Source organism: Notamacropus eugenii, chromosome 1 (assembly GCF_028372415.1).
Source record: "Notamacropus eugenii isolate mMacEug1 chromosome 1, mMacEug1.pri_v2, whole genome shotgun sequence".
Lineage (NCBI taxonomy): Eukaryota > Metazoa > Chordata > Mammalia > Diprotodontia > Macropodidae > Notamacropus > Notamacropus eugenii.
In genome coordinates this window covers 300020238-300164416 of record NC_092872.1, presented here as the reverse complement: position 1 = coordinate 300164416, position 144179 = coordinate 300020238, and the positions used below count along the sequence as shown (strand labels likewise).

At 35.6% G+C, this 144179-nt stretch overlaps 2 protein-coding genes and 1 pseudogene across 3 annotated transcripts; 2 read left to right on the top strand and 1 right to left on the bottom strand.

Annotated features, from left to right (window-relative positions):
- Positions 1-29460: 29460 nt before the first annotated feature.
- On the bottom strand, positions 29461-54347 carry AP5M1 (adaptor related protein complex 5 subunit mu 1). 2 transcript variants are annotated; one of them, XM_072629306.1, is made up of 8 exons: positions 53899-54347; positions 50208-50847; positions 47473-47700; positions 36872-37011; positions 35070-35155; positions 34861-34979; positions 32058-32154; positions 29461-30412 (listed from the first exon to the last, which is right to left on the bottom strand). In XM_072629306.1, exons 1-8 carry the CDS (start codon positions 53970-53972, stop codon positions 30330-30332), a joined length of 1467 nt encoding a protein of 488 aa, XP_072485407.1. In that variant the 5' UTR covers positions 53973-54347; the 3' UTR covers positions 29461-30329. The 2 variants fall into 2 exon arrangements, with proteins under 2 accessions (XP_072485407.1, XP_072485408.1); XM_072629307.1 differs by having other exon boundaries at positions 50457-50847; positions 53899-54280.
- Positions 54348-54410: 63 nt separating this feature from the next.
- EXOC5 (exocyst complex component 5) lies at positions 54411-108944 on the top strand. Its single transcript, XM_072629305.1, has 18 exons — positions 54411-54700; positions 69455-69549; positions 70361-70508; positions 75709-75903; positions 83281-83345; positions 83853-83881; positions 87243-87352; positions 88085-88129; positions 88243-88383; positions 89347-89429; positions 90500-90709; positions 92827-92974; positions 98841-98949; positions 99313-99433; positions 103371-103457; positions 105533-105641; positions 105850-106065; positions 106758-108944. The coding sequence occupies exons 1-18, from the start codon at positions 54674-54676 to the stop codon at positions 106944-106946; spliced, it is 2127 nt and encodes a 708-aa protein (XP_072485406.1). The 5' UTR covers positions 54411-54673; the 3' UTR covers positions 106947-108944.
- Positions 108945-137914: 28970 nt separating this feature from the next.
- LOC140525336 (26S proteasome regulatory subunit 4 pseudogene) lies at positions 137915-139151 on the top strand (annotated as a pseudogene).
- Positions 139152-144179: the final 5028 nt, after the last annotated feature.

The following is a 144179-nucleotide window of genomic DNA, read 5'->3' as shown; positions in this document are numbered from 1 at the left end:
GTCTATCCCCTAATGCCACTGAACCCAGCAACAGCAAAGCTTGTATAAAGGTAGAGATTCCACCAATTCTTTTATTTTTCTCTCCAAGGTAAACCTGCATGCCATCCTTTTTTCATTTACTATCAGTTTTCTTTATCGTTTGGTTTCATTTAAATTGAGAAAGGCAAAATGATTATACTCCAGTTCCATCATCTGGCTGCTCATCCATTAATTGTTGGTCAAGGGTCTCATTTAGAATATCAACAATTAATGCTTATGGATGATCTAATTCTTAGCACCATTCTCCCATCACTGTGTCAAAGACACTGAAGAATTGAAAGAGAGAAGCCTAGAGAATTGAGTGCTATTTTGTAATTTTGGGGGTAATTTCACACTTGGCCATGGGTTAAAAAAAGAAAGGAAGCTAGTAGCCAATTTCCTGGTAGTGGATCTGTCTATACTTGCATAGTTCAGCATTTGGACAGCATGTATACTCTGTTTCTGGAATTATACCTGAAGCTTTTCCTGTATAGGACAACTTGTCAATGTTTGCACTTCACTAACACAGTTTTCAAAAAACCTAGGGTCACCTCAACTCCATGATAATGACTGGGAAGATGTTATGAAGGATCCAGAATTTTAAAATCTTTGATACATATATATATATATATATATATATATATATATATATATATATATATATACATATATTCCTAATAAAGATGCGTGCTAAGAATATTAAGATATATTTGATGATCTGTATTAAGTTTTGAGCCACTTAATAGGGGCTTCTTAACAGTTTAATTCTATCTGTGAGTAATAAATTTTAAAAATTACTCATTTTATTTCTAAACTTAGCAAATACCAAATAAAATGGGCATCTCCATATACATGGTAGAAAAGGAAGAATGTATATGAAACTGTCCCTCTTTTATTATGTATAGCTTGCTTTTCTTAAATTCATAATAAATTCAACCTATAACTTTTATAACTTTCCTGTTTGTGCTTCTCTCTGAACTTCCTTCTGTTCTTTTCTCTAATTTCTTTTGAAAGATGCCTCATTGACCCTTTTTTCTTTCTTTTTCTCTTCTCTGTACTATTCATCTGTACTATGAATATTTCTCCATCCAAATCTTGAAGTAACTAGCTTAGAACTCTTGAGATAGGTAATTTGTCAGGTTTTTATTATGTGCTAGGCACTGTAATAAGTGCCAGATAAGAGAAAAAAGGGACAGTGCCTATCTTCAAGGAAATTACATTCCAAAGGGCAAAGACCATACAAAAATGGAAGATAGAAAAGAGTTGGTGATGGGGAGAAGAAAGAGAGTATAAAACCCCAAGTGGCTGTTGAGGATCCACTGTTGTGTCTAAAAAAAAACTATGCTAGAAATTCCAGTAGGATATTGAAATAATCCATCTAATCCTTGTTGAAGTTCTCAATATTGTTGAGTGTGTTGGAACTCTTCCATCTTGTCCTTTGGATTTTTGTTGGTAGAAGACTTCATCTCCAGAATCAAATATAAAGTTCTCTGGCATTCAAACTCCTTCACAACCTTCAACCTTCCTACATTTCCTATTTTATTATACTTTCCTCCCCTTAACATATTCTATAATGTAGCTACACTGACCTACTTGCTCTGCCTCACACGACACTGCAAATTGTCTTCATTCCTGTCCCTCACAGCTCTCCCATAACCCTGGAATATTCTCCACTCTGACCTTTTCTAGTGAGTTTTCCTGAATTCCTTTCAGTTTCATTTCAAATCCTACCTTCTTCAGGGGACCTTTCCTAGTCATCCAAGCTGCTAATGCCTTCCCCTCAGATCTTCCATCTATTCTGTATGTATCTTGATTTTACTTACATATTTACAAGTTGTCTTCCCTATTCAAAATGTGATTTCCTTGAGGCTAGAGAGTGTTATTGACTCTCTTTGTATCCCCAGTACTTAACACAATACCTGTCACAAAATAAGTGCTTATTGACTAACTGATATTTGGAGAAGATGGCTACCAGTAGGAGGATGAACGCCAAGCTATGTTCCATTTTTCTAGAAGATATGACAATTGAGGGAGTTTCTTGGATAGTATAGGTAAAAGATAAAAGTGAAATACCTATTCAGTAGTCTCAAAAAGTATTTATATTTGATGTTTTAAGTATCAAGCTCCAGAAAGTGTATAATAGGAGTGATACTCTATTATATTATGCTTTAAATACTTTTCATGGAGTGTGTATGTGTCTTTTGAGTTTTAAGTATCTATTGTAAATTGGAGGAAATAAATTGCTGTTATAAGTAAATACAGACATAGATATAGTTTTCTTACAGGGAAGGTAAAGTCACATGAAGTTTTTTTAGAGATGGACCATGTTCATAGAAGTAGAGAAGGAACCAAAGGCTAAAAGAAGGATTGAAAAACAGGACTAAAGAGCACAAGATCACATATATATCTATATCTATCCTTTTAGGTAGGCCTTTGTTAATCTCTTTTAAAAAGATATCAGACAATCCTATGATTGTACATGTATATGTAATTGAAGGTAAACAGAGGAGAACCTCTCCTACTACCTTCTAAACCCTGGACCACATCTGGAAAGATGTGCTCTGGTTCAGTGCTGAAGGAATTTCACTTTGGGATGATGCAGCAACTCTGTATTGCTTGCCCATGTACTGATACTTTCAAGTGACAAAACAATCCCCTCATTCATCTATGATCAAGATGGAGGTTAGTGGTGTGGTGCATAGGGAGAACAACCAAAGATTTCCTATTGTATATGTCTCTTTGCAAGACTCCCCTTCACCAGAAAGGACTGTGGCACATGCTTAACTCCAGAGGAAATGATTCAGTTCAGCAAATCAATCCCAATTACATTTAGCTCCTGATTACCGAGATCTGGAATCATGGAAACCTTAGACATCTTCCTTCAAATCATAGAAACTTTGGATGGCCTTGCCAAGATCTGAGATTTTGAAAGACTTTCTCAGAATAGAAAAAAATCATAAGGCTTCATTTTTGGTAGACTGAGGAGAGTTTAGTTTATTTTGTAGTTACAGTGGTGTTTAAAGAAGAGGTTTTCACCCAAGTCTTGGGGATATAGGTAGGAAAGCCAGAGAGAAGAGATAATATATGAACAGGTGATTCTGGACCAACCTCAACCCTTCAAGTATACCCCCTAGAACTTTGAGAGGCAGATGTAGCCAACCTCACTTTGAGAGAATGAGGATAGAATGCTCCCTAAAATAATTTCATCAAAGCACTCAGTATGATCCTAGCACTCTGAGGCAAGGTGAGAAATCCTCTCTCATGTCCCTGTGACTTGAAGGTCCTTTCAAATTAAACTATGTAGGATTTCAAAATTCTCTACGGGAAGAAGAGGAGGGAAGAGCAGGAGACAAGAGGTTGTATTTTGAAACTTAGAAGAAAAAAGCACATTTAGTTCATCTATCTAAAGAAAGGTAAATATCAAGACTCTATATCTTGTAGTGGGGGAAAAAAAAGCTCATAACATACAGAAGTCACTAGTCCCTTTGTTTGCTATTGCTTAAGTTTATATTTGGTACAGTGGGCCATCTCTAGTTTATAGTCTTTCTAGTTAATAATAGTCTTTATTTAGTAGTACAACCCTTGGCAGTCGTCATTCTCCTCAGAGGGAAGGCTAATATAATACTCACTGAGTTTTCAGCAGCGGCTGGAAACGATCAATAGGTCATAAATAAACCTACAACCACACAGGAAAGACAATGAGATTATATATACTCCTACCACCTCCAATTTCAGTAAGAGCAACAATTATAAGGCTGTACTCCTACAGCCACCCTAGGGAGAAAATGAGAGAAAAATGTGCCATTAGCTTAATGAAGAGAGAGCAGCGGAACAACATACACATTTTCTCACTATTAGCTCCCACAGTGTGCCACCAGCACACAAGGGAAGCAAGAGTTGCAGGGTAACAATTAAACTTTCTGACAATTAACCCCTACAATGTAAATTCCTTGAACCCAAAGTGTTCAAGATTCAAAGATTTTAAAGAATCTCATTTCTAGTTTCTCACCATTTGCCTATAAAATTTGAGGAAGGTCTTTCCTTGTGAAAACTGAGGGAGCCAAAGCTAAGGGCTTATTTTAATTTTGCAGATAACCTATACATTTTTATATTTCATGTATAGAATGATTGCACGTATCATTTGAATAACATGGTTGGTTAGCAAAAGTGATGAGGTGCACGTAGATCAAAGTTAACAAAAAAAAGGTGGAAAAATCTACAGGATAGTGTTCATACACCAGCTTAATCAGGAGAAAGATGCACAGAATTTGAGTAATTTTGCAAAATTCAGCCTTCATGAAATCTCTGGTATAAAAAGAATGTGAAAATGAGAGAGCATTAGGGACAATGGCTGCAAAAGTACAAATGAAAACATCACTAAAAGGAAGGCTAATTTTGAGTAATGACAAGAGTGAAGGGTCAGGGAAGGGAGGAAATCAATGAATCTAGTGAACAGATAATGATACATACTTCCTCCATCCTGGAAGATATGAGGAACTCTTGGGGCAGATGATTGTCAAAAACTGTCACTTTACAAGCAGGGCAAAATTTATACCCTAGAGAGTGTGTAAAATGTTACTCTCTTCCAACTCCATAGTCATCACTGCAACCAGTAGAGTTAAGAACTCAGGAAGTTGTTCGCTGAAGGAGCTTTTACACAATTCCCCCACCAGCAAGCCTGTTATGTTTCAGGGGACAAAGGAACTAAATATATCCTCCCCATTTTACACCAGAATTGGAGTGAAAGATGTCACTAGAAAGATGTCTAACTCCAAAAAGAGTGACAGTCAGTCATGGCTACCATGTAAAATGAAGGTAATGGCCAACTATTCCAGTATCTTTGTCAAAACAACTCCAAATGGCATGTCTGACATGATTGAAAAATGACTTAACCATAACTTAACACCATTTTAAAAATCAAGAAAGTACAAAAATTTCTAAATTAGGGAAGCACATGAGTATTCAGGGTATATCCAAATTTTCCTTGGCCCATCTATTAGGTGGTTAGAATTAGTCTAATGTTTTGGGCCTCGGCTTAATGCTATATGACAATGAGGAGTTTTACTTTTAACCTAGTTTAGAGATAAGAAATTATTATTTTAATTTCTATGCTATTATTATAGGTTAAATTTACATTGAATTGAGGTTTCTGTGCAATATACAATATTATTTTACCTACTGTGTGTTCAAAGTAGTCTTGTCACAGCAACAGCATGACAACATGAAAAGCCTTACAACAAATAGGTAATACATGTCTTTTGTGAAATAAAAAGGGGTAATTATTTCAGCTCACTGCATTTGTAGGCAAATAACTAAAAATCAAAATCAAAGTTGTAGAAAATATTGAATACTGATGATAGTAACTACAATGTTTCATTAGGGCTGAGACTCTCTGGGTTAATAAGACACTTAAAATCTTGCTTGATATCAGATCCAAATGGAGAATAGCTCATTATTATTCATCTCTGCTTTAAGTAGTGCCATATTTAATAGTCATCATTTGGGGAGGTCAAAACTGGATAGGTATAGTGAAAAAGACTCCCAAAATATGATTGTGTTTACAGTTCTTTTCTAGCTTAATAACAAAACCCAAATTGCTGGATGGACCAATTTGACATAATGGAATGAGTACTGAATTTAGAGTAAAAAGACCTGGATTTGGATTCTGGCTCAACTCTTACTACTAATATGGCCTTGACAATATGACAGTACTACTTATATGGCCTTGACCTTAGCTTTCTTATCTAGATGATTAGATTAGATAACCCTTAAGGCTGATTCTAACTCATAATCTATGAACTTACTTTGGCATCTAGTACCGGAAATATTTCTGGCTTCCTTTGAAGGTAGAGAATTACTCAGATGAAGTGTGTCTGATTTTTTTTTAACTGACAGAAGAACTTATATAACCAAATGTGAATGCCTATTCAGAGTAATCACTTTAGGAGACTGACTATATTTATTCCAGCTATGTTGACAGTATTCAAGACAGTTTTGGAATTATTTTTTGAAATGCTGTCAGTTTCTATGGCATATTCTTTGGAATATATTCAAAGCTGGCAATTATTGGTCCTTTGAGAGTGAATTTGGTTTTTTGAAGCAATCCAGTATCATGTGGAACTAAATTTGTTGAATAATGTAAGCGATCATAGGGTTGCACATTTAAAGGTAAAAGAGACCCAGAGATGTCAAGGGACTTTCCAAGGTCACATCAGTACCAAGTGTCTAAATCAAGATTCTAACTGAGGTTCTTTTTCCCTCAGTCCAGTTTTTGCTCCCCAACATTACAGTGAACAATCTGGTAATGCTATTTTTGATAAAATGAAACAAAACAAAAACATGTGACTTCAGCATAATGAGATGTTATAAATTATTCTTGAAAGCAATGGCAAGAAGAGATCCAAATATATTTTTGAAAAAAAATGGCAGTATGAACTGGTTAAGTAGAAAGCCTCTTCAGATGACTTCTTTTAAGAACAATACTCATTGGGACATTTGTGTTTCAGTACATTTCTTAAAAAAAAACACCTTATTACTTTAGTTACAAATTACAAGTTGAATTATTTTATAAAGTAATAACTGAATGTACTAAAAATAGAAATCTTTAGATAATAATGTGGTTTGTCTTGGGTACTAACCAGTTGTGATCAAATTAATTTTGTTCATATTGTTTTCCTTAATATAAAGTCTTGAGCTTACCTTATCCTTTTTCTTCGTAAGTCTCATCATTGCATAGAGTTGACTCCTTGTTAACACAAAAGCTGCCAATGAAGTACAAACTTCCCTCTTAGAGGTAATACCCAAGAGGGAGAGACTTTGAATAGGGCCTTTTGAATAGGACTTTGGACGGTAATATCTGTTATCAGACTAGCTTTGCTAAGTGGCAGAACTCATCACCAGATCATCATGTCCACCAAAGTAAAGTTGTTCAACCTTTTCCTTCCTGTCCCCAACCTCCTTCCTCTCTTGCATGTTGACAACCACATTTGCTGGGTTTTCATCTCCCATACCATCCTTGGGCAGTTGGTATCATTGGACAATATTGGACTCTTTAAACAATGGTTTCATCATCATGATGCTGCTGACTTCAGAATGAGTGTCTCATACATACTGACCCTAAGCTCTTGGCACCTCTCCTCCACCTTCCATGCTGTAACGCCTATGCAATACTCATAGCAGCCAGTACGAATATGCATGCATATTTCCAGGGTAAATTAACAAAATACAATAAACTGTCTTCCTCAAAGGCAAAAGAAAATATTTATTTGGGACATCATTAGAATAGGAGGAGGTAAGATTTAATAGGGTACTTATCACTAATCCAGGGAGTGCCAACATCTTAAACCTTCTGTCAGGCTTCCCCATAAAAACTAGTTCCCCTAGACTTCCTCTGCTTACTCACAGCTTGCTTCTCTCTCTCTCTCTCTCTCTCTCTCTCTCTCTCTCTCTCTCTCTCTCTCTCTCTCTCTCTCTCTCTCTCTCTGTCTCTCCCTCTCTCTCTGTTCCTTTGGCCTATTGTTCCCACTTACAGCTTGCTTTTCTCCATCTGCTCTGCCTACTCTCACTCTCTGCTTGTGCTCTCTCTCCTCCTTGGGCAAGCTCTTCCAAGTCTGAGTTCCATGTGACCACAGGCTCCATGTGTGAGGTCTATTAATATGTGTGGAAGATCTTCCTATTCTATTAATATTACATTTGACCCCAAGATCTTTCATGTTCATTATATAGGCTGATGGGATTCTAGGGATAAAGTTATCAACATAACATTTAGTTGATAATGATAACATTATCAACATAGGGGTTTAGTTATCAACATAACTTGCAGAACAATATAAAAAATATAAAATAAATATAAATAAAAATATAAAACATATACAAAAATAATATAGAAAATAATATAACAATGTAGAAGAGATAATACAAAATAAACACATAAAGTAACATCTTAGGGTGAGGGCTTGGGCTTCATACTTCCTTATTCCATCCAATATTACTTTTCCTGGTACATCTTACATAATTCATTAGTTAGAATACCATATATTCTCCCATAATCTGTCCCTGCTCTCAATAAAGCAGTTTACTGTTTACATTTCTTTCCTTGTTTACATTTCTTTAGATTCTCTAGATTAACAAACTATTCTGACTTTGAACCCACTGACTATTTTCTCTTCTCTCTTGAGGAAATTTATCTTTTCCTCATTCCCCTAAGTCACCTAACTGTGTAATCTTATCTAGCACCGCTGAAAGAAGATGCCCTATTTCCCCAATTAATAAAGTCAGTGTTCATAAGCAGAAGGAGCAGTCTTCACTATTATATTTCTATGAGAAACTGTTAAGAGAGTGCTGTGATATGCATCTGCATCTCCAATCATAATTGCAATTTTTATTACTTCTTCCTTTAACTTTATCATATAGTCTCTAAGCAAATACCAGGGTTATCTCCACTCAGCCACATGGAGTCAGTGGGATACTTTTTATTGCATCCCTCATCAGCTAAAGCTAACAAATTAGTTCCATTGTTACCTCCTTGAATATGGTAACCCCTAAAATGTTGTTGTATAAAAGGATTCTAATAACTATACATTTCAAACAATCTATGCTACCTATTCATACTCCTCCAGCCCCTTCATCACTGATTCTCATGATCCAAGATATTAGTGATTCTCCAATTTTTTTCATAAAGGAAACATCACCTAAGGTTCAGAAAGAAATAGATAACACAATATGAGACTTTAATATTCCTCTCTCCACTTTGGATAAGTCTAAAAGAAAGATAAACAAATGGTAAATTATAGACACGAATAAATTATTGGAAAACTAGAATTTAAAAGACTTATGTTATCTTCTAAATGGGACAGCAAAAAAAATATGGATTTCTCTGTACCACATGGAATTTTTATAAAAATTGACCATGTACTTGAGAACAGAAATATAGCAAACAAATGTAAAATGGTAGAAATAATTAATATATCCTTTACAGACTACAACGCAATGAAAATGAAATTGGTTTAGGGACCACAAACAGAAGATACGAACCCAAATGAAGACTTAACAATAGAATATTAAATAATGAACAAATCACAGAAACAATGAACAACTATGTAAAAGAAAATGACAATGATGAAACAACAGACTAAAATTTCTGGTACGAAGCTAAAGCAGTCTTCGCAGGGGAAATCATATTCTGACAAATATATATTAACAAAATAGAAAAAAGAAAAGATTAATAAACTGAATGTGCACTTAACATAAAATCAACACAAAAGAAAATATTTTAAAAGTTAGAGGAGAAATAGATAAATTAGAAACAAAATACTATAGAAACGATAAATGAAAGTAAGAGCTGGTTCTTGAAAAGAGTAGTAAAATTAACAAACCTTTAGCTAATCTGATTTTTAAAAGGAGACCAAAAAATCAAATCAATAAGATAGCAAATGAGCAAAGATGAAATCACAGAAAAACCATAAAAAAATAAAAAATAATCAGCACAAATTATGCACAATTATATGCTAACAAAACTGATAACAAAAAATAGAGAAATGCCTTCAAAAACATAAAATATACCAAATACCAAAAGGCTAGAGAGAGATATTAAATAATCCAGTCTCAGAAAAGAAAATAGACTTGATTATAAAAGAACTATCAAAGAAAAAAACACCTTTTAGACCTGATGTATTCATGGGAGAGTTCTATAAAAGTTTTGAATAAAGTTATTATTCATGCTTCCTAAATTATTTTTTAAAAATGAGAAAGAAAGCACCCTAATAGAATATTTTAATGAGACAAATACAGTCTTAGTATCCAACCAAAGAAAAAGAAAAAGAAAACTGTTGGTCAGTATGATTAATGAATATTGACTCAAAAGTTTTAAACAAAATTCCATCAAACATATTGCAATGACTTAACCAAGAAATCATTCATTGTTATTAAATGGTATTTATAACAGAAGTACAAGGATGGTTCAACATGAGAACAATAATTAACATAATTAATCATATTAAAGCCCCAAACATCCAAAACTACATGATCATCTCAGTAGATGCAGAAAAAAATTTTGACAAAATATAACTCTTTTATGCTAAAAACCCCACAAAGTATAAGCATATCTAGGTTGAATATGAATTTACCTGGAAGAAAGGGAATCCCGTAGTTGACAATGTTAATACTGAAGATCTGAATAAATATGGGTAAGAGTCCCTGATAGAAAGGGACAGCCACTTGGAAGTCTCCAAAGAAGCTTCACCTCTTGTGAATGATGATAGTATAACAGATATAACCCAAGTTGTTGAATTTCCTAGAGGGTGAGGTTCTTTCTTGAACACCAGGGAACACTGAGCAGGTGGCAATATAGGGTAAGTCTTGGTATCTACTCTGGCTCTTAAAGAAGTTGCACGTAAGAGGGTAATGACCTCTTAGCTACCTTACTACAGATGACCTTGACCCCAGGTGAAGAGTAATGACTGCAGAAGTGTCATCAGCTCCATCATAGCCCTGATTGTCCTAACACTGCTCCTTTTATTTTCATAGGAAAATTCACTATGAACAAGCCTTATCATTACTTACCACATGGAACAAATTAAGATCCTTCAAAGGGGAGAGGTAAAACATGGAATTTTTGGTCTTCACTCTTACGATATTCAGTCACCTTGGTATGGTATTTCTTCAGAAGACTATTCCATTTCTTATCTTCCCTCCTCCCCTTTACTCCTCGAACTCATTTCGTTTCTGGATGCTGCCTATGCCAGGCTTCTTTCATTCCTAAATTCAAGGTTGTTTCATAATTGGCCTAAAGTCATTTCAGTGATCAAAGATCCTCTACAAGACTGTTAGAATATTTCTACCAATAGGTGGGATAGTGTAGGAACCATATAGGCTTAGCTAGTTTTGTAACATTTACTAAGCCACATAGACTAGACTAGTTTTTACCTCAAAGTGAAATGAGATTATCTGGAAACATAATTGATTCAGGGGACTAAGGCTTGATGTAGCTCCCCAATCACCTAAAACAAAAAGTCCAACTTCTAAGAAAAATGGGTTTTGGGGGCTTAATGGCTCCCTGCTGCCACATGAGTCAATGTTTTCTTCAGATAGGACATGCTGCCATGGTAAATGCAGCATGAGGGAAATCACTCACCTATATCAATACTGTCCCATTGTTTAATACCCTTTTTTGCTAAATATTAGATGGGACGTGTGTGTGTGTGTGTGTGTGTGTGTGTGTGTGTGTGTGTGTAATTTTCATTCCAGTACTAAACCTGATCCACCACCAGACCAAGATGAGTCAGATCTAGTCCTGAACACATAGCTTTTAGTGTTTCCAAGTTCCGTATAATCTTAGCTTTTGATTTTAGAAATTAACTTCTTTATTATATTAAAAATCTCCCCATACCTGTATTTTGTATGATTTTTAAAGTCATAAATGGGTACTCATCTTAGTTTAAAATGAGTTTTGGATAATTTTATTTTTAATGTGATAGTGTTGTTTTCCTAATGTTGAACTATATTCATATTCTTGAAATAAATCCAGTATAATTATGATGAAATCTTCAAGTCATATTTGTAGTTAAATTCTCAATATTCATTAACTATAATGGCCAATGGTTCCTTTCTTTGGTCTGTCTTTCCTTGCTTTATGTATTAAAACTGAGTTTATCTCTTAAGAAGAGTTTGGATGAATTATTAAAATTCATTTTTGAAAATAGTTTGTGTAGTATGGATATTGTTTTTTTAAAAGTTAAACAGAATTCTTTTGCAAATTGATTTGGACCAGGTTGGTTTTTTTTAAACTTCTTTAAAGATAGTTCAATTTCTTTTCCCCTGCCTTGAAATTGGATTATTTAAGATTTCTATTTGTGTTATGTTAATTTGGGTCCTTTGCATTTTTGTATGTAAGCCTCTTTTTAAAATTCACAATTTTGTTGGCATATAACTATGTATAGTAGATTATAATAATTCTTTTTATTTCTTCTCTACTATGATTTTACCTTGTTTATATTTAATTTTGTTCATTCGATTTTCCTCTCTCTTCTTCTTAATCAAGTTGGCTGTTTGTCTATTTTTTAATTTAACTTTTATTCTGAATTTAAACATCAAAAAATGAGCAAATCTCTACATACAGCAGAAAAACAAAAGATTGTTTTTGAAACCTTGAATATCTGCTTCATTTTGCTTCTTTATATATGTGTATAAAGTAATATGAATGTATGCAATATATACAATATATAAATATATATGCAAACATATATCTACATTTATAAAACAAATTCCTCATGCTACTTTCAAAACTGTCCTGTTTGTCTGTTCTTCCTTCTGAACTTCCATCTGATCTCCTCTGTGCATCTGAAAAAAATGTTTCAGTGGCACCCTTTTTTGATATCACTATTTTTAATCTCTCATCACCCCTCAACTTCTACTCATGATTAAAAATGGAGAGAAAAAAACACCCTTAGGCCATATGGTTTGAACAGAATGAAGCATAATTGGAGGTATATTTGATCATGATATTGATCAGAGTTCCTAAGTCTTTTGAAGTTGTTATAGTATTGTTGTGCTCATATAAATCCTTCCCCTGATTCTGCTCTCTTCACTCCACATATGTTCATGCAACCCAAGATTCCCTCTCAAAAAACAAAAACAAAAACCTCCTTTTCAGTAGTTGCTTGCATAGTAATAAAATTCCATTCCATTTATATATCACAGTTTTTAAATCATTCCCCAGTTGATTGTTATATCCTTACATTCTAGCTCTTTTCTTTTCCTCTATTTGTGTTATAGAGCTCCTTTTGCTTGCCATTAATCCCTCCCTGGTATTTTCCTTGTACCAATTGCACTTTGTCCATTTCAGATAAGAGTGCAGTTCATCTTATTCCTTCTCCCTCCTCTTCTTCCATATTTGTATGCTCTTCTCACATAACTCAGTTGTGAGAAATAGAAAATTTCACACACCTCTTCCTCTTTTCTATACTTGTTTGTTTATCTTCCTTTTCTTTTCCCTCTTCAAAACCTCAGAACAAAACCAATCAATTCCCAGGTCTTCTGTTTCTTCTGATTTAACACCCTCAATGTCCTTTGAAGACGATAATATTACAAAGCAGAGCTCAGCAAACTAAACTTTGGCTGGTGTGCTCTTTGTACAACCTGCCTTTGTACAGCCTGTAAGCTAACAATATTGTTTTGTTTTGTTTTGTTTTTGTTACATTTTTGCAAAACAGGTAGCAGACCAGATCTATCCCATAGGACATAGTTTGCCAACCACTATTCTAGAGAGACGCTTGTTTTCTCCCCCATTAGAATGTTAACATTTTGTCATAACTGCTCCTTCACATTGCTGAAATAAATTGACTTACTTCTCTTTACCTTTGTGTTTGTATTTCAAGATTTCTACTCACTGTGGTCTTTTAAATAGAAATGGTGAAAAATCTTCTATTCCACAAAAAATTTAAGTAAATCATTCTTGGTTATAAGCCTACCTCTTGTCTTTTGGAATATTGTATTACAAGACCCCTAATTTTTTTACCTCTTTATCTCATTTTTTACTTCTAACTCCCTGGATTTCACTACTGCATCTGCTCTTTTTTAATCTTGGAAGTATACCCCAACTCCTGTGGCCTTATTAACTTACAAAATCCCTCTGCTCCCATGTTTCTCTTCTCCAATTGGTGAGCTCCTCTTGTAACATTAATTTAGGGGAAGGGTCCAGGCCAGTCACCCTTCGTTCCTCTCCTGGTTCTGCTTTGAAGTCTTTGGATATTGCTACCACCCACAGTTGAGTATTTTCTGCCCCTTTTTATGTGTTATCTTTTCCCATTAGAATGCAAGCTCCTTTAGGGGAGGCCCTATCTGTACTTTTATTTGCATTTATATCCCCAGTGCTTAGCACAGTATCTGGCACATAGAACCTGCCTAAAAGTGCTTTTTGGGTTAATTTGACATCACAGAAGGGGGTCATGTCTTGTGCGACCCTGATTGTGCTTCCATGGTATTTCCTTCTTTCTAGATGCTTGCAGTATTATTTTATTTTACTTTACTTAATTTTTTGTTTATTGCAGAAGCTGGATTTTGGCTATGATATTGTCAAAGCTTTTCCTATTGGGATTTCTTTCTTTATTTTTCCCTTTAAATTAATTAATTTAATTTTAGTTTTCAACATTCACTTCCATAAGCTTTTGAGTTTTAAACTTCCTTGCCCTCCTTCCCCTCCCCAAGAGGGCATGCAATCTGATAAAGGCTCTACACATACATTCTTATTAAATATAGTCTCACATTAGTCATGTTGTAAAGAAGAATTAGAATGAATAGGAGAAACCATGAGAAAGAAAAAAAGAGAGAAGAGCAAATAGTCTGCTTCAATCTGCATTCAGACTCCATACCTCTTTCTCTGCATGTGGATAGCATTTTCCATCATGATTATTTTGAAGTTGTCTTGGTTTCTCGCATTGCTGAGAAGAGATAAGTCTGTCAAAGTCTGCATTGTACAATGTGGCTGTTACTGTGTACAATATTCTCCTGGTTCTGCTCATTTCACTCAGCATCAGTTCATAAAAGTCTTTCCAGACTTTTCTAAAGTGCACTTGCTCAACATTTCTTATAGCACAATAATATGCCATTACATATATATACCACAACTTGTTCAGCCATTCTCCAATTGATGGACATCCCCTCAATTTCCAATTCTTGACCACCACAAAAATGGGGTTTCTTTCTAGGGGGGATTAATGAATCTTGTTATTTTACTTTGTCTTCTGATTTTAATAGATCAGGAAAGTTTTCAATTATAATTTCTTGAAATATGATATCTAGGACTTTTTTTTTTTGAGACTAGATCTCCCTAACTCACCCAGGCCATTCAGTGGCCATTCATAGGACCAATTCCAATATTAATTGACATGAAAGCTTTAATCTGCTCTATCATCCTGATTTGTAATGGTAATTTAAATGGAAAGATCTTTCCCATTCATTAACAGGCCCATGTGATCTGCTTAAATCATATAGAGGCCTAAATCACATGTGATGGGAGGAGTTTGCTGAACAGGTGAAATAGGCAGGGTGGAGCAGAGCTGGGAGGAAGATGGCGAGAGCAGTTAGAGTGGAAGGAGGAGAGGACACAGGCAAGCTTCAGCTTATGAGTGTTTGTTTGTGGGAAGGGGGTGAAGGGAAGGGGAAGGCTTGAAAATGGCTTTGTCCCCTAGAGTGCTAATATGTATTGAGTTTTTGGTTACAGATTTGGCTTTCTGGTGTCTGAATAAATGTTTTTCTTCTACCTTTTATATGGAGAGTCTTATATTTTGCAATTCAGAACTTCGCAGGCATATTCATAGTCACTGTCAGTGCTGAGAATATTGCCTTGGCAATACAGATCTCCAGGTTTTCTTTTTTTGGTTTTTTTTGAGACTAGGTCTTCCTAACTCACCCAGTCCATTCAGTGGCCATTCATGGATTCAATCCCAATACTAATTGACATGAAAGCTTTAATCTGCTCTATCATCCTGATCTGGGCTAATTTGACCTTCTTTAGGCAGCCCAGTCCAGGGTCTCATCATCTTGGTGACTTAGTACAGGTTTTAGGTTTTAGTCCTACTGTAGCTCAGCACTCCCTGTCTTAAGCAATCTACCAGCTTTAGTTCCTCATCTCCCACCTTCCCACCCTCTACAACATGTGTGCTTTTGGCTAACTTTTTTTGTATAGGTCTAAAGTTGAAGGAGTTATTTTAGTTTATTATTGGTCTGGCATAACTTTTAGATTTTTGCTAGCATTTTGGAGTTGGAGAGTCTGCCTTTAATCAGGTAACCATTTTGACTAGAAGTTAATCATTTTTTTTGGCTTTCTTAAAGAATCAGATTTTAGTTTTATCTATTAGTTCTATGTTTTGTTCTAATTTATATATTTATCTTCTAACTTTTAGGATTTTCTCTTTTGTGATTATATTAATTTTTTTCTTAAAAATTACGTATTCAGTTCATTTTTCTCCTCTATTTCTATTTTGTTAATATATGTTCTAAGAGATATGATTTTGCCTCTGAGGATTGCTTTAGTAGAGTCCCGGAAATTTTGATATATTGTATCATTATAATTTACATAGCTATTAAATGTTTGTGTGATTTGTTCTTTGAATCATTCATTATCAGAATGTTCTTACAATATCTCCATTTATGCCTTTTGTTTTTATTCTCTGTATCAGGTTTTTTCCCCCTTCTTGATGTTATGGTCTGTAATAACTTTTTTATTATTCCTATTTCATGTTTCTATTCAGACAACAGCAAAGATTTTTGGATTCTGAATTTTCCCATACTTTGTTTAGTTCTATATTCCCTCCCCTTTTTAACCAATTTTGAGAGATATAGTCTCTTACTGTTATTATTATATTTTGCAATTCAGCCTAATTTTCCTTTGTGAATTTTGATGTTATGTCATCATATATCACATATATGTTTTACATTGTTATTGCTTCATTGTCTATGGTTACTTTAAGCATAACAATTTCCTTATATGTCTATACATACTGGGCATTTTCATTTTTGCTTTGATTGATATGACAGTATGATTATAATTCCTGCTCTTAGGGATTCACTTTATACATAGTAAATTTTGAAGATAAATTTCTGATGAAACTCACAGAGTTTAAAAGTTTAAACCTTTAATTGTAATTGTAAGACTAATTGTAATCTTCAGAAGTGTACTTTAATATTTCTCGTTGCTGATCTAATACTACTATAATATAGTATAAAAATTAATCATTTTAGATTAAGAAATAATCTTTTGAATTTCATAACATTTAATGGAGCATATTTTGAAAGAATTAACTTTCTTCCTTGACATCCAACTCAGTTAAATCGGCAATAATAGATACTATAATTAGGAGTTCATCTTGTTAACTGCTTCCCACATTCAGTTGTCAGAAATTTTGCATGAAACAGGTTTGTTGAAAAATAATGGAAAAAGACTTATAGAGGTTAATTATGCTGTATTAGTAATGGGCAGTGACTTCAGCATCTGTTCGGTGTTCCTGTAGATAAATTGCATTTTTATTAACTCTCAGAAAAATACCCAATTTTTAAAACCTGCTTTGTGTGCATTTTTAGCCATCTCTGTTCCCCTCTCCTCTAATCATCACACTTTTACAAAACATCTTTCTAAGTTCTACCTTTTTCTTTCTACCTTTTTTTCTCCTTTCTATTTCTTACTAAAGTCTCCTTTCAAATACAAATACAAATACAAATGCTAGTCTTCTGCAAGATAGCAACGAATTCCAAATCAAGAGCAGAGATATTACCCTAATTTTTGTTAGCTAAAGAAAGCTATAATTAAAAGTTACAGGTTGTTACACTATAGACTTTGTTTCTCATCCCAGCTAACTGTCAATTAACTGAGTGGTAACTCCTCTACTGTGTACTTAATCCTATTTGAATCTGTATTACAATTATTGGCATATGGAAATTGGGGTTCACTTGGAAGAACAACAGTCTTGGAATCAGAAGCTGTGAGTTCAAGTCCTCATTCAGATATTTACTGGATATGTGACTTTGACCAAGTTAATCAGTCTCTCAAGTCTTAATTTCTTCATCTGCTAAGAAAGAATAATGATACTTGCACTGCATACCCCATAGAAATGTTGCAAGGAAGGCATTTCATAAAATTTAACATGGAACATAAATAATGTTTTCTTCTCTACCACATTAAACATTTTCCATTTCCATATCCCCAAACTTAGCATATTACTTTGTGCATAGTATGTATTTCGTAAAAGGTTGTTGAATTGCATTACATTTGGCCTTTTTGGACTTCACTTTCCAAATCTGTGGAATGAAAAGATTGGTCTATGTGATTAGGATGTCTGTTGAACTCTAAAATTCTATTACAATTGAATGTGCTCTTAAGAAAACTCTTCCTATGAAACAGAATGATTTTTTTAAAAAAGCTTTAAATATTTTACTTTGTGGTTTTGGACATCTGGGCATCCCTTCCAAGTGAAAAAAAGGGCTATCAATGAAAGTTATAAAAATGATGGAGCCAATCTAACAACAATAAAGGGTCACTTTGAGTTGGACCAGACATTTGTGATGAATGGACAATAATGGTATACCTACATAACTGTTGTATAGTGACCTGAAGTGGGGTAACCAAAATGAGGCAGGGCAGGAGAAATGCTGTAAGGATTCATTGAAGCATAACCTCAGGCAATGTGGCATAACTGTGGATGGCTGGGAAAGAATGTAGCCAACAAACCAGGCAGTTGCAGCCATAATGAACTGAGCCAAGACTTTGGGCTCACAATAAGCCTGAGAGACAGTGTCACAATAGCACTCCTCAAATAGCACTATAGATGCTAATCAAAGGATACATTTCACATGTGCTGAATATGGAAAGGAAACTTGGTCCTGCATATACTTGTCATAATTGCTAAAACCTAATTTGAAGTAAAACCCCATTCTAAAGTACAGGATCTTTAAAATTTGTTTTTGACTTATTTCTATTTTATTACTCTCAGGTATTGTAGTTAATTAGAACTATGGTAACATAGTATTGCTTAGTAGATTTCCTTAGAGCTATTTAAACATATTTGTAACCAGCACATCAAGTGATTGTAAGAGATTCTTCTAAACTGTTCAAAAATTGTTTTCCTTTAAATAATTTAAGCATTCTCTGTCATCTTTTTTTTCATATTCTTAATATGTTCATCAAATCTAAGCTTCATATGTGATACAAATATTCCAACCCTATGACCTAATGGATAAAAATTCTAAATTTGGCAGTTGAAACAATGAAGTAGTAATTTGTGCAGATACGTACATATTTGCACTTAGATATTTGTAGAGATGAAATACAGTACAAAGTAGAATACAAGCTACCGACCTACAAGTTATAAAGACCCATGTTCAAGTATTGCGTCTGACACATATTGACTATTGTGACCCTGGGAGAGAACCTCTCAGTTTCCCAGATAATTCTCTATTATTATATGAATTACAGAGTAAGTACAGACCTACATAGTATCATGCACTGCTTTACAAATTACAATAAGCCAATAAATTGTTTCCTGTAAGTTTTTTGATACATTTATATTCAAACCTTCAAATTTGGAGAAAACTAAAATACCCTTGCAGATCTATACTATGTATGTATGTATGTATGTATGTATGTATGTATGTGTGTGTGTGTATGTATCTTTTTCTTTATTACTCTGAACCATTCCCACCCCCTACCCCCACCCCATAGCACTTTGGGATCTGACTTCCCTTTGCTACTTTTCCAGTCTACTTACACATTATTTCCTTCATATTCTTCATGGTTTAGCCATATTGATTCTTCCTGTTTTTCTTCACCTGTGACTCTTTTTCTCCCATTTCTTTTGCTCTGGCTGTCCCTCAAGTCAGCAATGAATGGGAGGCCAGTCCTTAGATCACATACATTATGTCCACCCTGCTTCCAGGTGTGCATCATGGAGGAGTCTTCTCTCCTACTTCAGAGCACCCAGGTATTTGCTGTTTTCTGTCAGCTTGCTATGGGGCGAGGAAAAGTCTTTTAATTATCTGCTTAGCCAGAACTGAGTGTGTGTGCAAAATGTTTGAGAAGATAATCTCTTACACTCTTTCCTGTGCTTTCAAGTGAGGAGAATTGCCTTGAGCAACAAGGCCAGGGGCAGAGGCAGACTATTCTATCTTTACCTGACTGCCATATGTCTGTAAACACATGGTACCTTTATCTTTACTGATCATAGGGCAATGAGTGTCTTGAGATGGAGGCACTCAGGTGACCAGTGAGACTGGGAAATCTATCAAAACTAGATGAAGTCTTAAAATCACAGTCCCAGAGGTGGTAGCAGTAGTAGCCAGATCTAGTCAAGAGTCAGTGTATGCTTGAGAAGTGACCTGCTTGATCAAGCCCAGCAGTTTGTCCATCAGGCAGCTAAGACAGCTCAGCGAGGGAATAATTGACCCATTGGTTATGCCATACCCAGAAGTGAACTTGGTACAGACTCTGAGAAAGGAGAAAAGGATCAGCAGAGTCATAAAGTGTCCTCCCCACCAAGTGAAGAGAGAACTATTTGGGTCAGCTACTTTGAGTCCAGAGGAGATACTATGCCTCCTGGTCTGGGAGGGCTTCTGTATATAAAAGCTAGCTGATATCAAATGGTCAGTTGATATTGGGGAGACCTACGTTGGCTAATGGATACGGGGGGAGTATGCCATATGATGAGTTGTGGGTAAGACAACTCCAAACCCTCAGGGTTTCCGGCTAAGATCTTGAGGTTTAGGGAGACCTATACCTGGAATACCTTCCCTCCTCATCTGTTTTGGGGATTTTGGGTTTCCTTCAATACTCAGCTAATGTACCACCTACCTTGAGAAGCCTTTCCTGGTCCCTCTCAGCTGCTAAAGTTTTCTTCTTCAATGTCACTTTGCATTTGTCTAGCATATATCTACTGTATCTATCTATCTATCTATCTATCTATCTATCTATCTATCTATCTATCTATCTATCACCTATCATCTGTCTATCTGTCTGTCTGTCTATCTATCTATCTATCTATCTATCTATCTATCTATCTATCTCTCTATCTCTCTATCTACCTATCTACCTATCTACCTGATGTCTTTCCGATTAAAATATAGGCTTCTGAATTGGAGAGACTAATTCTCTTTTCCTTTAAATGCTTCTAGTAGTATATTTCTCATATAAATAAAAGGATCCATTAATGATAACAGTATTTACATAGTTCTTTATTTCCTTTGATCATTACAATAACTCTTATAAAGTATGTGCTATTATTATCCCCATTTTACAGTAGAGAAAACTAAGGCAGACAGAGGACAATTGGTTTGTTTAGGGTCACACAGCTAGTGAGTGTCTAAGGCAGGATTTGAACCCTGTATTTTCTGATCATAGGGCCAATTCTTCCATTCCTCATCCACTGCACCATCTAGCTGTTAAGGTGCACTTAAATAGCAGTGTGAACTCAGAACTCCAGTGAGGTAGGGTATCACAAAATCTCACATCTAGTTCCACTATTTGGTGCACTTTGGGAAAAGTGGATAAACATACCCATAAAGGAGGTGATCTTTTTCCTTATCAATAATGAAAAATTCTTATGTATTTGGATTTGTTCACATTTTATGTTTGTCTTTTTAGTGAATAAAGTGCTGGCCTTGTAATCAGGTGGGCCTGAATTCAAATCTAGCCTCGAACATTTAATAGCTGTGTGACCCTGGGCAAGTCACTTAACTTTGTTTACCTCATTCCTCATCTATAAAATAAGCTGGTTCAGGAAATGGCAAACCACTCTAGTATCTTTGCTAACGAACCCCTAAATGGGGTCATGGAGAGTTGGACATGACTGAACTGACTCAAATTAGTCAACTTAACTTTGATGAGACTGATTTTGAATACTAGTTACTTCCTAAGTAACCCTGGTCAGGTTATTTTGTTTCTCTGGGTCTTTATTTGTAAAACAAGGGGTCTGCATTAGTTAACTTTTAAAATTTCTTTCCAGCTCTAAAATTTGAAGATTTGCATTGGTTAAAGATTGTTTTTCCAGTTATGTCAAGAAATGTGGGGACTGATACAAAGCTATATTTTTATAGACTATTTCCTTACCAGAAATGAACTGCAAGGGTTTATGGGACAATGCAATGAATATGAACAGGTAGTATGCCCTCAAATTTTTAATGTTACATTATTTCAGATAAAAGAATTATATAATTTTAATATATAATTTATCTTGATATTATATTTTGATATATTATAAATGTAATTATATATTATTTATATAATATAAAATGTTACATATTATATTTTTAATTTAAAACTATCTTGAATAGTTTGGTAAGTATAATAGTCACAAAATTTACATGTCTTGGCTATTATCAGTAAACACTAACCTCAAAACATATCAGACCTTGAACTCACAAAGAATTCAACAAAAAAGGCTGCATTTATTAAAGAGAAACTGCAAGACCAAGGACTCCAGACTCCCCCATAGTGTTGCTAACTTAAATATTCAATGCAACAAAATTCTGCACATTAAAGAATGTTGAGCTGTGAGTTTAAAAAAAAAGTTTTGGTTTAGGATCTATCATTTTTGATTTGGCTAAATTTTGACCAATTAAATTTTTTAAAAAAATGACTTTCTAGATGAACAAAGTCAGAAATCTTCTTAAGATAATGTTCCTATAAAATATTCAATCTTCCTCAACAAATTTATATATGATTTTAATTCAGCCTATATCATTTTACATTTTTATTCTGATTTAAAATTATAATTTTTGAGTGGATTACACTGAAGTCCTCCATCCCACAAAATTTACACATCTTTAGCATCCATTTTCATCACTTTCCCCAGGACTGTCTAGCAAAATTAAATGCCTTGAAAATATAAAACTGCTACTTAAATGTTCATTCAACTCAACAAACATTTATTAAATATCTACTAAGGGAAAGGTACTATTAGTTGCCCAGATTTTCAGGGTAATTAAAAATACATTTCAATAGTACTTTGACTACTCTACAGCACTTTCACGTCCTTCATCTCAACCCTGTCCCATCTCCTCAATGCACTGTCATGTGAGAATGCTGAAATGGGCTGCCCAGAATGACAGGGCAGATATTGACCCCATTTTACAGATGAATAGACTACAGCTAAATGGAGTAGAATTTGGCCAAGTTCACATGACTAGAAAATAATAGATTCAACACTAAAATGCAGATCTTCTGATTATTCATCTAGTGGATTTGAACTCATTTGGATAGAAATAGAATCAATAAAGTGCTCTTCACACAAAGACAGTCCATAAAAAATATACCTGCAGAACATTTGACTTGAATTGAAGCAGGTCAACAGCAAGTTTTCTATTTGAAAAAGAACCAATCAATAAACATTTATTAAGCACCTATCTATGCTATCACACATTAACTATAACTTTCAAATTAGCCACTATGGATGAGTGTCTTTCCTTGAATTTTAGATGGCTATTTGAATTTTTTTCTAACAGTAACATTTAATTAAAACCCTTTACATGATCACACCCACAAATTTGCACAACTGCAGCTTGTAGAGCTTTCACTGTGAGGCTTCCAAAAGCATTTTCGGGTAATTCTAGCTCTTGAAGAGATTCTTTTGACATGCTATCAGCAGATATTTCCCCAAAGCACAGTTTGTGTATTTGATGACATATCCACTTAAGCAGCATTCACATGTATTTTCATTTTAAGATCCATGTATCATTTTCAATGATTTCCTCTGCATTTCAGTTCCCATAACGAAAGTTACATAAAGCACTTCAAAGGAATTTTCATTGGAATCTTTTTTTTTTTTGAAAGAGGTTTTTTTAAGTCAAAAGATTTTTTTCTCAGTGGAAACACATTTCCAAATACTAAAATCTTTTTAAGATAAATTTTTAAAACAAGCTTTAACGACTTTTCAGTTAATAAGAGCAAGAAGACATTGCGTTATATTTGGTTTTATAAACCAATTGCATATATGATCAATGCTACACAGGACTATAGCCTGAAGAACAGTAAATTCACTTGAGATGGCAGCTAATATTCTTTGAACACTTGAATAAATAGATGTAAATGTTAGCTTTAACGTTCTCTTTGTTAATGTTTTTTTTCCCCCTGAAACCTCTGGCTGAAGCAATGGCAAGCAGAGTAGCAACATCAGAGTGCTGAAAGAATTTTTCAACAGCAATTTGCTTGTTCTAATTTGCTTTTCAAGGTTGGTGATCAGGATCATTATGGAGCCTGAAAAAAAAGATCTATTTCTATTTATCTGGTCTAGTCATTTCTCTTATTCTAGTCATATTTAGTTTCTTTGGCAGTTCCCTTGGAAAAATTAATTGAATCAAAAATGGTACCAATAACATATGTAGTTCTGTCATTTCAAATTAAAAACAAAATACAAATACTCCAGAAACAGATACTTTGCATCTCAGCTATACCTACTGGGGAAATAAGGAATTAAAAAAGAACAATTGGTATTTCTAAAGACAACTTTGTTGTTTCCTTTGAAAGAATAAAATAATGTTTCTAATTATTTGGTCCATGTAACCAACAATATCAAATCATTATTTATGCAATCATAACTTTTTTTAAATAAAAAAGTTGATAAAAGTTTGATTTTGAACGCAGAGACAATTCTCATTTTCATAATTAGGGACTGTGCATATTTTACAGAGAATAGGACTCTGGATTGTTACTTCATATTCTAGATAAATGTCAAAAAAGCAAATTTTATAACATTTTATATCATTTTATTACATTATATATTATGTGTAATATATTATATGCAATATATTATATATAATATATAATATTATTTCATATTTTGAAAAGTACTTTAAGCCCTAAAAGAAAACATATATCCTGAAATAACTTATCTCATTGTTATTTACATCCCCAATAATTTCTTTCTCCTACATGTGGAAAAAATTATGGCATATTTCTTCCCAGATTCAATTTTTAAATGGCTTATTTTAGTGACGCTTCCTCTTGGTCTGCAAAGGTAAATATGATGCTACAATTTTTCTCAGTAAATGATATACTAAACCAGAAACACCCATATAGATCCTCAGTAAAGCAATAGCGATGTCTATAAATAACCTGGATCAAACCTTCCCTTAAGATGGCAGTAACACAAGTTAAGCAATTATATGTAAATAGAAACGTAGCCGTCTTGTCTTCAGCCATTTTTCTTATAACCACCAGAGGGCAGAAAAGTTCTTTGCAGGAAAAAGTGCTTTTTTTGCCCTAAGAATCAAAATATTTTTATTGAATATATATTATTTTTAATGACTATTATTAAAAATGTCAAGCATTCCAATTCTCCAGGGGAAGCTACATGAAATGGTTGGATTTCATGCAATCTGACTTTGAAAATGGAGATGTTTTAAATAGGTCACCCTCTAGAAAAATATTCCATGACCTACATATGAAGGAAAATTCATTAAGGGGGGTCTTCATCTGAAGCACTTCTTGCCTAATCTGTATGTGGATATGCATCACACATTAAAAAATATGGCATAATTCAATCATGTAGATTAGACAAGGCCTACTGGTTTAGCATTCAAAAGAAAGTTAGGCAGAAAAGCAATATCATTATAAGGGTAGTAATAACTGAAATACCTCCGGAAGTCTATTTCTCTTGGCTATAGCTGCTCACTGCAATTGCTCATAGACATGACATTAAGTGAATAGAAACAGCTGGTGGACATTTTTAAGCCAAGCTAAAATTGTCAGTTGATTTAATAAAATCCAAATTGTATGACTCTAGTAATTTGATTAGTAATGGTTTCATTTAAGAAGTTTGAAATCTCAATATGGATTGGCACCCTGGCATTTTTGGCAGTTCAATTAAGGAAATGAAATCTTTTACTTTAAAATATTTAGTTCCTTTACTTCTCTGAAATGACACATAAAGTGGATACGTTATCTCTTACATATAAACGCTCTCTGTTGAATTAAAGTAGCCTATTGACAGATATATACAGATTATATGTTTTCAAATACACAGCAGTTAGATAACAGAACATTTTATAATTAAATTTTAAATCTATGGAATATGTTCTTGAAAAAAGTTAAGAACCTTTTAAATATATATATATATGCAATTATGTATATCAGCAGGGTTTTTTTTTAGCCTTCAATTCTACAATGTTACTAAAATGATTTGCTATTAGGGAACAAATAGTCATGCTAGTTTATTATTTAAACATTAGAGATGAGTTGGGAAAATTCAATCAATTTGCCAAATAAATATCTGCAATAAAGCAGGGACTGTCTTTTGCCTTTCTTTGTATCCCTTGAGCATTAACAGAGTGCCTGTAGTGCTTAATGCTTGACTTACTAAGAAAAAAAAAACACACACACAAAATAATATTTCTAAATATCAAACTTATATAGCATATTGGCTAAAGCTCTTCAATAAATGAGATGAATATTTAAAGTTTAAATGTAATATAATTAAGAATCATTAACCAATATTTAGGTTATAAAATTAACTTTTGAATAATAAAAATATTTATGCTATCTTAAAAAAGTTTAATATTCTAAAATGGAATTTAACTAGTTAGAATAGCATGACAAAAAATGAGAATTTTCATTACAAAGTCAAATTTGCTATTTTTAAGAAAAAATGAAATTGTTTTATATGTCAAGAAAGTTCTCCAAGTATTCTGAAATATAAAATAATTGACTATATATGAATAAGTTTGAAAGACCAAATTAATCATTAAAGGGAAGAAATGTGTTTTAGAGAAAACTAAAAAGAATGTGTAAAACAGTTGACTTTTTAGAAGCACTTTGGTAATGGTACATTTTCTTTCAAAAATTTATTGCCTTGTTTATACGTTCAATTTATGTAATCATTCTCGACAATGAATATGTATCTTGGCAGACTTCTCCTTTCTCTTCCCCCAAGATAAAATAAAATCCAGTAAATATTACGATGGGTAATTTCATACTATCAACATTTCTTTCCAAGCTACATCTTTTTCCAACATACCACGTGTTACTAACATGCAAGAAAACAAATGACATTGCAACTTCTCTCTAAACAGAAGCATTTCCCTCATCTAAAGTAACCGTTCATTCCTTTGATTCCTAGGTGTCCCCTCTTCATATTTATATGTGAAATACATTTTAAATTGTATTTGGAGTATCTTTTTAAGAAACTTACACTTCCAGAAAAGGGAAATGTTTATTCCATCAAGTAAGAAATAAACTTCATTTGGTATTCAATTGACTTTCCAACTTAGTAGACAGGACTTTACAACTTCAAATAAGGAAAATAAATTGCATTCTTGGCCCTTGCTTTAAAAGGTTATGAAGAATAAACGCACACCCTGGTAGTGTTCTAGTGATCTCCCTAATCTCAGTTGCACTTTGTCAGAATGAGGTAACTGGTAGTTAAGTGAAATACCCTAGATCAAAGGGGGATTAATCACCAACTGAATCCTTGCTGAATAAACCTGTCATTCAAGAAAATTATTTCCACCGAACTTAGCAGAGGATTGAAGGTATTTGCATAACAGGGACCACGTACTTCAGCCAGGTTAAAAGGTTCAGAATTCATCCCATGTTTAGCTTTTTGCCTCTTTTTCCTTTCAGCAACCCTGTACAATGGTTTCTAATCTGATAATACAGCTAACTATCTAAATGATGTCAGAACAGGAAAGTATTGCAAAGTTTGGATGAGGGATGGATCAATTTCACTTTCAGTAGTAACTCCTAAATCTGATTTGTTGGAATTTAAGATGTAATCCTTAAAAAAGTCCCTTAAACCTGATGACTGTTTATTAACACCCCCTTTTTGACCTTTGTCTTAGAAACAACTGTTGTGTTCTGGCAGCAGTCCCTGTGGGTCTTCATGATCATTCTCCTTTTCTACCTTACCCCTAAAAGGTAAGGTTCTATGGATGTCTGTAAAGTGTTTTGAGGTTTTTAATTTTAAAAACAGGGGAAGTTATAAACTTTGCTTTGAAATTTTAATATTATTTGATAACACAGGAAACCACAACCATTATAAACAGGTTTGAAATTTTAAGGCAGTCTGGCATCTGTAATAAGGGAATTATAATGATGCAACAGACATTATCTAGAAATAATTCTCATAAGCTTCTCTGACAACGTTGTTTACAAGTGAAGATATTCAGACTGGATACTGAGAGACTAAAAGATATTAGTTGATGCAATCATCAGACCAAAACTGGAGCATATTTTGCTTCAGAAATTTTATACATATATATGTGTGTGTGTGTATATATATATATATGTATATATATATATATATATATATATATATATATACACACACACACATATATGTGTACAAAGACAAGTTAAATTATCAATGTCATATTTTTTCTAATGGTCACTTTCTAGAAGTTTTACACCTTCCTCACCTGTTAGGCATCCTGAAGAAGGTAACTATATAGCAGACATCAGATTTCATAATCATATTTTAACACTAGAAGTAATTTAGTTACTCTTGCATCTAGACTGGGTCCAATATAGATTCAGTTTTTCATTGAAAGCAATTCTTGTATTCATTGGAAATCCAAAGCATCTTTCAAGTTTAAAAAAAATGCAAAGAATGGTTATCAAAGAAAATGAATAAAATCCATATTGAGATAATTTTTTAGAAAATGATTGAAGTTTTAACCCAAGAAAGGACTCTTAGAGCGTCTTATAGCTTAGAATAAGAACATGTCAATCACGATTAAGCTTCTAGAATCGGAATCCCTTTGAAATGCAGCTGTTTCTTCTTTAATTGTGGAAGGGACTCTAAAGAAAAGAAAGGTCCAGCCTTAAAGATGAGTAAGGAATACAAAATAGCTCAGGATTAGTTGTGGAGTTCAAAGGTCGCTAATTACACTAAGGAGTTCCCAGACACAGGGAAAACATTAAACAGGTTACCTACAAAATGGGAAATAGACTTTGTCTTCAGAAATTATCCTGAAGTGACAAGTTTCTAGACAAAATCAAACGTATCACAGTGTACTCAGCTGATCTCAATGGGATGAAAATAGAAATTGGTTTTAGTCTGTAGTGTTCTGAAAGGCAACTGATGGTATCACATTTCGTTCCCCACACATTTTTCATATTCTTTATATTTTCCTTCAAGTTTCTAGAATTGGTTTCAAACCAGAGAATTATGGTTTCTATTTAAAGTTTTCTACAAAGAGGTCGATTACATAAAAATTTCCCACTAACCAGTAGGAATCTCACACTTAACTCATAGTATTTTTGCTGAACTTATGTAAAATTAGGTAGCTGGCTGGAAACCAGTGTAGCTTTCCAGACAGTTTAGTTTTTGATGCTGACACATAGTTGGTGTTAGCTTGCAGATGATCTAAACAATAATATTCCTACAGTGTAAAAGAGTTCAAACTTACTGTATGCTAAATGTTGCTTTTTCTCTCCTAAAAAGGCCAGCTGTTAATAATAATGGGGTAGTATCAATGACAATCATGAAGAAATGGTTAGTTCAAATCTTGAAATTTCAGGCTGCCCTCAAGCCATTCCAACGCTCTTCTTCAAAAGAGCTAGTAGATTTATGCGCTATTTTTCTTATTGCAATCTTTCAAATGCAAAGTATCATAAATATATTTGGCATTAGTATTTAGTCATTTTCTAAAGCAGTATTATATTGTTTCTGATAATTAGTTTAAAAAAATACACACATAAAGATACTTAGACTTAAGAAATTTAAACTAAATTCTCACCTAAAGTCACTATTACTATTAGTTACCAGGAATATGGAAGATGACAAAGATTTGAGAAAGAACAATGGTGGAAAGAAGAGCAAAAATGGATGGATTTTGGGGAAAAGAAGATATCAAAGGAAATCAGAGAAAAAAGAGAAAAATAGTATGCTATATGCAACTGAAATGTTAATGACACTTTCTACACAAAGTACAGTTTTTAACTTTTTTCATCAATTTTTACATCAATTCAAAATAAATGAATTCTTTATTGTGGTAAAAAAAAATCATAAAAGCAATATATATTCAAAGGCATCTTTAAAAAATTAAGACAGAAAAACTGCAGGTTATTAAGCCCTTTTCATACAGTGGGCTTTTTATTGCCTTTTAATACACCCAATGTGATTCTAAAGAAGAAGCTTTATTAGGGAGGATGAATAAGCATACACATCTTCAACTGAATTATGCAATTTCTTATAAATAAGAAAGTTTTGACTAACATCAACAATTTCACATTAAAGCAAATTCTGTCCTCTTATGAGACTACATTTCCAAGAGAGCCATTGTTTCTAACGCAGTCACTACTACCAACATCAGCTGTTGTGGCTGTTTGTCCTTCATTCTCGAAGAGGACCATGACATCAAGTCATGACATGACTTGCAGTTAACATTTACTGAGGTACTCGCCTCTGTCAGGTACTGAAATAAATCACTATTGTAGGCTCTAGAGTCCAACTTCTTCACTTTGAAAAGAAGAAAACTGTGGCCCACAGAGTGATTAAGTGACTTGCCCAAGGTCTTATTTGTAGCAGTGTTGGAATTTGTACTCTGGTCCTCTGGCTTTAAATCCCAGGCTCTTTCCATTGAACCATATTCTTTTCCATTGTATGCTTTAGTTTGTCCAAGGAAACCATGAAAAGGCAATAAAGCAGAATAATCAGCTTTCAAAATGTTTTCTTTTAAAACACGTAAGAGCAAACACATTGCCATTTAAAAAAAACTGATCCATGATTCATTCCCACTGGAGAGGAATGTACATATCAAAAAGTAAAAGACAGTAATTTTATTTTAACTATGTTAATATGACTTAAATTTTCCCCTTTTGAAATATCAGAAAATTATAGAAATAGTGATCTATATGCTACTGGCGCAGGGGCTTTGGAATTCCAGATATAGTAATCAGATGAAATCAATTCCCGGCCTAAAAAGGAAACAAGGGACAATGTTAAACGTTTCTTATGCACAAATTATTGTGTGAAATTCTGTCTAAAAATGGTACTCATATTATTCTGATTTTATAAGTGATACCAATTTTGAAAATAATTTCAATATTCTTGTATATCTTAGTAATTTCATTTATCAATCTGTCAATATGCTATTCATCATTACAATACTATAGAAGCTTTAATAAATTTTAATACCTACTGATTAGTGTGCTTATTTTAAGTTTATAATACAAAATATTATCCAAATGTTCCTTATTCTTGCTATGCCAAATCCTGCCATTTTCCTTAGCATGGACATTCTACTTCTAACCCCTTACCCTCACAGCAAAATCCTTACTTACACTTGAATCAGTTTCCATTTTCACTACTGCAATTTCTTGATTAGTATCCCTTAATCTAACTTGACACTTTCTCATCCACCTAAAACATCCCAGATAAAATAACTCTCATGATTAGTTGTTGCAAAGTTATTCACATGGGACCCTTTGCTATCTTCCTAATAAAATTTAAATTTCACCCTTCTATGCCTACAAAATCCAATTCTGCAGCTTTTATTAAACAAGTATAACCCATAACACTTTTCTTCATTCCAGATACAAAACACTATAGTTTAGAACACTGGAAAAAGATTACTGTTCTCCTAAACATGTTGTAACTTTTGAATATTCTAATATGGTGATAGCCCATCATGGTCAAAGAATGACTAATAATTGTACTGTTATGGTAGCTGTTTAGAAACTAATAGTGGAAGGAAATTGGTCTGTAAATGATGGTCCCTTTAAAACTGGATCCATTTACTTTAAAATTATGACAGAGGTGTGTTAAACTGGTCATCTAATTTTGGAATATATGTCTGAAAATTATTCTTCAATATATTTCAATTATTTAACAGTGAATACCTAAAAATGTTTTAGACCTGGAGTCAACTAGACCCAATTCATCCTGAAGAGCTATACAATCTTAAATGTTGTCAGCTACCACCACTGCTTTTCACAGTGGTTTTTCTTAGCATCCATGACTCTAACAAAATTCTAAAGCTTGGGTGGATTTCTTCATCAGCTTAAAAAACACATGGAAAAAAATTATTTTCTTTCAAAATGTATAACATATATTTTGTTTAACTGAATTCAAGTCTACTTCTTTATTCTATGTCATTTCTGTATTTAACCTGCACATCATTTTAAACTTGTTAACATGTTGCTTTGTGATTATGAATCATGTATTTGTATTTAGTATTTGCCTGATATTGTGGATGTTCAGTAAATACTGATTAGCAAAAATATTTTCTTAAAGGCAGAAAATCATTTACATTACTATGGCATCAATTATTTGCAAAAATTAAAAATCTATTTACTAAGAAAAGAAATCCAGTTTTTGATCCAGCTGAACCTATCACAGCTCTTCCCCTTTTACATAACCAGTTTAGTGGGTTGCTTTGTAAGCTACAAGAAGGCAGAGATCAGAATGTGATTGGCTGAACAAGAACATAAGTGTCCGAGGAAGGTACTCCAAATAGCCTACATTTAATATACTGGGACCACTCCACAATACATGAAGTCTTACTCAATATAAAATTTTTGTTATATTTTCTTCAGTTCAGTTTAAAACTAGGGAACTTACATGTAGTTATTTTAGGTTTTCCTGATGCAAACACCTGCACTGAATGCTGATCTGCATAACATCCAGTGAGCGTGTAATCTGGGATCCTAAAATAAAGCTGGAAGAAAACAAAAATATATGTAAATCCAAGTCATTCATTTGGTATACAGTGTCACATAGTTTCTTTACACATGATTTCAGTGGGTTTATCTCACATACTTCACAACATAAAAATCACAAACACTAAAACAAGATGTAGTATAAATATTTATTATGAGTGTTAAGTAGGCTAACATATATTTTTAATGTTTCCTGAAGTGCAAGAAGGAGAAATATATGGTTAAAAAAAAAAGGAGGTGGTTGGTCATGTAGTGAAAGCAAAGGATAATATATACATTTTCTAAAATGAGTTTAAAATGCTAGATCTTTGTAAACACTGGATACTTCAAATTTATTGTCAAAGGTATGGATGCTCCCCAACACTGACTGCAAGTCTTTCACATGTTAATGGTTTCACAAGTCAGTGACCTGTTGGCCAACCTCCTGGTGATTAAACTCTTCAAACTTAGCTAGGTTACTCCAGAGATGACAGGTAAAGGGGAGGGGGGGGGGAGGAAGGGAATAGGCATTTTAGAGGTACTTAAGTCTCTGATACATTTAGGGTGAGGTATTCATTGAATAGGCCTGTTTAAGTGAGTACCTGCAAAGACCTTGGCCTAAAGGGCCCAAGGTCTCCCAGTGCATCCTGGGCCACCTCCAGTCATCCTGAGGAATATCAGGTCGCTGGATTCAGATGGCTCTGAAGGAGAAGTGAGGCTGGTGACCTGTACAGCCCTCCCTCACTCAAAACAAAGTCAAGTGCAAGTCATGTCATCATTTCTCTGATGGCATGGTCTTCTTGGCAATGAAGGACAAACACAAAGTCTTTGACAAAGATTATCTCATTTGATCCTCACAACAACCTTGTGCTTTTATTATCCCTATTTTACAACTGAGGAAAACTGAGGCAAAAAGAAGTTAAGTTACTTGCCCAGGGTCACACAGAAAGTGTCTGAGGACCATTCTGAATTCAGATCTTCCTAACTCCAGGCCTAGGGCTCTATCCAATGCTCTACTAGCTGCCTCTAAACAGATATATGATATATAATTTAGTAGTGGGCCCATATTCACAGTTTTATCAGCTAGCTAAGACTTATTAAACTCAGCTCTTTGAAGGTACACCTTTTGAGGACACAAGGTCATTTCAATGCCATGATGAAGTGTCAGTCAGCAAGCAAGCATAAGTACTTCTAGGCACTGTGCTGAAAGCTGGAGTCCCTACCCTCAAGCTGCTTACATTCTAATGGTAGAAAAACACCCGTGTGTGTGTGTGTGTGTGTGTGTGTGTGTGTGTGTGTGTGTGTGTGTGTGTGTGTGTTGATGAAAGGAATATTAGAGGGGAAGGAAGTTGGGGAAGGAGAGCATCCTGAAGAAGGTGGGATTTGCGCTGAGCCTTGAAGGAAGCCAGGGGAAATAAGAGGTGAAGAGGGAAAGCATTCCAGGCACAGAAGGGATGGGAGGAGTGGGGGGCAACAGGGGAAGGGGACAACAGCCAGTGCAAAGGCATGGAGATGAAAGATGGAGTGTCTTGTGGGAGGAACAACAAATAGGTCAATGTGAACAGACAAAAGACATTGTGGAAGGGAGTAAAATAAAAGAGGTCAAGTTGTAAAAAGTCTTAAATGCCAAACAAAGGACTTGATATTTGACCTTGGAGGTAAAAGAGACTCCTTGGAATTTAGTGAGTAGGGAGAATCACAGGAATAGTTAGCCATCAAGTATTTATTAAGCACTTACTATATACTAGGGACTGGGCTAACTGGTTAGAGCTATGCTGTATGAAAATCTTCTACGCCTCTTAGGGAAAATCACTTTGAAAGTTAAGTGGAGGGTAGATTGTAGTCAAATGAGACAAGTGGCAGAGAGATCAATGAGCAGACTACTGTCATAGTCTAGGAGAGATGTGAGGAGGTCTATACTAGAATGGTGGTTACACGAGTGGGAAGAGAAGGATATACATGGGAGATGTTGTGAAGAGACAAACATAATATATTAAATATCATGAAACCCTTCTTTTATAATTTATCATCATAAGAACCATCATTTATCATACTGTGCTAAAAGGTAGCATAGTATATTATGTAAAGCTACTTGTTGCTAAACTATACAACTGCCTTATGGTTGGTTTGTTGTTGTTCAGTCATTTCAATTGTGTCTGACTCTTTATGACTCCATTTGGAATTTTCCTGGTAGAGATAAAGAAGTGGTTTGCCATTTCCTTCTCTAGTTCATTGTACAGAGCAGGAATGGAAGCAATGTTAAGTGACTGATCCAAGGTCACAAAGCTAATAAGTGAGGCCAGTTTTGAACTTAGGAAGATGAGTCTTCCTAACTCCAGGCTTGGCATTTTATCCACTGTACCAACTAGCTGTCCTTTACAGTCGGTAGAATTATACTAATGGATCTAGGAATGTTTGTCTCTAAATTCTATATACGAAGTATGATTGGTATCCCAGGGACAATTCCTATAGTGGCTACTAAAGTATACAAAACTGTTTGCACCTAAACTATACAATTATCCTAATTGTTTTTGTCTCCCTATGGAATGAGCTCTCTTTTTTTTGCTATTAGATATACTTCCATCCTTCTGTATAATCTTCATAGCTAATTGTGCTGTCTGACAATCTTTTTGCTTTTGATTTCTTAGCTTTTTTTTTATGTCTTTCTTGTTCAAAAGAGAGGTTTTTAATGCAGCTTATTCCCACAAATATATTCAATAACTTACTTTTATATAGGTTGTACCTCCAATGCAAACCGTATCAACTGGTTGCTTTTGAGGACCCACAGTATTAAAATTCACAGTTCCAGAAAGATTGATTTCCAGTGACTTGGGGAACTTTTGCCCTGAAAATAGAAATATCATCAACCAACCATTCCATTTTAAAAGGCATCTGCAATAGATGAAAGAGGAAAAAGAACAAAAAAGCAACTCACCTATAAGCCAGATTATTAAGCTTTTCTCTCGTAATACTTCTACTTGGCCAAAACTAACTTTGTATTCCAAATGGGTGATTGGACCTCTGAAAATACAAAGTGTTAAAAAGCTATCATGTAAATAAAGCTACCCTCAGTTCACAGAAAATTAAGCAAAAAATTTGATACTAATACTTAACATAAGGACAACTCAAACTCAAATTTCTAACTTGTTTGGCTTCCAACCTGGGGTTTTGAGTTAGAGGTCCTCACTTTGAATTCTGGTTCACTCATTACCTTTGTGACACTGGGTATTGATTTCCTCATCTTTAAAATCATGGCATCAGACTAGATGACTATGCTCTTATGAATGGATATTAGGGTTCTAATGATGAGTTCTAGGTGGCTAAATTATTCTTAGCTTGTTGAAATAATTAAAGTATCCACAGTTTCCCAAATATTTCATATAGTCTTTCACTGATTCTAAAAACAACTGGAAAACCAAATAAACATATATACAAATGATCATAAAAACACATATGGACAATGAAAATTATGATAAGACTCTACTGAGGTCATTTTAAGAAGAACCATGTTTCAGAATAAATTTGAAAATAGAAAATGGCAAAGAAGTAACCCTGAAACCTAATCAGCTTATTTCACCAGATGGTTAGTTGACAGCAAGGCCAGACATGCATATAAGGATACTGAGTAATTACTGGAAAATAGAGCACTCTCTGGAAACAGGCATCTGCTATGGCTTATATTTATTAGTGATTGGCATCCACAATCAGAAAAAATAGAGAAAAATTAAAGCTAAGTGTAACTTCGTGCGGTTTGCCACTTTTATCAGTGATTTAGATAAAAGTATATTTGACATTTCTATCAAATTTGAAGATGACACAAAATCAGTAGTGATAGATAATACATTTGGATCAGAAAGTTGGGATCCAAAAGCTTAGAACTGTGAGCTGCATCTAGTAAGATGACAGTCAATACAGATAAATATAAATTCTTGCATTTAAGTGCAAAAAGATCAACTTTGCAAGCATCAAATGTGTAAGACATAATTATAGAGCAGTTGTTCTGAAAAAAATCTGTGTAGCTTAGTAGACTCAAGTTCAATGAGTCAGCATGAGACACATCAGTTAGAAAAATCAATATTGCTGGTGGCATTAAGAGGGTCATTGGACTGTGAAAGTTCCACTGTACTCTGCCCTTTTCAGACCTCAACCAGAGTATTGGGTTCATTTCTGGATGGCACAGTTTATAGGGACACTGATAGGCTAGAGAGCATCCAAAGGAGGGTAATCAGGATGGTGAAGGGCCCTGAATTCATGACATGTGAAGATCAGCTGATTAGCCGGAAGAAGAGAAGACATAGTAGGATATAACAGCTCCCCTCAAGGGGTAACCCCTTAAGGGCTGTTCTGTGAAGGAGGAATTGGATTGTGCCCCAGAGGGCAGAACTAGGAATAGGGGGCAGAAGTTGCAAATAAGTCAAACTTCTTGTCAATCAGAGGTGTCTAACAGTAGAATGGGCAACCTGGGTAGGTGATAGGTTCCCTCTCTTTGGGGGTCTTCAAAGACTGGTAAATACTTGTTGGGTATGTTATAGTAGAGGCTGCTTTTGGGTATGGATTGGATTAGATGGGCTAATAGAGTCATTTCCAATTCTCAATATCTGTGATTCTGTAATTTTATAATTATAGTTTAAGAACCAACATTGTTAGATTAGTATGAAATCCTTACTAGCCTAAACAAATATTCTTTAAAGAGAATATCGCAAAAATGGAGAAACCATGTCACTAAATTATTCCTACCTGTTATAAAAAGGTATATGAGCTTCACAATACTCAAAGCAATTTTTCACACTTTCATGAAGTTTTAAATGGACAGTTATTTTTAACTGTGAATCTTCTTCCTTCAGTTGGTAGAATCCCAAAATTGGTGGGACAGGTACCTAAAAACAAACATGTTAAGAAATTAAATAATTTCCAGTTTACTAGATGTAAAATATTCATTGATCTTAATTATAGTATTGTCATGGTTCATGGTTGTCCTTTGTTCTTGAAGAGGATCAAAATGACATCACTATGCTGGAGTGAAGAGACAGTGAGTCTGACCATGGCTGATCAGACCAATACAAGCTTTGAAGGCTCTACCACATATTGAACACAAATTGTGTACATGAACATTTAGAGTGGAGACATCTCTAAATTTGCCCATTCCATATTTCTTTTGAGGTATTACAATTCTGCACAGAGCACAGTGCCTTCTTTGATGGGAGCATGCCATGCTGGAAGGTCCTTTGCCAGCATCTCCTATGTCACACAATCAATTCCAAAGTTCTTCAGAGAGACTCTGAGTGTCCTTGTATCACTTCTTCTGAGCACCATGTGAGCACCTTCTTTGCATGAGTTCTCCATAAAATAGTTTTTTAGGCATATGTTTGGCATCTGAACAATATGGTCAGCCCGTCAGTTTCACTCCCTACAATAGAATTTGAATACTTGGCAGTTTAGCTCCAGAAAAGAACTCAGTGTCCACTATCTTATCAAGTCAGGTGGTCTTAAGATTCTTCCTAAAACAATTCAAATGAAAGTGATTCAGATTCTTGGCATGGTGCTAGTAGACCAGGTTTCACAGGCATACAATAACGAGTTCAACACAATGGGTCTGTAGACCTTCAGTTTGGAAGGAAGCCTAATACCTCTTTTCCCCCATACTTTCCTTTGTAGCCTCCCAAAAACTGAGCTAGCTCTGGCAATGTGTGAGTCAACCTCATCACCTATGTGGACATCCCTGGAAAGCATATTGCCAAATGAACTTATCTATAGTATTCAAATTTCTCCTTCTGCTGTAACTGATGGCTTGATGTGTGGATGGGGTAGTGCTGGATGGTGGAGAACCACGCTTTTTTTGGTTTTAATTGTTAAGCCAAATTAGCACAAGCAGTAAAGAACTGATCTACTTTAGAAATTGCACTGAGTGCACAATCATCTATGAACAAAAGAGTCATGTACTAATTCTCCCTCCACATTAATCTTGGCCTTTTAGCCTTTTCAAATTAAATAATTTACCATCAATGTAGTAAGTGACCTTGAGGCTACCTGTGTTCATCCTTGTGGAAGGCATTGAATATGACTATGATATTAATGAACAAGGTATTTGCTCTGAGCTATTTCACTGGTATGGACTTGCATTGACTGGTTTTACATATTTCTTTTCCTATCCTCCATTCCTAGCACAATATCTTGTACAGAATATTTGTTAAAAGATTTCCGGTGCCAAGATGGTGGAGTGAGGAAGGAACCCTCTGAAGGCTTCCCAAATTCCCCTCCAAACAACCAGAAAATGCCTCAGAATTGATCCAGGAGCAGGGAAGCAGCTTACCAGCACTGCAAGAAGGGTCTATCTCTCTGGAGTAGGGCCCCAAAACAGCATCAGTCACCCTCATAGTAGGAGGCCTGCAGCAAGGCTCCAAGCCTGGGGCAATCTATCAGCCAGGCCCCACCCTCCAGCAAACCAGCCAAAAAAGCCAGGTAAAAAGCTAGGTAAGTGAGCACTGTATGTAGCTCAGCAAGGTCCAATCCAGTGACCCTACCCCAGAATAAGCCAACAGCCACCTCTTAACCCCACTGTTTAATAGCAGTGAACTCCCACCCACTGCCCTACCAGCAGAGAGGCTGTTTCCATAGCAGCCTAGCAGCAGGACACCATCCCTGGGGCAGAACAGCAACAAGATCCCTCTTCCAGGCCCAGCCACTAGAAAGACTCTGTTACCATAGCAACCCAGCAAGGCCCCACCCCTAGAGCAGGCCAACAGCTAAATCCCACATCCACAAGAGGCCAACAGGGAGCCCCAACTCCCACCTCAGTCTTCCAGAGAAAGCAAGCAACTAAGTCCTGAAGTCTAGTGAAAGTCAGCAATAAGACCCTAAACCCCAGCACAAAAAGCTTGGAACAATGCAGGACCAGAGTCCAACTCTCACATAAAAATACCAAGTCTCAAAAATAAGGCAGAAGAATGAAAAAAAAACAAAAACAAAAAAATCTGGACTATAGAAAGTTATTATGGTGATAGGGAGGATCAAGGCATAAACTTACAAAAAGATAGTGTCAAATGGCTATATGTAAAGCCTCAAAGAAAAATGTAATTTGAACTCAAGTTCAAAAAGAAGTCCTGGAAGAGTTTAAAAAGGATTTTAAAAAGCACACTAGAGAAACAGAAGAAAAATTGGGAAAAGAAATGAGAGTAATGCAACAGAATCATGAAAAAAGTCAAAAACATGGGAAAAGATTTACAAAAATTTACTGAGGAAAATAACTCCCTAAGAAATAGAATAGACTAAATGGAAAAGGAAGTCCAAGAGCTCACATAAGAAAATAATTCCTTAAAAATTACAACAGAGCAAGCATAAAGTAATGACTCTATGACACATCAAGATACGATAACACAAAATCAAAAAAGTAAAAAAATATGAGGAATTGTGAAATTTCTCATCAGAAAAACAACTGACCTAGAAAATAGATGCAGGAGAGTCAAAATAAGAATTATTAGACTATTTGAAAGCCAAAATTAAGGGGAAAAAAAGCCTGAACAACATCTTTCAAGAAATTATCAAGGAAAACTGCACTGATACATTAGAACCGGAGGACAAAACAGAAATTGAAAGAAATCATTGCCTGAAAGAGATCCCCAAATGAAAACTCCCAGGAACATCATAGCCAAATTCCAGAGCTCACAGATCAAGGAGAAAGTATTGCAAGCAGTCACAAAAAAAAAAAAAATATCATGGAGCTAGGATTACACAGGATTTGCCAACTTCCACATTAAAGAACTGGAGGGCTTGCAATATGTTATACCCAAAGGCAAAAGAGTTACAGTTATCACCAAGAATCACCTACTCAGCAAAATTGGATTCAGTCTTTCAGGGGAAAAAATGGACATTTAAGGAAATAAAGGACTTTCAAGTATTTCTAGTTAAAAGACCAGAGTTGAATAAAAAAAATCTGACCTCCAAATACAAGAATCAAGGGAAACACAAAAAGGTGAAAAAGAAACAAGAAAGAGAAAACATAAGAAATTCAATAAGGTTAACTGTTTATATTTCTGTGTGGCAAGATAACATTTGTAACTCTTAACTGTATTAGAAGGAGTATATGTAGACAGAAGGTATGCATATGGTGACTTAGGTGGGATGATAGCCCAAAAAACAAAACAAAGGGGTAAGAAAGAAAACTGCAGGACGTGGAGAGACTAAATGGGATAAATTATATCACATAAAAGAGACACGAAAGAGCTATTATAACAGAGGGGGAGATGGTGGGGTAGTGGGCAAAGCTTAAAGCTAACTCTAATCAAAATTGGCTTGAAGAGGGAATAACACAAACATTCATTTGGATACAAAAATCTATCTTACACTATAAGGAAGTAAAAAGGGAAAGAGATAATAGAAAGGAGGAAGGGGGACTGATAAAAGGGAGGGTAGTTTGGGGAAGGAAGTGATCAGAAGTAAAACACTTGTGAGGAAGGGAAGAGTGGAGAGTAAGAGAGAGGTAGGGATAAACAAGAGAAAAATAGCATGGAGGGAAATACAAAATTAGTTATCATAACTATAAATGTGAATGGGATGAACTCACCCATAAATTGGAAGCAGACAGTAGAACAGATTAAAAAGTAGAATCCCACAACATACTGTTTACAACAAACACATCTGAAGTAGAGAGACATACACAGGGTAAGAGGCTAGAACATTATCTATCATGCTTCAGCTGAAGCAAAGAAACCAGGGGGAGCAAAGATGATCTCAGATGAAGCAAAAGCAAAAACAGATCTAATTAAAAGAGATAAAGAAGGCAACTCTATCTTGCTGAAAGGTATCATAGACAATGAAGTCATATCAATACTAAACATATATACACAAAATTGGTATAGCATCTAAATTTTTGAAGAAACTGAATAAGTTACAGGAAGAAATAATAAAATTATATTAGTGGGGGACCTCAATTTTCCTTAATCAGAACTAGATTAATCTAACCAAAAAATAAACAAGAAATAAGTTAAGAAGGTGAATAAAATTCTGGAAAAGATAGATATGATAAATCTCTAGAGAAAACCGAATGGGAATAAAAAGGAATATCTTTTTCTCAAGAGTACATGGCACCCATGCAAAAACTGACCATATATTATTAGGACATTAAAAATCTTACAACCAAATATGGAAAAGCAGAAATAGAAAATGTATCTTTTTCAGATCATAATGCAATAAAAATTACATTCAACAATGAACAATGAAAAGAGAGATTAAATGTTAATTAGAAATTAAATAATCTAATCAAAAAACAAGTAGTCAAAGAACAAATTACAGAAACAATCCATAATTTCATTAAAAAAATGAAAATAACGAGATAACACACAAAAATTTATGGGATGCAGCTAAAGTAGTACTTATGGGGAAATTTTATATCTCTAATTGCTTACATCAATAAAACAGAGAAAAAGCAGATCAATGAACTGGGCATTCAACTAAAATAAGATAAAATAAAATAAGGGACAGATTAAAAATTCTGAATTAAACACCAAATTGGAAATCCTGAAAAATCAAAGCAGAGATGAATAAAATTGAAACAGTCATAGAACTAATAAACAAAACTAGAAGCCGGTTTTATTAAAAGAAAAAGAATAAAACAGATAAAAGATAAAACCATTGGTTAACTTGATTAAAAAAGGTAAAGAAGAAAACCAAATTACTAGTATCCCCAAAGAGGAAATTAAGACAAGTGTTAGGAGATATTGTGCCAAATTTTATGCCAATAAATTTGACAATCTAAATGAAATGAATGAATATTTATAAAAATATAAATTATCTAGATTAACAGAAGAAATACTTAAATAACTTAAATCTCAGAAAAAGAAATTGAAGAAGCCATCAACTAACTTCCTAAGAAAAAGTCCCAAGACCAGATGGATTCACAAACGAATGTTGCTAAACATTTAAAAAACAATTAATCCCAATACCATGTGAAGTATTTGGAAAAATAGGTGAAGAAGGAGTCCTGCCAAATTCCTTTTACAACATAAATATGGTGCTGATAAGCCAGTAAGAGCCCAAACAGAAAGAAAATTATAGACTGATTTTTCCTAATAAATATTGATGCAAAAATTTTAAATAAGATATTAGCAAAGAGATTACGGCACTGTATCACAAGCATGATACACTATGACCAGGTAGGATTTATACCAGGAATGTAGGGCTGGTTCAAGATTAGGAAAACTATCAGCGTAAGTGACCACATCAGTAACAAAACCAACAGAAGTCATGATTATCTCAATAGACGCTGAAAAAGCTTTTGACAAAACGTGGTACCCATTCCTATTAAAAACACTAGAGAGCATAAGAATAAATGGAGCTTACCTTAAAATGATAAGTACTATTTATCTAAAATCATCAGCAAGCATTTTCTGCAATGTGGATAAGCTAGAAGCCTTTCCATTACAATCAGGGGTGAAGCAAGAATGCCCTTATCACCTCTATTAGTTAATCTTACTAGAAATGTTAGCTATAACAGTAAGAGAAGAAAAAGAAATTAAAGGAATTAGAACAGGCATTGAGGAAACAAAACTATCACTCTGCAGATGATATGATGGCATACTTAGAAAATTCTAGAGAATCAACTAGAAATTATTAACTTGAAATTATTAACAACTTTAGCAAAGTTATAAGATACAAAATAAATCCACATAAATCATCAGCATTTCTATATATTGCCAAAAAAATCCAGCATCAAGAGATAGAAAGAGAAATTCCATTTAAAATAACTGCAGACAAAATAAAAAACTGAGAAGTCTACCAGTCAAGACAAACCCCAAAACTACGTAAACACTTTTCACACAAAGTCAGATGTAAACAACTGGAAAAATATTAATTGCCCATGGATAGGCTGAGCCAATATGATGCAAAAATGACAATTCTACCCAAATAATCTATTTATTCAGTGCCATACTAATCAAACTATTAAAAATTAACTTATTAAAGCTAGAAAACATAAAGACAAAATTAATCTGGAAGAATACTCAAGGATATCAAGGGAATTGATGAAAAAAATGTGACAGATGGTGGTCTACCTGTATCAGATATGAAACTATATTATAAAAGTGGTAGTTATCAAAACAGTCTGGTACTGGCTAAGAAACAGAAAGGTGGATCAGTGGAATAAATTAGGAACAAATTATGTTATAGTAAATGACCATAGTAATTTAGTACGATAAACCCAAAGATCCAAGCTTTTGGAACAAAAACTCATTATTTGACAAAAATTGCTAGGAAAAGTAGAAACTACATACAGACCAACATTTCACATTGTATACCAAGATATCATCAAAATTGATACATAATTTACACATAAACAGTGATACCATAAATCAGAGGCAGGGAACCTGCAGCCTTAAGTCCACATGTGGTCCTCTAGGTCCTCAAGTGCAGTCCTTTGATTGAATCCAAACTCCTCATTTGTTCTGTAAAGTTTGGATTCAGTGTAAGGGTTGTACTTGAGTACCTAGAGGGCCACATATGGCCCTGCCATAAGCAAATTAAGAGAGCATAGAATAGTTTAGTTTCTCAGATTTATGAACAAGGGAAAAATTGAGGACCAAAGAAAATATAGAGAGCACCACAAAATGTAAAATAGATAATTCTGATTGTATAAAAATTAAAAAGTTTTTGTACAAACAAAACCAACATAACCAAAATTACAAAGAAGGCAGAAAATAGGGTGGGAAATTTGCAACAAGTATCTCTGATAAAGGCCTCATTTCTCAAATATATAGAGAGTGAGTCAAATTGATAATAATACTAGTCAGTCCCCAATTGATAAATGTTCAAAGAATATGACCAAGCAGTTTTCAGACAAATAAAGCTACCTAGGTCATATGAAAAAATGCTCTAAATCGCTATTGATCAGAGAAATGCAAATTAAAACAACTCTGAGGTATCACCTCACACAGTTGCTAATATGACAAAAAAGAAAAATGTTGGATGTTGGAGGGTATGTGGGAAAACTGGGATACTCACTAAGGCACTGTTGGTGGAGTTGTAACTGACCCAACTACACTGGAGAGCACTTTGGAACTATACCAAAAGGGCCATGAAAATATGCATGCCCTTTAATCCAGCAGTACCACTGCTAGGTCCATATCCTAAAGGTATCTCAAAAAAGGGAAAAAGATCTATTTGTACAAAATATTTATAAAAGTTCTTTTCACGGTGGCTAAGAATTGGAAATCAAAGGGAAAACCATCAATTGGGGAATGGCTAAACAAGCTGTGGTATACTATTGTAATGGAATATTATTGTGCTATAAGAAATGACAAGCAGGATGATTTTAGAAAAACCTGGAAAGACTTCCATGAACTGATGCAAAGTGAAGTGAACAGAACCAGGAGAACACTGTACACAACAGCAATATTGTTCAATGAAGAATTGTGAACAACTTCTGCTGAATGACTGTTGAAAATAGTTTTAGCAATAAAATGATCCAAGAAAATCCCATAGGACTAAAGATGAAGCATACTAGTTGATTCCAGAGAAAGAACTGATATTGATTGAATACAGACTGTAGCATGCTATTTTTCACTTTCATTTTTTTATTCAAATCATATAAAATGATTAATATGGAAATGTTTTACATAATTGACATGTATAACATATATATGATTGCTTACTGTCTCAGGGAGGGAAAGAGGGATAGAATTTGGAACTCAAAAACTTTAAAAATTTTTAAAAGTTGGAAAAAACAAAAAGGAAAACATATTAAGAAAAAAAAGAATATTTGTTAAATACATTTCTACTATTCTTTCCCAGAAAACCTCTCATCTGTTATCAAAATAAGATGCTTGTGCTTAAAGACAGACATATACTACAGGACCATGGATCAAATGAAGCAGCCCACAATGGTCTCCAAAAAGGGAACCATGAAGAAAGTGATATAACTTTTATTTGTGTCTATTATTATTTCAAATAAGGAATAAAGGTCATTTGTTTTATATGTGTATTATGAGGAAGTTTTACAACAAGGCAGGGTTAAAGGTGATGAACTTACTCATTTGTTCATTTTCAGGTTACTGTGATACATCATAGTTTACATATGTTTGGTTAAGTGGATTTAGAGATTAAATCATCTAGTTTTTGCTAAACTATCCATCATAAAATGGACAAGTGGCTTAAAAAATTCCTGTAAATAAACCATGAAGATAATTCTAATAATGTGAGCATAAATGAATCACAAAGAAATGGCAGAATTAAAACTTCGTTCCTACGTCTTACTTAGTTACAAGGCAAAGACAATAAAGATCTAATTAGTTCTGGTAAACATTTGGCAAAAACAGAAATAAAAAATTCAAAATTATCAAGATGATCAGAAATATGGAATTATTTAATAACAATGAACCTCATCTTCAGTGTACTGTACATTGAGATATTAAGCTAGGATAGTATAAGGTCATTGAGATTTGAGAAACATCTAAAAACTAAACCTGTGTCTCAGAAATGTCACCCATAAAAATTTGTATCTATTCATTTAAAAACCTTGAAAACGATTTTCCCAACCTATTTCAAAATCTTCCAAATGAAGAGTATCAGTAGATTCCAAGTATATTTGTTTAAAAAAAACCCAATGCCTTTCAATTAGTTTGCAAGAACAAATGGCTGACATCAAGGAAGGCAGAAATTTACTAGCAGAATTTCGACGATAATAAAAAAATCTTTGTGTAACTGATGGATGAAATTAAAAATGAATCTCAAGATTTCTTAAGTGCAGCCTAGGAGATACTTTTTTTCACCCCAGATCCACATATTTGTGGTGAAGTGTTTTTCTTTAGCTGGACAAGTAATTAAAGACAAGTACTGAGATTAAATGGATTTAGCTCCAGATCTGAGAACTATTGTATCACAAAGGGTTAAACCAAAATTTCAAAAATAATCAAGAGTAATCAGTCAAATACAGCAGCTAGGTGGTGCCCTGGAGTCAGAAAAAACTCATCTTCCTGAGTTCAACTCTAGCCTCAGACATCTACTAGCTGTGTGACCCTGGGCATGTCACTTAACTCTGTTGGCTTCAATTTCCTCATCTGTAAAATGAGCTGGAGAAGAAAATGACAAACCACTCCAATATCTCTGCCAAGAAAACCCCAAATAGGGTCACAAAAAGTTGGACATGACTGAACCACAAAAATTAGTCACATTATTAGTGAGAGCAAAAAGGAGTTTTATATTTTTAATAAAATATTTTAAAATGCTGTTTATCTTTTTTCTGTGTATAATTTTTATTTTTTATAAATTTCAGGTATACATGTATGTCTGTATATGTGTACATATATGTCTCTCTCTCTACATACATACATGTATATGTATATATCTATATCTATATCCATATGCATATATTTTTTACTTTGGGGACATGTTTCACAACAAGGATATAAAATTACGCCAAACTCCTGAGGGTGGCTTGAACTTGATTAAAATGTAATTGGCAAATGTTTAACAGAATAAATAAAAATAAAACATAGTAACATAGATAATGTTAATTTGTGACATTCTAAATCAATATGTGGCCCACAGGGATCCGTTTCTATTTGAGTCTGACACCACCGTTTTACAATATATACAATATGTTAGTAAGTATAGCAGTACATCTGTTATTTATAAATAAATATATACATATACTGAGGGGGGTCTATATTCAAAGACTTTTTACTGGTAAGTCATACAGACCACTGCTCTAAAAAACTAAGTGAGGTAACCTTGAAGCTAGAGCATTTAATGTTGTGAAAGTTTATACAATTCAGAAGAACTCTCAATGAAATTTTAAACCTTCATTTTCACTGAGTACTAACTAATGTAACCTTATGAAAATTCTGCTCTGAAACAAACATGCATTATTTATTAATAATATCTATAAGCTATACACATTGTTAATTAAAAAAAATCAGGCCTGTGATTCTACCTGTGATTCTATCAGGTAGCATTTATTAACCATAACATGCCAGGCACTCTGCTAAGTACTGGAGATAAAAAGAGAGGTAACAGATAGTCTCTGCCCTTAAGGAGCTCACAATCTAATGAATTTTTACCCCCTATTCAGTCATACAATTTTAGAACTTTAAAGGACATTGAAAACCCTTAATTCAACCCATTTATTTTCTAGGTAAAGATACTGAAGCCTATGGATATCTGTAGTTAACTCCCTCTACCTAGGCAGATGGCCACCATTCCTCAAGAGTTTCCAGGAGCACTGAGAGATTAAATGATTGGTGCAGGGTTATGTAAACTGTGTCAAAGGCAGGACATGAATCTGGGTCTTTTTGGCTCTAAGACTAGATCTCTGTCCACTAAGCCATATTACACACATACACATACTTTACCTGAGATGTATAGTAGCACAAGTGGAATGACTCTAAAGGAGGAGTGAATGGAAATTTGTAAGGCCCACTAAACGCAGAATCATCCATTATATCAACGCTGCTGGAAGTAAGAACAGCAGAGTCAAGGGAAGTCACACAAGGATGAACCAGAATATCTTGAAGTGGAGATCCATTGGTGGGGAGATTCAAACTGACTGTAACATTTGGCATGACTCCTTCCAAATCACACTTAAAAAAATACAAATAGGATTATTACCAACAGGATCCTAAGATGATAATACCAATAATAGCTGACATTTGGATAACATTTTAGGATTTGTGATGTGCTTTATAAATACTTTATACTTATATGCTTTATATACATTTTATATGCTCTCTCATTTGGGCCTGACAATAACCCTCTGAGATAGACTTAATAAAGCATTATCCCCACTGTACACATGAGAAAACTGAAGTTCAAGTGTCACGAGTAGGACTCAAATCCAGATCTCCTGAACAGTTTATCTACTTCTATGAAACCTTTCCAGATGGACCAGAGTAGAGTTAATTACTTTTCTTTGCTTTATTGAGTCTAAGTATGAAACTTCAATCACTACTTTGTCTGATATCAACTCATATTATGATCTACCCCTGCTTTTGCCTCTAAAATGTATTTATCCTTAAAATATATGTTTAAAATTTTCAATCTCCTGTCTAAATACCCTGCATGGATGTTCATATCACTGTTTATTTTTGGTCTTAAGTGCTTTGCAGGCAGAAAACAGCTGTATGAGCAATTTTCTCTGCATCGAGCCCACCACCATGCATAAAAAGGTCCTTCATAAATGCTTTCTGATGACTATGATGTATTTTTAAATGAAAGTAAATCTGAGGTGGGCTTGTACACAAGAGTGAAAACATGTATTTCTCCCCCTGAGGATATGGAAAAGATTTGTGATTTTACTGGTATACGGAATGCTTCCCAATTGAGTACCTTCTCTGGGCTTTAGAGTCTGAGATAGTTGCTGAGGGCACCACAGGTTAGTGACTTGGTCAGATTCACACACTCACTTATGTCAGAAGTAGAACTTCCTGGCCCTGAAACTGGCTCTCTAACTACTCTATTTACCATCTACACTGCTTCTCTTTTCTCTCCCTTAATTTATTCTAATTCCTTAGCAACCAAGTGACACTATTAGCTACACCTAAGAAAGAAGGGAACATTAAGTCCATGTGCATATAATTCAGTTGTTCGTATTCTTAGTGATGAAAAAAACACCACTACTGTTTCCTTGTATAATTCATTGTTACATGAGCTACTATGTTCATTTTGATGACTGGATCGCTGTAATTTACAACAAAGCAAGACATTTTGGAGATGTAGCATAGTATAATTGATAAAGAGGATCAACCTTGGAGTCTGAAGGAGTTCAAATCCTACCTTGCCACATACTAGCTGTGACAACACAGGCTTCACCTCTCACATTCCAGGCAACCTTTTAAGAATACACAATGAAGTTTTGCCAATCTGCATGGGTAAAGGCAGTTTCTACTTCTTGATAAAAAAATCAATGCTCCTGATATGCTCCTCCCTCTACCAAAGAAAGGGGGAAGGGAAATTAGTGCATCTCATTTTAAGCTCTCTCTCTCTCTCATTCACGTGTGTGTGTGTGTGTGTATGTATGTATGTATGTATATACTTGTGTGTATCTATCTATATAGATATGTATGTGTGTGTGAGTCATCAGTATTTCAAATTAGGTAAAGGACCTTACAGATAACCTAACTCTCCTGAGGAAGAGGAAAGTAGGACTAGAGAAAGAAGGGACTTGCTCAAAGTCAGTCTGTTGTAGGGCCAAACTTACACTTCCAAATCTCTTGACCCTTTATGCAGTACTTTTTCTATTACACTGAAAAGATAATTTATGTGTGTTCGTTTTTTTTCCTTCAGGGGTGGTGGTGGAGGAGTAAAATGTCTGCTTTACAAAAAAATTTCGAAATAAGATTCCTTTAATTCTTCCAGTGAAACAAAAAATGAAATGTCTAATGATCGTGGCATTATATCTTATCATATTAATGTGTTATCAACAATATTCAGTAGTTATATACTATTAAAATAAGTTAGATATCAATGTCTAGATTTAAAACATAAAGACTGAAGGAAGATATCTGAGAATAAAACAATCTAAAAATAATGTCATTTAAAAGCAGCTACAAAATATTTACTTATAAGTATATTATTTATAGGGATTTCTGACCACTTTTAAAGATGGACTTTAAAAGTTGGCATTTATAATAACATCACCACTGCCTTTTCACAATCATTAACCTTAAATAGGATTCCAGTAGGAGTGATTATTACATAATAGTTCTTTTAAAGCAAAACAAAATAGAAAAAAAATGACTTTTTAATCACTTTAGGTCCAATTTAGAGATCAGTCAGTTTTACCTCCTAGAAAATCTAGTAGAAAATTGGTGGGGCATGTAGTAGAATCACTGAGTGTTAAAGATTGTAGGGACCTTAGAGATCACTTAGTCCAAAGCCCTTATTTTATACCAGAAACTCAGGTGGAAAATGGTGACGTGATTTGTCGATCATTAGGGATGAAATTAATAGTTCATACCCCTCTGGCATTTAAGGATTACTACTTAAGATAAAAAGTAAGCTGTAACACTGCATTTACCAAAGTAAAGTACTTTTACTTTTCTCAACATATGTAATGTAGATTCACTGAACATGCACCAGAAAGTCTCACCTTACAAGTTATAGTTCCATAGACCTGCCACATATCTGCTACATCCCGCTTATCATACTGCATGGATTTAACTTTTTCGGTGATAGAAAGAGCAACATGTGGTTTTCCTTTGTAAGTACCAGTTTTCCATGCTGGTTGTTTTGGGGCCTGATTTACTGAAAGATTACTAAAATTATCTAATAAAAAGTTGGTATCCAACAAAGTGCCAAATGGACAAAGATGCAAGAGCAAATCAGGTAGTTGGCTCACTTTAATACTTAGATCAGCTTCAGTCTTGGGCCCGGAGTCCAAAAAATCGATCAACCCAAAAAGTAGATCAAAGGCTTGTGAGATTCCACTAATATTAATGAGTGGTGGACGAGTAGACAAAGTTTGTTCAACTAGTGGAACACTAACATAAATTAAGGCATTCTTCTGAAGGGCAAGAACGGGCCACAGTTCTCTTCCTCCTAATGGAAGTCCATAGACTGAAGCTTTGCTGATTCGTGAACAGCTATCACGACTCTCCACAAAGTCCTTATCATCATCCAATAGCCTGAGTTCAAAAAGCAGAGCTTTACAGAAGGGGCCATCTTCTGGTAGAGGCACATAACTTGATCCATTGAAGGTTTTAGCTCGTTTTTCAACAGTGGGAAACCTTCTGCATCAAGGAAAGAAAAGCTTATGTTATTCCTGATCCTATTTATTCACAGTCAAAACAGAAGAAAGTAACAGGAAAAAAAATCTTAACTTTCTAACACATTCTTTATTTCTCCTTTATGTTTTATTTATTCTCTCACAAGATGAGTTGTCATTTTAAAAACTAAAAACCTGAACAAGTTTTATTGTTGTAGAAATGGAAGAGATCTGACCCAGTTCTATGTATAGCTCAAACTTTTGAATTCAATGAGTAGATTTAAAAGCAGAAGACAGAGAAGATCACTGTTACTTACAAATGAAACTAACACTCTTCACATTCTTCTCTCTCACTCCCCAGTCCCTTTCCCTTCCCCTAAAATCTGGTCCTGAAGGGCACAGCTTAGCAGTAAAAAGTTAAAGGTTTAAAAAATTCTTTATGACTTGCATATCTTATACACAATGCCAGACATAGGACTAATGCACTGTTTGGGGGATATATAAGATACTTTTACTTGACTTTCACATATACTAAAATATTATAGATTCTTAGTTTTAAAAGTTCTCTGCTACCACCTACGGGAGTACAGACCAGGCCCAAATACTATAATCATTAGCTAGCTGATTGACTTTAGGTAAAACTTAATTTCCATAGGCTTCAGTATCTTTACCTAGAAAATAAATGGGTTGAATTAAGGGTTTTCAATGTCCTTTAAAGTTCTAAAATTGTATGACTGAATAGGGGGTAAAAATTCATTAGATTGTGAGCTCCTTAAGGGCAGAGACTATCTGTTACCTCTCTTTTTATCTCCAGTACTTAGCAGAGTGCCTGGCATGTTATGGTTAATAAATGCTACCTGACTGATTAATCAAATCAATTCTAGGCCCAACTTGGGCATTTCAGGTGGATTCTAGGCTTTCCCTGGAACAGGCTGCAAATGTCAGCTGAAAGAGACCTTTGACAGAACCTTGTTCAACACTCTCAGAATGAAACTTAGAAAAATGAAGAACTCTTGACCAAGAACTCTTAACTATAACCAAAAGCACAGAATTTGAAACCCATATATCTTATGATTCTAAAAACTAGTGTTTTTACTCTACAAGATTTTAATAGGTTCAAGGATGATGGGGCTGCTGTGAGACAGATATGACCCAAGACAGCCTTGATATGTCATTGTTGTTCAACAGAATCTGACTCTTTGTGACCCCATCTGGGATTTTATTGGCAGATACTGGCATGGTTTGCCATTTCCTTATCCAGCTCTTTGCAGATGAGGAAACTGAGGTAAAAAGGAGTTAAGTGACTTGTCCAGGGTCACAAAGCTAGTAAGTATCAGAGGCCAGATATGAACTCTGGATGATCATCCTGACTCCAGATCACTCTATGCACTGTGCTACCTAGCTGCCCCTAACCTTTATTTACTTATCTCTAAGGCTTTAAAAGGCACTAGATCAGTTTTTGCTGCAAGAAGGGTATTTTGCTAGGTTAAGAATCATTTGTCTCACTAAATTCTACCAAAGACTGGCTAACTTTCAATATAAATGGGTGAATGAATTTTTCTTCTGAATGATTACTGTAGGAACAATGAAGACTTTAAAAAATCCATCCTATTTACCATACTTCACTTTTCATAGGACCACAGATTTAGAACTGGAAGAGACTTTAGAAGTCATCTTCTGACTCTTTTACAGATGAGGGAACTGAGATCTAGAGCTCATAAAAAACTACTCCAAAATCACAGAGGTGGTAAAACTCAGGTCCTCTGACTCCAAATCAAAACAACCTTACTAAAATATTTAAAAACTAAGCAATATTCTTTATGTCAAATACCAGGCATTTTCATTTCTTCTTTGCCAAGCTGTTTTATTTCACAATCTCCTCTAAGAATCCTTCTCTTCCTTTAGGGCACAGCTCAAGTGAAACATTCTTCAAGTTGTTCCTGCTTCTCCCCAACTACTATTGATTTCCTTCCTTAACTTTACATTTAATTTATTTATATTTATTCTATATCCATTTATAAATGTATTCCTTTTCCTGTTAGGCTAGAAACCTCTTTTGATTAGAGATTTTTTTCATTCTTTGTATTTATAGTCTCAGTGTCTAGCACACTGCTTGACATGTCATATAAATCCTTAATAAATGCATGATGACTATTAGGTTTATAAATGAATTAATCTTGATCAACCCTAGTCCTCTTTTCTGAGCTACTACTTTGCTGTGGTTCCTTAGAATTAATTATTGTTTTTCACTGAAGAAAAAGATGGAATTATTCATCAAAGCACATGTTCATTTGATTAGATTGACTTTCTCCTCTCTTTCCATTTTTCACATGCTTACCTGGATAAAATGCTGGCTATTCAACCAGTAGCCTAGTGAAATCTCACTCCAAAAGGACAATGTTTCAATTTTCATCTTAGCATCATATATAATAGAGATAAATAAGTCCTTAATGACTGATCCCCTAAGCACTTCCACCACCCCCATCCAGCTGTCAATACTCCTTCATTTCGTGGATTAAGAAACTGAAGCCTGGAGAAATGAACTGACTTGTCCAAGGTCGTAGACCGTAAGCAGCTGAACTGGGATCCGAACTCGGACCCTGACTCCAAATCTAGTGCTTTTTCCTTTATCCCACGGTCTGTTCCATTACTTTCTCTACTCTTTCGTTAAGCCATAAACCAAACATCGGATTATCTTGTCAAAACAACAAGAATTTGTAAAGTGCGAGGAACCGGGCTAAGTGCTGAAACAGAACACTTTCTAAAGGATAAAAGGAAGGGAGCAACATTAAAGTTCTGTATGGACTCAGGGGAAGAATAAGTAGCGCTGACCCGCAAGTACGGTCTCCGAAATCTGATTTTTACCTGCCCCAGAGACCTAAAGATCAGGGTGGCGTAGCCTCTCAGGGAAGCACGAACACAACGAGCTTAAATAGGTATTTTCTTCAGCAATCACGAAGCCGGCGGGTGCCCACAATGAACCTGCGGTGGTGCATTCCAAGCTCAGCCACAGTCGGACACACGGACACTTCACTTCATCATCGTGACGTCAGAGAACCAAGGATAACCAACCAACCTGGAGAATCTCACGGTCCCTCCGTGAGGAGTGCCTGGTTCGTGGCTCACCAGCCAAATCGCCCGCTGGGCCATGACTGGACACTAACGAACCAACTCCCCGCCAGTCTCGGTCGACGCCGTGAGAAAACTCGAGTGGAGGATTCCCCAAAGGGCCGGATCCCGATGGAGATCCGAAGGGGGTCTTTCCACCTACGGCTCCCGCCCAGCGGGAAAACAGGCTCCCTCTGCCGTACCGGTGCTAAAGCATCAACCAACGCATGCCACCTCCGCAGAGAGAGCGGAATGACGGCTCCAAACGAATCTCCCAGCCAAATCCCATCAGCCGGGATCTCCGGCGAAAGCTTCGGACCCCGAGCTCGGCGCCTCTTCCTCCCTGTTCCACTTCCGGGATGGTGGCCCGGAAGGTTCAGACTTCGTCAGTTTCCAACGCGCCTCCTGACGTCCTCTCTTCGTTGTCGCTTCGCTTTCTGCCCCTCCCTTCCCTCCGCCCCAGAAGAGCCCTCCCCGGGCGCAGATCCACTTCCGGCGTGCGGAGGCGGAGACCATCAGAACGGCGCAGGCGACGCTGGGAGGTGGCCGTGGAGAGGCGTTAGCGGTTCCGCTTGATGGCCGCTCTCCAGCCGCGCTGGGCCGGCTCGGGCGGCGGCAGTGCCGGGCGTGGTGGACTAGCCGGAGCGTCGGGGAAGCGCAGCATGTGAAGCGGAAGATTTCCACTTGGGGAAAAATAAAAAGGGGATCCCTCCTGCGCGGCCAAAGGCAGGCGGACAGTCGGCATGGCTACGACGGCGGAGCTCTTCGAGGTGGGTCTTCAGTCCCTGGAGCCGGGGGGTAGGGAGTGCGGGCTCTGCTCCGGACGGTCCCTGGGCCGGCTGCCCCTCCCTTGGGGTGGGGGTGGGATGGGGAAAACCCCTGGGAGAAGGGGCCGGGGGAGGGGATGGCCGGGGAAGCCTGAAATGGGGGAGGGGTGTCTTGGGGACCGTGGTGGGCCGGCCGGGGATGGGTCTCTGAGTGGGAGGGGGCTGCTTCTCCCTGAGAGAGCTTGATCAACTCTTCCGTAACTTCTTATGGGGTTATGGAAATAGGGAAGGCTGACATCCTGATCGAAGAGGAAATGGGAAGGGCTGACTACGGAAGGAAGGAAGGAAGGAAAAAGGACAGCGGCCTCTCAGTTGGGGAAAGCTGGGGGCTTGTTGGTTGGCCCCCTGAGTGCTTGTTACTCGTTGGAGGGCCATCCAAGTTTTAAGTGAGCCCGGGCCGTTGGACTCTGAGTTGAAATTCCTTTTTTTTTTTTTTTATTGTACACTTTTGGGACTGGAATTGATCATTTTAGTCGTAGTGGAAGCAACGTAAGCGTAGACAGAATATCCCTGTGGAAATTCTGACATTGGGAGGGGTCTACTTTTTTCCCCATTAAACTGGAGAGAAATGCAAAGCTGTTAACCGACTGGTATCATGAGGATCCTAAAGAGCATTAATAATAATAATGGTAAAAGTGGTGCTGATGTTTATATGTGCTAAGCGCTTTACAATCACTATTTCATTTGATCTTTGCAACAACTCGGGCGTGGGGGGGTAAGTGCTGTTGTTACCCGTATTTTACAGATGAGGAAAATGAGGCAAACAGGTTAAACGACCTGCCCTGGTTACACAGCTAGAAAATATCCGAGGTAGGATTTGAACTCTGGTCTTCCTCCAAGTCCACTGGGCCAGCTAACTGCCCACGACATCATAAAACCTCACTACTGTTAGGATTTAACAGTTAGACGTTGGCATAATCAACATATTCACCATCCCTATTAGTTTTTGTTGAATGTATACTTCGACTACTTAGAGGTTGCTGTTCTTGTTTTATTTAACTTGATAGGATGTAAGGATGATATTTATGAAACAGATTGGGTTCTTCACCTGTGAAACTGTCCTTTTACTGAAAATAAGAAAAATCCAAAGACAGGAAGAACTGTTTTATACTGGAGAACCAATGCAATTTATATTTGGAAAATTTGTGCAGCATTAAGAAATGATGTTATCCCTCTAAATTATAATTTTTATTTCAAATTATATTGAAATATATATTAAAATTGTAATACTAAAAATATACACATCAAATATAATTACAATTTTTGTTATTTCAAATTCAAAACCTCAAGTACTAAGTTTTGCCAGATGAAATTTACTCATAAAATTGCTATTTTTTCCTCTCAAGTGGGTTTGACTACATAATTCTTCATATCACAAGAGGAATATTATCACGTTACATTTAATATGATACACTCTTTAAACATCAAATTAATTTTATTTTGCTAAACAGCCTCATGCCATCTGATAAGGCACAGGACCTTGTGTTCATGCTGGCTAGTTAAATGTTTATTTTTTTTTTTTGTAACTGTACACATTTTTGAAAGAGGGAGTTTTTGCAAGGTTGAGGTGCCTAGTTTCAGTTTGTTAAAATTTTTGGTACTCAACAAATCAGAAAAATGCAAGACAACATTTGACCGATAATTATTGTACTCCTGGTTTGACAACTGCTGTTGAATTTATTCCTGAAACTTGGTAATTATTGGCATTTGTATTATCCACAAATACTTAGTCAAGTGAACCTTCCTGATTTCATTAAAAATATATTTAGGTGGTGTTAGTTTTGTTTTTCTTAAAAATAATAGTCTCTCTTGTCTTGAAACTTGTCACTTAAGGGATATAATATTGTAAAGCATGATTCTTCCTGTCATTACCAAGTAATAATAGCAACAGGATGCTTGCTTAGCCCAAAGTCTTAGAGCAATCCTACTTTATCTTAACTTTTGTTGTTTCTTCTTCATATTAGCTTTCTGCTTCATCAATTTAAAATTTTTAAGTGATTTTTAATGTTAACACTTAACTATGAATAATTATTTTAATAATTTAATGTTGGAAACCCCTTGTAGCAGTAAAAAAAAAAATCAAAACAATAATTTCATTGCCAAAGTAATTTTTTTTTTTAATTTAGGAAACTAAAGCTTAATCTATACTCTTTTCTCTCCTCAGAGGGATTTAAACTTTTTATCAGTATTTTCTTTTGTCATCACCAAGTGTTTCATGTTCATAGTCTAGAACTATGAAATTCCTCTCATAATAACTTCATCTCACCACAGCCTCTGGTCACTCTTCTTGTTTTCCCAGGATATCAACTTTGTGTGGCCTCACTTTGCTTCCTTCAGAATGTCTATCCTTTAGTTAACCAGTTCAATTTTACATTGCCCTCCTGATTCCTTTGCTTAATTATTCTTTTGTTGCTACTTCTTTCCCAAATGCTAACCTAGGCTTCCCAGAAAAGATTGTTAGTTATAAATTTCCTCATCTTCTAATTCTAAATTGTACACTTCAAATCACCACAGCATCATTCCCTATCCTATCCTTATTTGCTCTATGAAATGGTCCTTATGGCTAATACCAATCCCCCTACTTGTAGCCTTGATTCCCTTCTTTACTATTTTCTCTTGCAAGTTTGCCCTTGCTCCCTTCCTTCATATCACAGTCATCCTAGTTTAGAAGCTCTTTCTTAGTCTCTTTTGCAGTAACATCATTCATGTTACTCCCCCATGTGCAAGTGTATGTATACAAGGGCACTCTCTGTTCTAGGCTTTCTCTTCTTTCTGTTGGTGACTTCATCAACTCTAAGAAATTCAGCTCTTCTCAGTGAGATTACTCCTAAATCTATATATATGAACTTTCTCCTGAGTTTCAATCACACATCTCCAACAGCTAAATATCCACACTAGGATGTCCTGTTTAAGTCTGCTTTCTAAAACGAAATTCATTACCTTTTTCCGTAAACCCCTTCCTTATTCTAACTTGTCAGTTTCTGTTAAGGGTATACCACTGTCCTTCCAGTCACCCAGACTTGCAATCAGAGTGTTAGAGAGGGGCTTGACACACAAATAGGTATCAAGGAAATTTTATTAAAATGGAGTTCAGAAGAATTGAATGCCTTGGCCAAGGTGAACTCCACCCTTCAGAAACGGGTAGAGAGAGTAAGATATAGAAGTGAGGGCGTTTTATAAAGTTCATGCAGGATAGATCCTCCCATCAAAGGACGGATTGGTCTGTTCTCTTTCAGGTCACAATCTTTTGACACATCCACTGTATGCCATTAACAAGTGCAGTTGGATTTTCTCCTTTCTGATATGCACAGCTTCTCAGGCCTGTACAAAAGCTTCTGACCTTCTTTACCTGACTTTGCCAGGTCACAGATCAACTTTCTTCTCTGGAAGTTTTGACCTTGTGGAAATGAAATTTTCCTTAGTTTCCCATAAGAGTCATACTTGATTTTTGACTTTCACTAACTTGTAGCCAGTTAATTACTAAGTCTTGCCAGTTCTATGTCCACAACATTTCTCCACTCATTTTAGTCACCTTAGTCTAGACTCTCATCACTTCTCACCTGGAGTATTGCTAGCAGTCTTATAATTGGTCCCCCTGTCTTCAGTCTCCCCCTCTTCAATCCATCTGCCATACTGCTTGTTAGAGCAAAGACCCCAGCATACACAGGAGGGTCTGCTGTACAGATTCTAAGATCTGCTTTTCTAAAAGTAAAGCAACTTTTGAGGGGTCAACAGTCTACTTTGATCAGTCACATATATCATTCCCTTAGTTCAGGGGAAAAAGCACCCTGAACTTCAGAGAAAATACAAACAGAAATTACAAACAGAAAGGACCAACAGACAGGGCTTCCAACTCTCTGACCACACATACATAGTTACCAGAGAGAGAGGCACCAACTGTGTTTTCAAACCCGGGGGTCTCCTTAGCAGCTCCCCAGAGTCTTATCTGGCACACAAACCTCCTCCTAAAAACTAAGCCCTAAACCTCACCTCAGAGTATATATACACTTTTTAGAGCCAGAGGGCAGCACAACCCTTGGGAATCAGTGCCTCTTTAGAAATTAACTAAGGTGTGAGCCTTGCAACAAAAAAAGAAAAATCTCCCCTATTCCAGCTTCCCTTTATTGGCAGGCCCATTAATGGGTGAGGAAGATCTTTAATTCTCATTAGCATTACACTGTTGCTGTTTGAGATTCTTAAAAGGGTCTTGGAGTATGGGAGCCTAGCAGAGAAGAGTTGACTTTAACCTTGAGACTATGATTAATGATAAAATCAGCATCCTTGATGTCTCTAGCCAGCTGATCTATTATATCATACCAAACCACCCTACTAGGATGTTAGCTGCTACACAAACTTTTGTGTATCCTGTCTCTCATTTTTTTTTCTGCTCTGCATAGTCCTGAATGTGTGTGGTGGCCAAAGAGAAAGTAAATATTAAGTTACTAATAAAATCATGTGAATGCTTGAAATTGCAGAAATTAAACATGCAAATGATGAAGATTAACTGTCATTTTAGTACAGTTTCCAGAGAGGCAATATGGTGTAATGGATAGACCATAGAGCCTGGAATCAAGAAGATCTGAGTTCATATCTGGACTCAGATACTGTTTGACCCTGAACAAGTCCCCTAAACTTCCCTTTGCCTCAGTTTCCTTGTGATATGGGGATAGCAATAGCCTCTACCTCACAGGATTATTGTGAGTGAAATGAAGTAATCTTGTAAAGCATTTACCATAGTACCTAGCAAATAATGGGCAATTATTTGTTGCCTCTATATTATGTAGCAATAAAGCTAGCCATCATCATCATTATCATCATCATTCATATTGCTGGGACCCAGTTACATTGCTGCAGGTTCCCTGTTTTGTAGCTTTGAAAACCAGTTCCCTATCATGGGTGATTTAAAATAATAATTATCTAATGATTGTATTATCTAATTATTGTCTAATAACAGTTAAATCTCTTTTGATAAAAAAAAATAGAGAAGAGAAATAGGAAAATATACAGATGATTTCATTAGCTCAGAGAGGTTAACTGATAAGGAGATAATTTGGCGAGACAATTGTAGGTTGATGTTAATTTAGGGTAGATTGCTGGACTTGACTTTGGACCTGAAATCAAATTCTGCCTCTGACACTTAGTAACTTGGATGACCATTTGTATTTCTGAATTTTGGCCAGTTCTCAAAGATTCTAAATTTAGCTGATCTTCAGCCAAGTCATAAGCTCCTTTGATAAGATGAACAACGTTTGAGAGTCAGGAGTCAGGAGTTCTAGTTCTAAATATGGTTGTAACTTTGGGCAAAGGACTTAATTTTTTTAATTCTGTAATTAAAATAGCTGCCAACTATGTGCTAGGCTCCAGAGATACAGATGGGCAAAAATAAGACATTTTCTATTGAAGAGCTTACCTTCTGCTTTGGGGAATATAGCATGTACACTAATTAAAACATACATAAGACAATTTGGTGAGGGGGAGGGAGGCACAGGGAAGGTTTCTTTGACCAAGTGGTATCTGAACTGATCTTTAAAGATCAGCTAAATTTGAAGAATTCTTGAGCGCTAGAAGTGAAGAGACAGCATTCTAGGCATGGCTTACACAAATGCATAGAAGCTGGAGATAGCATGTTGTGTTTGTGGAACTTCAGTTAGTTTAGTGTGGCTAAACATAGAGTGTGAAAAGACAGTAAAATAGTATATAAAATGTCGTTGGAAAGGTAGATTGGAGCCAGATTGTAAAAAGTTTGAAATGTCTGGATGAAGAATATATATTTTATCTTATGCAAAATAGGGAGTAAATGAAATTTTTTGAGGAGGAGAGGGATACATCCAGACCTGTACTTTAGAAAAATTATTTTGGCAGTTGTGTAGAGAATGAATTAAAGAGGAGAGAGACTAGAGAGGTAAGGGGACCAGTTAGCAGGCTATTAACAGTATTCTTGTGGAGAGGCAATAAAGGATTGAACTGTGGTAGTTGTTATTCATACTTTGTTTTTTAGAAGAGCATCAGTGATGTCTTAACTTGCATGGGAATTGGCTTTAAGTGAGGCAGAGTTGCACAAAGTAAGTCCTCAGCCTTACACTCTTCCAAAGTCATTGAAGTCCAGTAGTAGGACAGAAGAATTCAAGATGACTGGTGGTGATGGTCCAAGATGCAGTGGATGACCGTGGTATCTTCATCACCTAAGTTCTGAGTGCTTCACAGTGCCTGCTGCAGTCACTTTCATGGCTATTGGATCATTCTCATCTGCCTATTCTATTGGGGACGTCTTCATGTGCTTAGGGTAGATAATCCCCCTAACTCACCAATAGGTTTGAGGCGTGTCATTTTCCCTCAAGCTGGTTTAGGCTACCTGCCAAGATGGTTTTATTGGGGTATAGCCATTGTACATACTACAGCTTCTTGGAACCACAAGTGAAAGTTTTCACAGTAGTCCAAGTGAGAGAGAAGGACTTGAACTAGGATGATGCCTCAGTGATTGAAGAGAAGGGTATAAGGCTTGTCAACTGTATAGATATATGGAGTGAGAAAGGAGGAAGAATTAAGAATCATGCTAAGGTTTTGAGTCATATTTCCTACTTTTTCCCATAATTCTGTTAGGCATCAAAACATTTTTTTCTGTTGAGACCATCATCATCTTTTCATTATGGTGGTAGTGTTTTGAAGGTATTAAATATGAGGATAGAATTCTCTTTGGAACCGATTGACTTTGAGGTTGAAAAGTGACTAGGAAGCTACTGTTGTGCACAGAAATTTGGAAGTTTGGATAAGGAATAGAATTAGGAGAAAATATGAATTTTCTTTTATATTATTAAGTTTGAAATACTGGTAAGATGTTCAGGTAGTTGTAAATGTAGAACTGGAGTTTAGAAATGAAATAAAGATGTATGTGTATACACACATACATATATGTATGTACATATTTACATATGTAATTTATCTGCATAGACATGATAATTCAACCTATGGGAACAGACAAGTTCCTGAAAGGAGAAAGAAAACCAAGGACAGTGCTTTGAGAAGGGACACCCCCATTATGAGAAATGGATGATGATTCAGAAAAGGAGACTGAAGTCAGCTAGAACTGAGAGGGTATGGAGACCACAGGAAGATAGAATATCCAAGAGGACGGAAGGTCAACGATATCCAGCTATGAAGAGATCAACTAAGATGAAAACTGCAAAAATCAATCAGATTTAGTCATTAAGAGACCATTAAGTACCAAGGAGAGGGCAGTTTGAGTACAGTCATATCACAAGCCTAATTCTTTTGTAAAGTGGGTGAGTATAACAGTGAGTCAGTGAGTAGAAATGATACGTTGTAGGATTTTTTTTTTTTGGTAGAAAGATCAATAGCTTGAATAAGTGTTAGTCAAATGATTTAAAGCTTTTGAGAAACCTAGAGAGCAAGAGAGAAGTCCATAGATAAGGAGAGACTGAAGATGAGAGAAGGAAGGATATGGGGCAAGTTTTTACAGGATATGGGAGAAAATGGTATCAGGGACACAAATAGAGCCTTTGGCAAGGAAGACTACTTTTATTTTGTAGACTGGAGAAAAGGGAGGAAGGGCAGGTGGAGAGGTTTTGAGATATGGAGTAGGAAAAAAGAGGGAGCTGAAGATTGATCAGAAAGCAGGTTATTTCCTAACGAAGAAAGATGGGAGCAAAAAGACTTAAAGAAATAAAAAGTGTAGATCTCAGTTTACCTACTGGTAAAATGACGTGACTGGGCTAGGATCTCTTCCAGCTCTAATATCCTATAATTCTACTTAATGTGACATAAAGAAATACATAGCAAACTGCTTTTTCATCTCCGGTCCCTCATTCCTTTGCCCAGACATTAGTCAACAAACATTATTAAGTGCATAATATGCACTAGGTTCTGTGCTAGGTGCTCTTTTCCTTGTTTCCCACAATACCTCATGCAAGACACTTAATGGTATTTGCATCACAGTTTTTAAATGCTTGGATGGTGTTCAGGGTTACACTACATTGTGATTCTGAATCCCTGAAATCAAGTCTTGTAATTTCAGCTGTGAGTCCTAGAAGGACCTTGTGATAATGGACTGCAAATTCTCTGTCTTTGTTTCTCACATTAAATTTTCGTCATTACTTTAAGTATTGAATTTTTGTTTTGTCCACAAAGCAATGGAGCTGTCAGTGCTTGTAGTGCTGAACATCAGTCAGGAAACTGCTTCATATCACCCTTCTATCACTTTATAGCTTTGTGACTTATCCTGATGAATATGTGGTCACTGGATCCAGATGGCTGAGGAGAAGAAAGTGAGACTGGTGACCTTGCACATCCCTCCCTCACTCAAAACAATGTCAACTGCAAGTCATGTTATCATGTCTCTGATGTCATGGTCTTCCTTGACAAGGAAGAAAGAAGGAAGGAAGGGAACTGTGGCTATGGGTAAACCAGTTACCCTTCCTGATCCTCAGTTCCTTCATCTGTAACATGAGGGTGATATTCTTGTACCTATTTCACAGCAATGTTTTAAGAACTAAGACAAACCAAAAAGATAGGATGTAAAGTGCTTGCAAAATTTTCAATGTTGTTTGGAAATTAATTTTTATTATTTTTCCTATACAGTTGTGCCATGTTGTCTCCCTTTCCCCCAAAGGTGCCATTCATGTGACCACTGCCCTTCAATTGAGTTACTTTAACTTAAAATAGTTTTGTAATTCCTTTTTTCTAAGTTTTCTTCAGAGCCAGTTTTCCATCCATCTGTAGATCCTTGTTTTATGACTTTGTAGTCACAAGGTGCCCAACTTTAGTCTGTTTCCTTCCTTCACCTCCCCTCTCCATTTGTTACAATTAGTTTTACCGTATTCAGTGTTATGGGGCTTGTCTTGAGCCAGGAACTGGGAGAACACTTAGATTAGTGATATCTTAGAGCCAAGACAGCCTGAAAAAAAAGACTGTAAATCCAGACAGAGGCAGGTCTCCAAAAGAAAGTTAGTAGGAGGATAACCGGAATCAGAATGAAGTCTGTTTGTGTAAGGGCTGTCTGCAGTAAATGAGCATAAACTTCTGATGTCTTATATGTGTAAATAACCAGAATTTAAATTGCAGAAAGTTGTTTCTTGCCTTTTGGCTCCACAACATCTTTATACTCACACAGACACTACTTTAATTAAGGCGTGTATCATCTCTTACTTGGACTATTGCAATAATCAGTAGCCTCCTATTTGATCCTCTTGCCACAAATACCTTCTTACTCTAATCCATCCTTCACACAGTCCTCAAAGCACTTAACTCTCCCCCCAATTACACGTAAAGTCAATTAAAAAAAAGTTAAAGACAAAAAGACCAAAAAAAATTTCCATGTACACATCACAACACAAAAAGAGGATTCAGTATGAAACCATGAGTCTCAGTTTCATATTTCACACATTTTTTTGAAAAACTATGTAATAAATACTATACATTTTCAAAGCTACCCTGCTTTTCTTTGCTTCGGAGTTTCCTTTTGTTCTTTGATGTGCACTGTTTTTATCCGTCTCTCCCTACACCTCAATAGAGAAGACCATGATTAGACACAGATATGTATATACATGGAAAGCCATACTATATGATTCTGTTTATCAGTTCTTTCTCTGGAGGTGTATTAATTTGACTATTTATAATACTTGGAATAACTTATTCACAGTTCTTAAAACAATATTGCTATTATTGTATACAGTATTCTCTTTGTTCTGCTCGTTTCACTTTTCATTATTTTCTGTTAAGTCTTAGCATGTTTTTCTAAAACCAACCAGCTCATTATTTCTTATAACACAGTAGCATTCCATCACAATCATATATCACAGCTTGTTTAGTCATTCCCCAATTGATGGAGATCCCCTAAATTTCCAGTTTTTTTCCACCAGAAAGAGCTACAATAAATATTTTAAAACATATAAGTTCTTTGCCTTTTTCCCGGATCACCTTGAGGAAAAGACCTAAAAGTGGTATTGCTGGGTCAAAGGGCACAATTCAGCATCATTCCAGATTGCTCTCCACAATGGTTGGATCAGTTCATAGTTCCATCAACAGTGCATTAGTGTTTTCCACATTTTTTTCCACATTTTCCACATCCATATAGTCAATTTTTAATAATAATTTAAAAAATTTTTTTAGTTTCCAATTCTCTTCCTCCCTTCTTCCCTCCCCAAGGCAGTAAGCAGTTTGTTAAATGTATGTAGTCATGCAAAAAATATTTCCTTTACTAGGTATGCTGTGAAAGAAGACACACGACAAAGCGAACAAAAAAAATCCCACAAAAACTAAAGTGAAAAAATAGAATGCTTTGATCTCCATTCAGACTCCTTCAGTTTTTTCTCTGGATATGGATAGCACCTTTCATCAGAAGTCCATGTATTTCCATTACAATCATATACCACAACTGGTTCAGCCATTCCCCAGTTGATGATCATCCCCTCAATTTCCAACTCTTTGCCACCACAAAAAGAGTTGCCCCAAAGCACTTTTCTTAAATGCAGGTCTGACCTTATGACAGAGCCTGACAACATAGTTAAGCACTTAAATACTTTTATCATTTATTCATTTCATTCTTTCCACCACCCTCTCCCAACTCCCTCTGCCCACCTAGAAACTACACTGGCTCCCTCTTACCTCTGGGATCAAATATAAACTCTTTCTGGTATTTAAAACTCTTCAGAATCTGATTGCTTCCTACTTTTCTAGTCTTACATTCCCTCTCTCCCCCTATACTTGCCAACTTGACCATGTTTTTCACTACACTCCGTCATCTGCTCCTACTTTTTCATTGACTATTTCTTGTATCTGGAATATTTTCCCCTGTTACCTCTTGGAAACTTTTTATTCCATTTCCCCACTGTTACCAATAAGAAATATTCAGAAAGCTCTCCAAAACCTGTGTGTTTACCTTAGTGACAGGAAAATAGGGGGAAAGCTGTTAGGGTGTGTGCTGGACTTTAGAAACCCAGGGGGAAGAGAAACCCCATTCAGAAGCAATAGGTGGTAGCAATGGGAAGGGAATTAGGTTAGATAGGCCAATTTTTGAGACCCTTGGAAAGAAGGGGAATGAACAGGAAGCTCCCTGGGAACAAGAATTTTACCAGGTATTTATACTAATTTGAGAGATTTCTGCTTTGCTTTCCCAAAGTCTGCCTCAGTCTATAAGAGTGATCACCAATAACTTGGAGTTCTTTTCCCTGAGACAGGCAAAAGGAGAAAGAAGGGAAGGACATAATCTCATTTCAGTGGGAATGTAATTGGTGTTGCAAGTTGGAACTCTTCTTGGCATTTCTCTATAGAAACTTTAACTTGGGTTGACTTAGATTAACTTCTCTAGTTAACTTGAGTAACAGGAACACTAAAGCTCATAGTTAAGCTGAGGATAATGGTACATGCTAAGGACAATGAAAAGGGCTATTTTAGTTACTGGGCAAGAGGGAGAATTTGTATCATTTAAGAAACATTATGGGTTAGTTTGGCTTTTGTGAGCTGATCTAGTGACCTAACTACTATTTATAGCATCAATTGAAAATGGCAGGGGGAATCACAGGGGAAAAAGCTACACACATACAACTAACAAACCAGATTCAAGAAGAGTAGCAAATGTAGCATATGAAGTTCAGTAGAGAGTACTGATAATTTACCAAGGAAAGGGAGGTAATAATAAAACCTTTGGCCCCATATATCTGTACATAAATGCATAAAATACAAGTAATAAGATGAATTTGATCATCACATAAGGACTATAATTCAAGCCCCTGATCATTGACAATGGGTAATATATGATTCCTGGTTAGACTGGGAATGGATGGTTATTCCTTATTCAGAAGGAACATATGTAATAAAAGGGGCAGCATCATTACATATCAGGAATGGGTGCTCATGTGAGGAAATCTGGGAACAATGGTAGAGAATATTTATATCAAGATCAGTGCAGAGAAAAAGGAAGTGATATTGTGGGGGGGAGCTTATACATGGTCCAGCCAGAAGAAGACATAGATCAGGAAATTGATCAAACTTCTTGAACAGAGAGTAGTCATAGGGGACTTCAGCCGTTTGAAAGTGATACAAAGTGGACACTTAGTAAAAGTGTCTTGATTAATCGAGCTTTCTGCTAAAAAACAAGAGCAACTGATGTATTCTTAATTTTCATCTCAATTTATTATGCATTTATTAAGCACCCACTAGGCACTGTAGTAGTCATGGGGGATAAAGAAAATGAAACAGCCCATGCTTTTAAGATGCTTATTATTTTAGTGACTTACTACCATGATAATTTCATTCATCAAAAAGTACAGAAAAATGACATGAGGAGCTGCTATCCTGAGCTTATTTGTGATCAATAAGAAGGAACTGGTTGTGGAAATATTGGAAGGATTTGATTACTAGGATTAGAAGGATTAAAGCAACTGAGAGTTAAGTAGATTAAAGTTAGGCATAATTTGATGCAAATCTCAAATTTGAGGACTGCAGATTTTAAACATTACAGAAAAAGAGTAGGTAAGGTTGCCAGGGACAAAATGATACAAAAGAATGAGAAACTTTCAAGAATGGAATTGTTATTATTTGTTTGGAGGAAGGTTTGGAAATGAAAATGGTATAAAAACAAACCAAAAATGTCAAAAATTTAAGTGAAAAAAGATTTGATCTGAGAAAGTTAAACCTTGGTTAAATTGGAGTTTTAGCCTGCATTTGTGGTAGAGGTTGACTCTTGTCCTAGACTCAGCATTGGCTTCCACTCAACCCTGTATTAATCTCCATTCATTGGTAGCTGTGTAAACAACAGGCATAGGGAGCTGCTTCAGAAACTATCTTGGTTAGGGTTGAGCTACAAGCATAGCAACTCTCACCAGCTTGGGAGAGCATTTGTTTTGTAACATTAAAAGGTTCAGTGATACTTTCAGATCTATCATAAACAAAAAAGCTTGTCAAGTAATGACAATTTTTAACTTTCGTGATACCAAAAAAAGCCAGAAGGAAAAGTAGGTGCCAGTTAATTGGGGAATGGGTGTATGGTAATGGAGTATAATTGTTCCAGAAGAAATGATAAATATGAGAAAATCAAATGTTTGGAAACACTTCTGTGAACTAATTCAGAATGATGTAGCTAAAATTAAGAGAACAACATATATAGCATACTGAACGAAAGAGTAAGACAGAGCGTTGAATTTCATATCAGTATTCAGATCTGAGTAATGACCTGTCTTGATTGTACTGATATTGAGACATATTTCCCTTTTCTACTACATACAGTTAGATTTGGCCACTGTACCCATGGTTTGCCATTAAAACATTAAAAAAAAAGAAATAGAAAAAAACTGAGATGCTGATATTATCCCAACTTACAAAACAGAGAAACAGATTTGAAACAAATGAAATTCTGAAGACAAACAAGTACTTCTGATGAAGAGAATGGACTGTATAAACTGACACTGAATATGTAGGGAATTTATTGGCTGAGTTAGAATTTAAACAGACATGTTTAGAAGATTGAAGCAAGGATGAATACAAAATGAATACAAAGAAGTGTTATGAACCTCAAAGAATAGAAGCTGTACCATTGAAGCTCAAATGACAAAAGGACTTTTTTTTCCTTATCTAGACTCTAGAGGATAAGAGGAAGGTCAGAAAAGAGACATTGGTGTCCTTGGGATATTGATAGATGAAAGAGAAGAATTTTAGGTTTCTATTAACCATTTTTCCTATTCTCAGTCCATACATGATTGTTATTATTTCAGGAACTCTGTGTGTGTGTGTGTGTGTGTGTGTGTGTGTGTGTGTGTGTGTCTACATAGTATTATGTAATAAAATAACAAAAATTGAGCCTACAAAGAACTTGACATTGAATCCACTTCATTCAGATTATCCAACAGCATTTTATTATTTTTTAATTATTTATTTGTTTTCAGTTTTCTACAATCACTTCCATAAGTCTTAGATTTTCTCCCCCTCCCTCCCCGAGACAGCATGCAGTCTTATATGGGTTGTACACATACATTCTTGTTAAATACATTTTCACATTAGTCATGTTTCACAGGAGAATTAATATGAAATGGGACAAACCATAAGAAAAAACAAAACATAACACAAGAGAAAATATTCTACTTCATTCTGTGTTCCAATTCCATAGTTCTTTCTCTAGATGTGGATGGCATGTTGCCTCAAGAGTCTTTTTGCAATGTTTTAGGTCTTTGTGTTGCTTCCCAGTAGCATTTTAAAATGAGAACAGGAGGACAGTAGACAAGAAAATGAAATGCATCAGCACAGATTTTTTTGATGTTGTTTTTATTTGTGATGAAAGAGCAATTCCAAATGGGTAGGACCAGGAATAGTATGTGAATGTATACATGTATGCACAGTAATACAGAAATGTGCACACATGTTGGTACTGTCATTCTAAAAAATGTATAGAAGCTGAGGTTGAGCATTGTTAACTTAGACTGATAGAATAATCCGCAAGTTCTTCTTCTAAAAGTTATGTATTTGATTAAAATAAATGCTATTAATAGGTATGTACATCTTGTTGAAACACTATATTTTGATGACAAGTTCTTCCAGAATTTATGTTTTAAGTATTTGGTAATATAATTATTGTGCATTCCTATAACTACCTTTTAAACTTTAAAAATCCAACTCTTAAGACCCTATTAGTAGTATTACCAAATTGCTCTCTTTGGAGTTGTGTCAAGGAGTATTTATTTTACAAATTAGGAGCCTTTTGTGGCGGATGAGTACATTGAACGTCTGGTATGGAGAACTCCTGGAGGAGGCTCTCGAGGAGGACCTGAAGCTTTTGATCCCAAAAGGTGAAGTGAAAATTTCTACATCAGTCTATCTTTTGGCGTGGCTACTTTTTTGCTTTTGAAATAAAATTTTTGTCTGACTTGATTTTACCAAACGGCTTATAAAAACAAAATCTGTAATGATCCACAAGTGAGATGTTTTCTTTTAAATGGTCAGTGTTTTTGAATTTGTATAATGACTTCATTTTGAAGGCTTTCCTCTGGTTTACTGACATGATCATTTAAGGAAAACTTATAATAAGCTGTATTGTAGATATTACCTTTCTAAAACAGAAATATATATTAAACATATGTTTCAAGTACAGTCAGTTTCAATGATGTGAACAAACTTGAGCCCTGCAAATTTTGTAAGTAATCAGGAATTAATATATACTGGGTTTTGGAATGTAGTATATGATTTGCAACACATTTTGTCTTCCTGATGCTTTTCCTTAGACTTACATTAAAATTATTTTGTAGTTCCTGGGTGCATAACTCATAACTGGTGGGCAATTGGGCCCAGAGTTAAAATTTCAGCATGATTTATTCACAGAACAATAATTTTCTTTTCAGCAACAGAGAGATGTATTTCTGAAATAACATCTGTGTTTTTAAAGTTTTAATTACAGAACAAAGCCAGGAAAAATGTATGAAATAGTAGGAAGATTTAAACACTATTGTTAAACAAAAATAGTTTCCTCAAAAAGATTGTAAAGAAATAAATATCCTATGGAGTTTTTTATTTCTGTTTGGATTATATATGTGAATTGATTTGTTAGTAGATTATGTTTGGGCATAACTGTTTTTGTACTTTATAATAATTTTATTTTAACAGATTGTTAGAAGAATTTGTAAACCATATTCAAGAACTTCAGATAATGGATGAAAGGATTCAGAGGAGAGTAGAGAAATTAGAACAGCAGTGTCAGAAAGAAGCCAAGGAATTTGCTAAGAAAGTACAAGAACTCCAGAAAAGCAATCAGGTAAAAATTAGGATAAGTTGTCTAAAGGATAAAACAGTAGACATGTGCTTCATCTTTAAATTATTTTTTTTTGATGCTCAGTTTAAAAAAAAAAACTAATACAATGAAAATGATTATTTCTTTAGTGGTATTTTCTGCTTGTGAAGTAAAAAAAAAAGTGTTCTAAAATTGCTGGCTTGAAATCAGTTTCTCTTGTTGGGTTATTATTAATAGTGAATGTCAGTGCCCAATCAGACTACATATTCTAACCTAGGAAGCCGGATAATGCTAGAGCTGTCCTGGGTTTTTAGGAAGACTTATAGTGAACTGGCCCTTTCTTCTTAAACAGATCCAAGACTTTAAGATGGCCATGTAGTTGACCTTTATTGCTTTGAGGTCTCCTAGGAAACCTTTTCACTTAAAGCAAACTCATTGTGGTAAATAAACTTACAGGGGATGTGTCTGTTCCTTTTCATTCTTTCATAGCTAGGAAATCTTGGGAATAAATATTTGGAAGGATTGTTCCCCTTAGAAATAGTCTGGTCAGCATAAGTTAGAACATAGTCAAGCCCCTGCATGCTAGAGAAGACCCTTTAGCCCTTCATAGACCAATTTCATAACTTATCTGGATCTAGATTATAGATTAGCCTTTGAGATTTTGTAATGGGGAACATCCTTTAATTTTGGTGCCCCAGTGATATCTTAGAAGGGCCATTCCCTGATTACTTCTTAAAGAGACATTTTCACCAAATGGGTGTCACCTCACTCTAAGTGAGTAGGTGAATAGGGCTTAGCCAAAAAAAGGCCAAGGTGTCCCATCGCATTCTGGGCCATCTTCAGTCATCCTAATGAATATCTGGTCACTGGATCCAGATGGCTCAGGAGGAGAAAGTGAGGCTGGTGACCTTGCACAGCCTTCCTCATTCAAAACAAAGTCAAGTGCAAGTCATGTTGTCATCTTTTCTCTGATGTCATGGTCTTCTTAGAAAACGAAGGACAAAGACAAAAAAACCTGTGAGATTTTGAGCAACCTGTTCTTAAGCATTAATGCAAAAATTTCATTAATTCTTATTATATTTTTAGATGTAAAGAGTTCATTACTTCAGATTTTCTACTTTTTTGTATTCACAATTCAAGTATAATGAAGACTTGTTAAGTGACTGTGTGCAAGGCACTATGTTCTCTATTACAAAGCTTTGCTAAGATTATGGAAGAAATTTAGTCTACTTAAAATAGTGCCCCAAACCTCTAAGGCTATCCCATTTGCATTTAATTAAAGCAATAATTATGGATGGATCCTGTCTGTTTAAGCAAGTTCTGTAGGACAGCCTCTGCTTGGCAGATCTGTATCCTTGTATTACTAAACCTGGATACCTAGGCTCCTTTGTTTTCCCCAGAATCTGAATCTTGTGATGCTGTTTCCCTTTTTAGTAGTCAGCCTGGGACTCTCTGCAGGATTTTCCTTGCTGCTGTATTCCTTCATTAAGAAAAACAGTGTGGTAGAGTAGAAACAGTCTTAGAGTCATGGGAGACCTAAGTATAAATCCTGCTTTTGGTACTATAGTTCAGTCCCTTAACCTTTCTGAGTCTTAGTTTCCTCAATGTAATTATTAGCCAGGCTTGATTAAGATCAGTCTGGTAGCATAGACTTGGGTTTGAAATGAAATAAAAATTTTTAAATACCTGACAGTTAACAAAAGGTTTATTTAGCTATACCAGGAAAAATAGATTCAGTAAAGATATGGTTGTTGTCCTTCATTGGTTGTTGTCCTTTGTTGGTTGTTGTCCTTTGTTAGTTGTTGTCCTTCAACCTCGAAGAAGACTAAAATGACATCACTATGATAAAGTGAAATTTCAGTGTGTCCGACTATGTCTGATCAGACCAATACGAGCTCAGAATGCTCTGCCACAGGTTGGGCACAGATAGTCGCTGTGAATATTTCGGGTGGTTACTCCAGATTTGTGCATCCTATGTTTTCTTTGTGCTGTCTCAATTCTGCTTTGCTCATAGAGCACAGCACCCTTTCTGATGTGGGCACACCATGCTGAGTGGTCCTGTGCCAGTGTCTCCCATGTTGCACGGTCAGATCCAAAGTTCTTGAGAGTGTCCTTGTGTCATTTCTTCTGGCCACCATGTGATTGCCTGCCCCATGAGAGTTCTCCATAAAATAGTCTTTTTTGGCAAGCGTACATTTTGCATTTGAACAACGTGGCCAGCCCATTGGAGTTGCGCTCTCTGAAGCATTGTTTGAATACTTGGAAGTTAAAGATATAGCATTGATTCAGTTAGCTACAGCAACCTGTTCTGTGTTGCCCATGCTGGTTTACTCATCAGGATCCTGAGCATGGAAGTAGCTGTTGGTTCTTTTTGTCTGACTTTTGGACCAAGGCTACTAGAGAGCTATTATAAGCAATCTGAGCCTCAGGCTCCTGAGCCAATAATTTCAATAATCTTTAGGGAAAAACTGACCTTGTCGGTGTGGGGTAGGGTCTGGGATACCATACTTGTCTATAAAGTAATAATAGTAATACTTGTACTTAACTTACATAGTTGTTAAGATCAAATGAGACAATAGGTATAAAATATTTTCTCATTATGTAAACACTATGTAAATGTTAGTTATTATTGCATTCTCACTTTTTTGATGAAAATATTTTTCTCATCTTTTTTGATGGGTTTCAAGTAAAAACAGTCCTGGGACAAGTCACTATCCTACTGCTATTGTTTTATTCTTATGTTGTCATTGTTATCATATCATCTTATCTTTTTCAGTATGGTTTGGATAGAAATGGTCCTGGGACAAATTGTTATCCTGCTGTTATTCTTTTATATAAGACTTTTATAAAAATTTAAGAACAGCAGCTACATAGAATGAAAAATTTTCAGTATGTATAGAAATTAAAGTTATGCAAAAATAACATGAGATATATATATCATCTTTGTTATCCTATTTACCACTAGATCTGTACCAGGATTGTGTGTGTATTTTAGTACTTTTATTCATCTGTAAAAAAGCAGTTATTTTAACTACCTGTGCAATAATCTGGAGAACATCTGACTTTCAAATGAGAGAAACTCTCCTGTTTGGATCCAAGGTTAACTCTTAAGTTAAAAGGGGTTTCTCTTTTCTGTATTCTTCTATGCATGTGCATTTTCTCTCCTTTGACCAGTTCAGATGAGTGAGAAATATTAAGTTCACCCCTTACCCTCCTCCTTTGTATAGACTTCTGCTTGTGCATCTAACTTTCCTCCTTCTCCAGATTCTCCTTTCTTTGCCTGCTTTCCAATCTTCTCCCTGCCCTTTGCATGGTTATTTACATCAAAACATAGCAAAACTAACTACCCCCAGGCACGCTGTGTAATTAAATTTCCTCCTAATGATAGTGGAGTCTTGAAGGGACACACGTATCATCTCTCCATATTAAAATGTAAGCAGTTCTTTCGTTTTCATCTCTTGAGATTGCTCACTCATGTTTACCTTTTTGTTTTTCTCTTAACTCCTATGTTTGTACTTCAGAGTTTCTGTGTAGTGCTGGTCTTTTCATCAGGAATGTTTGGAAGTCTTTTTCATTAAGAATCAATTTTTTTGTTGTAGATTATATTCAGTTTTGCTGGGTAGATTAATCTTGGTTGCCTTTTGGATTATCATATTCTAAGCTCCCTCTGCTCTTTTATGGTTATGGCTGTGAAAGAAACCATGTGTGATCCTTATTATAGTTCCTTTCGTACTTGAATTCTTTCTTGCTGGCTGCTTGCAGTATTTTCTTCTTTGATCTGAAAACTGAATTTTGGCTATAATGTCCTATGAGTTTTCATTTTGAAGTTTCTGGAGGTGACTGGCGAATTCTTTCCGTATCTATTTTGCGCTCTGGTTCCAAGAGTTCTGGGCCGTTTTTATTTATGATGTCTTGATTCTTTTTTTTTTGTCTTTTTGTCTTGGCTTTCAGTTAGGCCACAGTGAATCTTAAATTATCTCTCCTCAATCTGTTTTTGGGGTCATTTATTTTTGCTTTGAGATACCTTATATAGTTTTCTATTTTTCCAATCTCTACTTTGTTTTAATATTTTTCATTGTTTAATGAAATAATTTGATTCTATTCAACCTATCCTAATTTTTCAAAGCTCTGTTGCTTGTGCAAGGTTTTGTATTTCTTGTGCCAGGCTGTTAATACCCTTCCCAGTTCTTTCTTTCATAGCTCTCTATTTCTTGTCCAATTTTTTCCTCTAGTACTTGTTTCATTTGTAAAAACATTTTTAAACTTCTGTTCCATCTCTTTCAGGAATTCTAGTTGAATTTGTGCCCAAACTGTGTTTTTCTTTGCTTGTAGATATTTTGGATCCTTTATTTTTTTCTGTCTTGACTGTTTCTGTCACCATAATAGCTTTTTATAGTGGGGTTTTTTTTTTTTGGCTCATTATTCCAGACTGCTTCCTGACTGAATTTTCCATTAGAGTCAGGCTACACACTTACGGAGAAATATCTGGGTTCATCCTACTTCTGCTTTTCTTTGGGGATGTTGAGTGTGGAGTTATTCTAGGATCTCTGGGACAAGGACCTGAAAACTTTTAAGTGCTCTCAAAGTGGGCTTATCCAGGACGAAGTTTGCCTCTGAACTACACCTGTGAGCTTTTCCCCAGTTGGTGTTCTAATAGTTTGCTGCTGGACTCAGCCATTATGTTCTACAGGTTCAGGTTTGAGAATTCTGACCTGGTAATTACACTAATGGCTTTAGACTAGAGGTTTTAACCAAGATTTTACCCTGCTCCTGGGATCTAAGCCATCCAACTGTGGCTTGCGTCTAAACTTACTCCATTCTTGGTACACAACTTTGGGATCCCAGTTTATCCTACCCTGGACTGCCACCTTCAGGCACAGGTCCCCTCCTCAGTCTGCCCTGAATTTGGGACCTAGAACTGGGTAGTGAACAACAGAGTTGTCATTTAGCATCTATTCCTACACCTTGACTAGATCAGACCTCTCTGTTCAATGTGGGACCTCTTTCTGCCCTGGTACACAGCCTTTTCCTTCTGCCCATTCTTGGCTAGGCCCCTGTCCTCAGCATTCATGATCTTCTCTGTCTGCCTGTACTGGAAAAATGACTCACTGTGATAGTATCTGAATTAGGAAAATAGATTAAGGATTTAGTTTGTTACGTACTTGTTTAATAATAACCTTTTTTTTTTTTTATTTTTTTTGCTTTTACCAATATTTCCTTATAGGTTGCCTTTCAACATTTCCAAGAATTAGATGACCATATCAGCTATGTAGCAACTAAGGTCTGTCACCTTGGTGACCAGCTGGAAGGGGTAAACACACCACGGCAACGGGCTGTGGAGGCTCAGAAACTGATGAAATACTTTAATGAGTTTCTAGATGGAGAATTGAAGTCCGATGTTTTTAAAAACTCTGAAAAGGTAAGAGCTGTCAGCAGGATAAAAGCAGTTCATTAAACAGCACAGCCCTAATTACAAGCTATTGTGACTTTAAATGGTGAGACTTCAAACTAAAGAGTGATTGACTTATGAAAAGTTTTGTTCTGAAGTGGAAATCAACATTTGACTGTAGATTGCTGATAAAGCATTTATGTTCAGTACTTCTTAATGTGGTGATATTGATGTTTTTCATTTGTGAAATTATATGAGATTTAAAGTGCTAATAAAATCAGTTTTAGAATGCAGTTCTTTCCCATAAACTTCTTCCACAGTACATCCATGTTTGGAATATGGCTTCCTAAAGAGATGAGGGGAAGGGGCATAAACTAACTTTTCAGAAAGTTTTTTCTGTGTATTAAACTGATATAATTCAGAGATCTGGTCCAAGACACTTAGTTTTCTTACGAAAGGTATCCTTTAAAGAATTAAGAGTATCGAGGTTTAGTCCCTGGAAAAATGAAAAATCTGAATTAACTATTTCATATTAATCCTTTTCATAGCACTAGTCACTTAATCCTGGTCTAAGGGTACATGGTATTGGCTGCTTTACAGTCTTGAAAAGAGGGTAAATTTAGCTCACTTTTTTCCTCTCAGGAAAAGAATCAAAGTGCATGACAACTTAAAGACATTTGTGGATAGCATATGCATATAAAGTATTTCCTAAGAATTTATTTTGAATATAATACTAATGAATTGTTCCCTGTGAGTGTTGGGGCGATTTTTGTCACCCTGAATATTGGAGTGATTTTTACCTAAATGGCAGTAAAATTCAGTATCAGCAACACCGTCTTCTTGTTACATGTATGTGTAGGCAATATAAAACCATAAAATTGATAATTTGTTAAAATCAGAAAATTAATGCATTGCCTATTATATGTAAGTGTATACCTTTTTAGACATGTTATTGACCTTTTAATATGTGTAACTGTCATTGTATTATCTGTAAAATAAGATTGAATTAGATTAGAAGAAAAGTTCAATATTTTAATGAATATGTAAGATGATAGCCCAGGCCACTTTCTTTAAATATGGGGTTTTAACTTTATAAAACTAATTCTGTGTGGTTAAATAAAAGGGTAACGTGACTCTGTATGCATAAGTGTGTGTGTGTGTGTGTGTGTGTGTGTGTGTGTGTGTGTGTGTGTGTGTATTCCACTATATCTGTGATGTAATTGTCTTCCCTAATGAGAGCTGGACTGCTTCTTTGCAAGCAGGCCAAAGCAGTCATCCAGAACCTAAAGAAGAAGGCATATCAGCTGAGGCAGGTCATGTGGCTTCGTGCTAGTGATCAAATTTGAATTAAGTAGTAAGGTTTCACCTTAATTTTAATTATGTTTCCTTTAATCTTTGTTATCCACCAAAAATTGTGAAGTTGTAAATATTGTGTACATGTCCTTTTTAATCTTTGGAGAACTTTATAAAAAGAGAAGTGAGCATTTTTCATTCCAGTCGCACACCCTAGATGATTGTCTCATATACTCAGCACCTCTGCTTCTCTTTTTCACTCTTTTCTAAACCTTTGGCATTTGGCTTCCAGTCACATCCTTCAGCTGAAACTTCCTTCCAGAATTACTAGTGACCTCTGAATTGCCAAATCTAATTGGCTTTTCTCTTACCATCATTTTTCTTGACCTTTTTGTAGCATTTGACACTTGACTCTTTCCTATCTGGGTTTTCCTTTCTCTGCTTTTTCTTGGTTTTCCTCTGGCTGCTCCTCTTAATCTCCCTTTGCTGAATCTTAATTCATACCCACTAAGTGTAGGAATCACCTTCAAGGCTCTTCTCTTTTCTCTCTACACCCTCTAACTTGATGATATCATTGGCTTCCATCTTTTCTACCCAGATGATTCACAGATCTCTCTATCCAGACCTAGTCTCTCCCTAAGTTTTACTCCTGCACTACTGTTGGACATTTCACACTTGATGTCCTGTAGGTGTCTGAATCTCTACCAGTCCAAAGCAGAACTCAATATCTGACACTCACACCACTTTGGAACTTGGCAGTTATGCCAGTGGCACCACCATCATTCCAGTCGCCATGGTTCACAGCTTTAGTATCATCATCTTCCTGTTTCTCACTCACTTAACATATCCTGTCATTTGTCATACCTTGTCATTTATTTTCTACAGTATCTCTTTACATAGCTATCAGTCTGGTTCAGGCTTTCATCATCACTTTTGGACTATTGTGCTTGCCTTCTAGAATGGAATACCTTATTCAAATCTCTCTCTATTTCAATGCATCTTCCTCATGGCTGCCAAAGTGATTTTTCCTAAAGGGTAGGTCTGATCATGTGACACACGCATACACACACACACACACACACACACACACACACACACACACACACACACAGTAAACTTCAGTAACTCCCTGTTACCTTTAGGATCAGATACACATGCCTGTGTTTGGCATTTAAAGCTCTTTACAATCTGGCCCCTTTCTATCTTCTCAGTCTTTTATTTCCAGTCTTTTACTATATTACTCTCCTTTATGCTAACCATACTGCTTACTTGGAGTTCCTTGTGTATTGTCCTCCCTCTCTATTCTCTTTGCCTTTGCACTAGCTGTCCTGGAATACTCTCTCTCCTGATATCTGATTTGTAGAATTCCTGGCTTCCTTTAAGACTTAGCTCAAGCATCATTTCTACTATTGGCCTGTCTTGGTCCCCTAACCCCTACTAGCCATTTACTTTATATTCATCTTGCATATTCATTTATTTATATGTTGTCTATCCCATTGGAAGGTAAATTTTAACCTACGGCAGGTGTTGTTTTTCCTTTTTTTTTATTCCAAGAAATTAGCATAGTTTCTGGCACATAAATGCTCATAATGTTCATAAATAACCATTTAATCAATGGTTAGATTGATTCGCCTAATTACTTTGTTCCTCAAAAGAATAGGAAGCTATGCAGAATTATTAAACTGATTTGCCTTATTTCCCTCCAGCTTACCTGTCCTGATTCCCATCCCCAGATGCCTTTCTCTGCTTCTCTATTTCCCTTTTATCATTTATACTTTCTCTTTTTGAGTCCCTCTCCCCCCAACTTTAGATTGCCAGTGACTGATTGTGGATTGTTCCTAGCCCAGGTTGTATCATAATCAGTTATGTTCAAGAGTTCATATATTATGTTGCCAAATACCAGCTAACTTTCTAGGCTGTGTACTAGCCACCATATAGAAAAAGAGAAAGGAAAACAGAAATCATCCATATAGCCGAAAATGCTGGCATGAGTGTGTATGGTCGATATAAGGGAAAACAAAACAGACAGTCAGAAAACTGTTAACACGTCTCACTTCTTTCTCATCTTACTCCTCAGCAATTTCTGGAGAATAAGTCTTTATTTCAAAGTCTTATTTTTTTTTAAAGGTATTCTTGCACCACTAATTATAATTTAATATAATCTGAATTATACCTATTCTGATCACTTCTTCTCTTTCTGTTAAAATAAAATATATGCAAAACCCTCCTTGAAAAAAATAGTCTATTATATTTTCCAGTGAGTTTATTGTTACAAACTTGATTTTTATTTAGTTGGTAAGATATGGTCAGAGTGCAGTTTAACCATTACCATGCTTTTTGTTTCTTTTTATGTTACACCCGTGTAGATTTTTTTAGCCCTATAAATAGACTTTCGAGATGAGATACCATCTCTAGTGTAGTGCAACAGAAAGTGTTGGATTTGGATTTAGAAACACTGGGTTCAAATTCCACACCTACTACTTATTATCTTTGTGACCTTGGGGCAAATCAGTCTGTGTCTTAGTTTCCAGATCTTTGGAATGAAGTTATATATAGCTGAGAGTCAGAAGGGACCTCAGAGGCTATCTAATCTGACACTCCCTCCCCCTTGCCTCCCTCATTTTTCAAAAATGGTAATGGAAGCCTGGGGAGGTTTTGACTTGCTCAAAATCATTTATATAGGGAATATCTGGGGTAGAACTATGAGTCACTGTTCTTTCCACTCTGATATGATACCTCTTAGCTACATTTCTGCGTAAACAGAACTTAAGTAAAAGTAAGCACAATTTATTACTTTGCAAGATTCAGCAAGCAGTAAATTTGCTAACATTTAATATTTAGAATAATTATTCCTTAAATTAAAACAAACCATTAGGTTGATAACAGTAATGTCAACACAGGAATAATCTAATTTATGATTAGTTATACACATTAACCAATCACATTCAGCTTTAGATAAATTATATCAATATATCCTGCATGGTAAATTTAGCTTTTAGTAGCAAGACAAAATAACCAGGATAGAATTTTGCGGAGTGAAGTCATTCAGTGCCAACGGTTATAGTAATCAGTCACTGTGCTTGTCTTATGAAGAAAGCAGGTGATAACAGTAGTCGATAATGGTTAGCCATTGGTTAGCCATTACGTGGGGGCTAAGTGATACTTCCATGAGCAGTATAAGCGTAACTTTTGTTGCAGCGAAACGTCATTCACAGAGCTGCTGAGGAGTCAGTAACTCACACAGATACTATATTATCTGTGAGAAGAAGACAGAAATAGCATCAGGCCCTGCATTTGACATTTCTGATTTCTTACTAGACTTCATATGTATACTCAGTAAAAATATCAGTTCTTTGTAAATGTCAGAAATACTTATTTTTAAATAAAAAAGAAAAGCAACAGAACCATTAGATACCCTTAGTAGCATCTCTCTTAAAACCATGCTCTTAACATGTTTATTATATGCTAAAATGTGCTAGATGGTACCGTGGCTACAGCACCAGGCCAAGAATCAGGAAGACATGAGTTCAAATCCAACCTCGAACACCATCTGTGTGACCCTGGACAAGTCACTTAATCCTGTTTCTTCATTTATAAAATGAGCTGGAGAAGAAATTGGTAAATCACTTGAGTATCTTTACCAAGAAAATCCTCACTGTAGTCACAAAGAGTTAGACATGAGTGAAATGACTGAACAACATCAAAATAACTTCATAGTACTAACTGGAAACATAAAAATGAATACCACCTAATTTTCTCATACTTTGGTGTTATTAAGAGCAAAGGTGTATCAAAAGCATTCCTTGATTATCATTTTAGAATCCTTGTCTAAATCCTGAAAACTTGAATAAATGCAAACATTTCCATACCATACTTTATGTCAGCAATTTTATGTTGAAATCTTTTCTTTTCCATAAGACACTGCACATTTATACACTTAATAAAATACAGGACATAGTTCCATTTCATTTGATCAGTTTAAATTGAAATTGGATACACCTACCATGTATCACCAGAAACATTTTCATAAAATTCATTTATCCACATGAGGATCTTAAATTGAGAATGATCCTTCAGTTCTGACTTTGAGCAAGTGTGGTCTTATTTCTTTAAGGTAAACTACAATTGTAGGTTGTATCTGTGTGAAGGCTACTAAAGCACACAATTAAAATAGTTTCCCCACAGAGAATTGGAAATGCTTTTTTCCTCCACTTCACCATCCCGTGATTATGACCTGTAGTTACTTTTGTCATTATCTAATAATTGCCTACAAATAGAACACTTTGTTCCAAATCTTGGTTCATCACAGTTTTTGTGAGTTTTTTTAAAAGCAATTATTATGGGTTAGAAATGTGAGAGTCCCATTCTGGGAATTTCTGCTAGGTAGGTAGAGAAGTCTATCTTTTGATTAAACTTTTTTTTTTAAAGATGGGAGAGCAAATGAAACCTTTAGGGCAAGAGGTTCTTAATCTTGTGTCATGGACCCTGTTGGAAGTCAGGTGAAGGCTGTGGACCCTTCTCAGAATAATACTTTTAAACGCATAAAGTAAAATGCACAACATTACCAAGGAAAACCAATTATATTGAAATAATTATCACAATATTAAAACTTCTTTGTCTAAATTTAGTACCGCAGAGGGTTTTTGTTTTTATTGATCTGGTTACTAGTTTTAGTATTTTTAATGTCTAGACTCATATAGAAAGCATGAATCAAATTTTTAGCGCTTTCATTATGCATAGGACTTAACAAACATTGAGACCTGGTTTTACCTTCATTTTTTTTTTAGATAATCTTTTACTTATAAATATTAACAAATTAATACTTATCTTGATGAGACATGATCATGGTTTCAAAAGAAACTAGAGCTCACTGTTTTGAATTCACTTATGTATATTCATTTTTCTTTGTGATATTTGTTAAAATTATATTCTCTAAGATTTATCAGTTCTTTTAGTCTTCATTCTCAATTACTTTTAAATTTTGTTAGAGCATTTACATTTATTTTCATTTTAAACTGTCATAATTTGTCAGTATGTATGGGAGAGAATGCTAGAGAGAGATTCTTAACTGACGTATTGATCAGTGAAAACATTTTTAGATTTGGGCATAAGGAACAGAGAAATCTACTACTTCTTAGCTATCCTAGAATGAAGACGATCCTACAAGGAAGGCTAAAGCCAGAAGTTATTCTTGACTTTGTTACTGTCTGACTATAGATTTTATGCCATGCCTGAAGCACAGGAGCAATCTGTCACCAACAGTTATTGAGCACTTACAGTTAGATTTTTATAGTGAGATTCATTTATTAACATGTAATTCCTCCTCTTGCTTTAGTCTCAGTATAGTTTTTTTGAGTCATATTCTTTCCTACACACACACACACACACACACACACACACACACTCACTCACTCACTCACTCACTCACTCTCTCTCTATTCCTGTGATAAAATCTTTCCTGAAGTGGTGGAAAAGGTAACAAACTTAAGGCTTCCTGTAGAATTAAATTATCAGTGCTTTTCTGCAATTTTATAGAAATGAGGATATATCCTAAAATTCTCACAGAGAATAAGTACTTCCCTTTTTATGTGTTATTTACTAATAAGATAGACTTGTGTGAGATAACCTAGTACTACAGTTGTGACACATATAAATCTTACCTCACTCATGTAAGTACTTCTACTGTCATTTTTCATTCCCATTCCTCTGCCTCTTCTTTTCTCATCACTTTCTTCCACTTATATACAGTATACTGACCAGCTTGTAAGATTTATTCAGATGAATCTGAGAGTTGAATTTAGTCCTGTCCATGGGTGAGACAGAATAATTCAGATGTCTTACCTTTGCTTTACTTACCTAAGTAGCCCAAAGTTTTGGTTAAATAACCAGCTAAAATTCAAGCTTGGAATGGTGAGGTCCTGTGTATATATATAGACAGATCCAGTTCACCATAGTTCTAGGCTTGAATTATAAATATTTGGTTGCCTAGAAGGCTTTTATATACTGAGTTTTAAAAATAATTATAAAGGCATTTTTATAGGATGAAATTGTGTAATGTTAAATATGTAATTTTTTTCTTGGAGTACATGAATTTTTGTTGCTTTTTTTTTCCAGATAAAGGAGGCAGCTGACATTATTCAAAAGTTACACCTAATTGCCCAGGAGTTACCCTTCGATAGGTAAGTTTATTTGTCAGAACCTACTATGAATATAAGAATTTATATTGTAAAGTATAATTTTTCCTGTGTGATTTTTAAAAAACTGAATTAAGTAACAGTATTTTAAGATTCCTTGTTAACCTATGCAATTATTTAGGTAAATTTTTTAAAAAATCCTCTTAGAATATCTGAAAGATAAAATTGGCCAAAATTTAAATGTTAATTATAGTTTGGGACTTTTTAGATCTTTTGGTCCTCATTCTTTTCTTTCCAATTTTATCTCTTTTGATACCAAAGGGTGTCCATATTTAACACAAAGAGAGAGAACTTAAAACAGTTAATTTTTTAACAAAATGTGGTAATAATTAAATTATGAGTGTTTGGCCTTATGGTTATCTCTCATTCCCTCAGTGCCATAGCTATTGAGAATTGACTGTAATTCCAATGTTATAATGTGCTTGTCCTATAAGTATTTAATTTTTCCATTCTTAACATTAATGCATTTTTTTGTTTTGTTTTGTTTTACAGATTTTCTGAAGTAAAATCAAAAATAGCAAGTAAGTGAAAGTCACTGTTTTTTTCTGCTCAGAAGCATGCAATTTGAATTTTAGGCCTGGAAGAGCTTACATTATAGATCTTACAGACAAGCTTACAGATGAGGAAAATGAGACTATTAGTGGCTGACACAGTCTAAACCCTTGTCTAGACTCACAGGCCAGTATTCTTTTCCCAGTATCTTGAAGCTCATTGTAGCAAATCAAAGCATTTGAAAAGTTCTGACCCATTGCATTTCTGAGACTTCTATTTTAATGCTTGATTTTAACCGAGAGCCAATCCTGGATTGGCTTTCCAGGATACCGTGTGTTAATAATGCATTATAACCTGGGTCACTATTTGATTGAACCATAAAGGAGCAATGAAACCACATACTTACCCTTAGGAGACAATTTTTATAATCAGAATCTACTTTTGATAAGTATTGTTCCTTGGATCACTCCTATGCCAAGGCCTATCAAGTTATTTTAGCCAGACAACAGTATTGTTTATCAAATTCACTATATAGTGGGTTCTAAATTAGTTATAATAATAGTATAAGTTCAAACTTATTACTGCCAATCAATGTGGTATTCAGAACTGGATATGATATTGTAGAAGTAATATAGTATCTTTCTGGTTACTGTATTTCTATCAGTGCAGCTTAAGATTGCATTTCATATTTTGACTTTTGCATTGAAAAATCACTTGTTGATTCGTATTGAGCTTGAAGTTCTCTAAATTTCTTTAAAAAATTCTTAATAAACATCTGAGCATTTCTCCCATCATTTATGAATGTAGTTTTTTTTTAACCTAAGTATGTACTTTTTCATTTATTTCTATTAAATTTCATGTAGTATGCAGTAGTGAAGTACTTGACCTGTGTTCAAATTCTGCTTATCCTTTATTAACTAGGTAGTCATAAACAAGTCACTTAGTGTCTCTGTGCCTCAGTTTCTCCTTTTTTGAAATAATGATACTACTTATTATGTCTGCCTCATAGGGTCGTGGCAAAGATCAAGTGAAGTTATGTATATGACTTATTTTGTAAATCATTAAGTGCTATTTTAATTATCAGCTCTGTAGGTTTAGAGTGATTAGGAAGAAGGGAACAATCATTTATGAAGAACTTACTTTGCACCACGCAACGTATTTTACAAATAGCGTTTCATCTGATCCTCGCAACAGCTGTGTGAGGGAGGAGTTTTTATAATCCCTATTTTATAGTGTAGGAGACTTGAGATAGACAGAGGTTAAGTCATTTGCAAGGGTCACATATCTAGTAAACATCTGAGCAATACATGAACTCAGGTCTTTTTGCCTCTAGGCCCAGCCTTCTAAGCACTCACTGTATCACCAGCTTTCTCCCTTTGGTCTGTCATTCTAGCACATTAGGCTGCCTCCTAGCTTTGTGTTATCCACAGATTTGATAAATATTTCATCCAGCAATGTTGAACAGAACACAGTCAAAAGGAAAGCATTCTGTTAGTGCAGTAGTGGTCTTTTTTCCAGGCAAACTTTAAGGCAGTCATTTTTTAAGAATCTGTTTGTTATGTGCAAAGCATTGTGTTTACAAAGGTAGTAGACACCAACCAACACAGCTTCTGATTTTAAAGGGCATGTAGTGGTGGTGATGGTGGTAGTAAAGCATATGTGCAGAAATAACTAATATTAGATTAGCATATAATAATTCAAAGGAGAGATCTGAGCAAATTGCTATGGAAAATTTCAGAGGAAATCAAGGAAGGTGAGATGAGAAAAGAATATAATTGCAGGAAAAGGTGATGCATGAAAAAAGAAACAAATGAGCATAGGTAGGAGGAAAATGAAAAGCAGTTGAGTTTTGTTGGAACATAGTATAGAGTTGGAAGCATAAACTGGAGCCATTAAGTTTAAGGGCCTTGAGTGATCAGAAGTTTGTGTTTTATTTTGAAGTGACCTGTCGATCTTAAGTACTTTCTACAAAGAGGGATTGCCACATTCTTTGTATTTGTATGCCCAGCACCTGCTGCAGCATCCAGCAGGTACAAGGTATTTAGTAAATGTTCATTAAAATTGACCATTCTAGGAGTTTTTGAATAGGGGAATGAAGTAATCAACACACATTAGGAACATTATTCAGTCAGTGGTATGGAGGATAAATTGATGAAGGAAAAAACTAGTGGGAAGACCAATGAGGAGATTGTTGAGATCGTCTAGGTGAGAAGAGATTAGGCTGGTTTCAGTGTTAATGAAAAGAAAGGTGCTAGAGATTATTATGAAGGTAGAAACAGTTAGAATTTGTTAACTCATTAGATGTGGAGAGTGAATCGGAGGGAAGAGCCAAAATTAATACTGGGATTAAAGGTTTCATATTATCAATTGAAATAGGTGACTAGGGAGAAAGGCAAGCTTTACAGGAAAAATAGTGACTTCACTTTTGGACTTTTTGAGACTAAAATTCTTCTGGGATATCCAGGTGGAGATACTTACTAGGCTTTTGGGAGCATTTAGGATGAAGATAGAGATTTGAGAATAACCTGTATAGAAATGATAATTGAAACTATACTGGTAGTTAAAGACCATCAAATAATGAATATAGAAAGAGAATAGAAGAGGACCAAATGCAAAATTTTATAAGATACTCACATTTGAGGGGCAGGAAGATGAGATGGGAAGAGCATTCTGGAGGGGGAGGGAGTTTCTAATAATCAGGTATGTTTCCTTTTCATTCACATTTACTTTGATCCATATTCCTCTGTAACTCCTCCACAGGTGGTTTATTCAATGTGCTGGGGGCCCTTTTTACATTACATGGTTACCAGTGGTCCATGTAGGCTCTCTTGTCAATTATGTCACACTCTCCCAGCATGATTGCTCTGACTCATCTTCTGGTCATACATCTCTCTAATGATATCCTTTATTCTGTTTCTTTGCAGTTCTTCATTGGTGATAAGCTGTAGCCTACTAACACCTACCATGTGCTTTTCCACTGCTTTAGTTCTTCAGAGATTGTAGTGTTCCATGATTTATAGCCCTTGTGGCATCTCAGATATTCAAATGGATCGATGCTCTCATGATTTGGGAGTTCCCTTCAGTGACATAGGCAGCAGCACATTCTATGTGATGCCAGTCTTTGTTTTCCCCAGAAGTTTGCCATGAAGTCTTCCCAACATTCTGGAGGTCTTCCTTGTTTTTTTCCTACCAGGGTACCAGCTGAACACTCTGGCCATCCAGTCATCATCCTTTACTCTTGCCACACGACCAATCCATCTTCTCTTCCTATCGTATAATTTCTTGATGATGTCCTTTACTCCTTTTCCTCTTCAGTATATAAATTGCTGCCTGCCTTCCCTCAAAATGTACTTACCTGAGAAGAGCTGACTGATTTTTTTTTCTGTTTAGGTAAGTACCATGATTTAGAATGCCAGCTTATTCAGGAGTTTACCAATGCTCAAAAGAGGGGTGAAATCTCCAGAATGAGAGAAGTGGCAGCAGTTTTACTTCATTTTAAGGTAAATATTTAAATTTAAAAAAAAAACTTAATATTTTAAATTAGTTGTTGCACATTTAAGACTGAACTCTGGGACTTTTGAAATCTTTCATTTCTTTTGATCACAGAACATTCTGTTTTTCTTATTTGAGTTGTATTCATGCTTCAAAATGGTTATTTTGAATTCTCAATGATTTGAAAATATGTGCTATATCTTTTTCATTAATAATTTTAAATATCAGGTACCAAGAAATAATAAACTGCTGTTTTAAATACATATTATAGACTTGTGATCAAAATGTGTGTTGTTTAGATGTCTTAATTTCAATCATATAATAATATATGTATGATTACTGTGGGCAAAAGTCATAATGAATTCAATGGAACATTCAAATTTAAGAATGAACATGTGGATAAAAATAAATCATGTTTCCATATTTCAGGGCCTAACTCTGAAGACCAGTGTCAAATTAGCAAATGGAAGCTTGTACTTTGAAATTTAGGAAAGGAAAAAAAAAAGAGGCACAGAGCACATATCATCAATTCAGCCTTCCTCCACTTTCCTGAGTCTTTTTTTTGCATTGATGTTCTAGTTTGGTGGGAGGATTGAGAGGTTAATTTTGGGTTGACTTTGTAAAATGTTAGAATCTTTAGGGTTAATGAGTTTTTCCTTCCTTGTAATGAGATTTTTTTATCTGTTATAAAAATTCATCTTGCTCAGATATCATAATTTCTGTGTTTTTCCCTTTCTCAGGGTTATTCTCACTGTGTTGATGTATATATAAAGCAATGCCAAGAGGTAATATCCCGGAGTTGGGTTTTTTGAGGTGGGGGTTTTGGATTTTGTAGTATTACATGTTAATTGGTGCTCTTTAAAGATGTGTAAAACTATTAATTTGCTCTTCTCTTTAGAATGCTAATTTGAGAAGTGATATATTTGAAGATACAGCAATACTCTGCCAACGTGTAAATAAGCAAGTTGGAGATATTTTTAGTAGTCCAGAAACAGTACTGGCCAAACTTATACAAAATGTGTTTGAAATCAAACTGCAGGTAATTTTTAAACACTCGTAAGTTAAATAGTCTTTTACTCTGTGTATTATGAGAGAAAATATTCTCTGATTCAAAAGATTGTAGCTTACACAAGTTACGCATACTAGAGATTAATCTTAGACATAGTCACCTCCTACTTAATTAGGAAAAAAAGTACCAGTTACCATTCTACAATAAAGTTATTACACTGTCAGAAAGATATATGCATTGAATTGTTTTCTGATAGTAAGTATGGATGATATGGAGGCATCCACCCCCTTTATCATTGTTGTTTTACTCTCATAGCCAGTATTGGCTATTTGTGAAGTTGTCTAGCTGGAATTGCAACCTATGACAATTGATTGAGTTTTTCTCAATGTGAAGCTAACAACAACTTTGAGAACTGAATTTGTGATCTTGGTATCATTAACACTATAAGTGAATCAATCAGTGCTGATTTGTAAAAATTGGGGTATTTTATGAAACAGTGTTGATCGTTTTAAAATGAAAAGTGTACTGCTGAGTTCTTAGTTTTATCACAATCTTTGAAGATATAGCAGATTGTTAGGGTTTTAACAAAACTGGAATATTGTGAATTTTGAAAAAAAAATATTGTTGCTTATTTTGTATAATCAGTTGCTTTCCTATATAACTATTATGAATTTTTGAGTAAGGAAGAAAATTAAACACATATTAGTAATTTCTGAGAAGAAATTATCTTAAGAAATTGCCATATTGGCTAATGTAGCAGTATTTTTTTTATGACTGCCCATGTATCACCTATAGCAAGTTGCTTGTCTTCTCAAGGAGGGGGGAGGGAAGGGAAGGAGAACGAGAATTTGGAACTAAAAATTTTTTTAAAATGCTAAAAATTGTTTTTACATGTAATTGAGAAAAATAAAAAAAGTTATTAAGAAAAAGGAAATTGCCATATTTGATGTGTATTTTACATCTAGGTTTCTATGTGTATAATTTTTTTTCTAGAGTTTTGTGAAAGACCAATTAGAAGAATGTAGGAAGTCTGATGCAGAACAATATCTTAAAAATCTCTATGATCTTTATACAAGGTATATATCTATATTATATATATGGTCTCTACTTTTTTTATAACAAAAGAATTGTGGATATTGTCATGAGAGGGCAATGCATTAAAAAATAGCAGGTTAAATTAGGAAGTAGCAGTGTTACTTACTATTTTTTAAATGTAGTTTAAAATTTTTTAAATATGGTTATAAATATGGTTTAAAAATTGTTGATAACAGCATTAAAGGTGCTTTTGGGAAAGGATCTTGGTATCATTCATATTCATATAAAATATGAGATTTTTTTCCCCCTCGAATTTATATGGAAGGTGCTTTTAAGCCTTTTAAAAAACATTGTCTTTATTTGAAAAGTGTATCTTGATTAGAATCTTTGAAATTGAATAAGAAAGTGTCATATTTATGGTGAAGGATAGTCTTAGGTCTGATTATGAAAATTTCTCCTGTTTTAACATTAGGGGCATAGTTACCCTCAGGATGAGTGAAACTTTGTTTAGAACAGTATTTAAATGTTTTCTTCTTATGATAATTCCTCATATTCCCTAGTTCTTTAGAAGTAAGTTTGATCAGAAAGTCTGTATTCGTTTTTATCATAATTTCTACAGCAGTGGCAAAGAGCGTATTCATGAGATGGATCAGAGAGGAAGGATAGTGAGCAGCAGGTTAGGCTGGAGGCAGTTAGGAGGAAGGCTGAGAAAGAAGGCAGGTGAAGGACCTACAAGGAAAGTGGAGTTAGCCCCTTGATTGGAGTCCCTTTTTAGTATTTATCCTGGGTGTCAAGTATGTGGAACAACTAAGAGATATCTGTCATCATTCTCCCTATTCTGAGCCACTTTTAGTAGTTCTCTAATTTTATTCCTAGAAATCACAACAATTAACTAGTGTCAAATTATTTGTATTTGATAGTCCATTTTACCTCCAGTGCAGGCTTTTAGAACTTCTGATTACTTACTACCTAATCCACCCCATCCAGCTATAAGAAGTGTTAGTGTGAAATAATTCATCAAAATTACTTGTAGAATTATAGATAGTCCTTACTTTTGCTACTGTATCCAAACATACATTAATCTTTTTTTCCTTCCTCCCTCTATGAAAAGAACTACCAATCTTTCCAGCAAGTTGATGGAGTTTAACTTAGGTACTGATAAACAGACTTTCTTGTCTAAGCTTATCAAATGCATTTTCATTTCCTATTTGGAGAACTATATTGAGGTGGAGATTGGTTATTTGAAAAGCAGAAGTGCTATGATCCTGCAACGCTATTATGATTCAAAAAATCATCAAAAGAGGTCCATTGGCACAGGAGGGTAAGTCTCAAAATGAATTTTGTACATATAAAAAGACTTTTTTTGGGGGGAATGCTGTATATTTTATTAGTGTAGGATAGCATAGAATTTTTCTGCTGAAAAATTTTTCCTACCAATGATAATTGGCATTTCCTTTTTGCAAAAGTATTTGGTGTTAAATAATTGCCTGGGGCATTGAAAACTTAAGTGACTTGTCCAGAGTCACACAAACCAGTAAGTGTCTGAGGCAGTACTTGATTCCAGGCCTTTCTGATACTGAAGGTACCTCTCTTTTCTTTTCTCTTAGCTTCTCAACTTATATTTGAGCAAAAAGGTTTCTAAATAATATTGATTCATTAAAAACATGTTACTGAATTCTTTTTGTAACACTGATTTGGACATACTGGTAGGCAAATAAAACCTCTTGAAATGTAATAGCTGTATACCTAGATGAGTCATCTCCTGATAGAGAATCTTCTGGTAATGAGGTTTATTAAATATAGCTAGGCTAGTGCCAAGACAATAGATGCAAGGTACCTTACTAGACCTGTTACTAAAAGAGCCCTTTCTTCCATAGCTTGTACTGACCTGGGAGACTTTTGGATTTTCAGCCACTTTCTCCAAGCTCATCATCAGGCATCAGAGTAGAAGTGATGTGGAGGGCTGTTGTATGCATAGTAAATGCATAATTAACATGTGTTGGATTGAATGAGCCTTTAGAAACTTTTTTGTCAAGGATGGTCCGTCTTTATGTTGATAAGATTTGTAATGACTTTTGGCTGTAAAATTACTGTGTAAATAAAATGGCAATTTTAATAGGCCTTCAGTCGCTACTAGATTATTATCACGTAGGAAAAATAGTTTTGTATAAACTTTAGGATTACAGTGATACCTCACTTATCTGGCAGTGTAATCCTCCTGAAACATGACAAGCCAGGGAAAAGCAAAAAAGGACTTCGAATATGTAAAGTAGTTGTCAGTAAAGCTTACATATTTTATTCATAAAAGAAATTATTACTCATAAACTTTTTTAAGTTTACATTTACAATATAAAGAAGCCTTATTTGTTCTTTATATAATATTTTTAATAAAACTGATCATCTTATTTCCCAGCACATAATAGATTAGAAGATAGGTGTATCTTAGAAATTTGTATGTATTAGCCAATGCTAAATAGGGACATTGACAGTAAGAATAAATGATAACTGATACTCTAACAGCCAGGGATAAAACAAAAAAAACTATTAAGAAACAGATAAATGTCTGAAGACATTTAGTGTAAAGTCTTTTAAACAACTTTTCCTTTCTCAGTAGCCCCTAAAGGCATCATTGCATCACAGTTATAATTAGAGATAAGGTTGAATTGTGTGTGGTTAGTAAGTATATAAGGCAAAGAACTTTAACACGTTTTTTAGAAAGATCTAAGTAGTCAAAATAAGTTTGAGGACTTAAAACATTGTGTTAGCTGGAAATATGTGTGCATTTGTCTTTCATTGATGAAGAAGACCATGCCATCAGAGATAATGACATGACTTGCACTTGACTTTGTTTTGAGTGAGGGAGGGCTGTGCAGGTCACCAGCCTCACTTCTCCTCCAGAGCCATCTGAATCCAGTGACCAGATATTCATCAGGATGACTGGAGATGGCCCAGGATAAGGCAGTTGGGGTTAAGTGACTTGCCCAAGGTCACACAGCTAGTGAGTGTCAAGTGTCTGAGGTGAGATTTTTGAACTTAGGTCCTCCCAAATCCTGCATTGATGCTCTGTCCACTGCAGCACATAGCTGCCCCTTTGGCTGGAAATATACTTAGGCAGAATAATCATTCCTTACAGATGCTCAGTAATTGAGGTGTTATAATTATCAGAAATTTTAGACCTGAAAGAGACCTTAAAAGAGCACCTTGTTGCATGCTTTTGAATTACAGATAGGGAAATTGGGACCTAGAGAGACTTGCTTGTCTTGCCCCTGATCATACAGCTCTTTCTTTCCTGGAAGAATCAGATGTAGAATCCAGGGTTTTTCACTCTCACTTTAGGGCTTTGCATACCATCACACTTATTGTATAGCATGTTTATTGTAGTTTTAAGTTTAAAATCTGTGCCTAATAGAAATATCTTTGTGTTATATGGTATCCTAGTATTCAAGATCTGAAAGAAAGAATCAGACTGCGGACCAATTTACCACTTGGGCCCAGCATTGATACACACGGTGAAACCTTCCTCTCCCAAGAAGTTGTAGTTAATCTTTTACAGGAAACTAAGCAAGCCTTTGAAAGATGTCATAGGGTAAGAATGATTGCAGATTATTTTTGTACATACCATATTTCAGTGACTCCTTTAGCTCCTCAGTGTGGGTGCTTGTTTTTTTGATGTAGCTATTTGCGCCTCCTCACCATGTGCAAGTTTAGCACAGATCCTTCTATAAATCTTTAGTCTTCAAGTGTCTAATCTACATACTGAAGACCTTCCTCTCTAGGTCTTTCAATATTTATTCTGTGGCTGCCATTGTAACTCTAGGGCTGTCTCATATGTTAGTTTTCCATTCTTAATAATTACATACTTCCTTGATATATTCAAGCCACTTCTTGTGCCTCAGTCATTTGTCATATGTCATATCCCATAACCTGCTGACACACACAGTGTATCTCTCCACTTTGTTTTGCATTTTACAATTTTCTTTGGAAATTATAGTGTTCCATACAATAGGCCACATAAATATCCCTACTCTCAAATACAGAAAAAAAAAAAGTTTTCTCTAATTCTGAAGATAAATTGTAACATGGTTTTAGAAAATAAAATTAGTGCTAATTTGCTTTAGGAGCTTACATTATAGGATATTTCTTATAATTTTAAATGAAACTTTGGGCCTGTACATTTTTTAAAAGAAATTATCTTTCGAGAGACTTTGGAAGCTAAGACAGTGAAGTAAGTAGTAGATTATTGTCCCTCTCCCATTCTTATCTCTGAATACTCATAAAACAGCACTACAGAACAGATCCTGGTAGAGTGGAACCAGCGGAAAGATGGTGTGGAGCAGTGTTTTGATCCAGGAGAGTTAGAGGACTGTCACATAAGGTTCATGTGTAAAAGGGGGTAAAAGGGGAGCACGATCTAGGACAGGAAATGTTCCAGCAAACTCATGGCAGGCTCCTCTTCAGCAAACCATTGGGAGATCCTGAGCCCTACAGCAGGCAAATACCAACACCAGGACCCCCTACATGCCTTAGTACAGCCAGGGGAACTGGCAGACTCCAGCTCAGAGAATCATCGTACACTGGCACAACCCTGGGCAGGCAGGCATCTTCTAGCAGCAGAAGGTTCCTGTGCTTCAGCACAGCTCTGGGTTGGCAGGTATCCTCCAGCAGCTGAACCACCCCATGCTTCAGTGTAGCCCTGGGTGGGTGGGCATCTTCTGGCAACTGGACTTTCCCGTGTTTCTAGCCCTGAGCAGGCAGGTGGACATCCTCCAGCAGCAGACCTCCATGTTCTTCAACTCCAGCCTGGATGGGTAGGTATTTTTCAGCAGCTGGGTGTCCCCATGATTTGGCACAGCCCTGGGGACATGCAGAAAAATCTCACTTGGCTGAGCACACCCCAGACACCAACACTAGGACGCTGGTTCAACACCAAGTAAGCTGCCAGAACCCCAGAGCCTCCAGTCGCCAACATCTGAGGCTCCTGGGACAGGTCTCAAGCCCCAAATTTTTTTGGAAGAGCTCAGGAAGGATTTTAAAAGTCAAATAAGAGAGATAGAAGAAAAATTGGGAAAAGAAGTAAGAGGTGTGCAAGCAAGAGTCAGCATCTTGGAAAAGAAAGGACAAAAATTGAATGTAGAAAACAATTCCTTAAAAAACACATTTGACCAAATTGGGAAAAAAAATTCATTGAAGAAAAAAAAGTCCTTAAAAAGTAGAGTTGACCAGATGGAAAATGAGATACAAAAGCTAACTGAAAAAAATAATTCATTAAAAATTAGAATTTGGCAAGTGGAAACTAATGACTATGAGACAGTAAGAATCAGTCAAACAAAATCAAAGGAATAAACATATAGAACAAAATGTAAAGTAACTCATTGGAAAAACAATTGACCTGGAAAATAGATCCAGGAGAGATAATTTAAGAATTATTGGTGTAGCCTGAAAGCCATGATCACAAAAAGAACCTGGACAGCATCTTTCAAGAAAGTATCAACGAAAACTGCCCTGACATCCTGGAACCAGAAGGTAAAATAGTCATTGAAAGAATCCACCAATCACTTCTGAAAGATGTCCCAAAATGAAAACCATAAGTAATATCATATCTAAATTCTAGCATTATCAGGTCAAGGAGAAAATACTACAAGCATCCAGAAGAAAACAAGTTTAAATATTTTGGAATCACAGATTTACACAAGACTTAGCAGCTTGAAGGCATGGGGGCTTTGATTACAACCAAGAATCAGTTATCCAGCAAAATCTTTCAGGGGAAAAGATGTACATTCAGTGATATAGGGGACTTTCAGTCATTCCTGATTTAAAAAAAACACCAGAGTTCAACGGAAAATTTTATCTTCAAATACAAGACTCAAGAGAGGCATAAAAAGGTAAACAGGAAAGGGAAAAAAGGTATTATTCAATAAAGTCAAACTGTTTACATCCCTACACAGGAAGATAATACTTGTAACTCTTGAGAGCTGTATCTTTATTATAACATTTAGAAGGGGATATATATAGAGGGTGTGGGAATAAGTTGAATTTGATATGATAATAAAAATAAGGGGTAAAAGAAAGAATTGTGTTGGGAGAAGAGGATAGGGGGACAGAATAGGGTAAGTTATACCACAGGCAGAGACGCAAAGACCTGTTACAGTATAAAGAACTAGCAAAAATAATAACACATTTCACCTGGAAGAATAAAAGGTCCAGAATATCAAGAGAATTAATGAAAAGAAATGCAAGGGAAGTGGCCTAGCCATACATACCAGATCTAACACTGTATTGTAAAGCAACAGTCATGAACATTACTTTGATACTGACTAAGAAGCAGAGACACGGTAGTCAATGACTATAGTAATCTACTGCTTGATGAAGCCAAAGACCCCAGCTTCTGGGACAAGAACTCACTATCTGACAAAAACTGCCGGGAAACTGGAAAACAGTGTGGCAGAAACGGGGCATAGGCCAACATCTCATAATATACACCAAGATCTGGTCAGAATGGGTACATGAGTTAGACATGAAGGGTGATACCATAAGCAAATTAGGAGAGCAAGGAATAGTTTACCTGTCAGATCTGTGGAGTTGGGAAGAATGTGTAACTAAACAAGAGATAAAGAACATTATGAAATGCAGATTGGATAATTTTGATTACATTGAAAAGTTTTTGCACAAAGCCAATGCAGCCAAGATTAGAAGGGAAGCATTAAACTGGGAAATAATTTTTGGAGCCAGGGTCTCTGATAAAGTCATGTGTAAAATATATAGAGAACTGAGTCTAATTAGATATCTATAGTCATATGGAAAAATGCTGTCTAAATAATTAGATAAATAATTAATTAGATAAATGCAAATTAAAACAACTCTGGTACCACATCACACCTGTCACTGGCTAACATGATAAAACACGAAAGTGATTGGAGAAGATGTGGGAAAATTGGAACACTGATGCATTGTTCGTGAGATGTAAACTGAGCCAACCATTCTGGAGAACAATTTGGAACCATGGCCAGAGGGCTATAGAACTGCATATCCTTTGATCCAGCCATAGCATTGATCTGTATCCCAAAAAAGATCATAGAAAAGGGAAGAGGACTCACACGTACAAAAGTATTTTTAGCGGATCTTTTTGTGGTGGCCAAGAATTGGAAATTGAAGGGATGTCCATCAGTTGGGGATCAAGTTGTGGTATGTGAAGGTAATGGAATACTATCATTCCATAAGAAATGGTGAGCAGGCAGACTTCAGAAAAGCCTGAGAAGACTTGCATGAACTGATACTGAGTGAGTGAGCAGAACTAGGAAAACATTGTGCACAGTAACAGCAGCATTGTGCAGTGGCTGGCTTTATTAGAGTTAACTCTTCTGAGCAGTGCAGTAATAATCTGAGACAATTCCAAAAGACTTCTGATGGAAAATGCTATCTATATCCAGAGAAAGAACTCTGGAGTCTGAATGCAGGTCAAAGCATACAATTTTTGCCTTGTTTTTTTTTTGTGTGTGTGTTTTCTTTCTCTTGGTTTTTCCCTTTGATACTGATTCGTCTTTACAACATGATTAATATGCAGATATGTTTAATATGATCATAGATGTATAGCCTATATCAGATTGTATGCTATCTTAGGGAGAGAGGAGTGGAGAAAGCAGGGCGGGGGGAATTTAGAAATCAAAATCTTGTAAAAGTGAATGTTGAAAACTAAAAATAAATTTTTAAAAATGGCTTTTTCCTCAGTACTTAGTGTTTTGGCACATAGTAAAAGCTTATGTATACATGTGTACATATACATGTGCACATACAAATGTATGTATTTATATGTATGCATGTGTATGTGTATTTACACACATACATAGATACATTTGTTTATAATGGTAGCCATCTCTAGTAGGGTGGGTGGGAGAGAATAAAAAAGGTTACATGATAACTTTATTATATATTTAAAAGGAATACCAAGTTGTACATAAGAGATTTGCAGTTTCATGTACAATCATTTTTTCTGTTCTACTCTGTTATGGAAACGCTTATTTTTAACGTTCAGAATACAATAAAAAAAATTTTTAATTTAATAAATGTTTGAATTTATTACGAAATCAAGATGTAAGTGAAGTACATAAAAATTATTTTTGTCACAAAGAAGTTTAACCTTTAATTTTGGTTAGAATTGAGGACATGAAATCATGCAGTATTTTCATCCTTTTTGATACTGGCCTTCTCTCTGTTCTTTTCATACAACATCCTGTGTCACAGCTCTGCCTTTGCATTGGCTATCCATTCTGCCTGGAGTGAGGTCTCTCCTCATCTCAGCTTCATAGTCTATCTTCCTTTAATATGGAACTTAGGCACCATCTTAGATGTGAAACCTTTTTGGGTTTCCCCTTCAACTGCTAGTGCCTTTCCCCTCCCAAATATCATGTATTTAAGTACTTTATATGTAATTGTACTTACTCACCTTATACTTATTCTATGTACATTTATATTTGTACCTCTTGCCTTCTCCATTAAATGTAATCCTCTTATGAGTAGAGATTGTTTCTTTTTTTGTAATTCTGTTTTCAGCTATTTAACACAGAACTTTGCATATAATAGGTACTTAATAAATGCTTGTTGGTTAATATTTAAGTCACAGATATCTAATTCTGGATTAGAATTCATATTCTATAAAGATAAAGGCCAAAAAGTTAAGGTAACATAGACCTTTTCCCTGAATCCCCAAATAACTGGGTGGATGGGGGTAGGAGGTGGTTACACTTTTATCTTATAGACCAAATGAACATAATGGGTAGTGTAGCAATAATAGGAAACCCATTATTCTGGAGGTTTGTATAGGGTGAAAACATAGGTTCAAAAAAAGATAAAGAGAGTTATTTATGATAGCTATTTTGATTGCCTGAGGTCCTTATCGTGCATTAAGGAGTTATAATAGTTATGTTTCTTCTGTGGCACCCATAGTAACTTCTTGTCATTAGGTGGTGTTTGAAGTAGCTAGACAAGCAGTAACTAGCAGTCGTTCATCATATACTTGAGTTTATTTTGGGCTTTCCAGGATGGCCTGGTGCAAATCAGGAAAGCTATAGGGCAAGACAGATTTGGAGCATCACAGAGACAGCATGTGTGTTATGATAGAAATCATTATTTCTGTTTTTGAAATTAATTTTCATTTTATTATGTGATTTCAGTCATTTATATATGTTTATTTTTACTTTTATTTTTGTGAAATTACTAAGTAATTTTGTTTCAATTACTAAATAATTTCTTAATTGTAATTGGTCATTTTAATACTTTGTATTATGTTTCCTTGTGTTATTTGCCTTGTTTTCCTTGACTAGGATGATAAGTTCCACAAATGTAGGGACTGTGTTTTATTGTTTTTAAGCCTCATAATGCTTTATCTGTCTAGTAAATGTTAGGTGAATTAATTTCATTTTAAGCTGAAGTGGATTTTTTTTGTTTGTTTTTAAAAGCTTTCTGACCCATCTGATTTGCCAAGGAATGCCTTTAGAATTTTTACTGTTCTTGTGGAATTTTTGTGTATCGAACATATTGATTATGCCTTGGAAACAGGACTTGCTGGTAAGCATAATATCTTAATTTATGCATAGTAGGAGATAAAAGTATTAAAAGTACTAGACATTTTTATATATAGAATCTGTATTTTTAGACTTAGATGATGCAATGTGCTAAAATCTATTTTTAAGAAGTAAAATCATCAAAATTTCATAATTTTAAAAATCATTAGTATAAGTTAAATCTGAAACGTCTTGTTATAAAATGATTATCTTAATTTTATATTGTTTTCTGTGTTATCTTAAAAAGATGATTTACTACTCTTTCTACTTAAAATAGTAGATATTATTGACCAGAAACATTTGTAATGGTGCAAGATATTAATTTCTCTTAATAGCTGATTTTAATATACATTCACTTACATTTTAGGAATTCCTTCTTCAGATTCTAAAAATGCAAATCTCTACTTTTTGGATGTTGTGCAACAGGCCAACACTATTTTTCACCTTTTTGACAAACAATTTAATGATCACCTTATGCCACTGATAAGGTCAGTCAAATCTTTTAATTAATATTAGTGATTGTCTGCTCCAATGGGTTGAATTATTTCTACACAGATAAGGTGTCCAGCTCTCTATCTTGATTGTATGAGCGCAGATCTACATGCTCAGCTATAGCTGCACAGCTAAGCTACTCTCCCATATTGTCAGATTCTGTCATCAGCTTCCTCAAGGATGTTTTTAATGGAGTGACCTGAAGAAATTTCAGATTCAGTATATCTAAAACCAAATTCATTTTCTCAGAAAACTGCCTCTCTTCCTAATGTTTTTATTTCCGTCAAGAGTACCACATTCATAATCCCAATCTCTTACCTTATAAAACAAAAGTCATAGTGAAGTTTTAAACTACTAAGCCTTGAAATTTTACTAAGACTTTTAGGAGACCTTCTATGTCCTATAGTTAACCATTTCAACTACGTACTCTCCTCTGCTCTTGAATTACTCCCTTTTCCTATTGTTATTCTTCATTTGCCAAAACCAAGCCTTGGATTACTCCTATTATCTTCAGCCAAATTGAGCTGGACAAAGTAACAAAACCCTTTTGACTGGGTTTATAATTTATGTTAACTCTCTTCTGACTGCAGAGGAATCCTTTTATTCCTCCTTGATTGATTCCTTATCACTCTTCCTAGGAGCTCCTTCAAATCTCTTCTCACCAAGTCTTCCACACTTCCCTTTTTTTCATCTTCTTACCTGAGGATCCTCACTATTTTATTGAGAACATCTAGACCATTTGCTCTGAGTTCCCTTTTCTCTCCTTCTCTTCATCTCAAAAAAAATTTTTGTGCCCTCTTCTTTGCTCATCCTGCAGACTGATGATGTGACCTTTCTCTTTGTCAAGAAGAGTCGCTTTGTATGTTCCTTTGATAACATCTCCTCTGATATATTGCCCCTCAAACATCTCTTCTGTCTAATCTTCAGCCTCTCTCATTGGTTCCTTCTGTACTGTTTTCAGACATGCCTAAGTCTCCCCTTCCTTAAAAAAGCTTCATTAGATCCTACCTTTCTCTCAGGTTGCCATCCTAAATCTCTTTTTTCCATTTCCCTTCTCTCTTTGAACTGACTTTCCTCCTCCCACATACCTGGAAGGCACTACCTACTCACCTCTACCTTAGAGGCAGCTAACTACCTTCTGTGTAAAGCATTTTCTGATTCCCCTCAACTACTCATGTCCTTGTATTTATTTAATCTCTATATGCTTTAGATACTTAAATGCTTCCTGCATCTCCTGTTTGACTCATAAGCTCCCTGAGAGTAGTTTTTTCTTCCATTTTTTTGTATTTCTGTGCAGTTTCTGGTACATAGCAGGCAATTAATGAATGTTCTTGATTGATCTTCAACTCTTCTCAGATAATGGTCTGTCTCTCATCTTCATGCTTTTACACAGGCTGCCTTGTCCCCCAGCTTTCCCCATGCCTGGAATGACCTCATTCCTTACCTGTGCCCTTTAACTTTCATCAAGGCCCTCCCTGATTCCCCATCAGCTAGTGTCTTTCTCCTCCTGCTCAGTTTGTATCTACTTATATACTTGTTAATTTTCCTCTATAGAGTGTAAACTCCTTGAGTGTAGGGATTTTACATTCTTGATTGTGTATCCTTAGTGCTTGGCACATGGCAGCCACTTGATAAGTGCTTATTCATCGGTATTTCTTGAGATATTTTAGCTGAAGGGCTTTGTACTTTGGAAGAGAGAGTATTATTCTTGAGTTTGAGTCCTAACTCTGCTACTTAGTATTTGTGATTATGAACAAGTTATTTATAACCCTTCTCAACTATAAAATTGGGATGATTCTACCTGCTATATGCCACCAGGCACCAGGATATTATAAGGATGAAATAAGTTCCCTTTCTTCCCCTGCCTCTTTTTTTTCCTCTTCTCACCTCTTTCCTCTCTATCTCTCTTCCTCACATACAATCCATAGTTAATTCCTGTCCGTTAACTCTTGGATCCATCTTTTCTTTACTGTTACCATTGCCACAATTCTAATTTATTCTATCAATCCCTGTTAACTGAATTATTGTACCAGTGACCTAACTGCTATCCGCATCTCCAGTCTTTGCCATCTAATACCATCCTCCCTCCCTTAATCAGTTTAATCTTTCCAGTGCAAAACTCTGCTTATATTATTCTACTGGTCAAAATATCTAATGTTTATGCATAATTTAATAAAAAAGAATCCATATTAGCATTCAGAACTCTATATAATCCGTTTTCAAGCTACCTTAACAGCCATCTTTCATGGTGTTCTGCCTCTTATACTCTAGATAAAAACTATACTTCTTTCTTTCATACCATTCATTATACTTGGAATTCCTCACCTTCCATGGAGGAGGGATTGGGAAGGGAGGTAGAAAAAAAAAACTGCTTGTTCATAAATCATAGTCCGTTAGATTGAAAAGAACCTGGCAGTTCATGGGAGTTGATCCAACCCAGCTTCTAGATTTATTAAAATCTTCATCATCCTTTAATTCCTAGCCCGGACGCTACATTTTTATGATGCTTTCCTTGATAGCTCCACCAATAAATGAACTAGCTCGTCTCTGTATTATCAGAATACATGATTTATCTAATGAATAGATTTTAAGTGCTATATTTATGACACATTTTTAATGGTTCAGATCATTCTAGAGTTGCAGAAGATCCAGCATCCCCATGTGTCTCTGTTGAAGGAACGAGGGGGGTTTGGGCTAGGGGAATGGGGGAGTGGGGGTAGGAGGGAAGGTGATGCAGGCAGTAGTAGTAATTTTGCTTTGGTGCTAAAAAGGAAATTGATTTTTCAATTTTGTTTTATCAGAGCATCATATGTTCGTATAGCTATCAATATCAATGTCTTGTGAGAAATAGTATACTATAAGTTATACTATTAGTTAACCTCTCAAAGACTATATACCACTGGTGGTTTCAGGAACGCATTCCGAGAAATCACTTCTAATATTTACTGCTAAAGAGAGCCTTTCTTCCTGTGATAAGACTTGTTTAAACATTGGGTCAAATAACCACACCCTCCCCACCCCACACATACACACATAGTCCTTTAAAATTTTGATGAGATGTGATGTGCATGTCAGTAACTTAGAAGGCAGGTATAACTGCCAAGTCTTTTTGTTTTCCTTTCCCAAACTGAATCCAGTTTCTGATGCCATAAGCTAGCAAGATTATACTGTCAACCTGTAAGTCTCACTTAACTTGGTGATTTCCTTTGATTTTTGAATAATAATAGCACTATTTTTTGTTTCAAGAATTAATTCTCTTAGGAGCGAATCCACATCGTTCTGGCAATTTAAAAATTACTTTGATAATGAATCTGCAATCTTATTTAGATAGGTCAGTGTAGGTTTTTATTCTCTTCAGTAATAGAGATCAGCCTTTCCATTCCATGAGACTCTTGTGGCCTCCCGAAAATCTATTCCATGGAGTCCAGTCAGTGTCCTAGAAGCTTTTCTCTAGCCTTCTTGACATTGTGTAGATACCACTGCAGCATTGCAAGCTGGCCAAAGGACACCATATGTGATATTTATTATGTTACTAGCCCTTTGATTTTCCCTGTCATTTCTCTGGTGATGTTATGTTGTTTCTCTTACCTGGTTCCTTGTTTGGATTGTTTCATCTTACTTATGCCCAGCATGCACCAATCTGCTGCCCTTTGAATGATTGTGCTTTTAATTTTGAAGGTCATTTGAGTGATATATTCATATTCATTTCATTTCATATTCATTTACTATTATTGAGTTATGTAAGAGCCTTGCACCTAGCCATAGTCTTTCTGTAAATGCTGTAATTTGGTAAATGGGAAAGAATATGCATTACATTTACTGACTGTGTTTGGGTGCTTCTTGGGGGCAAGACTAGATTATTTTTAAAAAGCAAGATTTTAGATTTTTCAAATAAATAGTAACATTGAATTTTTTCCCTTAAATATTTAACAGCTCTTCTCCTAAATTATCTGAATGCCTTCAGAAGAAAAAAGATATAATTGAACAAATGGAGATGAAACTGGATACTGGTATTGATAGGCAAGTTATATTGACAATTTTTTTTACTCTTGAACTGTTTGTTATTTGCATAACATGTCAGTATTTTTAATTTCGGAAAATTGTTGAAAGTTCATTTGTAACATAGTTGTAGATGAAAGCTCTTTATCTTTTATTTCCTAGTAAAGGCTACTTCTAAGGTATACCTCTAAAAATATCCTCTTCTCTCCTTCAAAAAAAAGAAACTCCTCTACAACATTTTTTAAAAGGTGATTTAATTTGCAATTTAAATTTCCAGGATTTTTTATGTGTTTTGAACAAACAGTAAAATGAATTCCTTAAAAGCATCCTGTGTATTTGGTGATTGCGAGGGAAGAGAGAGGAGAGAACAAAAATAAATACCAAACTAAATTTCAGACGTGTGGTCTGTTTTATACTGCGTAACATCTGGCATCAAAGAAAAGAAGTAAGAAAATATGCTTAGGACAAATAGAACACATTAGTTTGACGGAATTTTGGCTTAGAAGAACCTTTAAAAATATCTAGTTTAGTCTACTGCTTTTAAATTGAACCATAACAAATCTAAGAGAAGCTATGACATTGTAAACTTTCCAGTTTTGAGTTATCTTTCCTGACAGGTTTATTCTGTGGTCTAAACTAAAGCCTTCATGTAACAAGCAACTGCAGTCCTTTCCTCTTTTAAGAAGAGGTCAGACCATAGTTACCTTTTATATAATAATTTTTCCTGCATATGTAAAAAATTTTATTATGTCACTTCCCAACCATTTTCTCTGTAAGTAATTCTACTTCTTTACAGCCTTTCTGTATAGGTATTATTCTCCAACATGTGAATTGTTTTAGTTTCTCATATGCTGTTTTATGTTTACATGCTTTTAAATTTCCGTCTTGTACCATTTACATTTAAAAACTAAGATGCCTAAGCTACTAAGTGGATCTGCTCCAAATGGTGGTCAGGGTGATGATATGCAAAATCAGTGTCTTTAGGCGGCATCCCTACTAAAATGTGACTCATGATCAAGCATAACATTTTGCTTATTTTAGACATCGTATTTTATTAGTGCAGGCTGTGTCACTCTGTTGATTGATTTTGATATGAACACCTGAAATTTTTTTTATGCAGAATGCTACTGGTCAGCCAGATTTTCTCTTGTGACTTATCTTTCTTTATGTCTCCTAAGTAAATATCCTCTTCTCTTCAAAAGATAATTTACAGTGTGATGATGCCTCGTTCTAATTTATGTTATTCATTCCTAAGACTCTTTACATTGGGAGAAGTTGTCTTTTTAATCATTTTAACTGTCTGTACATCTATATTCATTATCAGTACTTTCTGTCTGCCCCCTCCCCTTTGAATATTTGGCTATATACACCCACAGAAATTTAAAGTTTAAAGTCTAGTCATCTAGTCTGACTTCATTTACAGACAAAGAAACTGAGGTCCAGATAGGTTACATGACTTAACCAAGGTCACTTGTTAGTTGCAGAGCCAGATTTAGATCCTGGTTTTATATGCCCTTTCCACTGATTTGTACTGCTTCACAAAGCATTCTTTTTTTCTTACCAAACACTTTTATTTCATGTTTTATTGTTACAGTGAATCCTCATTAATTGAATTTGGTTTTATCACTTCACTAAGAGGTGAGAAATAAATCACAGGAAATCAAAGAGAGATTTAATTATTGTACAGCTACTAAACTGCACTTACTAAGACAGAAAAGTAGATATTTTAGTATGATTTTTATCAGCAAAAATTGAAATAAAAAGATTTACTTTTCATGAATAGGGTATGTGAACATGGGCAGGGAAGTTCTAACTTTGGAAGAGTGAGAATGAATTGTTCCCTATTTAGAAGTGTTTTAATCCTTTCTGCCTAATTCTTTCCACTTTTATAGTGATGGTTTTAAACTGAATCATATGACAGTTGTCTTAAAATATTGTGCAAATGATGACTTTTTCTCACTTCTAAAGCAAGCAAATAATAAAGCAGAGATAATTTAACATTGTGGAATTATCTAATTCAAATTCAAATAGTTTTAATGTTGTAAGGAACTTTAATAATTAAAACCTCCAAACATATTGTTTTTTCAACTTTAAAGGACATTGAATTGTATGGTTGGACAGATGAAGCATATCTTGACTGCAGAACAAAAGAAGACAGACTTTAAGCCAGAAGATGAAAATAATGTTCTCATTCAATATACTAATGTGAGTGATGTTAACTGGAGCTTTGTTAATGATTATAGGTGCTTTGAAATACTTTTGACAAATACTCTAATACTTTTGAAAGATAACATACATTTTAAAAATATTGTTATGCTGTAAAATTTTCATCAGTTCTTTGAAATTAGAGCCTATTTTTTTTTACTTGAGCTGATAAACATTTCCATGTTATAATTGTACAAAATTTTTTCAGGCATGTGTTAAAGTCTGTGGTTATGTCAGGAAACAAGTGGAAAAGATAAGAAATTCCATGGATGGGAAGAATGTGGACACAGTTTTGATGGAATTTGGAGTACGTTTTCATCGACTTATTTATGAACATCTTCAACAATATTCCTATAGTTGTATGGGTGGCATGTTAGCAATTTGTGATGTGGCTGAATACAGGAAATGTGCCAAAGACTTCAAGGTAAGTATAGCTACTAAACCTTGTAACTGGTTCCCAAAATGTTTCAACACATTTTTTTAGCTTGTGGTATTTTCTCTGATCATTATAATGCATGTTTGTTAATGAGATGAATTTCATTACATTGAGTTTCATGGCCTTAAAGAAGCAGACTTAGTCTTTTGACTCATATTTTCTGAATGTTTTGTTTAGATACTTAATTTAATTTAGACTTAGCCTTTTTTCAGGTCCATATGTCCATGCTGATATGCCCAGCTGGCATGTAATATGTATTATGGATCAGAAAAATTCCATAATTTAATTATGTTTTTTTCCTTATTTCTTCACTATCTTTTAATTTATTTTCAGTACATTTTAAAATCGTTTTCTTATGAAGTTTTCAACTAAATTTTTTTACATTCATGTTTCCCTTTAGTTAGAGACAGGGCACGTTTGATCACAATTATCCTAGTCAATAAAAATGTTTATGTGAATGATTATAGTTGATATTAGTTATGAGTCTTCTCAAAGAATTAAAATTTATTTAGAAATCTTTGTGTTTTGAAGTTTGAGTTGCTTTTAAATATTCTCATTTGCCATAAACAAAACCCTTATATGTAACTTTCTTATGAGGGGTAAATAATTGAGAATTGTGTTTCAGTCTTCCCATCAAATTAATATTGTATTTAATAATTTTTTCTTCTTTCTCAATTCAGATTCCACTGGTATTACAGCTTTTTGATACCCTGCATGCACTTTGCAACCTTCTGGTAGTAGCCCCAGATAATTTAAAGCAGGTCTGTTCTGGAGAACAACTTGCTAATCTGGACAAGAACATACTTCACTCCTTTGTGCAACTCCGAGCTGACTATCGATCTGCCCGCTTGGCTCGGCACTTCAGCTGAGGTTGAGTTTGAAAGAGAAACTGATGTACTTTGCCCAAGCCTTGATTTTTAGAAAGCACAGAGTATTCCTAACTGAATAGCCACATTTTTACAGGAAAATGACTTTTCAGAACAATATGGCAGCCATATTTAAACTTGAGATTTTATGGGGGAAATGGAGACTGATAGTCACATTTTGCAATTTTTCTCTAATGATTTCAGCCAAACCTTGTATTGTGAATTTCTTGTCACTGTTTTCACCATACAGGTTATTTATGTGGGAAGGCAAACAAGACATTACCAGAGTTTGTCTTTGTTCTTTATCTGATTCCATTTAGTGACTTTAAATGATGCTTAGCACAGGTTTAAAGCTGACGCCAAAATACATTTGCTCATCAGTTTTAATGATTTCTTCGCTACAACTAATCATTAATTAGATTCTTTTAGGTATTCATAAGTAATTTTCCATCATCTAACATAGTATCCTACTTTGCATAATTTCTACAGTTTTCATGAGACATAACAACACTAATCTATAAACAATGTAATTAAATTGGTGAAGCTCTTTTATATAGATATTAGGGGACTTCAGCAGTATGTTTGCTTTTGGCTTAACTCAAGAGGGTTTACAATGTCTTATTTGGTACATAAATGTTTAACATGTCCTGTCAAGAAATATGTATATATATTTATATATATGTATACATACATGTATGTATACATATATATATGACCACCCCATTTTGGATTTTGTTACTCTAAGGTATAAGGTGGGGGGTATCTTTATAGAAAGGACTACTTTTTTATTTTAGAATTATAAGGGAAATAAAAGGATGAGATATAATTTAAACACATGAAAATGTTCATTTTTAGAAGTAGTGCTGTTTTAAAGATTTCTGTCTTGAAAAAAATGAATGAATATTCAGAAAGTCTATCCTCCATTTGAAGTTAAATTGAAAGTTCATATACAGCCAGCCAACTAATCTTTTAGACAAATTCCTTACCAAGACTGGTGGCCCAGACCCCACAACTTCTGCCTCTCTCCTTTCTTTAGGTATTTCTGAAACGGATTCCTGTTGTAGACAAATGATTGAGCCAACTTAATGTAGTGATAGTAGATTAAAATGCTTAGGATAGCTTTGCCACCAAGTGGAAATGTAGAATGTAACTGAGCAATTGCTCTGCTTAATTGAGCAGTAAGAAAACATTCTATATTGGCCTGTTTCTTTTACTAATCTCTGTATTCTGTTCCTAATCTTTAAGGAATAGAACATCTTCAATATTTAGCTTATGCTAATATCCTTTAAACAACCACGGGCTTCTCCTTTCTATTTTTAGAAATAGGTTATCTTCTGAAAAATCTGTTATTTCTGAACATTCAGTTTCCTTACCCAAATGATTGAAATTTCTAAACCCTGGGGATAGATATAATGCAAGTCACTATTGACTAGATTGTCTTCATTTTGTTCTTAGCACAGTATTATCAAGGTAAGCAAGGGAAATATAAAGTGCCGGATTTTATGAAATCATTCTTGGAAACTGGCAGGTATATACAGCTGTATAGTTCTGTTTTTTAGCAAAGACAGAGCAGCAGCAAGTTTTGGATACTAGAAAAAAACCACAAAAATGTACTATTGCCATTTTAGAAAGCTTTGATATGAATTCAAATAATGCCTCTGTTACTTAAAGCCAACAATTTTAAAGCATTGGCTTTCACGGCCACTTAAAAATCTTTGTATACTGTGTCAATTTGTAAACACTTCAATTATTAAATAAAACATTAGATGTCATTTTAAGACTTCAAATCATAGATGTGCTTCAAAATTATTTTGTATGTTTGAGTTCATTTTAAAGATGTAAAATGTATACTCATTTAAGTATTTTGTTAGCTATATTTTCCATGTTTTGAGTTCTGTGCAATATTTTCATTATTTCCATTATAAAGATAGTGACAGAAAACCTGCAGTACTCAAAATTTAGACATGTAAACATCCTTGCTCAATAAACAAATTCCCTGAACTTGTTTTTTCATTTCATTTTTCCACTCTTTTAAAATCTTTTCATATTCCATTTGATAAATTACTTGTATTAATGAAAATTTTAAAGTACTTTTTTCTTTAGATTTTATAGCTTAAATTTTTCTCCAACATTAACTTTATCTAAAAGTCAGGTTCCAGACATATTCCAGTCTTTGGGAATTCAAATTTCAAATATTGTCTTTAAAGAAGAAAACTAAATTTATCTATATCACACAAATAACGTATCTTCATTAACTAACTAAAACTGAAGATAATTTTTGTCATCTTAACCATCACATCCAAATGATGGTTGGGAAAGAATCTATACATTTAAAAATAGTAATTCATTTATTTGCATAGTGAAATTTTAAGCTAAAAATACCCATTTGAATGTTGAGGACTGTGTATTTTAGTAATGTATGGCTGTATGCATTACATATTCTTAATTGCATTAAGTGAATGAGTAAATTATGAAAAGCTTTAAAATGAAATCGAAGTCACATTTTCTGAAATGTTGCTGCTTCAAGTGAAGCAGTATGAAATCTGAAGAACAGGATAAGTTTTAAAAGAAAGTCTCTGGATTGTGTAATGAAGATTTAACCGCACTGAATGTTTGTTACATAAAAAAGAATCATAGAATAATAGAGTTGGAAGAGATCTCAAAAGATTATGGAACTTTCAGACACTGCTTTCAGACAGGTGGTTGGACCATTTACAACATGTGGTGGATCTCTCCTTAAAGATCTCCTGAGACAGAGACACCAGGACTTTGTTTCATGCTGTAGTGGAATACTTTTAGCTCATGCTGCCTTTTCTAACTGGTAAATTATAAATAGTAGAAACGAAGAGAACTGCTGGAAACTTAACAGTTATTTTCAACCAGTCTCATTGTCTTTTCACTATCTGTCTTTCCACGAAATTGCTCTTCCACTTAATATACAGATATTTTAATTAGTCAGAAGTCTGAAAGTAGAACTATCCCCCTCATTTCTGTACCTATGCAATTGAAAGTACATTGGCATCTGTAATGCCTAAAGTGGAATTTAGGAGAATGTGAGTCTTAGTCCAGTCATGAGACTCTCAACATACAATGTTACACCTTTAAGGCAGTGTTGATCTGAACCAAAGGAGTTATAGCATGATTCCAGTATAGAATCCTTTGACTTCTGAGAATTTGTATTTGGGACCCCTTTCTTTCATTTTTGGTTGCCTATTGTTTATATTAGTTACTTACCACGTACTTTGAGAAAATGTGTCTCCCAAATGCTTCTGATCTCTATTTCCAGAATGCAATACAAAAATGTGTTTGGTGTACAAAAACTTCCCCAGTTTTTATTTTAACATAAGTAGCTCTTTTCAGTATGTGCACCTCCTCACTCTACCTGAGAAGGGCTGATCTAATATGTACTTTGGAAGGATAGACCTTATTTAAGTAAGTATAACGAAACCTGAAACTTTAAGCGACAAGTACAAGTTGGTACTGACAGAAAGCATGTACAATCCAGTTACAGCCTTTATTTTGAAGTTTCATGACAAAACTAGCTATTTAGCGATGAATTTTCTTTTTTAGTATTTACTATTTTTTAGAAGGTTTTTTAGTACTTTTAGTATTTACTGTTGCCCTTCCTTAATTTCCCCTCTTTCACATGGGTTGTAAATTTGATGATTAAGTTCTGTATAGAATCCTATGACATTTTTCCCTTCATTCCCTAGTATAAACGATCACAAATTGTACTTATGACCCATTCCACTATAACTTTTCATGCTAGGTCATAAATTTGAACAGTGATTTCAGAGGTCCATTTTCTCTCTGAAGCTTGTATCTCTTACACCGTCTCTGAAAAGTAGTTATCCAGCATGCACTTGAAGACTTCCAGTAATGGTGAACTCACTATCAATCAAGGCAGCCCATCCCACTTTTGAAGAGAAAAGAGAGTTTGCTAGTTTCTCCTTATATTAAGCTGAAATCTACCCCCCTCTTGGCTTTCACTTATTGGTCTCAGTTTTCTCTTTGACCAATGTATTAACGTGTGCAGTCCTCATTCTACAAGGTTGGCTTTCAGATGTTTAAAGCTAATAACCATGCACTTCGCCTTCTGACTCTTCCCAGGTTAAATATCAGTTCTTTCACCCAGTCCTGGTAAGACCTGATTCAACGTTCCCTTATGTTGTGGGACCACCTGTGGACACATTCCACATCTTTCCTCTTTTCCCATTGATCTTAGATTTATTTTAAACACATTTCTGTTGCTATCTTTTTTAAAAATTATCTTCATTTCCTGGCATATCTCTGTCCTCATAGAATACCATCCCTTGTAACACAGAAATAAGGGAAAAGGGGAATGGGTGGGGAAAGACAGTTTAGCAAAACTAAACTACACCTATGCTCCTTCCTCAAGTGTGATATCCAGACCCAAACTTAGCACAGTAGTGCTCTGACCAGAGCAGAGTACAATAGGGTTCCCCCTTGTCCTTGGGGGCAGCTAGGTGACACAGTGGATAGAGTGCTGGACCAGGAATCAGGAAGATTTGAGTTCAACTCTAGCTTCAGATACTTACTAGCTGTGTGACCCTGGGCAAGTCACTTAACCCTGTTTGCCCCAGTTCCTCATCAGTAAAATGAGCTGGAGAAGGAAATGACCAACCACTGTAGGATCTCTGCCAAGAAAAACCCAAATGAGATCATGGAAAGAGACATGACTGAAACAACAACAAAAACCGTGGTACTCTTGTCAACTTCTTTGGCTGCTATGTTGTGCTGTTGGCTCAGTTGCAATCCAGTAAAAACTTTTAGGTCCTTTTTACATGAATTAGATCCAGCCATCCTGTACTTATACAGTTGATTTTCTCAGTTAAATTCAACAGTAATCAACAAACTTAAGTCCCTATACTTCTCCCTGTTGAATTTTATGTTATCAGACTTTGTTCATCATTACAGCATGTTGAGATTTTTTTTGGAAGGGGAGCGGGAAGGCGGCATCTTGATTTTGTTGTCCATTATTAACTACTTCCCTCCCAGCTTTGACTGAAATAACCGTGTAGAAATACTGTATACCCTTTTCTCTTGAATAATAGACGTCCACTTGGAAGATCCAAGAAAACCAGTTTCTTCTTTCATATACAGTGAAGGTTTCAATCCCTATATTTATTAGCTAAAGAAAATGTCCCCTTGCATGACATACTATATTAGCAACAGGTAGAAAGAGACAATTGTGATGAAGTAGAAATGAATTTGGAGTTGGATCTGTGTTCAGGCTCTGACTACTTATATTTTGTGAATCACTCCTTGGCTTGTAAAATGAGATTGATACTACATTTGCTACTCACCTGATATGCTGCGTAAAGAAAGCATTTTTTAGGTCATACGGCAGTATATAAATGAAAGCTACTATGTAGGAGCTAGGCCTGTAACTAAAATGTGAGACAAAAACCCGTTTTGAGAATGTGAAGATGTGTGTGAACAACAAAACTCATTTTCGGACCTTTGAAAATTGTTCTTGGTTGTATTTTGTTTCTTCCTCATTCAAAACACAAGCTGGAAGAATCAGACTTTGAGGACAGAAAATCATATTGAAAGAATTTATAAACCAGTTTCTCTGTGTGTGCATAGTATGCTATCAACAGTCATGCAAAATATTTTTTTTCTCTTCATATATTTCTTTACCATTGTTGGCTGAGGGTACAAATTAACCTTAGCTCTTTGGTTATAACTTAACTTTAATACATGATACCTTAAAATTACCTGGTAAGGATTTGTCAGTGAATTTCAAAGGTTGTGTAGTCTACTTTATCCAAAGTCAATTCAAGTATGAATATATAACAAACTCAAACTAGCAAACAACTTCAGAAGAAAAGCACTTATTCAGAAGGCATGATATGAACGAAGCAGCAATGATGCATTACAAATATATAATTATTTGCACTAATATTTGAGCAGGTGGAATGGATTAGTACTTGGTCAACATTACACTGATTATAATGTACTTTCCTATATTAATATGTACTGTGTAACGTATTAAATTGTCAATTAATTTTAGCTAAGATAGTAATATTTATATATCTATTTTATAGACAGTATCCAGTTGAGCTAGTTTTAATTCAAAAGTTTCAGAGTAAAAATAATTTTACCTTCAAAATGACCTGACAATCACTAGATAATAGAATTATCAATAATTGGCTACAGGTGGAATGGGGTGGGGGCAAAGAAGGACCTCCAGTTTTGTCCTACAATGCAGTGCTCCTTTGCCCAGGCGACTGTCACTCTCTCAATATCCTTTCCTCAGTCTGAATCCTCTCATCTTGTCCCTTTGCTGCTCGTGTCCGCCCCCCACCAACCCCAACCAACTCTGTTGTTCTAACCCTCTACCTCTAACCCCCTTGACCATCCTATTGACACAAGTCCCAGCTTTCAAGCACTTGGCAAGCTAACCTGATTAATACTATGGCCAAGCTGTTACTAACTGGTGAGAGCTTAGAGTCTAACCTTCCCAGGGCTATTTGCATTTTAATTGGGAACTCTTCAAAACCAACTCACTTTAACTCAAAGAAATGAATCTCTAATGATGGAATTAAAGGCCTCATGACAGGCCAGTTGGGAAAAGTTTGGAGACTTGAGTGGGAGAAAGATTGCCCAATAAATTCACTTTGGGTGGGCAGTTGGCAGAAGTATCTATGGATATACGGTCCATCATTTGTTGAGAATAGTCTCTCTTCTGTTGCAGTAAGTCACTTAAGACCATCAGAAGCATTTGATTAATGTCTGACCTGAAATGACAGAAAATGTTGCCACCACTTGCACACATTATATGACATTTAGAGTTAGATAATGTGGGTTTTACATGGGATGTGAAAGACAAAGTACCTATATTAAGTGAGATATTGCAGATAGGGTAATTAACAGTTCTGAAAACTGCAGGATTGTAAATTCTGATGCATATCCACTTTGGGCCACCAGGGGGAGAATTTATTTGTATTTGGCAAACACCAAATGTCTACTAGGTTTTCATGCTAATATTTCAAGTTTTAATTTGTAGCCTTTTTGAAGCCTCTTTTAAATTACAAACCCCATGAAGCTCAACATCTTTACAGACAGACACATCATGAACCTAAGAGAAAATTTAAGTACATATTTGCTTTTATACTAAGAAAAATCATCATAAATAATATTTTAGGCTCATTGTGTGTCACCTCCTCTTGTTTTGGTGTCTTGGTTTTCCTTCAGAAATTCATTTCCTTGTCCTTTTTGGGGGGGAGGGGAGAAAATCAAGCAATAACCAGAATATTCAACACAAACTACGGCAGTTTTTGGACATCTACCCATGCATATATACAACCTACATACCAAGAACAGTAGCTGGATAGTATTCTTAACTCCAGTGAATTCAATGGTTTGGAGCAGATTTTTCTAAACAAATATCACAGTAAAAAATGAGCATAGTTTTAAAGAACTTTTTTTCTTGAGGACACTATTAAAATTTATATGTGTTTAAAGATGAAGGCTGACATTGTGGGAAAAGTGTTGAAATAGAAGACTCAGAAAACCTAGATCCAAATGATGCCTCTAGTGCTAGTTGTGAAACTTATAGTTGAGTCCCAATGCCTGTTTTCTCTTTTGGAAGGGAGGGGCAATAATTCCAGTAGAACTTTCCCCCCAATATTGTTATGAGGATCTGATGAGAAATTAGCAAAAATGCCTCATATGCATCAAAATACCATATAAATGTCATGATTCTTTACCCATCTACTGTTACTCATATGCTATCATCCCTAGAAATGCATTTAAAAAATTTATGATGCAACTTAGTGGATAGCATTGGACATAGAATCAAGAAAACCTGAGTTCAGAAACTAACTGTGTGACATTTCACTTGTCTGAGCTCAATTTCACTATCTAGCTAATGACTGTATCTGCAACATCTGTAGTATTTGTCTCAATTCTGAGGATCAAAGGAGATAATGTATGTAAATTGATTTTTGAAGACTTTAATGCACACATATGTGCCAGTTACTTTAATATTCATCAATGTAAAATTTATATTCTGTTGACTTTTAGTGTATTAGAGCACAATGTCTTTTTGTCATTTCGCTATTTGGCTCAGCCTCCTGCGTCTTCACCATTTCTGAGTCATTTTCCTCATCTGTAAATGAAGAGGTTGACACGACTATCTTGGAAGTCCCTCCCAGCTCCAACATTCTAGGATTCCTTGATGTGGAACATCAGCAGGCACCTAAGGGGAAAACACACTGACTATATTAACAGCTCATACTATACCCAAAGTATAGATGAGCACAAGAAAAGTGACATCTGAGGCTCCTAGTCACCCGAGAACTAATGCCCAGCATCATGTTAGATACAATTATGCTCTGATTATGTTGAGATGCCATTGGAGTAAGAAAAGTGAGTGATTGGCAGCAGGGAAAAATGCCTCTTCCAAAAACTGTTTCAGAGAAGTTGAAAATGACTCTCTGTCCTCTGCTTTTCTTAGGATATTTTGTACCCAGTTAGAATAGACCCTCCCCTCCAAAAAAGTGTTATGTGTGTGCATCCAAGAAATCTCTACCAACCAGTACATGAAGAATGCTACCAATAATTGCCAGGAGCAGTGACGTGGCATATATACCTTTGTTTTCCATGCCTTCAGTTCATCTATAATCAATGCCAATTTATAGAAGGCTTCTTGTATGCTAGAGTGGAGAGAGCACAAACTGCCCCACCTCTTCATCTTCAACATTGTGACAAAACTGTGAGTTGTTCTGAGTGTGCATTCGCACCACCTAGGCAAAATTACTTTCTCCTCTACTCTTAAAGGATAGTCTTTATGAGCTTCTGTGGTTGAAAAAAAATCATCTGATGATCCTTCTAGTGACAAGCTTCTTTGACTTTGGGCTAGTCTTCAAATGGTAGATGTCTGTTAGAGGACCTGAACCACTGGCTTTGTCTTTGAGAACCCGTGATCACTTTATGAGATAAAGCATTGGACCCATAAAAGGAAGTTATCACCACCAGTGTCCACAGTTAAATAGTTTAACATCGGAAATGGATATGATTCTATTGTGGAAATAACGTCAATCAATAATTAATAAGCATTTATTAAGTGCCTATGATATGGTAGGAACTGTGCTACATAGACAGCTAGGGGGTCCAGTGGATAAAATGCTGGTCCTGAAGTCTAGAAGACTCATCTTCCTGAGTCCAAATCTGGCCTCAGGCACTTACTAGCTGGGCGACCCTGGAAAAGTCACTTAACCTTGTTTGCCTATTTCCTCATCTGTAAAGTAAACTGGAAAAGGAAACAAGTCTTCATCACAAAAACCCCAAATGAGTTCATGAAGGGTCAGACACATCTGACAACAACTGAGCAATAAATGTACCAGGCACTGTGCTAAGCCATGTTACCCTCCGCTTTGCCACTGTACCCTAAAAACCCCAGGGCCTTTCTATTTGATTTGTAGCTGAAAACTCTTATACGTGTTCCTTCCTCTGTCAGAATGAGTTCCTTAAGAGCAAGGACCACCTTGCTTGTAGCCCTAGCACTTGATATGGTGCTTTGTACATAATAAATTCTTAATGAATGTTTTTTCATTCATACAACAGAAATATAGCGGAAGTTCCCTCCTTAAGGGGCTTCAGTTTTTGCAGAAAAAAAGAATCTTAAAATATGCATTGCTAGGGTATTTGCAAGTTCATGTTGGATACTTATGACTGTCTTTGTGGTCCACAGTTGCTACTTTTTCTCAACACAAGGAGATAGATAGTCACTGTGTGGATTATTAACAATGAACATTAAGACAGAAAGCTAAAGATTAGGAAGTCTGTTCATGATTAACATTGTTTTTTTTTCTGTAAATTCAATTTATATCTCTTAGCACCATTGGTAGCTCGTGAAAGGTCCCTCTCTCCCCAACCTTTTTTATGAAGCACTCCTACCAGAAGCTGATTGAATCATGGAATTTTAGAGCTGCAAAGTACTTTACAGATAATTCTAGTCCAACTCTCGCATTTCACAGATAAGAAACTAAGACCCACAGGGAGTGAAAAGACTTGTTCAAAATCGCACAAAGCTGGAGCAAACCAAAATGAAAACTCCATCAACCCTTGAATAATCAACCAATTAGCAATTATTAAGCACTTCCACTGCGCTAAGTGCTAGGAATGCAAAACATCTTATGTGATTCCTCAATTTGTTCTAAGCCATCACAAGCTCTGAAGATATAGTTTGGGGATAGGAATAATATGGTTTTCTGACCAGGTGAAAGAAAATCTTCACACATGGAACTCTGAGAATCTTTGGAAGAGAAAGGAAGAAGGAAGGAAACGAAAGAAAACATTAGTACTTCATAAACCCCAATCACAAATATGGTAGTAAATTATATGGCAATTGGGCTTTTATTTCTCTGAAAATATGTCAGATTGAAGTGTTTTCCTAGTCAAATAAACTTATGAGAGCAGTCATGGCAAGAGAAAAGACAAGTGTTTACACTTCTACATATATCTGTGTAATAATATTTTTCAACAGATTTTTCTTGGCTTTTGGTGATATGAGCAAAATATCTTTACATTTTAATTGAACTATTTTTGAACTCCTTCACTGAAGCAAGGCAAGTTGTTTTCTTTAACTTGTATGCTCATAAACACGCCCAATCCTGGCTGTGCTTTGTGCTGACCATTCTAAGGTTTTCAGCTCCTTTCTACCAATATGCCCTTTCAAAATGTGTTCCCCAACAAGCCAGTTTTGCCCAAGTTGTCTCTGCTAGAAAAACTCCCCCTTGGTTGAAATGCTCAAGGATTTTCTTCACTTGACCCTATTCAGGCTTGTGATCAAGAAAATCTGACTTGGATGGCTGAGATGATGAATGCAAACTCACAACATCCTGAACTACAGTTGCAACTCAGCATCTTGTTCCTTTCTCTTAGGCAAAATGTTCTGTTCCCTGCTTTATTTCTGTAGGGGTGGCAGATGCTTCAGACACCAGGCATTGAAACTGCGTTGTGTGTCAGGTGAATTCTCTGGCTCTTTCTAAGTTTTTTTTTCAAGGTGTCAAACAAAACATGTAGTTGGAGTTCTCTGACACTTATCCTCTTTAAAGGTTTGTTCCGCTTTAAAATATATGTGTGTACGTGTGTAGGCATATGTATATATATATGTATATATATGTGTGTGTGTGTGTATGTGTATATACGTATATATACATATACCTACATACATAGTAAACAATTATAAAATGTTCAGGAAGCTATAAGATATCTTCTCTGGAAGAAAAACCAAAGAACTCCAAGTGAATTTCATTGTATCTAGTTTGGGGTAGCTTAAATGAATACTTGAAAGTTTTCAAAATATTTGAGGTATTATTATGCAAAAATTGATTCCTATGTCAAGTGTTTTAGGTAATTTAAATATATGGTTGCCATTTGTTTGAAAAAGGGTATTCTTGAGGATGAACAGTATCTTCTACATAGTAGGCTCCCATATGTTGAATGGATAAATGAATTTACATGGAATCAATTGTTGAACATATGAAATACCATGTTCTTCATTTAATTGTCTAGGGAATGTCACTTCAGTTTGGAGTTGCAGCTTAAAACTGAAGAAATGGATTTTTCTTCCACATATATATGCATGTATACACACATATGATTTTATTTTAAATTAATGTCATAATCTTCTTTCCAGCTTTTCCTTCCTTAAACTCCTGTAAAGCTACTCAGAATAAATTTGAAAACTTGAAATTCTTAATTGGATTTAAAAATGATACATAGTCATGGAAATAGACTAATATTTCAAGTTACACTTTGTTGAGAAGAGAACTTGACTGATAAATTGTCAGATAAAAAGTTTTCTTTACATGTAATTGTATGCATTCTATTATTTTATGAGCCAGTAGTCAATGAACATTTTTTAAATGCCTGCTATGTACCAGGCATGGTGCTAAGCTCTAGGGATACAAAAAAAGGCAAAAGATAGTTCCTGCTGTTCACAATCTAATCTAAGGATCCTGCCACTTTAAAATGAGAGAGTCTACAGCAATCTCTTAGTATTTCAAAAACTTGAGATTTCATTACATTGGGTTTTCTTTTTATGAAAATTACAACTCCTCCAAGCCTAATAGATTTCAAGAGTCTCTATTACAACCAGGCTTCCACCCAAATCTGATATGTTTTGCATGCTGCTACTTTGGTAGTTCCACATTGACAAAGAAATTGCTGAGCATGACCAAGGAACAAGATACGTGTTGTAACTGTAGTTCAGGGTGTTGAGAGTTTGCATTTATTATCTCAACCATACAAATAAATGGTGGAGTTGGTTCAAGAGGTTTTGAGAAAGGAAATATTGTTTCTTTGAGAAACATTATATATTGTATAAGACCCTCTTTGGGACCAACTCTAGACATATGGAGATAGAAAAAAAAAACTGCAACATGTCAAGGAAGCCTATTTCTTGATATCACCAATTTCTCTCTCTCCCTAGAGATTTTGGAAAATTTTCATTATATGAGATTGGGAGTCTTGGTTTGAATGGAGATATCTCACTTCCTGCTGGAGACCTCATTGACTCTGTTTATTTTCCGATATATTCTAATTGATATAACTCCTATATTTTTTCTTTGCTGTCTGCTTGAATAAATGAGTTTATTCACTGTGTGCTATTTATGACAGTCTTTTGTATAACTCTAGGTGGCACAATAGATAAAGTGTCAGGCCTAGAATCAAGAATACTCATCTTCCCTAGTTCAAATCTGGCCTCAGAATGATCTAGTTGTATGACTCTGGGTAAGTCCTTTAACCCTATTTGCCTCAGTTCCTTATCTGTAAAAATGAACTGGAGAAGGAAATCGCAAAGTAAATAGCAAACCATTTGGAATACAAACCTAGAAGTGGTATTACCATCAAAGAAAAGGGAAAAGGACCTGTATACACCAAAATGTTTATAGCAACTCTTTTTTTGTAGTAGAAAAGATTTGGAAATTGAAGGAATGCCTATAAATTGAGAAAGGGTTGAACAAATTGTAGTATATGATTGTGATGGAATACTCTTGTGATATAAGAAATGACGAGAAGGATTATTTCACAAAAACATGGGGACCCTTACACTAAACTCATGCAAAGTGAATTGAGCAGAACCAGGAGAACATTATACATACTAACAGCAATATTGTAAGAATAATCACATGAAAGAGTTAGTTAGTCTGATCAAGACAATGATCTAAGACAATCCCAAAACATGCATGATGAAAATATGCATCTCCAGAGAGAGAACTGATGAACTCTGAGAGCATATTGAAGCAAACTTTTAAAAAAACTTTTTTTTGGATTTTTTTTCTGTATTTTCTTTTGCAACATGGTTAAAATGAACCCTGTTTGCCTTGGTTTCCTCATCTGCAAAATAAGCTGGAGAAGGAAATGTCCAAATCCTCCAGTATCTTTGCCAAGAAAACCCCAAATGTGGTGATGAAGAGTTGGACACAAATGAAATAACTGGATAATAGCCCCCAAAAAGTATGTATTTACTTTCTAAATTTCAGAGAAGATGTTAATCTAGGTCATAAGATCATTGATTTAGCCTGAAAGCCCTTAGAAATAATTAAATCTAACACATTTAGTTTTGCATATGAGGCAACTGAAATATACGAATATTACATCAAGTGGTACTGTGCTAACCACTAAGGTTGGAAAGAAAGGCAAAAACAGTCCTTCCTTGAAGGATCTTGCAATCTAGTGGGACTTGCCCAGGGTGAGACAGTTAGTTGTCTGAGATGAGATTGACATCCATGTCTTACTGACCACAAGTCCATCCACTTTGCCACCTGAATTCTTAGAGCAAGTCACCTCATCTGAGAAATCCTCATACTATGATAGGACAGATCCTGGCTTACTCCCTATACCTTTTTCTAGTTTACCAAGTGTTTTCCTCAAAAAAATTTTTTAAGGTGATCTGTTTAAGTTCATGGTATTGAAATCTGACTGTGGCCTCTCAAGAACACATTGAGAAACAGGTCCAATAACTTAAGAATATTTAGTGTTTGAAGACAAAGCATTGAGAACTCTAATACTCTAAGAGAACAAAATCTTCCCATTTATTCCTTGAGCTTAACCCCTTTGTTTAAAGGATGACTTGATTCTTGGCACCATAAACCCTGTCCTATGATGGCATTGGAAGCTACTGAGTCATTGTATTAGCCACATGAAACAGAAAGCTACCTTTTTGGTAGAACGGGTTGTCCATCTTCACCAAAAAAAATATGAAAATATATTTTTGTATAATTTCACATGTATAGTCAGGAGGGAGAAAGAATTTAGAATGAAAACACTTCAAAAAAGAATTTTAAAAAAATTTGCATGTATTTGGCAAATATTTAATGAAATAAATAAAAATGTATTTAAAAGGAAAGAAAAGACTAAATAAGTGCTTATTTCTTGCCATAGTCTTTGGTTGACTTCTATATCCTTCAAGCACCTAGAGCACCTTAACACGAGGAGGGACTGGACCAGGGTTGTAGTATAGGGAATGTACAATATAACTTGGAAAAGGTTGCTATAATAACTTTTGTTATTCCTATATTTTTTGTAACTTGTAATCCAACCTGACTCCATTTACCGAAGAAAAAGAGTAAATTTCTTCATTAACAATACTCTAGGTTGGATAATAGTTGGAAAAAGCACATGGCAAACACATCTTTTACTATATATGTCAAGACTGTGTAGTTATTCATCATTGTATATGGTGGGATATAAATTGAGGCAGAATAGAATTTGTCCTATTGTCCTTCTAGTTCTACATTGATTACCTAAAATTTCTATCTCCTTTGCTTCTATAGACGTTGAATGTTGAATGAAGATGCAGAAAAGCATACAACCGTTCTGATTGAATCCACTACAAATTTAAGTTAAACCACTTCAATTGGGTCTCACTGCTTTAGGCAATCCTACTACATCTCCCTTATCAACTCACTATCACCCTCTCCACAATGACTCTTTCAAAACTTTTCACTCTTCCTCAAACCTTCCATGGTTCTCTACCCCTCACTTCTGAGCTGAGAACCTTCTCATATTTTACAGAAGAAACTGAAGCTGTTTGCTGTGAGCCCCCTCTTCTCTCCTTTTTCTCCTCATTCATATGCCTTCTACCACTTTCTTCTTCATTCATCTCACATGATGAGGAAGCCTTACTTCTTACCAAGGCTAACCTCTCTACTTGCTCAGTCAATTCCACTTCCTCCTGTCTTCTCTAACAAATTTCTCCCTCTGTCACCTCTACTCTTGCTTATTTTCAATCTCACTCTGTGTGTTGGTTGCTTTCCTACTACCTACAAACATGCCCATGTTTCTCCCATCCTCAGAAAACTTCACTAGATTCTTCCATTCCCACTATAATCCTATAAATCTTCTGCCCATTGTGGCAAAATTCCTTGAAGAGGTCACCTATAATAGGTTCCCCCACTTGGTCTCCTTTTACGCTCTACTGAACCCATTACAATCTGACTTCCAACCTCATCATTCCACTAAAACTGCTCTCTCAAAAGTTACTGATGGTCTCTTAGTTGCCAAATCCAATGGTCTTTTCTTAATCCTCATTTTTTTCAATCTCTCTGTACCTGTAATATTGTTGATCACTCTCTCCTCCTCAATGCTCTCTCCTCTCTAGATTTTCAGGGCACTACTCTCCTAATTCTCCTATTTCTCTAACCACTTCTTCTCAGTCTACTTTGCTGAATCCTTATCCTTATCAAGTCCTCTGACTATAGGTGTCCCATGAGGTTCTGTCCTGGGCCCTCTTCTCTTCTATCTCATCAGCTCCTATGAATCTCTATACTGCTGGTTCTCACATTTATCTTTCCTACCCAAATTTCTCTGCTTACTTCCAATCTTGCATCACCATCCGCCTTCCAGACACCTTGAGCTGGATGTCCAGTAGACTTCTTCAACTCAGCATGCCCCAAACCAAATTCATTATCTTTTCCCCTAAACCCTCTTTCCCCTTCTACTTTCTCTATTACTGTACTGTACTCCCATACTTCATGTTCACAACCTTTGTGTCATTTTCAATTCCTCACTACCTCTGACCCCTCATATCCAATCTGTTGTCAATTATATCTTTGCAACGTCTCTCCAGTATGCTCCTTTCTCTCCTCTGACACCACCACTACTCTGGGGCAGGTCCTCATCACCTTGTCCCTGGATATTACTACAATAACCTCCTGGTGAGTCTGCCTTTTTCAAGTCTTTCCCCACTCCAATCTATTTTTCATTTAGCCACCAAAATGATTTTCCTAGAGCACAGGTCCAATCATGTCACTCTCCTGCTCAGTAAACTTGAGTGCTTTCCTGTTGCCTCCAGGATCAAATACAAAAAATCCTGTGTTTGACATTCAAAGTCCCTCATATCTTAGTTCCCTCCTATTTTTCTAATATTATCATACTTTTCTCTCCACTGGCTTCCTTTGATCCTACAAACAAGACACACCCTCTCACCTCCAGACCTTGAAATTTCTTTCCTCCTCATCTCTGCTTACTGTCTTCCCTGGTTTCCTTCAAGTCACAACTAAAATTCCATCTTCTACAGGAAGTCTTACTTAACTCCTTTTAATTCTAAGGTCTTGCCTCCATCAATTATGTCTTATTTATTCTGTTTATAACCCATTCGTACATATTTGTTTGTATGTTCTCTCCCCTGTTACATTGTGTGCTCATCAAGGGGCAGTCACTCTCTTTTGACTTTTTATATCCCCAGCATTTAGAACAGGACAGTTAATAAATGCTTGTTGACTGACTGATAGAGCTAGAAAGTTCATAGCAGGCAAGTTGTAACTATTATTATTATCAGACTGAAGGCCTGGTGACTGGAGACTAATAATAACTGGCATTTATATGGCATTTTAAGCTTTGCAAAGAGCTTTACATCTATTATCTGCTCTGAGCCTCACAACACCTCTGGTTTTTACTTTTGTGATCATTTGAAAAAGAGAAGTGCTCCATCCACCAAAATCCTTCCCTAATAAAAAAAAATTTGTTCTGTTGTGGTTTTGTGATTATGGGAAAGTAGAATTAAGTCTTCATAGTTTAAGAATGGTAACCCACAGGTATACTCTTGAGTCTAGGCATTCATTTTCTATTTGAACCTATGTATACAGCACAGCCAGAGAAACAGTTAAACAACTTAAGCAAAAAAAAAAAAAAAATAGGGGTGGGGTGGGAAAGAGGGGAAAAAAATGTTACCAGCATTTTTTTTAAACAAAAGGCAGGAAAATGCCAGGCTGTTCTGGGTATGCAAAATTTTTTTTTTCTTTTCATACATATTGACAGCCAGAGGGGGGTTATTATTGAGAATATGGGCAAAGTTACTGCCAGTTTCTGCTGGTACTCGTGTTTAAAAAGAAACTATGGAAACCAGAAGTAGGAATATTAATTAAGTTCAAATTTGGAATGTTTGTCAGTAGTGGTTGAATGAATTCAATGAAGCAACCTGTTGGGTTGTAATTCAGTGTTTTGTTAGTAATTTAATAGAATGTTGAACTTTTCATAAATTAACAGGTTTCAGTAATCTTATTAAGAGGTTATATGTTGATAAGATTAGCCTTGGAATGTTGTGGGGTTATTTTTTTAATTTTGATTAAAGAACTAGTATTCGTTTTCCTTCAAAGTCATATAATCTATTTGGTATTACGCCTATTTCAATTAAAGGAAGAAAAACATATATTATTAAATATTTTGGGTCATTCATGCTATTTCAACTCAGGTGTAACTAATAAAGAATAGACATATGGAAATATGTCTGTATAAGTTATATACATATACACATACATATATATATCCTTTTAAATTATGCCCTCTCATATTCAAATAATAAAGATGTCTGTAAAGAAAAAATATAAAATGAGAAAAATAAATCAATAAGACTTTCCAGGTTAGTCCTTTAGAAACTTTCTACTTTATATAAAAAATATACAGTGATACTCCTAAAACTAGCTTAATTTTTGTTGTTGTGGGAAAGACATCAATGTTGCTGGGGGAAAAAACAACCTAAAAATCAGCTCCAATTAAACAAGAGGGGGAACTCCACAAATGCAGGTCGTAAGAAAACCCCCAAACTGTAAATTAAACTCTATGGCTTGCCGACTTTTATTCCAAATACAAGGCAGCAGATGGTAACAATGCACTTCTCATAGATGGTAGGAGGGAGGCAGTCTTGTTTTAAGTAATGCTGTTTCTGGGCAGTAATCCAAAATGCACAGTAGGCAGAAGTTAAAAGGAAGTGCTTGCTTTTAGGTTTTTAAAATATATCCCTTAATCCTGAGTGATGATTGACAATCATGATTTTGAGTATGAGGTGCCCTTCTTTAAACTGACAAGTTTGATGTTATTTGTATATCTAGTATGGCTTTTATTCATCTCAAACTAAATGGGAGCCCATGCAATTGATGCCACGTTTCAGAATTGATTCTGGACTGGTAGTCCAGTTACAAATGAGTGAGGGCACAGTATCTAGTCTCTTTGAAATTTAAGGATGCTGAAAGGCAAATTTAGAATTAAAATGATTCTTGCTGAGTAAAACTACAACTTTTAAAATTGTGATTTACCGGAAAAGAAGCAGTCTATAAGACTATATTATTCTTGATTTGATTGTTCCCACATCTTTGTATTTCTGAGTTATCAAAATGCTGCTCTTAAGTTGTGATTTGTTGTTGCGATGTTAGGACATCAGTGAAATTTTAGTGAACCAAATTCACCTGCTGTAGATAGAAGGACTCGACTCAGCCTTGATGTAAGAAGAAAATAAGGAGGTAGTTAAGATTTTTTCTTTTATTTTTAATGCTCCTAGACTGTGTATCTCATACCATTATTGCAAAACAGATTTAAAAGTTCATATTATTAAACTCACATTCTGGAAGACAAATTTATAACCCAGGGAAGAATAATATTAAAAATGAATCTTGCAGTCACCACAAAACACCAGGGATCATTGATTAAATTACTGAAGACTTTTAAAGTGGGTAATTCAAAAGTTGACCTTTTCCTTGTGGCATGACTAATAGGCAGAGGCAGTTAAATTCTGTTTTCTGGAACTGCCTAAAACTATCCCTGTCCAAGAAAAACAGGTTTATGAGAAGTGAAGAAAAGTTATATATCAAGCCAGGCTGGGATACAGACAGAAGGGCAAAGAGATCATACACAGAGCACAAGAATAAACTGTGTTTAGCAGCTGATCTTGCCATGTGGGGAGTGGAGAGAAGTTTAGTAGGTTTTTTTTTTCTATATCTTCTGCTGTGGCAGAGACAGGCAAGATGTTGCATGGGAAAATCCTGTTTCACTGGTAAGGAGGTTGTGCAGGCTTCCGTTACAAGTAGCGATTTCTGAACCACATCGGCTAAGACTTTACTTCTACACAATGAAGTGACCGTTCGATTTTGAAGTATACTCCTAACTTAGAGATTATTAACTTAAAAATAGTTCATCTTTCAGTAGCAAAAGCACAAAACCTCGACTTCTTTGGTATGTAAAGTGTCAAGTGATTTACAAGGAAATAATGAAAGAATATGAAGTTCGGATCTGAATCAGCATGTAAGGAGGGACAACTCACATCTCTTTCTTATTTTTAAGCTTTATAGAGCACTTTATGATGCTGACTGAGATAGTGAAGCTATTATGGGAAACTGTCATAAAATAGAGAGAGAACTGGCTCTGGAATTATACTGTCTGGGTTTAAATCCCATTCTTGTCATTTATTACCTACATTATCTTGAACAAGTCACATCCTCCCTGGATCTCAGTTTTCCCTATCTGTACAATAAGTGGATTGAATTAGGTGGTTTCTGAGATCCCTTCCAACTCCAGATCTAAGTTCCTTTTATCCCAATTTTTATAGACAAGAATATGGGTCTTCAAGAAGACTCTTTAGCCTAACACAAAAAGGAAATTCCCATAGAACATACTTGACAAGTATTCATTTAACTTCTATTTAAAGACCTCCAAAAAGGGAGAACCCTCCACCTCAAAGCAGCCTAGATTGCCTTTGGACAGTTCTAATCATAAGGAAATTGTTTGTCATAGAATCTAATTTGGCCTCGCTTCTGCCCACTGCTTCTTGTCCAGCCCTCCAGGAACAAATAGTACAAATCAAATCACTCCTCCAAATGAAAGTCTTTCAAATATTTGAAGAGAGCTCTCATGTCTCCCCACTCACCAAGTCTTCCCTTTTCAGGATTAAACAACCCTGATACCTTCAGCCAATCCTCACAAAACATGGACTCAGAACCCTTCACCATCCTAATTGCCCTTCTCTAGATACTCTCCAGTTCATCTGTGTTCTTCTTAAACTACGAAGAAGCCCACGTTCCTATTGAGTACATTTTCAGTACAGTCATGCTGTGTAGAAGAACTAAAATAAATGGAAGAAATCATATAACAAACGAAAACATTAAACACACACACACAAAATGATCTGCTACATTCTGCGATTGAATTCCATAGTTCTTTCTCTGGATGTGGAAGGCATTTTGCCTTAAAAGATCATTGGGGATTTTTTTTTTTTAAGTTTTTGCATTGCTATGAAGATCCAAGTCTACCAGAAAAAGCTCTTGCACACTATGGTCATTGCTGTGCACAAAGTTCTCCTGGTTCTACTCCTTTCACTCAGCATCAGATCACATAAGTCTTTCCAGGCCTCCCTGAAGTCTTCTTGTTCATCATTTCTTATAGTGCAATAGTATTCCATTACATTCATATACCATAATTTATTCAGCCATTCCTCAATTGATGAGCATCCCCTTGATTTCCAGTTCTTGTCCACTACAAAGAGTGCTGCTATAAATATTTTTGTACATGTGGGACCCTTTCCCATTTTTATGATCTCTTGAGGACACAGTCCTATAAGCTACATTGCTGGATCAAAGAGTATTCACATTTTTGTAGCCCTTTGGGCATAGTTCCAAACCGCTCTCCAGAATGGTTGGATGAGCTCACACATCCACCAACAATGAATTAGTATTCCAAATCTCCCACATCCTCTCCAGCATTTATCATTTTCCTGTCCTGTCATGTTTGCCAGTCTGATAGGTGTGATGTGGTACCTCAGAGTTGTTTGATTTGCATCTCTCTAATCAATAGTGATTTAGAGCATTTTTTCATACGATTATAGATATCTTTAATTTCTTCCTCTGAAAATTGCCTGTTCATATCCTTTGACCACTTATCAATTGAGGAATGACTTGTATTGTTGCACATTTGACTCAGTTTTCTATATATTCTAGAAATGAGGCCTTTATCCCCGAGATTAACATTAAAAATTGTTTGCCAGTATACTACATCCCTCTGAATTTTGGTTGCATTGGGTTTGTTTGTGCAAAAACTTTTCAGTTTAATGTAATAAAAATTGTCCATCTTGTACTTCATAATGCTTTCTATCTCTTCTTTAGTAAAAAATTCTTCCCTTCTCTATAAATCTGATAAAATATACTATTCCTTTCTCCTCCAGTTTGTCCATGGTATCAATCTTTATACCTAGATCATGTACCCATTTGGACTTTATTCTTGTGTATAGTGTCAGGCATTGGTCTATGCCTAGTTTCCACCACACTGTTACCCAATTTTCCTAGCAATTTTTGTTGAACAGTGAGTTTTTATCCCAGAAGTTGGAGTCCTTGGGTTTATCAAACAGGAGATTGCTATATTCCTTGGCTACTCTGACTTGCGTACCTAGCATATTCTACTTGTCTGCCCTTCTGTTTCTTAGCCTGTACCAAGTGCTTTTGATAAATGCTGCTTTATAATACAATTTGAGATCTGGTAGCACTAGGCTACCTTCCCTAGCATTTCTTTTCATTAGTCCCTTTGATAATCTGGACCTTTTGTTCTTCATTCAAAAAATGAATTTTGATATTATTTTATCCAGCTCTAGAAAATAATTATCTGATAGTTTAATTGTTATGGCACTGAATAAGTAAATTAATTTAGGTAGAATTATCATTTTTATTATATTGACTTGGCCTACCCATGAGCAACTGATGTTTTTCCACTTACTTAGATCTGACTTTATTTGTGCAAAAAGTCTCTTATAATTGTGTTCATATAGTCCCTGGGTTTGTTTTAGCAGGTAAACTCCCAAATATTTTATAGTGCCTACCCTAGCTTTAAATGGGATTTCTCTTTCTATCTCTTGCTGTTGGACTTTGTTACTAATATATAGAAATGCAGAAGATTTCTGCAGGTTTATTTTGTAAACAAAGTTGCAAACTTTGCCAAAGTTGTTTATTATTTCAAGTAGTTTTTCACTTGAATCTTTGGGATTCTCTAAGTATATCATCATATCATCTGCAAAGAGTGATAACTTAGTTTCTTCTTTGCCTATTCTTATTCCTTCAATTTCTTTGTCTTGTTTAATTGCTACAGCTAACATTTCTAGTACCATATTGAATAATAGTGGTGATAATGGACATCCTTGTTTCACCCCTGATCTTATTGGAAATACATCTAGCTTATCTCCATTGAACATAATGCTTGCTGAAGGTTTTAGGTAGATACTGCTTATTATTTTATGGAAAGTTCCCTTTATTCCTATGTTCTCCAGAGTTTTTAATAGGAATGGGTGTTGTATTTTGTCGAAAGCTTTTTCTGCATCTATTGAGATAATCATGTGGTTTCTGTTAATTTTGTTTGATATGATCAATAATGCTAATAGTTTTCCTAATATTGAACCAGCCCTGCACTCCTGGTATGAATCCTACCTGATCATAATTTAATATTCTTGTGATAAGATGCTGTATTCGTTTTGCTAAAATCTTATTTAAAATTTTTGCATCTATATTCATTTCTGCTTTATATTTACAAAGTTGCATTTTTTGGTACCTAAGTGCCAGACTACATTTATCTTTATTGAATTTTATCCTTTTGCCTGGAGAGCCACAACCAAGAGACTGGAGCTGGAAGCTGACTCCTCTTTGGAAAGGTTTCCTGGGTGGTCAGCTCTTCTCCTAGCTCAGCAGCAAAACACAGGACTCTTCATCACCACAAAACTCAAGACCCTGAGCATGGTTGGAAGTAGACCTTCTCCCTACCCCCAAGCTTCCATGTGGTGGTCTGGAAGCAGAACTGGAATCCTAATACCTCTGTTATTCACACTCTGTGACCCCACCAGGAAGGACAAAGAATACTTCATGAACTTCTTACACATTCAACAATCTATCTCCTTTCTCCTAGGCCATCATCATATACTTTCAATAAACAACTGCCTGTGTTTTATAGAATGTAGATAGGAAAAACAATGAGTTAATATTAATCTAATGCAGTATTTGTGATGTGGATAGCTTTCAGACCTACCTATAGTACAAATGTATAAGATTAACTGGCTGGGTTAGGTCAGATCTATTCGGTTTGCTGTCCCTTGTACTCATTGCAGGTTTAAGATCTGGGTCGTCAGCTCAATAGCTTGGAAACTCAATTTTATAAATTTACTGAAGGATGATAAGCCTTTCCTGAATTGATTCATGTTAACCAAACTCGTAAGTGACTGACTTATACTTTATATTTTTAAAGAATGCCATTTGATAAACTTGTTATGAAAAAAGAAAATCGATAAGTTAGAGAAGAGTTGCATCGTTCAGTTGGTGCATTCTCTACCTGCAGTGGTCTAATTGATCACAGCCCTAATAATTGAAGGGCAGGCCTCTAGGTGGTACAACAGATAAAATGCTAGAGGAAAGTCAGAAATACCTGAGTTCAAATTCAGACTCAGACATTTTTTAATCTGTATATTCATGGACAGTTCACTTAAGCAGTGTGTTTCAATTTCCTCATCTGTAAAATGGTGTATCTACTTCCCAAAGTACCTGATAGATGAAGTTGCTTCGTGATCCAGTAGGCTGGATCAGGCAGACCACTGGAGTCTTCGCTCATTTCCAGTACTGGCTATCTGCAGACTCTGGAATGGACTTCAGTTCCTGAAATCCTGGCAGTGCTGTGATCTTTCAAAGTTCATGATATCATAGCCTACTCCATTCTTTTGTTCAATATTTCTTCACTGAAGGCAGCAAAAAGATGGACAAAGACAGAGTCAATATTAGACTTATACATTTGGCTTCATGTTGACTTGAGTAGAGAGAGCAGGCCAATGGTATTCTCTCTCTACCAAGATGCTTACTCTACTTATTCCCTCTTCACGAATGCAGCCTGGGAGGGAAAAAAACAACTTTACTGGTTCTTCAACCACATCACTCTTGCTACCCTTGGCATTCTCCAAGGCTCTGACCTGGGTCTCCTTTTATCTCTCTATATTCTCTCAATTAGTAATTTCATAAATTCCCACAAGGGTAATCTGCATCTCTATGTGATTGATATCCAGCCCTACTCTCTCTGCTGAGATAGTCATTTTTCTCTAGCTACTTTTTGGTCATCTTGAATTGGATATCTCAACTTGAACTGGATGTTTCAACTTGAGCTTCAAAATGGAGCTCTCTGTCTTTCTCCCCCTCTATCCTCCAAAACTTCTCCCTTTCCAAACTTCCCTATTACTGCTAAGAGCACCATCACCATCCTAGTCACCCAGGTTTGCAACTTTAATGTCATCCTTGATTTTTCACGCACCCTGCACATGCAATCCGTTGCCAAATCTTGTCCTTTCTATCTTTATAAAATTTCATAAATGCTCCAGTTTCTGCACTGATATGGTCACAGCCCTAGTTTAGGCTTCGTCACATATTGCCTGGACTATTGTAATGGCATCCTGCTTAAAATTTCACTCCATTTCGATCTATCCTTCATTCATCTCCTAAGGTGATTTTTCTAAAATATGTGTCTGATCACATCACAACCCACACCAATGCCCAGTCATTTCCAGAGACTTTCTGTTACCTTTAGGATAAAATATAAATTACTCTGATAGTTAAAAACCTTCATAAATTGGTCCTTTCTTACTTTTCCAGCCCTTTTATGCTTCCATGAACTCAATACTCCAACTCTACTGGCCTGCTTCCAATACCTCAAAATGGAAACTCCATTTCCTGATTTTGTGCCTTATCATTGGCTATCCCTTATGCCTGGAATGCTTTGCCTACTCACCTCTGCTTCTTCTTTTCCCTGAAATTATTTTTAAAAACTCAGATCAAATCCCACTCTTTACAGAAGGAACTTCCTGGTCCTTATAGCATGACATTGAACTTTTAGATTACTTCCATCTACTCTGGCTCTTTATTGTATGTGCCTAATTATTTATAATATATTGTTTCCTATTAGAATATTGATACTATGGGTTTTTCTTAAACCTTTCATTGTAATCCTGGCACTTAGTACAGTGCATAGTTGACCAACTGACTGATTGTATTTGCTCCTTTCAGTTGTGTAGGGAATGCCCAGGGTAGAAATTCCTATAAATACAAATCAAAACTAACCTCTAATGTGTAGTCTTAGAAAATGTCCTGGGAAATTAAGACTTATCTATGACTTATCTATGGTCTATGGTCACACAGGTGATATTTGCCAAAGACAGCATTTGAGGTCAGGAATTATTGAGGCTCATTTTCTACCCACAAAATTATGCAGTTTTTCCAAAGTGGAGTGAAATTAGGTAGTGTTTCGGGAATTCCTTAAGAAATAAAAATGAAGTGATTTTTTTTATTCTTTTCTCTCCAAAGCCCCTGATATTTGTCTAGGAATATACCAATGGCTTGTGGAGGATGTAATCAACTGATCATTTTAATTCAACAAATATTTATTAAGCCTCTACCATGTAAATACACATGCTGGGTGCTATGTTTGCTTCCATCTTGGTTTGTTCTAAGTAATGATTCTAAGAGTGGACCCCACCATAGGTGCACATTAAACAGAGACCTCCAGAAAAAGATCTAGGTATGACTCATTGCCACAATACCAGAGAAGCTACATTTGGTGTGTTTGGCATAATCTGCTATACTGATAAAAAGACACAAGGCCACTGAAATTAGTAACCATGTCTTTGCTTCAAATGGACACAAATATAATCAGTCATGACTGATGAATGACAGCTTCCAGCACATTTCTTGGCAGATGATTGCTGTGACCTGGGGTGGGAGTCAGGTTGAATGGGCAAAACAGTCTGTATAACAAGTATTTTGTGCTTTTGCTGCATACAAGGTTGAAAAAATAAACAAATAGGAAAAACTGATTAGGAATGCATGGAAATATTTGAAAATTATGCATTCTGTGTATATTTAGGCTATCGAAGACTATGTGGGAGAGTTGGCTGAAACATAAGCAGAGTTTGAATGGGAATAATAACTGAAAATCAATGTTGGAGTCTAGGTAAGGGATGTACTATATGGAAATAGGTAGGAGGCACGATGGATTGAACACTAGACCTGGAGTCAGGTAGACCTCAATTCAAATCTGGCTTCAGACACTTACTAGCTGTAAGACCCTGGGCAACTCTCTTAACCTTTGTCTGATTCACATCTACCTCTCAAGGCTATTGAGAATAAAATGAGATAATATTTGTAAAATACTTTGTAAACCTTAAATTCCATATAAATGCAAGTTATTCTTATTATTAAATGGAGCAAAGATAACCTATTTTAACCTAATTAAGTTATTTTTCTACATAGAGTAGATTGTATTCACTTTCTATTTCTATTTATGAGAAACTAGGTAGTACAGTGGATAGAGCACTGAGCTTGGAATCAGGAAGACTCATCTTTGTGAATTCAAATCCAGTCTTAGATACGAACTGCATGACCATGGGCAAGTCACTTAACCCTGCTTAACTCAGTTTCCTCATATGCAAAATAATTCAGAGAAGGAAATGGCTAAAACCTGTTAATATCTTTGCCAAGAAAACCCCAAATGGGGTCATGAAACATCGGACACTTTTTTGGTGGGGGTGTGTGTGTGTGTGTGTGTGTGTGTGTGCGCATGTGTGTCATGCTGGGGATCTTTGGCAAATCAATTCACTTCTCTGGGCCTCTGTTTCCCCATTTGGAAATTGAGAGCACTGAATTAGATAATGACTAAGAGTATGGCTAGCTCTAACATTCGCTAATATTTAGTTCTTCACATTCATCTAGCACTTTTCATCAATCTCAATTAGCTGTCAGCAACTTCCTGCAACACTTTTCTCAATCCTGCCTCCCCTTTCTCTAACTCCATCATCTTTTCCCCCTAGGGAAACTTGTATGTGTAAGCATCAAGGATAAGAAAGGAAGAAAATCTTGAAAGTGGTGCTTTTGTCCTGAAGGTTGGCATCATCACTTTGGCTTTCATCAGTATAGCAGCAAACACCAATCTCAGAGAAGCAAAAACAGATGTGACTCTAGAGTTTTAAGTGTCACTTAGAAGTGAAAGAAGAATCACTTGCTGAACTACAAACTGAAAGCAACCGAATTCAGAAGCCCTAGGATTTTCTATTGAGACAGCTGATTTCTCAGAGTTTTGCTTGGAGTTCCTGGATTCTATTTCTTTTACTTTCTAAACGGACATGGATCCAAAGAGTAGCAAATGATTTCTGTTCTAAAAGAAGGTATCTTTTGCTATGTGCCCTGGAGAGAAGTTGGAGCATAGCTTTTCTCCTCTGACCCCAAGTTCAAGGAACCAGAATTTTGTTTTGTGACTGGTTGTAAACTGCTGTAGGACTAGAAATGGACAAATATATTGAATAGCCCTGCAGACAACTAAAAAAAAACCCAACAACTTCTGAGTCCATCAATTTTAGAAAGTCTATCTATTTTCTCCTTAGTAGCCTAAATTGGGACAGTTTTAGATCTGAAACAAAATTATTTTTTCCATCAATTTCTCTTTTGCTAACTGAGTGGTTACTGAAAGAACACTGGTCATATATTGTCCCAGTTTGTGTTGAAGGTCTGTTTCTGGTTTATTTGTTTTTTAACTACTTTGAGGTGACATGGTCTAGTTGATGACATAAGATATCCTAGGGGTTCACAGTCCTCCCAACCACACCCTAGCAAAGATTTAAAGGGCAATGGATGGAAGAGAAATACCATCAATCTCTTTCATCCAGTCCCAGTACTGTGCAATACTGGGAGAGGGGATACAAAAGGGGCAAGATGGAAGACAGTACAAAATCAGATAACTGGGTCCTCAAAGGGTGGGATCTTAGCCCTGACCTTTCAGAATAGCAGTTTGTGATAGAGCCAGTCCCCTGTATGACACTGTACAGAGATACAGGATGGGGCAGTATCTTTGTCCACTCTGGGCTACCCACCAGTACTTCTATCAGCACAAAATCTAAGTAATGTGTATGCTTCAAGGAATGGGTAAAGAAGGTGATCCTCCAGGGGTTCTGAGGGGAGCTCAATCTCCCACATAGGGTTGGAGCCTACCAGAGATACAGTTAAGGATGGAGCCAACTCCAGGTTGGAGACTACAAGAAAAACGAGACAGAAATGGGGCTGAGGGCAGCACCTATGTCAGGCCACCAGGAGATGGAGGTAGAAGTCACGGATTGTGGCAGAATGAAGTGTCTGGTCTTAGTCTCCACATTCAGAACTATTCAAGATAACAGAGATGATAAAGCCAAAGATAACTTGTTCACTCCATCCAAAAAAGGGAAAGGGAACAGAGACTGGGACAAAGTTCTAATCCAGAAACTGAGGCTGGAGAAGGGAATAAATAGAAGAAAACTCCAAATGCTATGAAGATAATGCTATAGATTGAGAATCCCAAGAGGTAAACTCAGAAGAACAGAATAATTCTACGATAAGTACACTCAGAACATCAGTGAAAACAATGGCTTGGCAATGATGACTCCATTATAAGTATGTCTTGCCTTGAGGAGTAAAATCGGAAGGAGAATAAGTAGTTTAGAATAAAAACTGGAAACCTTTAAAATAATAGACTCCTTGAAAAATAAAATTGAGTAAACAGAAATCTATAATTACAAGAGATAAGAAATATTAAAACAAAGTCAAAAGATCAAAAAATTAGAAATATATAACTACTTCAAAAATGAACTTAGAAAAGAAACTAATGACCCCCTAAAACCATGACCAAGCCGAAAATGTGGATACTATATTTCAACAACTCATAAAACTGCCCAGACTGATTCGAAACAGAGGAAAATGTGAAAAATAGAAAATGATTCCCTAGTGATCTACTAAAGAAAGAAAAATTGATAACACCTAGGAATGTGATAGCTAATTTCTAAAACTTTGAGGTCAAACAAAAATATAATGGCAGAATGCAGTCAGAAATAAAGAGTTCAAGTACCAAGGAAATGTTGTCAGGGCATAATAATAACAACAAGAAACTAGTATTTGTATGGTACTTTAGGTTTGCTAAACACTTTACAAATATTATCTCACTTTATCCTCATATATGCCCCAGGAGGTAAAATTTGAATTCAGGTGTTCCTGACCCCAGGTTCCAACATGTTATCCTTTGTGCCATATAACTGCCATGAAGGAAATAAACTCTTAGAAAATTGTACCTCAAATGTAAAAAGAGAAAGTGAACAATTAAGAACAATTCACCTTACAAAACTGATCTTAATCCTAATGGAAAAAAAATATATACCTTTAATAGATTAGAGGACTTCTCAAACATTCCTGGTGAGAAGACAAGTTGGGTGGAATCCTTAAAATCCATTCACAGAAGATAAGAGAAATCTACAATGTTTAATACATATGATAAATTCAGAGGGGCTAAATGATGATGAAATGTTTCTTATCAGGGACAATGAATAATTGAATTTTCAGAATTCTAGTCTTCAAGGTAAAAAAAAGTAGAAAAAGAATTGCAAGGCATAGGTATGGTTTGTTCTGGTTTCTACATTTTAAAAGAATAAAGAAAAGGGAGGGAAAAGGAATAGGTTAGAGATAAATAAGGAAAGGCAAAGAACTATGTGACTTGATATCTCCCACTTCAATCTGCCTATCTAAAAATGTGAGAGGCTAGCTAGATGACATCTAATGACTTAGATTCAAATGTTTGATTCTATTATAAATTCAAGAATGGTAGACCCCGAGAGTAAGTAAAACCTTGACTTCTTTGAAGATGCTCCTTTTCTAGATAGCTTATTCAGGGGTGAAATGGAGTCACCTAGTACTAGCCTGCCAGAACAATTATTACGTTTTCAGGGAGCATATTTACACCTCAGAAATAAGGGAAGATTTTAAAATAATTTAATTTGTTGATTTATTGTTTTATTTTTTTGTTTTCTTGATTTCTAGACTTGAGAGTATTATGAAAGCAGATTAAACTTAAAAATTTGCCCTGTTTTCTCTAAAAATAAACACCACCTCATCTTTAAACATTTACCAGAATGTCCCTGAACTTATTCCTTTATCCAAATTTTGCTATCTCCTTACATTTATTTCCCTGCCAATCAAATATTTCCCATTAACTATAAGAGTATTGCCACTAGAATCTGAGATATTGTGGTTATCTGCCTCTCACTTCTTTGCCTCTTTTTTCATTTTTAAGCTTTCTAGCTGTTCTTTTTTTAATTTTGATTCTTGTCTGACACTTAATAACATTCCTTGGTTACTTGATTTGTAAGGGGCTTTTAGTTTTTCAGAGTGTTTTTATATTTATTTAATTATTGCAATCTCATGAAACTCTGAAGCAGACAGAACAAGGACTATTATTCCAGGTTGGTGTAGAAGCTGAGACACAAAGCAGCCAAGGACAAGGTCACTTTGGTGGTCAGTCAGAATTCAGACTAAAATTCAGGTATGGCTTCCAGGGGTATGGGCAGAATATGGCCCCATACTCTTTCAAACTGAGTCATGAAAAATGAATGTTGGATGCTGTTATGCAAATAGCTAACCAATGGAAGCAAGTACTGAGAGAAAGTAGGAAAAGAGAAAAACTGAGACCTGTTGAAATTTAAGATATACTGTATTTCTTTACTATCTCTAGTAAGAACACCAAGAGAGATAAGAGGAACTTTAATTATCAAAAACCCTATAAGACCACTTTTTAAGGAAAGTAAATGAATAAGATGAGATTTGGGCTTAGAAGAGGCCACATTTGGAGACCATGGGGGAGCTGGGAGCACAATGTGTCAAAGTCAGAGTGGTACACAGGTCCTGAGGGTGATCAGAAAGATGAAAAGGGCAAGAAAAAGAAATATGAGTCTCCAGTTCATACCCAATGCAGGCCAAAATTGTTAAATTGGAGAGAATTAAAGATTATCTTCTTATGGAAATATCAAGAATAAATGAAAACACTGGAAGAAAAGCAAGAGGAAGAAAAATCAAAGATAGATGACCTGAATGGGACCTTGGAGGAGACCAGTGATGATAATCACAACATGGTGTTGACCAAAGTGGGATCTGCATATTAAGCCAGCATTCTGTCATTTGCAAACAAGAATCTGCTGGAAGAATCATGATGTTCTGTCCTCCTCAACCATTAGGTTAATGGTGTGATAGGAGTTCTGACAGATGATACAGATCCTCTCACTACAATAATGAAACTGAAGAAAGTCTCACAGGAGATATATCCTGATATTAATGGATTGGATAAACGGAGTCAAGAAATTAAGCAATCTGTGGAGCTTCCCCCATCTCATCCTGAGTATGTATTATGAGGAGGTGGGCAGTAAGCCTTCTAAAGGAGTCATTCTCTATGGCCCACCTAGCACAGTTTAAATAAACCTTGCTAGCCAAAGTTGTAGCAAACCAGACTTGAGTTACCTTCCTCAAAATTCTTGGCTCTGAGCTTATACAGAAGGATTTACAAGATGACTCCAAACTTGTTCAAGATTGTTCTGAGCAGCTGAAGAATATATTCCATCAATTGTCTCAATTGCTGATATTGATGTCATTGGAAACAAAAGATGTTCAAATTCAAGAGGAAAAAGAGAAATTCAGTGAACAATGTTGAAATTGTTGAACCAGTTGAATGGGGTTGACTTGATAGAAGAAGGAAAAGTGATTGTGGCTACAAACCAAATAGAAACTTTAGATTCTGAACTGCTCAGACCAGGCATAGTGGCAAGAAGATTGAGTTCCCTCCACCAGATGAAAAGACTAAGAAATTCATCTTTCAGATTCATACAGGCAGAATGATTTTGGCAGATGATGTAATTTTACATGATTTGATTATAGCAAAGATGACTTATCTGGAGCAGACATCAAAGTAATTTGTACAGAAGCTGGTCTGATGGTCCTAAGAAAAAGTCGAATGAAAGTAACAAATGAAGACTTCAAAAAACTTTCTGAAAAACTATACTTTATAAGAAATATGATGGACACAAAGAGATTCTGTCTCTAAATGAACCATGCTGCTTTCATAAGATTTGTTGGGAACTTTCCAGATCCCCTGAAATAATAAAACTCTGGGAGAATGGAAGGGATATACATGTTCCAGGAGGCCTTTATGAGCAAAGTTTTCTTTTTTAAATATATTACTCACATATGATGAGGGGGGTAGCTATTGAACTGTGCTAGTTCTTTTTTTTATTGTGCTATGCTGCATTCCACAATAAACTTTCTCTTTTAAAAAGCAAAGAAGAAGAGGCCACATTTGGTCCTTTGTGTGTAAAGACACGAGAGTTATTGATCAGAGTTATAAGCAATAAGTTGTTCACAGCTTCCAATTTCCTCTTCCAAAACCAATATAGCACAGACACGCAGAGCTCATTCTTTCTACCCTATCTAGGCTTAAAGAAAGATGAGTATATTTCACTTTTATTATTGTGCATGTTTTAGAATTAATTTCTTTGCCTGACCAAGATTTTAGGGAGAGGCATAAAGCTATGGAGTCATTCTTTCTGTATACATCTTCACAAAGAGTATAGACAAAATAACATTTCTCTGACAGAGAATGTTTGCTTCTGAGGACAAAAGCTTTTTAATGACCATTTCTTTCCTTTTCCCTCTCTTCCCTGGCAGAATTGGAGAGTGAGGAAAACCACTGCTGAGGTTAGTATAAAAATGATATTCTTTGTTATTTAAATAACCTTGCAAATATTCAGTCTCATTAGACTATAACTGTGTGAATAAAGAAGATTGATCTTATTTATAATTTAACTCTGGGGTTTGGGGGGCAAGGTTCTGCAAAGACAGGAAGGCAACACCTATTGCTAATATCCCTAATGAAGGTTACAGATTCTACACTTGGAGGAAGTCTAGCTAGAAAACAGCATATAAAAGCAAGGGGAGCACAAACTTCTGGGCTTATGTTTAGGTTGATCAATTATATTGAAGCAGCATAACATTATATTTTGAAAGAAAGGAGAATAAGAGAACCATGTGAAGCCTCTTTGAGGCAGAATCAGTATAGTCCTTCTTTCCTGGTTGGCTTTTCCTGAATTGTGTGTTTCCCTGGAGAAATCTTGTTTGTTGGTATTTGATGTAAACTTAGGTGCACACACATACTTGTGTGCACGTACACAGGCACAAACAACATAAAGTAAGTGACAACTGTATTCTTGACCAGACCATTTGAGACCTTCATAGATTTTCACGTTAGTGTCAGGGGATCTGGGACCCTTGAAGTTAGAAACTGAGGGACCCTGGCACTGAGAGAGGTTAGTCTCATTTCAGAAAAATGTCTAGGAAAGTAAAAATATTTCCATGTTCATGGTTATTTGGTTTTAATAACTTGACCCTAAAAATGACTGGAAGAAAATCTGTTATTAGGTCTCATGTATTCTAAATTTTGGATATTATATGCAGGAACTTTTGCAACGGGGGATGTTGCCCTTGGCATATCATCTCTACATACATGAGTTTTAATGCAGGAATTTCTATTCAAAAAGAATTTGTCAGGTGTGGCCATTGAAAATCATCTCCAGGAAAATAGTAACGGTCAAAATTAGTTATAAACAAGTATATAGTTATTCTTTGATAGAGATTTAGTGTTAAGTGGGAGAGACAAAAGAAGACATGTAAAATAACTTAACAAATAATACAAGTATAATAAATATAAATAAATAAATTTAAAGTGAATAAATCCAAACACATATAAAGTAGTTAAATATATGGTAGTTTGTGAGGAAAGGTACTAGAGGCTGAGAGAACGCTGAAAACGCGTCATGCAGAAGATGGCATCTGAGCCATATCTTAAAGAGAGGAGCTCTGAGGAGGAAGCAAGGAGATAGTGCATTTCAGGCACAGGAAGTAGCCAGTGCAAGGATACAGAGTCTGAAGACAGAGACTCCTGTGTGAGGAACAGAGAGGCCAGTTAGGCTAGATTACAGAGTATGATGTGATCACAAAGAGTGATGCCCCAGTAAACTTGCAAAGATAGATTGGGGCCATGTTGTACAGGGCTTTAAAAACTCAGCAGAGGAGTATATATTTTCTCTGTGAAGAATAGAAAGCTATTGGGGTTTACTGAATAGGGGATGACATGGTCAGATCTGTTTAAGGAAAATCATATTGGCAGCCATGTGAAGGATAGACTGGAGAGGTGAGAAACTGGAGTTGGGGATCAGTTAGAAGACATTGTAGTAATTCAGGTGAGAAGTAAACTGAGTAAACTAAAGTAGTAGCTTTTTGCTTGGGGGAGAAGGGGTTGGTGTTAGAAGAATAAATTGCAGATTTGCCAATTGATTGAATATGTAGGATGATGGAAAATGAGAAGGTGAGGGTAATGCTGAGGTAATGAATTTGGGAGGCTGAAAGAATGGTGGTTCCTTTGACAGAAACAGAGAAATCTGGAAGGATGGAGGGGTGGAGGGTGGTGATGATAATGAGGTCAGGCTTGGACATGTCTCTAAGATATCATTTGAACTGTCAATAAGCAACTGGTAGTATGAGACTAAAGTTCAGGGGAGAGTCTGGTTCTGAATACACACACATATACACGCATATACATAAATATATATAGACATATACATGTACATTTATAAATATTCATATTTATACATATATACCTACACATAAGTATACATCTTTGAGTTAAATGCATAGAGATGATAGTTAATGCTGATGAGGTTACTATGAAACTGAATGTAGAGAAGAGGGTATATAGGACAGATCCTCAAGGAACTTTCAGCTAGGGCCTATGATGATGTATGATCAAAGGAGATTGGGAAGGAAGGGTCAGACAAAGAGAGAGAGAGTAATGCCATAAAAATAATGCCATAAAAAACCCAGAGAGGAGCAAATGTCCAGGAAGAGATGTTAACAGTATCAAATACAGCTAACTGGTCAAGAAGACTGAACAAAAAACCACCAGAATTAAAAATCAAATCACAATTAGCAACTGGAAATAGCGGTTTCAGCTGAATGAGAAGATCAGAAACCAGACTGCCTGAGGTCCAGAAGTGAGTGAGAAGAGAGGAAGTAGAGGAAGTGAATGTAGATAATCTTTTCAAGGACTTTGCTTGAAAAAAGGAGGATGCTACAGGACAATTGTTTGAGGATTGAGGTGAAGGATTTTTAAGGATAGCGCCGACTTGAGCCTGTTTAAAGGCAGTAGGGAAGAAACCAGTAAGTAAAGGTTGATAATTTGTCAAAGGGGATGATTAAAGATTCAATCTGCTGCAGAAGATGGGAGAGAATTGGATCAAGGGCACTTGTGGACAGGAGTGGCTTCGATGAGGACAAAGTCCACTTTGTCAAAGATGTGGAGAAAGGAAGAGGGAGGTGGAGATGATATTAAGTAACTTTAAGATGAAGAGAGAAGAAGAGGAAGCTTAACTAGAATGGCCTCAATTTTCTGAGTAAGGTAAAAGGCAAGTCTTAGCAAAAAGAAGTGACAAGGATAGGTATGGTGGACTTCAGCAAGGAAGAGAAAGTGTGGGATATCTTTTGTGGAGAGTAAGACAGGGAATCAATCAGGGAGGAACGAAAAGAATGTCTTGCTGAAGTTTTCCCACCCCAGCCTTTCCAGGGCCAACCTCACCACCACCACCCCCCCCCCCCCATAGAGCCTGAGTGTTCTTACCTAGTTGTTTTCCATCTCTTTTTTTGACCCCTTTGTCCCAATTAATATCTGGACAGACCTAGTTTCTCATATTGTTTTATTTTAAAGGATCAACCCCTTTGCAAAAATGGTATTTTCAACTGATAAGTAAGCAGTATTTATCTATATAGCTTTCTGGATAGTTTTGAGATTTGACTTCTCTGTAAACATTCGTTCTCATCGTTAATATCTACTACTTATCAATTGCCTCTGTTCAACTTCTAACTGATAAGCCACAAATTCTTGATTCCATCTCACTATTAAAATTTGTGATGCACCTAATGTAGTCTAAGGTCTAATCCTAAAGCAATAGTCTTGTGTTCTTGTGAACTTTTTTCTGTGTTTCTTACGTGAAAATTCCGCTTTCCAACTCTTGGGAAAGTTATTGGGAGCTCACTTGGAAATTTTGAGCTCTTTAGAACAATCTCATTACTACTTTTTTGCCCCTCTGATTAGAGGGAGCAGTCATCAATTTCAAAACACACCACCCATTTCCTGCCTCACTACTTTACTTGGGGACTTTTTTGACTTCTCCACCAGGTTGTTGTTGTTCAGTTGTGCCCGACTCTTTATGAGCCCTTTGGAGTTTTTTTGGGCAAAGATATAGAAATGGTTTGACATTTTCTTCTCCAGATCATTTTACAGATGAAGAGACTGAGGCAAACAGGGTTAAATGATTTGCCCAGGGTCACACAGCTAGAAAGTGTCTGAGGCCAGATTTGAATGCAGGTCTTCCTGACTTCTGACCCAGCACTCTATCCACTACACCACCTACCTGTCGCAGTCAAGAAAATTTATAATATTAAATGGGACTTTCTGCCAAGATGGACACCTAAAAGAGAGATAGACTTTCCAACTGCCTCACACCCACTCCAGCAAAAACTTGAACTTCATACCAGACCAAATATTGATGAAGAAATCCAATAAGAGACAATAATAAGTATCCTCTTCCATGCTGGAACTGTGTAAGTCAGCCAGAAGTCTAATGGTGATAGGAGGTGGGACACCTAACACAAGGCAAGCAGGAGAAGGGATGAGAAATGTTTAGCCTATAAGGATCTATGTTCAGAGGCAGAAAGAGAAGAAAGTTCCCCTTAGAAAGCCCAAGAGTGGTCAAAAGAACACATAGTATGGACCTTTGAAGTGCTAGGGATAGTCAGCTGACAACCAGCAACCCAGAGTGCCATAATTCTTACATTTCAACACTTTTTAACAAGAGATTCAAAATGAAATAAAAGCTCTGGACGAAAGAATTGAAAGGAGAATAAGTAGTTTAGAAGAGAAAGTATCTTCATTAGACAGCAAGAAATATTAAAATATAATCATAAAAATTGGGGGAAAATGAAAGATAGCAATTATGTAAAAAGTTACAAAGCAATTGTAATACTTTTAAAAAATGCTCTG

Bases quoted from the DNA above. Each gene is read 5' to 3' on its own strand.
- AP5M1 (XM_072629306.1), bottom strand. From the start codon at position 53,972: ATGGCCCAGCGGGCGATTTGGCTGGTGAGCCACGAACCAGGCACTCCT. The intron at 47,701-50,207 runs GTGAGACTTTCT...TATTTTTTTAAG, and splicing joins ATGGAACTATAACTTGTAAG to TGTGATTTGGAAGGAGTCAT. The intron at 35,156-36,871 runs GTAGGAATAATT...TTGTATTTTCAG, and splicing joins CATATACCTTTTTATAACAG to AGGTCCAATCACCCATTTGG.
- EXOC5 (XM_072629305.1), top strand. From the start codon at position 54,674: ATGGCTACGACGGCGGAGCTCTTCGAG. The intron at 99,434-103,370 runs GTCAGTCAAATC...AATATTTAACAG, and splicing joins CACCTTATGCCACTGATAAG to CTCTTCTCCTAAATTATCTG. The intron at 106,066-106,757 runs GTAAGTATAGCT...TTCTCAATTCAG, and splicing joins AATGTGCCAAAGACTTCAAG to ATTCCACTGGTATTACAGCT.